The sequence below is a fragment of the Panthera leo genome, chromosome D3 (genome assembly GCF_018350215.1).
Source record: "Panthera leo isolate Ple1 chromosome D3, P.leo_Ple1_pat1.1, whole genome shotgun sequence".
Lineage (NCBI taxonomy): Eukaryota > Metazoa > Chordata > Mammalia > Carnivora > Felidae > Panthera > Panthera leo.
The window spans coordinates 45,140,128-45,275,733 of record NC_056690.1 but is presented as its reverse complement, the minus strand read 5'-3'; the positions used below and the strand labels follow the sequence as shown (position 1 = coordinate 45,275,733).

Here is a 135,606-nt window from a genome sequence, read left to right as displayed (position 1 = left end):
AACCCTTTTATCTCAGAACATCGAATGAGATAAATAAATAGGATGTAACCATTTAATACTCGAAGAGTTTAATATGTCTGTAACAATCAACCTCGGTGCTGCGAAAGCTATTCCGTTGTGTCAGATCCCAGTTTTTAGTGAGGCATCTCTAAGGCACGTAATAGAAAACAAAATGGGTAAATTACTCAAGTTCCTTTCACTGTATTTGGAAATGATAAATCTTTATAGAATGAGGGGGGAAAAGTTTGTGGAGACAGCTTTTTTTTTTTTAAATCTCAATCTTTTGAGGAATCAATTCTTATTTTCATAGTATTCTCCCTCTATACCTATATACTCAGGCCACATGTACTGTGCCTACTGGTCTAGCCCTCAACTTTTCCTAGATGATATGCATTAAGAACATACAACATTTAAAAAAATGACAACCTATCTTTTTTTTTGTTATGCTTTATTTTGTTTTTTTCCTTCTGTGGCAAGAGTACTCAACATAAAATCTAGTCCGTTATCAAAGTTTTAGGTGTACAATACAGCACTATTAATCACAGGCCTTACATCAAACGGTCGTAGTTCTCCAGAACTTATTCATCCTATGGATTAAGAAGATGTGGTCCATATATACAAGGAATACTACTCTGTGATAAAAAAAAAAAAAAAAAAAATGAAATCTTGCCATTTGGAGCAATGTGGATGAAACTGGATCATATCATGCTAAGTGAAATAAGTCAGAGAAAGACAGGTATCATATGATTTCACTCACATGTGGAATTTGAGAAACTTAACAGATGATCACAGGGGAAGGGAAGGAAAAATAAGATACAAATAGAAAGGGAGGCAAAACATAAGAGACTCTTAAATACAGAGAACAAACTGAGGGTTGATGGGGGTGGGGAAAGTGGGCGATGGGCATCAAGGAGGGCAGTTGTTGGGATGAGCACCGGGTATTGTACGTAAGTGAATCACTGGATTCTACTCTAAGACTAGGTTGTCTGACGCGAGAATAAAAAAATAAAATAATAAAAATAAAAAAGAACTTATTCATCCTGCATGACCAAAACTTTGTACCCTTTGACCAGTATGTCCCTGTTTTCCCCTTCCCCCTGCCATCATTTTAGTTTCTGCTTCCACAAGTTTGACTATTTTATATTCCACAGATAAATGAGAGTGCACAATATTTGTTTTTTTTCCCTCTGACATATTTCATTTAACATAAGGTCCTCCAGGTCCATCCATGTCTTGCAAATGGCAGGATCTCCTTCTTCTGCAAGGCCGAATAATTTTCTATTATATATATTGGCCTCACATTTTCTTTATCCATTCATCTGTTGATGGGCATTTAGGTTGTTTCCATGTCTTGGCTATTACAAATAATGTTGCAATGAGCATGAGAGTGCAGATATCTCTTCAAGATCCAGATTTCAATTCCTTTGGAAATATACCCAGAAGTGGGATTGCTTGATCAAATAGTAATTTTTTTTTTAATTTTTGAGGAACCTCGATATTGTTTTCCATAGTGGCTGCACCCTTTTGTATTCCCACCAACAGGGTAAAAGGATTCCCTTTCCTCTATATCCTTGCCAATACTAGTTATGTGTATGAGGAAACCCTTTTATATATACATATATATGCATAATCCATCCTAACATGTGTATGGTGATAATTCATTGTGTTTTGTTTTCTAGGGGTGGGAAGAAACTTTTAGAGGTCATGCATTAGTTTATGGCACTGATTGTAATGATGGTTTCATAGATGTACACTTATCTCCAAACACATCAAGTTGTGTGTCTGTAAGTCAATTGTGCTTCAGTTAAGTGGTTTTAAAAACAAAGGAATAATTTGAAGGAATAGGTAATTTAAATTCCTACATGGGCAACTGTGGATTTCCTTAAGAAGTTACAAGGTCTGGAGCCAAAACTTTTTACGCTAAAATATATGTTTACTTTATATCTCTAATCAAAATACTTCATCTCTCAGTCTAGGCTGCCATCTTTTCTCCAAGAATCAAAGGGTGGGAATTAGTTTCACATTTACATCACTAAAGCACCATTGGTTGGTTTTACCAAATCAAAAGAACACAAGCTCTTACGAACTGCAAAGAGGACCTGGATCTTGTTAGTTCTAAATTACTGTTCTATCTCAAGACTCCAGCAGTGGTAAATGTAAATGTAAATGTAAATATAAATATAAGTGAGTGAGTAAATGAATGAAGGTCTGGTTCAAAGGGAGGCAAGCCTCCCACTCCTAGGAAGCAGAAAAATGCTGGTAACTTTTATTTGGCACTGTTTGCAGAAAGGGACCCTCTTTTTATTATAGTGGCTAAAAATATAAAACTACCTAAATGTTAAGTCACAGGAAGTTAATTAAATATACTACAGTCTAGACATGCTTTACAGACAATTAAATTAACATTACAGAAGTCAACTTCATGATATATCACTTACGATGTTTTCAGCTTCAAGTAACATAAAACTGGATGAAACTGACTTTAAAATAAGTACTTTTATTATGGCACCTATCAGGAAGCCCAGAGGTAGGACAAGTTTCAGGTTGGTTGATCCCTGACCTCAATAATGTTATCAAGAACCACGTTCTTTCCATCACTCTGCTCTGCCATCCTTAGTGGGTCAGATTTGCTTTAGGGGATTCTCCTTCACTATTTAAAGATGGCTACAAGGTCCCAGACACCACATCCAAATACAGCAATGTCCAGAAACCCAAAGGACTATCTCTTCATAGTCCCATATCTAGAATCAGGGAAACTTCTCTTAGGAATCCCCAGCAGACCTCCCATTATGCCTACCCCTAAACTAACCACTGGAAAGTCATAAGCCTACCCCTAAACTAACCACTGGAAAGAAGAATAGTATGGCAATTATCTGGGTAGACCAAAGAAGACGAACCCTCTTGGTCTTGGATACAGATCTGATGGTGAGAAGTAAGCCTCTAACCAGAATGATGAATGGGTATCAGATGTATCAATCAGGATAGGCTAGGTCATACTACAGAAATAAACATCACAAAAGTCCCAATGATTTAAAATAACAGAAGTCTGGGCACCTGGGTGGCTCAGTCAGTTAAGTGTCCAACTTTGGCTCAGGTCATGATCTCACAGTCCATGGATTCAAGCCCTGAGTTGGGTTCCGTGCTGACAGCTCAGAGCCTGGAGCTTGCTTTGGATTCTGTGTTACCTCTCTCTCTGTCCCTCCCCTACTCATGCTTTATCTCTCTGTCTCAAAAATAAATAAACATTAAAAAATTTGCATAACAGAAGTCTATTTCTTTCTCATGCCACATGTACTTCACATCAGTGAAGGACTCTTTTCATCATCATCCCTCAGATATCCAGGCTGATGGAAAAACTGTGACCTCAAACATTGCTAGTCAACTTACCATAAGGAAATAAAGATCTCTGAAAGTTATCAAATAAGCAAATTTAATGCTCTGGCCTGGAAATTGTGTCAATTCCATTCTCAACTCATTTAACAAAGCTAGGCACATCGCCCCATCCATTGCAAAGTGCCAGGAGGTGGGATCCTATTATATCCTTAAAGAAGGGAGAACCAGGAACATTTGGCAAACAGCATCCTTTAGGTAAGCGATGGGAAAATATTCATGATACTCTATTAAGTGAAAAAAGTGTATGACAAAAACACATCCACTGTAGTACCCCAAGTATAAAACTCTGTGGGTGTGGGTGTACAACAAGTTGAAAATGATTGTTATCTTAACAACGGCAATAAAATTCTTCTAAGAGAATATATTGTATTTGCTTAGAAAGATACCTTATTAAATCTCTTGAGATGGAGGTATGAGCCTGAAAACATAATCCACTGTGGAAGAGAAAAAAAAAGGGAATAGCTGAAGGGTTATACATTAGAAATAAATATGAATTTGCGATAATAGAGAACAAGGAAGACGGAACAGTAAAAAGGAATCAAAGGAAATTGTCAAGCACCATTGAATATGGTCCAACTACTCTCAGATATCTTAAAGCAGTATTTCTCAACAAAGACACTATTGAAATCTGGGGCTGGATATTTCACTCTGAGGGGGAGGGCCATCCTGAACATTATGTTTATCAACATCCCTGGTCTTTACTCACTTAGTTGTTAAAAGTGCTTGTGACAACCAAAAATGTGGTGACAACCAAAAAGATCTCTATTCATTGTCAAATATTCCCTAGGGGGAAAATTCACTTTTTAATTGAGAACCAGTGTATTAGAGGACTATCTAATATTCTGTTTTATTTGTGTTGTTACAATGTAAACTCTTCCCCCCTCCCCATATGCTGAAAATCTTTAGTAGAGCCTACCAGATACACAAAAATTTTGTGTGAGTTGCTTCTTTATTTTGTCTAGTTTTGATATCAAGGTAATGCTGGTCTTATAACATGATCCTTCTCTTGTATTTTCTGGAAGACAGTGCATATAAATGGTATTGTTTCTTCCTTAAATGTTTGGTTAAGGGAACCAATTCCTTGAAAGACACAAACTTCCAAAACTCACTCATCTAAGATTTTTAATTTGTTGCCATAAACTTGTTCATAATATTTTCTTTTAATTTTTAAAATTTCTATAGGGTTAGTAGCGATGTCCCCTCTTTCATTCCTGATTTGGGAAATTTGTGTCTTCTTTCTGTTTTTCTGGTCAGTCTAACTAAGAGTTTGTCTTTTTTTATTTTTCTCTTTTCAAAGAAAAGAGATTTTCTTAGAAAATCATTGATTTTCTTTATTATTTTTAAGCCTGACTTCCTATGTTTGCACAGCATAATGGTCATCCAATGACCAGAGAGAGATCATACTCAACCACCTCAAGCCAGTAAGCCTTCTGTCCTACATCAATGGATCTGAATGTGGGTAGAGCAGAAAATTCAAAGATCAAGTCATTGTTGAGTCTTCCCAGTTATTCCTTTCCACTGTGCCTTTTTGCGTCTCCTCTGTGTATGTGCATTGGCTCAGGGTTGGTCAGGACTCTGGCTGACTTGAGCTCTTTCCTGTCTTGCCACGTATTTAGGCAGCCTAGGGCAGGAATATGTTTGTCCCAGCCACTACTGCTAGCTCAGACTGAAGCCATTGGCATGATCATTCACCTGCCTCTGAGGTCGTTAGAGCTCAGATCTAACACCACCAAATCTCTAGATCAACACCACCAAATCAAGTGAGCCCCTTTTGACTGTGGTAGGGAAGCTGCCAGTACTCACCTGGCAAAACCTGGCCTTGGCAGAACCCCTGTGTGGACTGGATTTGTGGGTACTGCAGTGAGAGAGAAACGGGAGCCTCTGTAGGCCAGACAGCCACAGATTACCACATTCCTTAACCAACGTGTAGCAGTGTTTCAAGAATAAATTATTCTTATAACCGTTATTATTATAACCGTTAATTGTTTCTAGAGTGCTGAATAGGTTCTTGTTTGTTTGTTTTCTCACTTTGTCCATGTTCATAATTGTTTTTCAGGGACAAAATTTGCCACTCTCCTCACTCAGCCATAGCCAGAGTGAGCGAGTAACTTAGTTTTGAAAAATATAGAAAGAACCTATTAAACATTAAGCTGTTAATTATATCTCTATACGTTCCCTAACTTTTTTAATGTTATATATCTATTTTACACGATTGTAAGTAGTATGTACACATTGTGTTGAATTCTGCATTTTTTAGCATGTTATTTTATATATTCATTTCAACACATTGGCATAACTCACAGAATACCATCATGTTCATATTACTCCAACAACAGTGTACTTTTAAAAGTCTGCAAACGCATGATTCTTTCAATTTTGTATGTGGGTTTGGAAGCCAACTTTGTTCTTTCCAGGTTGCTTAAAAAGCTTGCATAAGCTTTGCAAAATAAATATTCTTGTCACTGTCTCTGTGGCCTCTTATAGATTCAGTAAGAATAATCTCTTACAGATTGTGATGAAATTCTAGTGTTCAGAACAGATTCTTGACAGGCCTTAAGACCCACACTTATTATGGTAGTGAGTAATTGCAATAGTTATAAAGCCACATTACAATATGTAACTGTGATTTATAATGGTTTGGATGTTTGGTACTCTATTCTGGATAAAGACTTTCATAACATCCCCAATCTACACACAAATTCTACATGTCATCTATTTAGTAGATTTATCTATATCTATTCATCTATATATAATTAAAGAGAATTGAAATCATTGACATTGATAATCACTATTTCATGACAAACCTAGAGATGGCTGGATACATGCTGAGTATCACAAAACCAAATGTGATGGTTACAGTATAACTGTTAACACTTCTGCTTTTCAAGACATACTAATCCTATATTGGATAAAAATGCTTTAGACCAAAAAGCACCTAGAATGAGAATTCCATATTTCCTAAAATTTCATGAAATAAAATATTTCCAAAAGTATTAGTTCTCTATTACATACTTATTATCGAACATACTAAAGTCATTGTGCCTTACTTTCTATTTTCCAGTCTGTTACAGCATAAATCAAATTGATTTGGTGTGGCCTGGTCGTTGCACACAATAATGTCCCAGAAGAAAGTGTTTTCGGAAAAGCAAAAAGAAACCTAAAGAGGTGACAGCTTTTCTTTTAAATCCATATGCAGTAATAAATATATCAATGCTACCTATGGATTTTTTAGAAAATTTTAAAAAGCTCTATAAAATTCATGTCTTAGTCTTCTGAACATATTTTATTAGTGAACAGCTGTTTAAGGTTAACCAAAATAAATCCTTGCTGTATTTTAATACATTGGTTCCCCAAATCAGCACTTTGTATGCCTCATTTAGGTATTTTTTTTTAATCAATTACACGGATACTGGATATGATCTGACTTGCTGGCAGTTCCTATGAAACTGAAGAATTGACAGCAAACTGTAAGAGCCAGCCCACGAAATGACTGCCACAAAAGCCAACAATGTGGATGGAAAGTGCAGAGTCGGACCCCGAATGATAGTCCTACCGCACTGTGCACTGGTGCCAGGCACATCAGAAAGACTGGGCTGAGCTCCAGGCCACACTAGCGCCATACACAGGAGGCCAACAAAAATAGGTAGGAAAATGGAGGAGTTGCTGGGGGGGGGGGGGGGGGGGCGGGGGAAACCAATGCGTTTTAACCTCGAAGAGAGAAAACTACAGGGAGATGTAAAAGCAATCTTTGAATATTTGAAGTGTGATTCTGGCAGGTTCTGTTCTCACGGCCCTTGCACCATCCATTCTCTCTACCCTACCTCCTTCTACCCCGCTAACCAAACAGATCTGTTTAGGTTACCGTCTTGATCTCACAGAGAAGAGGCGCCACCCAGCTCCTGGAAGTAGAAGCACGGTGGGTCTAAACCAGCCATGGTAATATCATCTCCCACAGCCAGCCTAGGGGTGACCGTGAACCCATTCTGGCTAAGGAGAAGTCCAATGAATCAAGCTTTCAGGAAAGTTTCTGCTTACCTTCTGAGAAGAAAAGAGTCAACCGGCATGCCTGTCACTGCCTAGTTCTTTCTTTCTTCCTACCTGAGGATATAGTAGAAAACGCACTACGAAGGGCTAAGAAGATGGACAGCACCTGTATCCTTAAAAGCTCTACCAGCTGGACTGTCAGTCTCCAGACATTTTGCTTTGTAAGGAAGACAAGCTTGTATTTGTCTAACCACAGGAGTTAGGTATTCTGTTCACTGTAGCTAAACACTCCAAGCTGATCCTGTCATTATGAGAGGAAAAACACATTTGGTCTTCAGACATTCTAGAAGGCAAAACTGAAACTACAGAGTGGGGATTACAAGGAAGATTTTGGATCAGTGTCAGAACTCATTTTCTAACAACTAGAATTGCTGGAAAACAAGATTGCCCCTGGAGTCAATGATCCTTCATCCCAAACAAAGCCAAGTAGAAGGTGGCTGACCCTTTGGGAAGGACCCTAAGGAAGGAATTTCTGCATGAGTTAGGAGCTTCCATGGCCCGTTTGAGCTCTAATTACTATACTACGCCTTTATAGTTGAAAAAAGACACTACTGGTGTTTGCTGATCATATATGAAAAACCAGGCTTTAAAAGGGTGACAATTATTTTTTTAGATTGCTCAGGAGTAAGAACGATGCCTTCCTGATATCAGGTATCTCAATATTGGAAAACAGAGATTTTGTTCCAAGTTTCTTTTATCTTGGCGTTTGTGTTGAACCAGTCAGAAAGTGTCCCATGATTTAGACCCCAGTAGATTGCATTTGAATTACAGAGAACGCTGCTTTGCTCTGAATGAGTCACCTCATTTCTAAACGCTGAATGCCAAACAGGCTCACCTTCTGTGGTGTCATCTTTTCACCGGCCTCAGATATTTTATACATTACTGCGCTGTGTTCTAAAGGGGCTATTAAATTCTCCTTTATTCAAGTTTAAGGATGCCCCTGTGAGAAGCTGCTTCCATATATTATGACCTAGGTTCTGCATGTAGTCCACAGGACAGAGGCAACATTTTAATGACTACATTCTGGCTACTTTCTGGAAATTCAGTATAGATCAATTTTTTTCCCAACCCACCCCCACTCCAAGTTGTAGATCAGTTTGATGTGAAATTTGACTTACCAGATGTGACACTGAGAAAATCACTCCTGACTTGCCATTTTGCACACGTGTCTACACCCAAGTCTCACAATGTTTATTGAGCACCAGCTATGAAAAAGATGGTTCTTGGCAAAGACTCAAAAATAAATAGAATAGAAAGCACGTTAGGAAAAGGGTGATGAGAGAAGTAACAGTAATAATGCCTTTTACTTGTTTGCAACACTTTTCATTTTATATGTCAGAACAGATGTTATTGTCTCATTTTATAGATGAGGAAGTTGAGGCGCAGAGATATGCAATAGTTAATTATAAGCAGGTCAAGCGAAACAGTGCCCTTGTAAAGGTACAGGTCCACTGTCCTTTATCTGAAACGTTGGGACCACTTGAACGTAGGATTTTTTTCAGATTCTGGAGTGATAATGTACTGTATGTATCATTTATTAACTAACACCCACATCAGAGCCTGGAGTGTCCCTCTGTTATCAAACACATTAATATATTCATGCAGCAAAAATGTATGAATATTCATATCAGTGAGACAAATAAAGACTATCAAAACCCCAGGTCAGTAAGGTAAGATTCTACAGCCAAGAAACTTACATAAGAGCTTTTCATTGTCGGAGCTTTTTGGATTTCATAAGTACAGCAGGAACCACGGGCCTGTTCCAGCAGTAGAGAACTAGTCTATTTGAATTGGAGAATTGAATTGACGGAGGTTTCACAAAGGAGGTGATGTTTTAGCCAGACCTGGAAGAACCAGTAGGACTTAAAAAACCAGAGAAGTAATATGCATCTTCTATAAAGGGAATTCAACAAACCCAGCACAGGAGAGGTGGTGCAGGAAAGACGCATTCTTTGGGTTGCCACAAACTGGCTCCATGTGGTGTTTGCTGCTATCCCAAAAAGCCCACCAGCCCGCTAGGGTGACCAACCAGACCAGCCTGCCCAGTATGGTTCTAGTTATAGCACTGGAAGTTCTGCATCTGGAGAAGCCTCCTGGCCCCAGATACACTGGGACCGTTGGTCATCTAGCAGCTCCCCTTTGTTGGTGAGGGTCTAACTCAGCTGAATTCAGGGTCGCCATTTGCGTTCATGCTGCCAGTGAGAGCCTTTGGCTGTTGCCAGCACAGGCCTTTCCAGAGCCAGTCATGAGCCCGGGTGTGGTGCCTGTGTGGGGAGGGGTCTGCAGCCCAGGCGCTGGGGCCCATTTCAGCTGTGTGCCTCCAGATCCACACCCAGAGTCCACAAATAAACAGAATGAGGATTTCAATGTAGAACATGAAAATGGAGCATGTTCGGTCACTTTTTTTCTATACAAATAATTCATTCTTGGTAAAGAGACTCTTTAGTTTGAATCACACCGATACGGATTACTTAGGGAGTTTTTTGTCGATGGTTGTTAATCAAGAGCGTCAAGGAAGCCTGGCAGGTCAACACCAAGAGAGGAAAACTTCAGTCAAAAAACAATGTTTGCGAATATCCAGATGTTCGGTGTCCCGTAGTCTCGACTTCGACGTTGATCATTTGGAATTAAGCTGAGGGTATGAGGCAATGTTCTTAGAGCATTTCACAGACAAAAATGTAAAGCTGGATTTAATATAGCAAAATGATAAAAGCCAAATCTAGATAACATTTTCTCCAGAAGAAGCAAACATGCCCAAACAACTTGGCTAACACCTCTATTTAGTCATGAGGATAGTATTAATTACCATCAAGTGGTTGTGTCCTTTATTAATAGCATATCTGGAGTGTTTCCTGTCTCTAGTTTCCCAGAGGATGGAACAAGAAGTGTCACTACATTCTACACACGCCTGCCTAAAGCTGGCATAGGGCAGCCTCCCAGGGGCTCAAGCATGGACGTGACAGAGCTCAGCCAAACCCCTCCCTGCTCCGACACGGCCTTACAGAGAGCGCTGATAGGAGCTGTTTTAATTCCAATGGTTACCAAGTTGTACATACTCTTTAAGTGACACAACCATTATTTACAAACGAGGGTGTGTCTGCCTTGAGACATTTTTGTTTTCAGAAATAATCATAACCACAACCTTGGGCAACACAAACAAGAAAAAACTGAAAGAAGATACGATATACACTGACAAAGCAGGCTTTACAAAATCTGATGTATTTGGCATCATTTCATTTTCAAGAAGAGAATCAGTGACATTGAGCCAAATGAATGAGGAGGACAAGCAAATGGGAAATAAAGACCTAATATATTACAAAACAACAAAGATATTCATAATAACTGCAATGAAAAACTAAAGTAAAATTGACAACATCTAAATAACATCCATGGAACTCCTTACCAACATCAAGAGAAGGACACCTCCGGGGCGCCTGGGTGGCTCAGTCGGTTGAGCGTCTGACTTCAGCCCAGGTCATGATCTCGCGGTCTGTGGGTTCGAGCCCCGCATCGGGCTCTGTGCTGACAGCTCGGAGCCCAGAACCTGTTTCAGATTCTGTGTCTCCCTCTCTCTCTGACCCTCCCCTGTTCATGCTCTGTCCCTCTCTGTCTCAAAAATAAATAAACATTAAAAAAAAATTAAAAAAAAAAAAAAAAAAAAGAGAAGGACACCTCTTACCCCACCACCGCTGGCAAAATAGTCAATGTCAAAGGGTGACTTATTATTTTGTTCATTCATTCATTCATTCACTCATTCATTTATTCATATGTTCATTTAACAAATATTTATTCAGAGCCTACTATGTGTCAGATACTAGGACAGGATGTTGAAAATACTTGATTCCTGCCCTCAAAAACTTCACACTCCAGTAGGGGAGAATATCAAAGATCATGACAGAATAACCTGGTGACTGATGTGACCGTAATGACTAACAATCTTTCTCATTTAGAAATAACTTTGTAGTTTACAAGATTCCTTCCCATCTTTTTGTATCTTTCTGTGTCATTACGTTGAAGGCATGTCTCTTATAAGCTGAATATGGTTGGACGTTGTCTCCAAAATAATCTGAGATTTTCTGTCTTTTAACTCAAGAATTTGTTTACTGATGTTTTGACTTATTTCTACCATCTCTTCCTGTGTGTTCTAATACCATACTTCTTGTATCTGTTTCTCCACATTCATATCTTATAGGGGATCAAACTTGCTTTATCCTCTTTTGTATCCTTCTACTGACTTGAATTTATAAATCGTATTTCTATTCTTTTGGAAAGTTTCCATTGGAAATTTTTTAACACGGGCACATGATAAAGCCAAAAGTCACCATTGGCTCTACTGTATCCTCGTCCCCAACAAAGCAAGGGACACTCACCCTTCCTGCCAGCCACATTATTATGCAATGGTTTTAATTCCACTTTATTTTAACTCTTTCTAATTAGTATTATCGTTACTGATTTTGGGGGGTTGTTTGTTTTTACATCAATGCTTATTAATTTTACTTATATGTTTACCAAATTCTTTGTTTCCACTGGTTTCAATTTCTTTCTTACTGAAACACAGGAATACTCTGAAAAGTGATTTTTAGATGAACATTTTCCTGTTTTTAATTCCCAAATTTATAAGCCTTATTTATTTATGAATACAATATTTTTTTTGGCTTGGGCTTTTATAGAAAAAAAATTTATGTTCATCTCAAAATTTCATCATCACTTTCAACAAAGCACTGTTAAAAAAGAGTCTAAAGTGTTATTCCAAATACAATTGTTAGAATCATGTGAAGACGCTGAAAAGCCCTCCGAGAATCAACGAAGTGTCCCCTGTATGTTGTTGGTTCTAAAGAAAAGCGTCACAGTGTTACTCAAGACTGTTAATAGCCATCTCCACTATTTTCTAATCATGAAATAATGCTGTAAGCATTTATTTATTTAAGGATTCGATGGTCGTTACGTGTTATTTTTTTCCTGTGGTTTGGTTTTATTTCAGGAAAGTGGTGGTTTCAGGTTGGCGTATAAAAAATTAGATTTTTCCCATTGATATAATGAGAGATAGGCTTGATAGTATTTTCATTTAGAATGTCTGATTTTCAGGAAGGAATCATTGGAAGTAAGTGGGCAGTGCATGTATATTTTTAAGTAGCTCTTTAAGGGACTCTAAATTATTATCTGCAATGTCTTCATTCTACCTCTTTTTCTGAATAACTTAGCTGGGTACTTATTCTAAGTTGACTGTTTTGTCTTCCATAATTTACAATATTCTGCCATCTTTTGGTATTATTTTTGAGAATTGTGTTCTCAACTGATTATCATTCCTTTGTAGGTAATCTGTCTTTGTCCTCTGGATTTTTAAAATATCTGTGTTGGTTACCTCAGTTTTCATTATGATGTGTCTGGTGTGGATCTGTATTTATATTTTCTGCTCAGGATTTATTCATTCACTCAGTATGTATTTACTGGACACCTACTACATGCCAGATCCAGGCATGAAGGATCAACAAAGAGCAAATCAGACAAAGTCTCCATGTTCAAGCAGCTTACATTCTGGTGGGATGAAATGAGCATTAGACCATAATCCCACAAATAGACTATGTATGATAGTGATAAGTGCTATGGAGAAAAATGAATTAAGGTATGAAGGATAGTGAGTTCTGGGAGAGCACTAAATACGGTAATCAGGAAGTCCTTTTTGATAAGGGGACATATGAGGAGATACTGAAAAAAATGAGGACACCAATTACGTAAATATCTGAGGAAAAGAGCATTATGATGGAGGGTCCAGCATATGCAGGAGCCCTGAGGTCAGAACACGCCTAGTGTGGTCAAAAAACAGCACAGAAGCCAATGTGGCAGTGGATCAGATCAGACAAGTGGAGGAGTGGGTAATGCATTTGGACACTACAGCCCATTCTAAGGACTTTGGAAAGACTCTGGAAAACCATTAGAGTCTTACACAATTGGAGTGGGATGTAATATAAAAGGCTCACTCTGCTATGCAAAGAACAGGTTTTTTTTAACGTTTATTTTTGAGACGGAGAGAGACAGAGCGCGAGAGGGGGAGGGGCAGAGAGAGGGAAGGAGACACAGAATGTGAGACAGGCTCCAGGCTCTGAGCTGTCAGCACAGAACCCGACGCCGGGCTTGAAACCACGAACCATGAGATCATGACGCGTGCCGAAGTTGGACGCTTAACCAACAGAGCCACCCAAGTGGCCCTATAACAGACATTTTTTTTTACGTAAGGAAGCAAGATGACCAATTAGCAGACCACGGAAGTGGTGCACAGGAAAGGTGATGGAGATTTGAACCACTGCGGTAATGGTGGACATGTTGAGAACTGGTCGAATTCTGGATATATTTTGAGGGTAGAACAGATGGTATTTGTTGAATTGGATGTGGGGCATGAGATACAGAGAAGATACAAGGATCACACCAAATTTCGTGAACCAAGTAATTCAAAGAACAGAATGGTCACTTTCTAAGATGGGAAATTTTCAAGAGGAGCAGTTGGCAGGGAGGGGTAGGGGAAATCAGGAGTTTCCTTTTGTATATACTAAGTTTGAGATGTCTATCAGACCTCCAGGTGGAAATATAGTATAGGAAGTTGGATATAGAAATCTGAAGTTCAGAGAAGAGATACAAACTGGAAATGTAAAGTTGGGAGTTGCCAGCACTTTCTACTTAGAGCAACATGATGGTGATGAGATTGCCTCAGAGAATAGAGAAGGAGACTATTTAAGGCTTCAATGACTTGGTCATTTAAGGTCGGGACATGGAAAGGAGCCCGTAGAGGATACTGGGGAGGAACAGCCAGAGCAGTATGAGGAGAACCAAGAGAGAGTGGTGCCCTGGGAGCCAAGCGAAGAGAGCGTTTCAAGGACGAGGGAGCAGTCAGTTCTGTCAAACCCTTCTGACTGCACATAATGAGGACTGAGCATGCACCATTGGAGTTAACAACGTGGAGATCATGGGTGACCTCTCTGTGGAGGAATGGGGATGACATCCGGATTAGAGGGGCTCCAAGAAAGACTAGGGGAGAGGGTGTAGATGATGAATACAGGCAACTCTTCAAATGAGTGTTGTTGTGAGAAGAACAGGGAGCTGGAGTTGCATCTGGAGGAGGGTGGGGGACATGGGAAATTTGTTTTATTTTACTATGACATGTTATTTCAATGTGTGTGCTTGCTGATGGTAATAATGTAGTAGAGAGGAGGAAATTGCTGAAGGGAGACTCTGTGCTCATATTTTTCTCCATTTCAAGAAAATAATCAGCTTCTCTGTCTTCAAATATTACATCTCTTTGGTTTTCTGACTTTCATTCCAGAACTTATAATTAAATCTATAATAGGTGTTTTTAGTCTGTTATCCATATCACTGAATCTCTCTTCAAATTTCCATTTCCTTATCTCTCTCTAATATATTCTGGGTGTTCCTTCTACCTTCCGGTTAAATGATTCTCCTTTCGACTGCAGTGAATTTCTTCTTTGACCCGTCTACTGAATTCCAAACTTCAATATTTTTCATTTTTATAATTTCTTTTTTTTCTTTTTCAAATCTGCTTATTCTTTTCTTATAGGGTCATTTTCTTGAATTTTTAAAAGTGTTTATTTATTTTTGAGAGATAGAGAGAGACAGCGCATGAGTGGGGGAGGAGCAGAGACAGAGGGAGACACAGAATCTGAAGCAGACTCCAGGCTCTGAGCTGTCAGCACAGAGCCCAACGTGGGACTTGAACCCACGAGCCGTGAGATCATGACGCTTAACCAACTGAGCCACCCAGGCGCCCCGGGTCATTTTCTTATCTCACTATTTCCATAATTTATTTCTATTCATTTAAAACATTTCTATTTTGTGTCTCTTTGGGCTTGTTCTACTTTCTCACATCCTTGGGTGCCAGTATTCCCATTTGTCATACCTGGGACTCGACATCATGGTGGCCTTGTTCCTTATGGAGTCTGTAATTTTTTTAGCTTGTCTCCAGCAAAAGCTGTTTTTCAGTTGGAGCTTCATGTACCCTTCCTTATGCAAAGGTCCCTCTGGAGAAACTATTAAATCTTTGCTTCTATAAAACCCTAGTTTTTAGTCTGACCCCAAAATATTGCTTTTACAATCCTTCTTTCAAAGGTCAGTGGCCCTTTGAGTGTCCCAGATTGAGGGCCACAGCCTCAGCCCTTAAGACCACGTCGGGGCACCTGAATGGCTCAGTCGGTTGAGCGTCCTACTTCGGTTCAGGTCATGATCTCGCGGTTTGTGAGTTCGAGCCCTGCGTCGGGTCCTGTGCTGACAGCTTGGAGCCTGAAGCCTGCTTCAGATTCTGTGTCTCCTTCTCTCTCTGCCCCTCCCCTACTTGTGCTCTGTCCCTCTCTATCAAAAATAAATAAATGCTAAAAAAAAAAAAAAAAAAAAAAAAAAAAAAAAAAAAAAAACCACATCTTGTCACCATCTAAGTATTCAAACCCCTAGTGCCCAGCTCCTGAGACCTATGCCCACGTCCCCCTGCTCCCCTTTAGGTTCGAGTACCCTTTTTGAAGCCCAAGACTTTCCCTTTCCTCCCAGTTTAATGATATATTTTAAGATATTTTCTGAACGCTTTTTAACCTAACGTCTTTATGTAATTGCATTTTATGCAATCAGAGAAATGCTTGCCTAGGGCCAATCTACCAAATATGGTAAACTCAGAGGTCCAGTATAAAATACTGGTCCCAGAACACTTTGACTAATCTCAAAACTGAAGTTGGACCCCAAGTTCTTCTCAACCCAGGAAACAACCACCCATTTGTTAGAGCTGGTATGGGAAATGAAATTTTTTCCTATCTCTGTGTGTACTACAGAAAAAAAAATCAGTTCCCCCCACCCTTCAGGCAATTAAGGAAAGATTCATTAACATATCTCCAAAGATCCATAGAAAGAATTTCTGCTTCCCAGGCTTTACCTGTATCTCTTAAAACCAAAGAGGTCTTTGCGGGGGAGGGGGTAGGCACTTGGTAGTGCAGTCAGTTAACCCTCTGATTCTTGCTCTCACCGATGGTGAGTTCGAGCCTCGCATCTGGCTGTGCGGAGCCTGCTTGGGATTCTGTCTCACCTTCTCTCTGTCCCTCGCTTGCTTGTGTTCTCTCTCTCTCTGTCAAAATAAATAAATAAACTTTAAAAAATTTTTAAATACCAGAGATCTCTTTAAATGAAGATTAAAATAACAGTAACAAATGAAATGCCCTGCCCTAATGTGCAGATACTCTGTGGACCAGGCTGTCTGTTTCTCCAGTGTTCTCTTTCTGAGAAAGAAAATCTACCTTTGTCTTGGGAGTATGGAGAAGGACGATATTTATGTTTCATCTAGGGAGAAGTCAGCATTTTTTAAACATTTGGAGCATAAGAAGTCATTGGTAGATTTTATTATTTTTAATTTTGAATAAGTGGCCCTTAATATATTGAAAAAAAACATTAGGTTAAGAAATCATAACACACCAATATTTTAATATATGCCTAATAATTCTCATATATTTTTACGAGCCAAAGTAAAAGAGAGATGTAGCAATTATGTCATGAATCCTCTGTTTATGAAGTTGTTGGTGCTTGTAAATCTGAGACAGAAATTCCACTTTGCAACACAGATAATCCCATTCTGTTGTTTTAATATATTTCCAATTCTACTTACAATGGGTTTTCCTGAAAGCAGAGATGTCGTTTATGAAGTAAAACATTATGTTGAACTAATACCCAAGACAAAAACATTATTTAATTATTTTCATTTAATTACCTCAAACTACTCTTGCCCGTGGATCGTTCAGGTCCCTCTGGCCACTAGCAGAGGCTCCTAGCTGCCCCCAGCACTTCCAGCCTCTCTTGGGGCTCTAGCTGAATCACAGTATCTCAAAATCCTCAAAGCAGTGCAAAAACCCAAAGGCGAGTAGCAGAGAACTCATATTCCTTTTTGCCATCTGGAACCCAAGCAAGAAAAAGGTAAAATTACTGTCTAGCTACAGAACGAAATACAAAGCTGCTCTATACCTTTCCCACTACTCCACTCTCTGCAAACACAGATGCACATGAACTCTATTATATATACATACACATACATATGTACGTATACATAAATATACTGCACTATTATGTATACGTACACATACATATGTTATATATATAATTCTACACTATTATATATACACACATACATATGTGTGTATACATAAATATACTATAGTATTATATATACACACACATATATATGTGTATATGCATAAAGATACACTATTATATATACATACACATACATAGGTGTATATACATATATACTATACTATTATATATACATACACATACATATGTGTGTATATGTAAATATACTGCACTATTATGTATACATACACATACATATTCGTGTATATATACACATATACACACTACACTATTATATATACATACATATACACTACACTATTATATATACATACACATACATACATATACATACATATACATGCACATACATATATATATGCATATATACACACTCCATTATTATATATACATACTCATATATAGGTGTGTATACATAAATATACTGCACTATTATACATACATGCACATACATGGGTGTGTATACATGCAGTTTTATGCTGTAGTTTGACCAATATTTAGGCCTTAGGGACACATCCCTAATTTTAAATTATAAATCAGTAATAAAATATGATTCAATCCAAAAAAACTAACCCTACCCGTGTATTTCAAGAATGCATGAATTCCATGCATGGAAAGAGGTTTGTGGTACAGAAAGACAGTAAAAAGACAGGTCATTTAGGAAGATGAGTAAATACACAGGCTTTAGATTTATCCACTCTAATTTCAAATCTGTCTTGACTGCTCACAAGCTATATAACCCACGATAAATATCAACCTCTCCAGGTTTTTCTGGAAAATGGAGAAATAATACCTCTAGAATTGTAACAAATAAGATAGTATATTTAAAGCAATTAGCCCAATGTCTGAAACATAACAAGAATTTAAAAAAAAAAAATTTTTTTTAATGTTTATTTATTTTTGAGACAGAGAGAGACAGAGCGTGAACAGGGGAGGGTCAGAGAGAGGGAGGCACAGAATCTGAAACAGGCTCCAGGCTCTGAGCTGTCAGCACAGAGCCCAACTTGGGGCTCGAACTCACGGACCGTGAGATCATGACCTGAGCCGAAGTCGGCCGCCCAACCGGCTGAGCCACCCAGGCGCCCCAACGAGAATTTTAAAAGTTAGTTATTGTCATCCCTACCAACACCCTATCTCACTCTGACTTTCCCCCAGGAACAAGTATCACATTTTTAAAGCAGTACCGAAAATGTAAAGCAAAACTGTAGCCTCATTAAAAATAGGGTTACTTGGGGAGCCTGGGTGATTCAGTCGGTTGAGCGTCCGACTTTGGGTCAGGTCATGATCTCACAGTTCATGAGTTGGAGCCCCACATCAGGCTCTGAGCTGACAGCTCGGAGCCTGGAGCCTGCTTCAGATTCTGTGTCTCCCTCTCCCTGCCCCTTCCCTGCTCTGTCTCTCTCTGTCTCTCAATAATAAATAAATGTTAAAAAAAAAATTTTAATAAAAATAAAAAAATAAAATAAAATAATAGGGTTAGTTCTATGCATTTGAAACAAATTCTTCCTTTAATCCTTAGATTCTACGTAGATGTCTTTCGACCTCATATTAAGATGCTTGTTCTCACTCATATGTGGAACTTAACAGAAGACCATGGGGGAAAGGGAGGGGAAAAAATAGTTACGGAGAGGGAGGGAAGCAAACCATAAGAGACTCTTAAATACAGAGAACAAACTGAGGGTTCATGGGGGGAGGGTGGGGCAGAGGGGAAAGTGAGTGATGGGCACTGAGTAGGGTACTTGTTGGGATGAGCACTGGGTACTGTATGTAAGCGATGAATCACGGGAATCTACCCCCAAAACCAAGAGCACACTGTATACACTGTATGTTAGCCAACTTGACAATAAATTACATTTAAAAAAATAAAATTAAAATTAAAAAATTAAAAATAAGTTAAAAAAAAAGATGCTTGTTCTCATCAGGTATTGGAGGTGGGTAGTAATTCCTGCTCCAAAGAAACAGATAACGTTTCATTTGAATATCACTATTCCAGTTACTTGAAAAATAAAATTTGTGATGGGGCATAAATACATCTATATTTCCATTTGGCTCATCTATATAATACATGCAGACTTTTTTGTTTATCTTTGTCCTGTTTGTTTTCCGTAAGTGAGATCCTACTAAAGACAGTATACACAGTTGCTTGCGTTTTGTCTGACCAATACTTCACGGAAAGCCTTTCAATTCAACTGGGATAGCTCCATCTCATGCTCGCTAATGGCTGCACAATATTTTATTACTGGGACAATCACTTTGTCACCAGGTTTTTGTTGTTTTGCTCTGCAATTTTGTTTTTCTTTCTGTTTTGCTACTATGAATAATCCCTCAATATTTTTCCAGATATCCCATTCCTGGGAATCTATCTCACACAAATAAAAACACCCATTCCTACAAGTGACTTCTGGGCCAAAGAGTGGATGAATTTTAAATTGCAGTAGAATCTACTAGGTAGCCTTTCAAAAAAATCTTAAATGATTCACATTTCTGTCAACACAGAAATGCAAAAAAGAATCTGAAGGGAATTAGAGAGAGCACCAACCCCATCCACTACAGAGAGAGGGAAAAGGAACTGAAAGTTTAAGAAAAAGAAAATAATTAAGCCTGTTATGGTTAAGTTGAAACTCAACAGAATATATGTGATATTAAAGACTGTAAATATGAAGACTATACAAAAGTGAAAAATAGTGTAGAAAATCATAAATAAGTTCATGCAAATGTGTGCAAAAAATATCCTCTGTATGCTGTCATGTCCCATACTAATGTAAAATGTTATTATTACAGGATGAAAAAAGCAAAACTCAAAATCATATCTCTTCACTATTACAACCATGTAAAACCTATGTTTAGGTATAAATAGATAGAAATACAGTTTCTTTGGGGATATATTTTAAATAAAATTTAAGTAAAATTATTTCAGTAGAAAAGTCTTCTTAAAACCCTTCACTCCAAGAAAATATATCAAAATGGTAATATTGTGTGTTTTTTCTTTTTTTTTTTTTTACTTGCCTATTTTTTCTATATTTTCCTCTCCTGAGATTGATTATTTGAATTTTTTTTTTCCATGCCAAGTGCCTGTTGCAGTAGAGAGCATCTACAATTTAGGGATTTATTCAAAGTAAGCGGTTTATCTTTACACGTTGCAGTTCGGCACATTCTGATGGAGCTCCCATCACTCAGGGCCCAGCTCCGCTCTGGTAAGAAGAGAACTCATTGAGCGAATCAATGGCGCGTGAACGCTGGCCTTCTTCAAATCCACCTGCTTCTCTCCTGGCGCACGGCTACACATCTCCCCAGTGTGCACGGTGGATGGGTTGGGGTGAACCTATACTAACCTGTTCTCACCAGAAGTAGCAGCAGTAGTGACATTTCCAGAGAGGTCCCCAACAGCCCTTCCACGGGCAAAGCTATGGGCTCCTTTCATTTCTGCATACTTGATGGAGATGAGCCGATAACCTAGAAGGCCTCACATCGATGATGAGGGAGCCCCAGCATGGAAGAGCCTGCCTCACCACCCTTGCTTAGAGAAGAGCTGCCTGCTGATCAGAAAAACTCATTTCAGGTTTGATGTGAGCAAGTCACTAGGTTCTAATGGTGTTAAGCTACTGAGATGTGTGTGTTGGCAAAACAAAAAAAGGAAAGGGAAGGGAAGGGAAGGGAAGAAAAGAAGAAAAGAAGAAGAAAAGAAAAAAGAAAAGAAAAGAAATTCAAATAAAGGAAAAGAACAGAGATATGGAATGACAACAGATTCAGTTTGAAAGTACAATAAAAGTCAGCTTTGAATAATTGGTTTTCTACAGCTATTCCACATCAGTGGTGTTTATATAAGAGTAGTTTCCTCCACAGTCTTTAGCAACTCATGAATCACGGTTCTTATCCTCACTCGGAGACAGCTATGGGGACAAGCGAAATGAACATGTGACAGGAGTGAACGAACCTGAACTCTCCTCTAGCTGGCAACTCCCACAGACCCACATTCTCCTGGCTCGCCTTCATCCTCTCCGTGAGAGCTCTGGGGACCGGCAGACTATCTCTCCCAGGTGTGAAGAGACTATCCCACTATCTGTATTTCACCCCAATATTCAGACCTTACCAGAACCCCCATCGTTCTTAGATACATCTCATATTAAATATATGAGAAATCTGAACAGCCTGTGCTGTGGGACTGTGGTGGAGACGTGTGCGCGTGGCCGTCAGAAGGCCTGGGTCTTCTGCATAAACAACCCCGAAGCTTGGACGGAGCCCCTAATTGCCCTCTGTTTTTTCATCTGTAAAACAGACGTCAAGGAGATTGTGGGCCACTTACCTCACAGAGCTGTTGTGAAGGGCGAAGTGAGATCACAGGCTTAAATAAGATGCAAGGTATTGTATTTATTTCTAGAACTGGCAGAAATACAAAACTAACTGACTTCCTAGCATCAAGGAAGTTGCCTGAATATTGTTTCATATGGACTTTTATCCCAAGGACTTTGAAGATCCTTCAAACGGTTTCTTGCTGTGCCTAAATGAGCCTGCCTGTGGTCCACCTCTTTAGCCGATGAGGGGTTAAACGTAAACCCGGGACCCCTGCTTTAAACAGGTACAAGTTCCTATGCTTATCCTGATTAATCCACCCCTCCGTTGGCCTGGAATACTCAATAGTTACTATATTAATAAGTCTTCTGTGAAGTATTTCCTGTTCTTATTTAATGTCCAGGAAACTTCATACATTTATCAGAGGACATTTTCAGTATCAGAATGGCACATCCCTTCCCCTGGATCATCTGGTTGCTGTTGTATGTCATTTTTCTCACCGCGGTCTTCGCATCTACTTTAACACAACGTCCCCCAATCCTAAAAATGTTCGGCTCACCGACGTCACTGGGAGGCCAGATCTGCAAGGATGCTTGCAGGGGGATACAGGAAGTTCAAATTTGGCTGTGCTATTAAGTGCATTTAGAGGAACACCGGTTCATGGTCACATTTGGTACAGCTGCTTGATGTATTAACTTGCATTCAGGAGTCGAAATTTTCATGTGTAGCTGCTTCCTGTTTCCATTTTCGAAGGAACCAGTCAGGTCTCTCTGCAACTGCATGATCAGCTTGAAGGGGTGAAGCTGGCCAGTGAACTCTGTTACTTGAAGACTGGAACAGAGCACTTCTTCACCCCAAGTTCCTCCAAGGCTCTGACAAGTAGACAGGAAGACACATAAGCTCCGAGCATGGAAGAGTTCTCCTCAGTGCCTTGAAGTTCCTCACAGGATGGTCAGGCATTGAATTTGAAATGGACTCACACAGGCCTATCTTCACGGAAATTATTTCATTGTTGTCATAATCTAGAGCTGCATGCTACTTTCCCCGGGAATTTTGAAAGGGCAGAGTTTGATGCCTAAGTTTGGTCCTACTCCATATAATTAAGAGTGAGAAGAATTAAAAATCCCAAGGCTGCCTGGAGAAAGCTGCCAGATATGATGACATCACCAAGATGGTAAAGCAGGGCATCCGAGGGTCCCCTCAAGGGCATCCTGGGCTACACTGAGGACGAGGTTATTATCTCCTGAGACTCTACCGTGACACCCACTCTTCCGCCTTCGATGCTGGGGCTGGCATCGCTCTCAGTGACCACGTTGTCAAGCTTATTTCCCGGTATCACAATGAATTTGGCTACAGCAACCAGGTGGTGGACTTTATGGTCCACATGGCCTCCACAGAGTAAGAGCCCTCTGGACCACCAGCCCCAGCAAGAGCAAGAGGAAGAGAGAGGCCCTCAGCTGCTGGGGGATCCTTGCTGTAACTCATTGCCCAACACGTGGAGAATCTCCGAACCTCCACAGTTTCCATTGCAGACCGCTGGAAAAGGGTAGGGGCTTGGGGAGCCTGACCTTATTACATACCATCAATAAAGTATACTATACCCGGACAAAAAAAAAAAAATCTAAGGAAGTTGAAAGACAACAGAGAGAGAGCATGTAAACCAGCATGTGTCAGACTGATTGAGACTACAAATCTTGACCTTGACGTCCTTGATCGAAGGTCACAATTATACACATCAAAGAAGTGGCTGTGTGTGGCTGGGACACAATTGGACCAATGTTCAGCTATTTTTTTTTTAATGTTTATTTATTTTTGAGACAGAGAGAGAGACAGAGCATGAACGGGGGAGGGTCAGAGAGAGGGAGACACAGAATCTGAAACAGGCTCCAGGCTCTGAGCTGTCAGCACAGAGCCCGACGCGGGGCTCGAACTCACGGACCGCGAGATTGTGACCCGAGCCGAAGTTGGCCGCTTAACTGACTGAGCCACCCAGGCGCCCCAATGTTCAGCTATTTTTAAAAGCCAGTGTGCAATAAACGGTTGAGAACACAGAAACTGAAGCCAGACTTTCTGGGTTTAAGTCAGGGCTTAGTCCCTAATTCTCAAAATGACCTTTAGCAGGTTATTTAAATTCTGTGACTCAGTTTCCTCATCTGTAAAATAAGCTTCGTAAGCATGGTTATTTCATGGAGGATTAAATGAACAAATGCATATGAAGTGCTTAGAACAGTGACTGGAACTCAAAGATCTATTCTCACCATCCTTGCCTCCTTTACTGGGAACTTGGGAAACATCAGCTCCAATCTTGAGAATGTTACTCAGCTTTTGAGAGCCTCTATTGTCCCATCCTCAAATTGGGGGTGATACTGCATACCTATCTCAAGGGCAGCTGTAGGGATTAAGTGCCAAGCTCATACTAAATGCCCCTCTTAATGGTAGAACTTCTCATAACCAGATATTTAATAGATCTTGTTTCATTTCTTTACTCACTGTGCCACAGACTTTTCAGTATGAAAGCACATGGGAGGCAGATGAGCGTAGGAGTTGAAAGCAGTGCTCTAAATTCATTTGTTTCCTTGCTGTGTGGCCCTAGGCAAGTGACAACCTCTTTCTGACTTCATTTCCTCATCTGTGACATTGGGAAAATAGGGGCCCAGCTCACTGAGGTCTTGTGAGGATTAAGTGAGATCATGTATGTAAGCACTTAGCACAGGGCTTGGCGCATTGTAAGTGTTCGGTAAATGTTAGGTGTTACATTACTATTATTACCAGGGTCATTATTTTTACGGCTGAGCAAGAAACAGAGGGCAATTCATAGCACTACACAGAGATGTGCTTTGAGCAACCTCTGTATGCTGAGGAAAATCCTCATTTTCTTTTTTTTAAGTTTATTTTTGAGAGAGAGTGTTTGTGGGGGGGGGGGCAGAGAGAGAGGGGGACAGAGGATCTGAGGCGGGCTTTGTGCTGACCTCAGAGAACCCGATGAAGGGCTTGAACTCACAAACTGTGATATCATGACCTGAGCCGAAGTCAGACGCCTAACTGACTGAGCCCCCAGGCGCCCCTCCCATTTTCTTTTCACTTCTTACCTTGCCCAATCCCTGACACTGCCCAGTGGGCAGTTGAAATTATCTGCTTCATGTCCCAAACCTCTGCCTGTGGACAACTTATTCCATAAGACACTTATTCAGTGTGCTGAACGTGTTTGATCTCCCTCCTTTTGTAGAACATCAAGAGGAAAATACTGTGTGATGTGTATGTAATGATATCACAGTTTCCTTCTAAATCTAATGGAGCGGGAAAGATAATACAATGTTTCATGCTGGCTTGTTATGTAGCTATCTGTATAGAGGGTTCCAGGCTATAAAACCAACACCATTTACCCACCGCCTTTGAAGAAAAATAACTGTTAAACATAAAGCGGAAAGAATCTTTGGGATAACTTTATCACTATGATCAGCCTGTTAGTCTAGCCTGGTCTAATCCTTTCCCGGACTATTTACTCAGGCACATTAAGTGCTTCTTGGTTAACCCTCGCCAGTACTGCTCGTCTCCAGTTGGGGTGACATGTTCTTTATGGGCTGTTCTTACATAGAATGTGAAGGATACACGATCACCTTGTGCAAAGGACAAAGAGAACATCATGATGTCTGTTCCAGCAGCATCCCCATGTTTTCGTTTCCAGCAAATACCAGAGCCTTCCATCTTTCACCAGCTTGTGTGTGGGGAGGGATGAACAAAATGTTCTGATGTGAGCTTGTTTCAGAATTTCTACCAGGGAAGCAACTTGAGGGATTTAGCAGGAGAAACTGTGGGTGTGTTTTTCTGGTCATGCTTAAGGAACTTGGAAAACAGAGTCAGAAAATGGAGGGGGGGGGGGGGGAGTTATGGCAGAGATAACTTGGCAGTAAAACAAAAGCAAACCAACAAAAACAACACGACCTGAAAGGGGAATTGAGGAGGCTGGCGGAGAAAGGGGGCATCAAATTGACAACTTGGCCAGAAATCTGGACACTGTAAGAGACAATTTAGTGCTGGGTCATGCCCTGGGCTGAATTTATTGCTTCTTTCCTTGTTAACTCGCCTCATGTTTAAAGTCAAAACTGCCGTAGGCTCCAAGGGACTTTATCTTTGTCATTTGTCTGATCTGCCTCAAAATACATACCCTTAAAGGTGTCTCCTCCGCTTTGAGGTTTCTTATCCCAAGTGAGTTCTCAGAATGACATCCCCACCCCCTATCAAAGTGAAGAAAGCAGAGATGCTGTCTTTATGGATGATGAAATACATTTTTGAACGTTGGTGGATTTGAAGGGAGCTTCTGAATGAGGCTAGTGCTCCGAGAAATGAGGCAGGGAGGTGGGGAGAGGCTGGGTGCGCTGCATGGTGGCAGGGGCCCAGGTGAGAGGGACACATGTAAGGCCGCAGAGCAGTAAGAAGCATGCGGACCCCCGGGCCTACAGAGGGGACCAGCCATCACCACCCGCCGTGGCTTGGTGGCAAGAGGATTCTGCTCTCTTCTCGCGCCAAGGAGATCAAACATTCTTATGAAACCACGTTTTGCCAATTCCAGGTGAGTAGGGAAGATTTCCTCCTGAGTCAAAGATGTTACAAATGAGGTGCGTTAAGAACCCAGCACGGACATCAATCACCCTTGGGTGCAGAAAAGGAAGCGGCGCGCCTCCCCCCTGTCGCGTCTAGGAAGCAGGGCGCCTGGGAATGCAACACAAAGGCGGAGAGGCAAGGTCTCCATCCTCTTCTCCAACGCGGGCAGGCCGCAATTGGCAAGGCGAAATTAAAAACGCACAGTGCGTCGGCTCCCGAGGCTAACGATGTTTACACAGACATACCACGCCGATGGAACGGTCCCAACATTCCGCGCACCGCGCAGGGGAGAGGAGGTGGGGGCGCGGCCGGGCCGCCCCTCCCCCGCCGCCTTCCTGCGCCGCAACCTGGACTTGACCCCCGCGAGCCTGGCGCGGCGCGGCCGGGGCCGCCCCGCCGGAGCCGGGCGCTGAGACGGGGCCGCCGGGGCCGGCGTCGCGGCGCGCGCTCGCGGAGCCCACGCGCCGCAAGGTGACCGGAGCCCGGTCCGTTACGGCGGCGGGGAGCTCTTTCAAACGCTTGGACCTCCTGTTTGATTAGGGGTGGGGGGCGAGGGGGTGCAGGAAGAGGGTTTTGTCTCAAAGTGTTGAGCTGTAAAAGAGGAGGGACAGAGCAGAGAACTGGAGGTGTGCAAGCCCCAGGGGGACGCGGCGTTCCACCCCGGCAGGATGTTGCTGGACAAGTCGCTCCCGTTCTCTGGGCCTCTGTCCCCGCTGTAAAACCAGGGCATGCGGCTAGGGCTTTTCCAAGGGCCCTTCCAGCCCTAACATTCTGACTTGCCTCGTGTGGATCAGGACTGCTGGCAAAAGGAAAAAAAAAAAAAAACAACAAAAAGCTCCATAACTAGGAATTAGCGAAAGCTCAGCTCTAGAGAGGCAAAAGCAAACAAACAAAACGTCTCAAATAACCCCAAACACTAGAACCCAGTGCATTTTAACTCTATTACTCTTCAGAGATTATTTATTTCTTTAGTAACAAAGGTAATTGATTGGAGTTAGTGCTGAAAAAAAAAATGTGCTTGGGTCATTTGTCTTAAGGAGGAAACATAAATCCATAAATCCTCCAGGCTCAAAGAAATAAAACTCTATTCCCAAATTAGGCAGATCTCCCAAACAAGTCTTCTTTTTTCTTTCTAAATGTTTGCTCTTAGCCACCTAAAATCGGTGGCTTTCTTTTCCTGAGATTCATATACATCTTTAAATAAAGGGAGAAAAGAGAGCCCCGTTCGGCAACCTGGCCTTGGAAAGCTGTGCCCAGAAAGAAGGATACTGAGATTTTATTTTGAGAGGGCTATGCATATGAAACAAAAGGATTTTTTGTCTCCTGAAACTATATGTAAAATAATTTGTAAACTAGGTGTTACACAAATAAATTACAATAGGATTCTTAGACTATCTCTGGTTGGGAAAAGGAACACAGATCTTCTCGTTACACCACGGAATGTACTATACACGGTGATTCACAGGGTAGGTAATCTTTCCCCACCTCCTCCCAAACAGTCACATTAACAATAAGGATTATATTTCTGACGTTTAAGGTTTTAAAAATGAGCAGGAGGGTGATTGATTGAAACTCCAGTTGTCACCAAAACAAGGTAACAAGGTGCTTGGTTTACATGAAGTATTAGAGGTGCAAATCTCATTCCAATTAACAGCCTCCTGAGTAACTTTCCAAAATGCTGAATGAAGTATTCTTTACGCCCTCCAGCAAGTTTCCTCCACCCCACCTCCCTCCTGTCTTCCCCCAAATGTTCTCTCTCCAATGAGCACCCCACCCCCACCCCCTCACCACCCCCCCCCCTTGCCGCCCACGCGGCCTCCCATGGGCTAGAGACTGAGGCAAACGGGAGACGAAACACCGTCCCCCACCCCCTGCTTCCCAGGGACAGTCTTACAATCTTTGCAGTGGGGTGAGTTTGTTGTGCTGACCTTGTGAGCGAGTGACCCACACAGAAGGACACTGTGTGCGGTCACTGAGTTTTCTGGCCTCATCTGTCTGTGTTCCTATCAATGAGGCCGCCAGGGGGAGGGGAAAGAGGAAGTGGGGAAGGAGGATTATAAGGACATGCAAGACCAGAGACCCGACCGCAGCTGCTTTGGTGACAATGAATAAATGGGTTGTTTCCTTGAAGTTGTTTTAAAATGAAGGTGGGCCTGGAGTCCGCAACATGTGCACAGCCTCCCCCCTCACTTCCTCCCACATGCTCTCAGCAGCCTCCTGTCTCCAGAGAACGCTCTTACTCAAGGCCAGCACCCAATGCTCAGGACCCAGACGCCAGAACCAAATGAGCCAGGTCTGAATCCCACTTGTGCTTACCTTCTCTGGACACAGTTCATCACCTGCAAAGGGGAATGAGAATAGTTCTAGCTTGCGAGAGTGCTCTGAGATTTAAACAAGCTAACGTATGTTTAGAATGATTCTCAGCAGTGCATGCAGCATTCTAAACGTTTCCTTCTGTGACTGTTTTATTTGAGTCTCCTCGCCGGGCAAGGGCTGCCTGCCTTACTCACTGTTGCTCCATGCCATTGTGAGCAAGGGTCACACCTCGTCTTGTCCACAGAGCAGGGGAGGGTTGCTAGGGTCGTGTCAGAAAAGAGGTCATGGAGAAACTAAGAAAGTGTAGAAGACTTCAGAAAAACCCTCACTGGGAAAGCTGCCATGTGTAGAACCCAACTTAATAAACACCAGTGAGTACATCATTCCGTTTAAACTTCACAGGGGCCCCAAGGTGAGTATTTTCACTTCATTTTACAAGGAGGAAATGAAGGCTATATGGAGGGGTTAATAATGTCCCTGGTTGCAAAACTAGGATCAGAACACACCAATAGTAAATAACACTTACTGATCAGCCCTATTGCCTGTCTTCGCTCGTGTAATGCTCTCGGCAACCCTGTGAGATGGATACCATTACTCTCCCCATATACAGCCGAGGAACTGAGGCAGCATGGATGAACTCCTTGCCCAGAGCTCACGAGTACAAAGTGGCAGAGCTGTGGCTGAAGTGAGAGCTGGCTGAGTGGCAGCCCACAGCCCAACCACAGCACACAATCCCTCCGTTTGTCTGCCCACTGGTGATGGGAGAGCCCTGGCCACACCAATCCCCATTGCTGATGGCTGCTGTCCCCATCCAGAATGTCCTTGCGAACTACAGACCTTTTAAGAGTCAGCCCCTTGAGAGGGGCGACAGGGCGGTTCAGTCAGTTGAGCATCCGACTTCAGCTCAGGTCATGGTCTCACGGTTGGTGAGTTTGAGCCCCATGTTGGGCTTTGTACTGACAGCATGGAGCCTGCTTCAGACTCTCTCTCTCTCTCTCTCTCTCTCTCTCTCTCTGCCCCTCCCCTGCTCATGCTCTTTCTCTCTCTTAAAAATAAATAAACATTAAAAAATAAAAAAATAATAATAAAATAAAAAGCCCCATCAGAAACACAAGGCACATATATCATTGCTCTGTACTTGAATTTTCAAGATGGAATGGATGTTGATTTTTCTTTGTTCTGATTTTTGTTGTGGTTTCCAATAATCATAATGTAAGTTCTCTGTATTGAGAAAGGATGACCTTTTTCTGTCACTTGCAAGGAGTTTTCCCCTTGAATATTAAAAAATAGAGCACCCTCAGTACTTTCTATGGGGCCTGAGTTGGCTCCCATGTGGAAAGTGCACAGAGCAACTAGGGGAGGCCCATAAAGAATCTTCCATAAGAGTCAAAAAGAAGCTCCTGGTACCAGGCTGGCCAGGGGACCTGGAAGAGGCACAGCTCTTCCTGTGCAGGCAGAACATGGCAAGGACACTCAGTCCCTCACTATGCCTTCCGCACCTTGACCTTCAGCTCTCTAATGTGCTCAGAAAAACATTGCCAACGGATGCTTCCTGTTGCTCTTTTGCAAAGACAGACATTTGCATGGTTCCCCCACCCCCACCCCCACCCCCGCCTTTTCTCCAAACAGGCTTATATTTAGAAGTTATTTAAAGCATTAAAAGTAAAAGTTGAACTCTTTCACTTTCCCGAAGGTATGCCTCTAGAATTGAAATAAGCAAACATTTTGGAAGGGGAGCCCAAGATCTCGCAGCTGGTGAAGGACAGACAGCAGGCTGTCCAGCCAAGTCTCCTAACCCAGTGCTAAAGCTCCTCCCTCTGCACTTGACCTGGATGACGGCCCTAGCCGCGGGGGCTCCGAGATGCAAGGAAGTGACAGCATTAGGGACTCAGGGCTGCCATAAGTAACTCATTTCCATTCCCATTACTGTAATTCAGTTCTTCAAAGATCAGCCTGCCCTTCTAGTAAAGGAAAAAAATGTAAACACACACACACACACACACACACACACACACACCCCACCACTCTGATTTTCAGCTCAGAAGCTCTGTGCCCAACAGCTAAAATAGTGTTTTGAAATAGAGAGTGGGGCAGACAGAAGCCCTGGTTATTATAGTTAATTCAATTTAATTAAAGCCATAAAAGCAAACCACAGTTTTGCAGTGGGTACTGACCATTCTGATTGCTTGAAGGACTCAGAGGAGTCCTGCTCTTAACTGATGGGCAGAGACCCAAGTCCCTGCCATTACTCAGCCCCTGTCAAAGGGCCTCTTTACCTTGATCCGTCCAGTTATTCTTTCGTACACTATTTCTCTCCTGTATTCTTTAGTTTTGAAGGTGAGTGCTGTGGTTCTTTTTCATTTTAGTAAGAACTGCACTTTTTTCCCCTTTCCCGAAGAAGCTTGAAAAGCTGAGTAAAATTTTCCACTTCTTTCCCCTTTTCTGTTTTCTCTCCATCTCTCAATATCCTGTCCCTCCCTGCCTCTCCATTCTCTTCCTGTTTCCCTTCTGGTCAGCCACCTTCTGCTGGCCCCAGACCGCCATCCAACCCGAAGCTGGTGAGCACCTGCTCTCGCCAGGCCCTGCGCCTGGCGCACAAAGATAGTCCCTGCCCTCAACCCGCCCTCAGTCCGGTGGGGGAGGTTCATTAGAACACAAGTGGTCCTGGAGCAGTGCGGCGGATATATCCCTGGACTACGAGGGCACTGGGACAGGAGGGATGCCTAACCCTGGGTTGAGGACATTACCTAGAGAGGAGACTTTTCAGGCAGATGGGATGTCAGGTAAGAAGGCGCAGAGCAAGTGAATGGCAATTCAAGGAACTGCTAGTTGTTTCCTACCTTTGCTTTGCTGGCTTACAAATCTCAGTGTGGTCAGGCCTCTGCCCACCCCTCCAACTCTTTCCTTCCTTCCTTCCTTCCTTCCTTCCTTCCTTCCTTCCTTCCTTCCTTCTTTCCTCTTTCTTTCTTGCTTTCTTCCCATTTTTGGTTCAGTTTCTATCTCTCAATCATACAGAATTTTTTTCTTGCTTGCTTCAGCCTTTACTCATGCTGTCGGGAACATTCTTCTCCCCTCCCCAACCCTCTGTTGGCTTACTCGTATCCTGGCAACTTACCCTGTGGGTCCCCAATTAAACGTCCCTTCCTCCAGGAAGCATCCTGACCTCCAAGTCCGTGTGGCACCCCGTTTACTCCTTCCCATCCCTAACATTTATCACACAGCATTGTTGACACCTGTTTATTTGTTTGTACTCCACCATGGACCACAAGCCCTGTGGAGGCAGGAATACCATCTGTACTGTTTATCTTTGTCTCTCCAGGCCAGAAATGATGTAAGGCACACAGTAGGTGCTTTACAGAGGTTTGCCTGGTGCACTAAATACAGCTGGAAAAGAGGATATGGGGACATAGTGGCATGAAGTGAAAGCAAAGAGGTAAGCAGTAAAGGTCCTCACACACTGCCCTAGAGAGGAGAGCACTGAGGTGAGATGGGGAGACAGCGCGTGAGGAGAGAGCATGTCAGGGAGAACCCTCCTGGAGCAGAGTCGTTGAATGCCAGCATAAATGTCCTCAAGCCACTCACTGGACTCACAGCCAGAGTTAGCTCACCCCAATTTGAATGAATTTCTTCAAAGAAAAAGAGAGAAGTCCCTAGGCAGCCAGAGCCATCTTGAATTCTCTTGTAACAACAAGACAGCAGAGTCTGATGGAGGCGGCTACTACCTGTCTCAGCACTTCCTTCACCAGCATATAACTTGAGGAGCGTTCACATTTGAAATAAACGAGAAGCTTCTGGAGACAAGAAGAGACACACGCATAACAAAGAGGCTAAGGCTGCCTCAAGGTTGGGACTGGGCGGCTGTCACCGGTCATCTCCCTCGATGACCGTTTCCAGGTGCTTTCACTCCCCACAGCCGGCACTGCCACTTGGGTCAGGAGCTGCCCTCACATGCTGGAGCGCACCTCACCTGCGTGCAGGGAGTGCCTGGGAATTCCGAACCCTGTAGGGCAGCCCTTAGCCAGTTGTAGGAGAGCAAACACTCCATCCTCTGACCCCCGCGAGCAGGACACCCAGGGAGTGTGTCCTGCCCTGTCCTCAGAGACCCACTGGAGGACTTGGCTTCATATCCCCTCTTCGCTCAGCCTCCTTCCCTTGGCTACCCCATGCCACTCCCCTGGACTTCCTGGGGGCATTCATTCAAAACTCACCTGCACGAGAGTCCTCGTCTCCAGGCTCCATCTGGGGAACCCAGCCCACACCAACAGTGGTCCCAAACCTCAAGGCCAAAACAATCATTCTGCTGGAAGAGGCAATACCCTGTGTTCTTTAGCCCTACCGTTCACACACACAGTATTGCCATCAAAACTGCGGTCACTGGAGGCAAGGGCACACGTTTAGAACGATCTCTCACCCGAATGGGGTATTTTCAACGAAAAGGAGATATTTTATTTTTCACCTCCAAAACGGAGCCCACCTCCAATCCTGTGAATTCAAAGCCTGAGGTTTTCGAGCTTTGGTCAGGTATCACCTGATGGATTCACGTTTGACCTGGGACGATCACCTCCTACCCAAACTGAATGTGTCAGGGAAGGGATAGTGGGCGATACATTCCAACTCTCCAGAGAACATGGCAGTCTTTCAAAATTTGCCTGGAAACAGAGAATTGTGTCCGAGGTGTGTCTATGCATGCTCAAGGAACTATAAAGTTGGAAATGGTCAGTAAGTCTAATTTTCTATCTCAGGTTTTTATCAAAGGGAAAAATTTCAAAGTTTGTAGTTGAAGAGGGGAAATCTTAAACTCTGTAGGTCAGCTTTTGGAAGCTTATAATGCAGGGAATGCATGAAATTGCTCACATGTTCTTCTTCCTGAACTTTACCTTAGCTTTAAGTTTCAATATTTTACGTCGAGATGCTGCCGCATTAAAAGTAATGGGACGGAACATGGATGCCTGGGTGGCTCAGTCGGTTAAGTGTCCGACTCTTGGTTTCGGCTCAGGTCATGATCTCATGGTTCGTGGGTTAGTGTGCTGACAGTGCAGAGCCTGCTTGGGATTCTCCCAATCTCTCTCTCTCTTGCCCCTCCCTCCCTCAAAATAAATAAACTAAAAACATTTTTTTTTTTAAAGAAAAGTAATGGAACAGGTTCATGAAAAAGTAAAAAACAAGCATTTTTAATAAACAAGAAAGAAGAACACCTTTTGCATTGTTGTCCCTTAAATGAGAAACAGAGATTTCTGTGTATTTATTTAAACCCATAGCTTTGGGTTCAACAGGTGAACATTAAAATCATTTTTGACTAGTCGTAATTTTTTTCTCAGCCTGGTGTCAATCAAGTTCAAGAAAGATTAGATACAGCATCTAAAGATCATCAAGCTTGGGGCACCTGGGTGGCTAGTTGGTTAAGTGTCTGACTTCGGCTCAGGTCATGATGTCACAGTTTGTGAGTTCGAGCCCTGCATCAGGCTCTGTGCTGACAGTTTGCTCAGGCCCTGGAGCCTGGTCCGGATTCTGTCTCCTTTTCTCTCTGCCCCTCCCCCGCTCACACTCTGTTTCTGTCTCTCTCAAAAATAAATAAACATTAAAAAAAATTAAAAAAAAAAGATCATCAGGCTTTCTGGATGGCAAATCCAAGGCCTGCCCTGCGCCCAGCGCCCCCCTCGGCCATCCAGCAGCCTGGGTGTGGGGTTAGGGAGGCTCAGCACCCACCTGGCCCAGGTCAGTATCTGGGGTTCTGCTTCATTTCAGCCTCCGAAGCCCTTCCTTGAAGCTGAAGCCCAGACAATGGTGTCCCGTCTAACCCCCGTGAGTCAGTTCTTCTGGCTAATGGGCAGCTCTGTGATTTATTGGGCGCCAGCTTCATGCCAGGTAGCGGGTGGGGTACTCCTCAGCACAAGTGCCCCACACTAGTATCATTAACCCCTTGGTGCCTGTAACTGAGAAGTCGGCTGAGCACCTTTTCCCATTCCTGGGTAGTGCGGCCTCTTTGCTCCACATCAACCCCGACACAAGTGTCAGCCCTTCCTCTGGTTATCCCAAAAGATCTCTTTCACACCAAATCATTCGTGAGCTTGGTAACTTTGCTGGAGACTTGAGTGTCGAGAAGAGGAGGGGGCGCAATGCACATCGTGCAGCAGTCTCCCGCCCTCCCCTGGCTCTCCCTAGCTGGAGCCCATGTCCTGGGGCATCAGTCTCATTCCCCAAACAGGACATCATGGCACTTCTATAAAACATAACGCTCTCCTCAGGAGTAATTCTGGTGAACACAATCGAATACACTTGCCCTTGCACTGTAACCCATGGCTGGGTGGCCCACAGAGTCGAGAGGCTGATTTGCTCAAGTTCACTCAGCTAATAATCGTAACAGGAATTTGAGCCCAGGTCAGTCTGAAAGCCCCCTCTCACTATTATGTCATGTTGCGTCTCCATCACTGAATCACCTGCTGGCATCTCATTTCCTCCAAAGACAGGCCCTGTTCTGTGCCCTCCTTTTCCTCACAGACTTAGAGTCTTGACCCCGATTCCATCTGAGCAGCTGGAGCCAGTTCCTGACTGTGGTCCCTGACCCCTACCACGTACCACACATACCTCCCGGGGCCTGCCCTGCCTCTGCTCTGCCCGCCTCCCTGCACTGAACCTCTCGTTCTATTTAATGGGGACCAATTGCTCGGCCATCTGCCAGTCTACTCTCCCCACATTCTCTGTCTTATTGAGCTTTCTCTCATCACCTGTCACCGAACCCTTGATCTGCCCACTGGGCCACCTCCTGTCCTGCTCAGTGCCCACAGGCAGCTCCCACAGAGCCTTACTGATGGTATTTGCTGTTTTCAGAAGACAATGAATCTCTCATCTCTTCCTTTCCAGTCCCTATCACCGGCAAAGAATGTCTGCCTAAGAAGAATGATTCAGTTTTCCACTGTCCCTAATTGCCAGGGCGCTCTAGGGAGGACCTTGAAGTCAGTGGTGTTTAATGGAGTGACTAAGACATCTCTACCTCCCTTCTCCCCTCTTTTGCTCCATGTTGGCTGAGAAGGCAGCTGCCCTGGAAAAGATTTTTGGCTGTTCCATTTTCTCCCTGCCGGCTCAGACTTTCCCATGCAAAGCTAAAAATAGCAACTCGTTGCTGTTCTCAAACTGAAAGAAGCAGATTCCCACCATCTGGGCAAGGAAATGGCGGTCCTGCCATTGTGTGGGCAGGTGTGGGGGCCCCAGCCTCGGGCATCATGAAGGAGCAGGAAGAAACCCGCGGGAGGGGCTGGTATGCATTTAACATCCAAAGGGATGGACAGCTACTGTCATAGGTATCAACTCGCAATATTACAGTGCAAGTCAGAATTCTCAGACAATCTGGCAACCACTTGGGGCTTTCCAGAAGGCCTCATGTGGCCCACCGACGCACACGTCCCTGGACGGCCAGCTGAGGGGTAAGTTCACCACATAGGCAATGTGGCCCCTGAGCTCTGGAGGCTGCAGATCAAATGGAAAGTCACCCCGGGGGCTCTTGGCCTGCTGAAGAACTGTGATATATGCAACTCCAAGGCAGGGGCCAAATTATGCAACCGCCCCCATTTCATCACTCACTTCTCCCTCCTCCTCCACAAAGCCTTCCCAGGAGGGCCCACCAGCCATGTCTCTTCCTCCGCTGAGTTTCTGGCTGTACCAAGCACTGGGCACATAAAGAGATGAGGTCTTTGTGGCATTTCCAGCATCTCATATGGAAAGTTCACCTGCTGCGTTATTCTGTAAAGAAGTGTGCAACGTGCCTGTGGGTGTGTCCTGACAAGTGAGCTCTGGTGGGGAGCAGAATTATGGCTTAAGATAGTTCCACGAGAGAAGCAGCTCGCAGCTACTGAGCTCTTCCCAAACACCAACACTTTCCATGCTTCAGCTCACCTGATCCTCCCAAAGACCCTCTAAAGTGCTGTGAAGAACGTCTTGAGACTTCTGACCTTTTTGTCTTAGCTGCCCAGTGTCTGACCCCCCTTCTTGGGTGTGGAGAAATTCTCCCTCTATGGGCTTGCAGGCTCCCTTTCTCTCATCCATGACCAGAGGCCACAAAGCCAGACACTTGCTTTCTCCTTCCACCTGGCAACCAGGAAGTGGGCATGTGACCCGGTCCGGTCATCAGATTTTAATCAGGAACAAGTGGCAGAAAGAAGGAGCCAGGGAGAATTTGTTCTAGCAACATCTGGATGCCAGAGGCAACAGGTCAGGTGGCTCCTCCCTTGTTTCCAGCACATTTTCTGAGCCTGGTTGGACCCACCCTTCTCAGTGATTCTTTGAGCCATTCAAATCCCATCACAAAACTTCTCTTGTACCTAAATAAGTCAGAATAAATTCTCATTACGTGCAGCCAAGAACCCTGGCTGTGGAACAAAATTCTTGTATCACAGGGTAGGATTTGAAGCTGAGACAGGTGAAGTGATAGGATAGGATAAAACAATTATATTGCTGAAGATAGTATACATCAGTACAATCTTTGTAGAAGGCAAGCCTGGGATATGCATCAAGCCCTTTAAAATATTCAAGCCCTTTGAGTTACTATTTCCATTTCTGTGTCTCTATTCCCAGGCAGTTTTTCTTACCCTTTCTCTTTCTTACCGGCCCTTTATTGAAAAGCCTTTTTAAGCAATTTTTTCCTTTTGTCTCCTACAATTTTGTAACAAAGATACACTATATATTTATGTGCTACATTTATATCTGTGTTTTATACATAAAAAGATTAAGATTTATTTCACCCCCCCCCAAGGGACAATTGTTGCTTTCATTGAGAAATCATATATTAAGGCAAGAGATTCATGTACAAAGATGTTGGACATTAATTAGTTAATAGTTGAAAGTGCACAGCAAAAAGGAATAATATACTTGCCAATTTGAGTAATAGCCAGTTTAAGTGATTTTAACAAATAAAAACTCACCATTTGGAATTTTAAAAATAATAAACAACTCTTAAGTCAAATTTGAGATCTAAACTGAGAACATTAGAAAATTCAGAAAGTACTATTAATAAAAACACACCATTGCCCAAACAGACTTTTCCCAGAGGCGAAGTCATTGCCTACAACACTTATAATTGCTAATCTGGAAAAAAAATAAAAACAAACTATTTGTGTTTAACTAAGGAAGTTATAAAAAGGGCAGTAATAAAGTTTATAAAGTTTGTCATACCCTTTAAAATGCTTACCCATTAACAGGAACTTTTAAAAATCAGGACAAAATTATATTTATTATATGATTAAAACTTTATAAAACAAAAGTATCCATGGATTCAAGTATGAACAAGACACAATATTATTACAGTAGTGGGGGCCTTGAATGGTTGAATTCTGAACAATGGTTTTCCTTGTCCTTTTCCATATTTTCTCACGTTTTATAATGAGCTTGTGTCGCTTTTCACTAGGAAAAGACTATGTTTTCGAGGTGAGCTAATTTCCCCAACTGGATTCTGGCTGGGCTGGGGAGTCTATAGGCCGCCGAGGAACGGCTGTCAGCTCCATGTTCTCTGCCACTGCCTGACTCCCTCCCTTGCTTAAGATGTGTGTCCCCACTTGGACATGCCAAATGCACCACAGTACCAGTGATCAGAGATGTGGAAGCCGAAAGAAGGAGAATTATCTGCTGGTAGTTCAGGGCCTTCCTTACATCCCTCACAGGTGCTCAGGAACCCTGAGCAACCCCTTAAGCCTTCGGATCAGTTGTTACTGGGCTGATATCTAAGTCCGTCCTGGACAGAGGCGTTGGGTCCATCACCGTTGGCAAAGTAATGGCTATGAATGCTCTTCTCTCCCCGGTGCTGGGGTGACTTCCTACCACATGTGCAGCATCGCAGGCGCTCTCTGCAAGCAGGCTGCACCAAGGCCAGGCAATCACCTCTAATGACAAGCATCACATCCGCTGCAGGGAGTCCTGTCAGCTCTGAAAGTCCAATGCTTGGAAATACCACCTAGCACCTCTGGGGCATGAAGTCATTGCAGATCAAGAGTCAGATGCTCCTGGCACCCCACTCAGGGCCCAGAGAGCCCTGGGCTTTTGCTTGGACATGTGGCCTGAGAAAAAGTGGAGCCCAGGCTGTCTCTGCATGGAGTGCACTGCCTGGCTCCAGAAGGAAACAACTGCTATGGACTGGATTGTGTCCCTCACAATGCATATGTTGAAGCCCTAACCCCACCACAGTGTGACAGTTTTTGAAGATGGGCCTTTAGGAGGTAATTAAAGCAAAATGAGGTCATTAGGGTGGGTCCCTAAACCAATAAGATTGGTGACCTTATAAGAAGAGGCAGATCTAGGGGCGCCGGGGTGGCTTAGTCAGTTAAGCATCCGACTTCGGCTCAGGTCATGATCTTGGGGTTCATGAGTTCGAGCCCTGCAACGGTCTCTGTGCTGACAGCCTGAAGCCTGCTTCATATTCTGTGTTTCCCTCCCTCTCTGCCCCTCTCCTGCTCACACTCTGTCTCTCTCTCAAAAAAAATAAATAAATAAATAATAAACATTAAAAAAATTTAAAAGTTAAAAAAAAAAGAGGCAGGTCTTTACCTCCCCCTCTCCCACCCCCCACCTTATATCCCAGGCCACGTGAGGACATCACAAGAAGGCAGCTGTCCATAAGCCAGGAAGGGTTCTCACCAGAAATCAAACCCTGCTCGAACTTGATCTTGAAATTCCCAGCCTCCAGAACTGAGAGAGAATAGATTTCTGTCGTTTGAGGTGCCCAGTCTATGGTAGTTTGTTATAGCAGCCTGAGTGATCCAAGACAATATCCTTCTTAATTGGGGGGCATGCAGATACTCCACCCACCTACTCAACAGGCCCCAGAAAGAAGTCTTCCCCCACTCATCCCTCCCTCCATGGTCAGCCCTCACCTTGGGTCCTCCTCCATCCCCACCTGGAAGCCCCTGCAAGTTCCTCCAGGCTCACTCCACCCCTGGCCAGGAACCTAGTCCTGTCTTGTCACAGCATCCTCAGTCTTGATACAGGCCTGGTGCTTGTTAGGAGGTCAGCAAGAGCGGGAGGGATGCATAAGTAACCGGGCACTCCTGCCAGGGCGTCCCTCCAGCCAGGTGTGAAGAAGCAGAGGACGCTCTTCGCCAGCAATCAACAATCACCCTTCCGGTGTCGGTTCTTCTCTGTTTTCCCTGTTCCACTGGTCCCACAGCCACAGGTGGTGGTGCCATAGCCTTCTGGTTCAGCAGTCTTAATGAATGCCGGCCATGGACCCTTGACTCTGCTAACCCCTCAGCTACAACATTGAACAAGACCATGGTGAGCACCCCGAGCAATAAGCAAACAAGTGCTTGAAGTGATGATAGCAGATAAAATTACAAAGAATTTAAAAACAGGGGGGCGTAACATCTTTACAACATGTGAGGAAATCCCGTGGCGCTGAACCATGTCCCGCGCAGAGCTCTGCATTACCTGATAAGCTGGGCTCACGTTTGAGCCTTAAACCTCCCTCCGGATGCACTGTGTCACCCCTCCTGTCTCTCACTCTGCCTCTGTTCTGTCCCAAAGCCTGTGGGACAAGGGCTACCTCCCCCCAACTGCCTTGTTTGCTTCTCAGCAGCCCCCCCCCCCACCGTCAGGCTAGACTGGGCCCTTCCTCCATCACCTCCACAGCCGTTAGAGTAGCTGATTTTATGTGCTTCAGAAAGGTCTATTGCAGTTCTAACGGTGAAAATATTTTCTTCTTCAAGGAAATTGGAAGGCTTCTATGGAGACTGTTAGAATATAACAGCAAGTTGCACTATAGGTTTAAATGCTGTGAAAAGTCTATGCAAGGTCTGAGAAAAGAGAAGTCAATTGCACAGAAAGGCAGGGTTTGGGGGGGGAGGCAGGGCAGGCCTTTCTGAAGATGTGGTATTTGAGCTACATCTTAAACAGTGAGTGGGGGTTGGCCAAGCTGGCGAGGAGGAGGTAGAAGAGGGCTTTCCAGGCATTAGGAAGATCAGAAGCAAAGGCATGGGTCCATGAAATTTCCAGGGCTCTACACTAATATCTGTTGCTGCCGAACAAGTTACCCACAAACTTAATGGCTTAAAAAAAACGCACATGATCTCACAGTGTCTGTAGGGCAACAATCTGGGCACGGCTTAGTTGGGTCCTTGCCCTCAGGGCCTCTCACAAGGTGGCAATCAAGGTGCTGGCCCGGGTTGGGGGCTTATCTGACGGCGTGTAAGAGGGATCCATTGCCAAGCTCACGTGGTTGTTAGCAGACTTCTGTTCTTCGAGGGTTGTTGGCCTGAGGGTCTTGGTCTAGCTGGCTGGAGGCTGCCTTTGGTTCCCTGCCAAGTGGTCTTCTCCAACATGGCCACTGGTCTCATTGAAGCGTGCAAGCCAGGAAGGCAGCAGAGACTGCTAGGAGGACAGAAGTGACACCCCATCACCTTTGTCATACTCTGATACAAGCAAGTCGCTAGATCAGCCCACACTCAAGGGGAGGGGATTCTATACATAGGTGACTACCAGAAGGTGGAGATCCTTGGGGACCCCTGAGAGTCTGCCCCCCACAGCCCACTTGGGGAACTGCAGGCAGTCTCACTCTAGGGCTGTGGTGCAGCACCACCAGAGGTGGAGGTTGATGGGTACAGACCCCAAGGGGCTTCAGAAACCATGCTGAGAGCTAGGGCACTGTCATGGAAAAGGTGGGATTCCTTCTCTTGTTATAATGCATCTTTTGGATTCTCAAAATCACTTCAGCTTCTTTAGTTCCCCAAAATCCCCATGTACACTGTCAGGTTCCATCCCCTTCCCATGTGCCCACCCTCTGATGGTAGTGGCACATCCGTCATTTAGACATACCTAACTAAGACTCAAACAGATGCAGATGACATCTGTTAAATCCCCAGGCCCCAAACAGGTGACAATCCCATATCCATCACCGAGACTTTGGCAAAAGTTGTTCCTGGCGGTCTGAAAAACTAGAATGGATGAGGGGAAGAGAGGGAGTAGGTCAGGCAAGGACTGGAATGCCTCCTGGGGGCTCAGCCCTTCCCTCCAGTGTCTGAGCTGTTCCGAGTCATGGTGCTGCCTCTAGGCCTCCGTCGATCCAAATCTATCATCGGCTCCACCGTTCAGAGAGAGGCCCCAGAAAAGCCCAAACTTCCCAAACCATAACCAGCTTTCCCTGAGGAAATGGCCTAACGTCATCATCCCTCATCGCTGGAAATGTCACTCGATTATGGTTGTCACAATTAGGTTTTCACCTAAGTTGAAAAATGTCCACAGTTCTGGCTTTTAAAGGTTTTTACTGGCTTCTTTACCTTGATCACTTTTCCCGCACGTGTAAGAGTGTGTTCTTGCCAAACTCATTTCTCTGTGCTTAATAAAGCATTTTATGGGCTACTTTTTTGGCAGGAAGTCGCCGTCCGCCATCCTTTGATCTGTGGGCTCTGCGTGGACAGAACTAATACTGAGTGAGCATTACCCTTCCAAACGCCACTAGCCACGTCCAAAATATAACCTCCCAGGTTCCATCTGGAAGCCCTGAGGGACTCTTCCTGTGATCCTTAGATCCCTCTGGCTTTGGTCCTTGCCCCACCCATTATTAATCTCCCAGGGAAAGGAATAAAAGCTGTGATAATTCATGGATTTTGATGATTTCCACTCAAGTACTTCTCGTGACCACACTCACTGGTTACTGCGCATCCATTTGGAAGATGGCCACCTTTTAAAAAGGGATCATGACAACATTCCAAATGCAACAGCTTTGATCTCTCAGCCAGAAGACATCTGCTCGCCTGTTATGACATTTTTACCTTCTAGGTTCAGGCCAGAATTGTCCCCCATCTCCCCAAGCATGTCTCCCTGCTGGAGTATCATTCCTTCTCTATTTCCTTGGCTTCGTGTTATCACCTTCTCCTTCCAAAACTTTTGCCTCATCCCTCCGTGAAATATTTTACCTAGGACAAAGAGAAATTCTGCAGCTGACAGGCGACTATATTGTCTTTGAAGTGTGCTGGCTCTAGGCTAGCCCCTGGCCAGAGAAACAACTTACTGGAATTACTTAGAAGTCTCCTCTCCACTTTTGTTTCCTTCTCTGTGTTTATTCACGAGGGAGAATGTCAGTGATCTGGAGGAAAGGCACCAGAAGCCTGTTTTCTCCGTGAATCAGTGGAGGATGCATTTTCTGCTTCCTCCCCTCCCACAAAAAGCCAGGATATTGAACGAAGTCTCTCTTTCCTTAATGACCTCCATTTCCCATTGCCTCTCCTTCCTAATCCCCAGCATCATCCTTGTGTGGGAGAAGCGCTGACATTTAAATCGGGTGTTATCCACCTACCAAGAGAAGCCTGACTAGAATCTCCCCACAAAGAAACATTTCCCTTTGGGTTTCACCTGCATGCCCGCTCCCTTTGCAAAATATGGACAGGCATGGGCCTCAGTGGGTTACAAGGAGATTTGTTTAACTGCTTCCAAATTATTATTTGCATGCAGAAGACCTTGGAACAAAAGCCCCTGTGTGTGTAAAAATGCCACAGGATTAAGGTTTTATTTGGATCCCTTCTGAAAAGAAGTGTGATCATACAAATAGCAAGGCCACCTGAGAGCTAATGAGCTATCAAATGACCTAATAGACTTGGCAAAAGAAACCTAATCTGGCACACGGCCTCCATTCCCACAGTTCCCTGCTCAGTTATGTTACATGACTAGCCCTCATTTCTCTGCGTGTCGTGCCTTTGTCTCCAGGAAAGGGGTCTGCAGCCAGGTCTTCTGGCAGAGCCAAGAAAGATAAGCCAGGGAGTGGGACCATGCAGGAAAGGAGTCAGTGGGTGCACAGTGCCTGGCACTTACAAGGACCCAGAAAATGTTACTCAGTAAGCCATTCAGGCTACTAAGGCATGACCCGTCAGTTACCGAGATGAATAAAACTGGAGTCAAGATCGAAGAAATGGCCAGACCACACAGGAGTTATGGACACACATGCACATCTGACAAAAGTATTTATTTATAAGGAAATAACAAAGACAAAATTCAAGAGGGTTGTTCTATACAAGGAGAGAGGGATGGGGATGGAGCGGATAATATAGGTTTTTGTGAGTTATTGTCAATATTCTACTTCTGGGGTTCATTGGTACCTTCATGGTCGTTCGCTAGAGAGGGAATAAATAGCAAAGCCATGCATGAACTGAAGGTGGTAATGTGTCATGAGCCCAGAATGGTCATTAATCTGATCCTGTGCACTGAAAAGATATAAAGTAATTCCCCAGGAGCTAAAACTTTTCTTTTTCTGGAATAATTGTCTCTATCACTTTACTTAAAGAAAACCTAAGTTAACACCTGCTTAACTGAGAAATTTTCTCCAAAGCTTTTGGTGGATTTGTTCCCCAGCAGTAAGGGAGGCATGGCTGCTGTGTTTTGTCCCTTCCACACGACACACTGAGCAGCACGTGGTTCATGGTGTCTGGACAACAGGGTCAAGTTCAGGAGAGACTGGACCGGAAGATGCTGGGCGGGGTGCCCGTGACAGCTAGCCCAAACATGACCCAGATGCCTTGGCGACCCTGGCACTTACTGGCAGATGTCAGAGCAGTGTTGGGAGTCAGACCCAAGTTCAAGTCCCAGGTCTGCTGCCACCAATGAGCTGGCTTGAGGCAAATCCTTTAGCCTGACTGAGCCTCAGTTTCTCAAACGTCAACTGAGGAGTTTTAGCTCCCTAGGGCCGCTATAACAAAGGACTACAAATGAGGTGCCTTGAAACAGCAGAAACCTATCCCCTCCCAGTTCTGGCAGGACCATATTCCCTCTGAAGGCTCTAAGGAAGGACTGCCCTTGCCTTGTCTAGCCCCTGGTGGCCTCTAACATTCCCTGGCATTCTTTGGCTGTGGCAATACCTCTGTCATCTCCGTCTTCATTGTCACCTGGCATCTTCCCTGTGTTTCTCTATATATTTTCATGGCCTTTTCAAAAAACAGTTATCTTTCAAAAAGCACAATCGGGGCAGGGGCAGACAGAGGGGGCAGAGGATCCCAAGTGGGCTCTACACTGATAGGCTCACAGGCTGACAGCAGCGTGCATGATGTGGGGCTTGAACTCACCAACCATGAGATCATGACCTGAGCCCAAATCAGAAGCTTAACCAACTGAGCCACCGAGGTGCCCCCTCATGGTCTTCTTATAAGAAAACCAGTCATTGGATTTAGGGGCCACCCTGATCCAGTAGAACCTCAACCTAACTAATTACATCTGCAAAGACCCTTTTTTCCAAATAAGGTGACACTTTGAGGTTTTGGATAGACATGAATTTCAGAGGCATACTATTCAACCCAATACGTGGAGATGAGGAGGATATATATATAACAAAAGGATTATTAGAAGAATTAAATTAAATAATGTATATAAAGCAGTGTTCATCATCATCCACCATCTCAGAGAAAAGATTCTATTTCTGAAAACACTCCACCCTGCTAGTTAAGGTAACCGGAAGTGAAATTGTCAAACAGGCCTAGGTTCAAACCTTGGCTGGCCAACCTCTGGCAAATTACCTAACGTCTCTGAGCCTCAGCTACTTTATTCACACTACTGGATTAGGGGATGCACACACACACATTTATGTACACATACGTGTCCAACACTTAACACTGGCATTTACTATATGCCAGGCACCGTGCTAAGAGATTTACAAATACTATCTTCGTCAGTCATCAGAACAACCTTGTGAGTTAGGTATTTCTATTATCTCTGTTTGACAATCAAGGAAATTAAATCAGCAGGTATTTAAGACAGTTGCCAAAGGTTACATAGGAAATAAGTGGTGGAGCCAGAATTCAAACCCTGGCTGTCCGGCTCCAGAATTCCTCCAGTACTAAAATAGAAGTTTTAAATAAAATGGTCAGTCCGTTCTTAGGATACATGAAGCAGTCAGTAAATGGTGGCATAGTAACTATGCTCCTTCTCCCAAACCTTTCCCCTTTGCTGACCTCAGGATGTCCTCTCCTCCTTCTCTCAGTTCAGATACCCTGTTGACATTAAACCAGAGCCAAGTTTCCATGTTTAAATGTTCAGACTGCTCAAGTTCCATTCAGCCTCCTGGGGTATCTTGTCCCCTTTTTTATCTTGTTCTTCCTCTCTCCAGCGTCCTGTGGCCATGGTGGCTGGAAGGGTCACGGAACGGGAGGATGCTGTGGCTCTCTCTGGCGACTGGTAAACTGTGGCTCTTCTTTGCTGGGGTGGGGACAGCGTTAAGCAACAGACTGTAAGACATAGCTTGGGGACCTCTTCCTAAGGGATATCCACTCATTAGCCCAAGAACTTGTGTGCCGTCCTTGGCGTAAAGTTCCTGGGCAGATCCATTGTGGAAAGTCACTATTAGGGGAGAACATGGAAAATTCTCCCATGGAGATTGTGAATCCATGATGGTGTCAGAGGCAGGTGGAGTGAGCTAACTCCTGAGCCTCCACCCTTGGGTGAAGTGGGTTCCCAGCCAGGTGCCCCTCCTATCACCCTGCCCTGCCTACTCGGAGGCATTCACACACGGCTAGTCCAGTTTTCTGGGACTTGACATCAACTGCCACCTGTTGCTAACAGGTGCAACAGGAGGTGTAGAACCCTACCCCAGCCGGGTTCTCGTCCTGCCTTTCTGGCTATTGCCAGAATCCACCCCCACCCCCCATGGACATGGCACCTGTCACAGAAAATCCACCATTAAGAAAGTGTGTACCTCCATACCTAGGACAAGAGAACTAGGTAGATCCAGTTATAGATTGAGCAATTTCTGGGCCAATGTGTTCACCTTCCCCAAACCAACCATACAAGGACAGGCTTTCTCCGAGAGCTAAAGTGAGGGATGACAGTTGGCAAACTGTGAAGCAAGCCGCTTCCCCTTTTGGGGTCCCTCCCACCTCCATCCTGGGGACCTCGTGCCCTTGTGCCATGTGGAGGCGTCTACCCGCTGAAGCAGCCCTCCCTTCCCTCCTCTCTTCCTCCCGAGGCATACGTTTCGTGACTCGCCCCCAGCCTTCTGGGGGCTCCTGTCATTTTGGTAGTAGTGGACATTATTAAAGGAACAAATCCCAGCTAATTTGCCAACCGGCTAGCTGACTGCACCTCCCAGGTGCCATTATGCCTTCACCCGAGTGAAATGCACAAAAGATGCAGCTGGTGGAATGTCTTCAGGTAATTCCTAAGTTCTCTGCTGCTCACCTGTGGGCTGCTAAGATGTATACAGAGTTTGCACTTGATGCTGGCAAGTGAGGGTGGGGGCGCCGTTTCTATGAACTGGTTACTAAGCCCACGAAAACACGCTAACAGAAGTGATCGAATCTTTGTGCTGGGAGCCAGGGGGAAGTCGGACACGCAATTGCATCCCACGCGTGCCCAAGCTCCAGGGAGAGGTCACGACTTAGATCACTCACCCTTCACGAGCTCCCCGACATGTGCCCCCTGCAAATAACTCTCCCAGTCCCTCCTCTGCCCGGCCCTGACCCCAGCCATCCCCTGCGCAGCCCTCAGGACTGGGCTGTTAGCGTGAAATGGTCGAAGGGGATGGAGAGGTACAAAGTTCCAGTTATAAAATAAGACACGAGGATGTCAACGATACTATAGTAAGTTTGTGTGGTGACAGCGTGGTGAGCATTTTGTAATGCGTAGAGTTGTCGGCTCATTCTGCTGTACACCCGAAACTAATATATTGTATGTCAACTATACTTCAATTTAAAAAAAAAAAAGACTGGGCCGTCAGTGACAGGGCTCAACTCAGCCCATACATTTTAACAGAGATCCGAGGCTCCTAAGGATTGAAATGAATTGTACCCTCTGGGAAGCATAAATTATAACCAATTTTTTTTTCCTATCTGTACTCACTTGGCTTGCCGTTCACTTCTGTCTGAAATGCATGGAAAACCTCAGATTCTTCCTTGCCTAATACCCTCCTCATGTGTGTTGCTATATTATGAAAGCAGTAAAAAAAAATTCGTATATATTATTTCTCCATTCCAAGTTCCCCACTTAAGGGGGATTGTGCAATATTTGTGTTCCACTTATATGAGGTGCCTACAATACTCAGATGCATAGAAGGGAGGTTGCTAGGGGCTGGGAGGGGGAATGGGGAGGTACAGTGTTTAATGGGAACCGAGTTTCAGTTTAAGATGAAAAACTCTGGAGATGGATATGGGTTATGGTTGTACAACAATGGGAATATACTTAATGCCACCGAACACTTAAAAATGGTTAAAATGGTGGTTCAGTTGATTGAGCGTCCGACTCCGATTCAGGTAATCTCGCGTTTGCGAGTTTGGGCCTCACGTCGGGCTTGCTGCTGTCAGCCTGTCAGCGGAGAGCTCACTTCGGATCCTCTGTGCCCCCTCTCTGCCCCTCCCCTGCTTGCACTCTCTCAAAAATAAACATTCTTTAAAAACCGGTTAAAATGGTAACTTCCACATTATGTGTATTTTACCACCAATATATAAAATGTATGTTAAATATATGCATAGGCTCAACTCTTCTCTAGATATGTAACTAATTTCAGACAGTTTACATTTTACTTTTGATCTCTCCCCCCCTCTTCATATTGTGTTCTTTGGTTGGGGCCTTTAATCTCCTGAATATTTTCTGGGTTTGGGTTTTACAGAACCAAAAAGAGTACGACTCCAGGAAAAAAACCACGGCCCTCTCTTCCCTCTTCCTTCCCCACAGCCACTTTCTTCTTGGCTGCTTTTAAGCAGAAAGCTTTCCTAGTTAAAGAGAAAGTCCGTGATTTTCAGTGGTACATTTAATAATTCATAAATCACGAGAGGTTCAAACAGGTTCAAAGTTTAAAAGTTTAAAAGTTTTGCTAAAGCTTTAAAGTTTAAACTGTCAGAGGCTTTGACAAAAAACTTTTCCTGTCTGGAATATTTAAGATTGTTGTGCCATATAATATTCAGGACTCTATTATATCCTTCTCTCCCAAAATGTTTCTCCTAAGAAAATCCAGGCGCCGTTGGCTTCAGGCATTTTCCTTTGTGGCCCCGAGGCCCCAGGGTCCTGGAGGCCAGCAGGTACAGGGAGCCGGCCCGAGGAGGGGTGGGGGTTCTGACATCTGCACTTGGGGGAAAAGCACTTAGTTGGCCAGAATCACCATTGTGTGGGGATTTCTCTTTAAAAGAATGGAAATTGTAAAATGAGATCCTGGCAAAAGTGTGTAATGAGGTCTTGGCGGAAGACAGTGAGTTGTACATAATCTGCTATTTCAAAATCTGGAAGCAGAGAGGCCAAATCTTCCGCTGGCCTCCAGCTGACCTCTAATTTTTCAGGCATAATTACTGTATTTGCATGTGCAATTGAGTGTGGTGTCAGCCACCCACGCCAAAGCACTTTTCGGAGTTTATTGGGACAAGAACAAACACGGTCGTTTCCACTGAAGACTGTGTTTGACCAAGCAAGCACACAACATGGAGGTCATGTCTGATAATCTGGCCTTGGCCCCTGATGCTGCATATACTATGTTGTTTGATAACGTCACTCCGTTTCTCAGAAACCTTCCGTGGCTCCCCCTGGCCTTTCAGGTCAGATCCAAGGACTTAGTCATGAAATTTCAGTGCCATTACGCCTCACATCAGATACTCGCGGCAGACAAGCAACCCGCCCTCCTGTCCCCACCTGCCTTGCTCGGTGCCACCTCTGGTGGCACTTCTGGTACTTTCTGTCTGCTGCTGTCCACAGCTGAGAAAGGTTGCTCTCTCCTTTTCACTAAACCCTTCTTTACAATTTCTTCAGCATTCTGCTCTTCCTTATGGTTCCACAAGACATTAGCACCAGTGCCAGGACCAGCTCAGCATAATCAAAATCTTTTCCTGTTTCCAGGATTTGGTGACAGGATGTTGTAAGATGAGTCCGTGACATGAACGTAGTAACACTGGACTCCCAACGCTGGTCTCCACCGCTGGACACTGAGGAGCATGTTTTCGCATAAATCGCCTCCTTTCATCCTAACGTCCTCCCATCCACGACTTCACCTGAGTCTTCAGACCTAGGAGCTCTGCTGGCCACTCACGGCTCCTTATGAGAAAACGCACCATGGGTCTTCAGGACTCTCCCACGTGGCCTCTGGTGGCATCTGACACGAGCCAGAACTCTCTTCTTGAATCTTTCTGTTCTCTTATCTTGTGTGCTCCTCCTCCAGCCGCTCTCCCTTCAGCGTGGGGTGCTCCGCATGGCACATTCGCAGCCAGCCTTCTCTCCTCCGCTGCTGCCCCCAGCAAGCTCCTTTCCCTGGGGCTTGAGCTGCAACCCCTCTCCTAGTGGCCCCACACCCGGGTGAGTACTCCTCAGCTCTCTCGTGGGCCCCGCACCCCCTTTCCATCTCCCCACTGCCTCCACACACAAGAATCCCGCAAAGTCAACAACCATGATTGATAGGCAGCCATCTAAGATAGAAACCAGTAAGATACTCACCCTGCAGAACAGCCCGCTTTCCCACAACCATTGGAAAATCCGATGGAAAATCCATCCAATGAGAAATCCATTGGAAATCCATCCAATGGAAAATTGATATTATGTTTTCTTTCTGCCGATGCTCCTTTTGTGTGTCTTCTTTAGTCAAGTACCTGGTTGTGCAGAGTAGAAACCTCTGTCGCCCCTAATGTCTTCCCCCCTCGACTTTCCCACCTGATGGAGAACAACCCCAATGACCTTACAGCCATCCTCTCCTTCTCCTCCATCCCACTGCCACTTCTTAATTCGATCTGTCATCACCTCCTGTCATAACATCACAATGGCCTCCTCTCTGGTTGCTCTTCTCTGGCCTTTCCTGCTTCCAATCTTTACAAACATGGAACAGTCACGTTGCTGCCTGTGGATGGTACCCTTTCTCAGAGCTGCAGCCCTGGAAACACAAGCCCCTTCCCTGTCAGATGCCCCTTGGCCTTATCAGCTACATATTCTGCTGCAACCCTCCTCCTACTCTCTCTCCACTCTCTGCTTCAGCCAGATCTACCTTCCTTGTTTCCCTGAGCATGCAGCCTTGTTCATGCCTCCGTACCTTTACAAATACAGATATCTCCTATCTGGGAGGCCTTCTCCTACTTGCTACCTGGTGAGACCCCATTCATCCATTGGACCTAGCTCACCTCCACCATGAAGCCCCCCACAATTCCTATCAGTAGGGAGATACTCCCCCTCCCTCACTTCTAGACCACCGTGTTCTACACACACAGCCCCTCCATTGGTCATGCTTGTCTTACCTGTGTGACTCCAGACCCCTAATCTCTGATCCCTCAGCACCTAACATAGGGTCTGGCACTGGTGCCAATCTCTTTTCTGAAGGAATTAAATCTTGTGGCAGCGAGTGACATCCTCTGGAGAACTAAGTACACTCAGTATGGGAAAGCACAGTCTCCAGTCTGGATTCTTTGTCCTCTCTGGTTGCAACCTGCTATAATTTTCACTATTCTTAAATGGGGAGTGTGAACTATTAGAGAGAAAAGAGAAAAATTCTCATTTAAATGACTCCTCTCTCCCCAGCAGACTCACATACCTTCTTCTGTGGGCTGTAAAATCCACTTATGCAGTGGCACGCATTTTAGTTATCATGGGTAACATTCTGGTTTCTACCAGAGTGGATGTAAATCGTTTTATGCTAAAACCATGCAGATATTCGTATGGTTCATAGAGAGCTCTGTAGTTAAGCCTCTGTTCTGGCATATGAATTAAGGATGTCTTAGGGAAACACAGGCGCTGGGATATTTGTGGGTAGTTTGCTTACATCCATGGGGAGATGGCTTAACCTTGTACGTGTCAGGCTTTGAAGACAGAGACCAGGGTTAAGTCCTAGCTCCATCAGAACGTGACCTGCGGCACATCACTCCATCTCTCTGCCTCAGTTTCTTCATCTGTAACGTGGTAAAGGTGATACCTCACAGGGCTGCTGTAAAAATTAAATGAGATCACGTCTTTAAACATTTATCCCAGAAGAAACCCTCAATCACTGCTAGTAGGCACCTGAGTGCTAATGATTGCCCTGACCATTAGCACCGTAAGTGCTTTATATACTTTGTAACTACACACACACACACACACACACACACACACAGAAATATGTAAATATATATAATATGTGCGTATATATCTATATATTTACATTTGTATATTTATAAATATAGTATATTTATACACATATTGGCTATGACAACATATAATCCTACAACAACCCTATGATGTAGGAACTATGATTGTCTCCACTTTACAGGTGAAGAAACGGAGACAAGTTAGGTAACTTGCCCCAAGTCACACAGCTAGTAAGCAGCAGACCTGGAATTGCAACCTAGACAATCAATCTGTAACCAAAGTCCATGCTCCTAACACCCATTGAAAGGCCTCATGTTGCCATCAAGTCAGTAAATGCCCACTATCATCATCACCATCATCATCGTCTTCGTCATGGATGCCACCCTGTCTATGCCATACTACAAAAGTGCTCTGGCGAGGCCGGCTACTCAGACAGCTCTCGGGCGGTAACTTGGTTGCACAAGCAAAACGATATTCATCTTGCAGCCTCTGAGGCTGCCCCGAAGGTCTATTCCAGGCAACTCTAATACTTGGGTGGTAAAAAGTACTGTCAAGGGAGGCCTTGGGATTCTGAAAGAGTGAAGCCAGGATACGAGCTGGCCCGAAGTCAGAGTGTGTGGCCCTGGAACAGCTTCCTCCCATTTGCCTGAAGTCTTCCCTCTCTTAGCTGGAGAAAGAGCCCAATGGATTCCTGCCTCCCAACCAACCCCAGCCAGACTGGGATTTTGTAATCGTGTCTGTCTCGGATGACGGCCCACAGAAGTCAGACGTGGAAGCGCTCGCTTGGGTTGTCCACACATTCCACCCCTGAGCCAGGAAATGAGAACTTCTAACCCAGTGTCACTGTGTTGCTGTAAAAATCACATCTATTTGTAAAATATGCAAGTGGACTTAAATGTATCTTGATGTCATTGGCTTGTTTACCAGAAGTTTCATTTAGCCTGTGTTTTCTTTTCTCCCTTGTCCTTTTCTACCTCATTTTCCCCCAACTCCATTGCAAAATATGATTTTGGTCTTGGCCCTATTAAGGGTCTTTGTCCTCTGTTATCTGTGTAACACATGCTTTCCTGAAATATTTTTACTTTGGGAGTCAGGTAAGTCTGCCTTTCATTTCTGACCCTGCTTCGCATTAGGCAAGTTGCCTTCTTGAAGCCTAAGTTTTACATATGTAAAATGGGTATAATAAAGAACCCAATTTGATAGAGTCGTTGTGAGGATTATACGCAATCATGAACAGTAACTGACACTCACTGAAAGTTAACACATGTTGATTGCCATGCTAGGTGCCTTTTCCCAAGCTTGCAGACAAAACTACTGAGTAAAGAGATTATAGGAGCACCTGGGTGGCTCAGTCGGCTGTCTGACTTTGGCTCAGGTCATGATCTCACAGTTAGTGGGTTCAAGCCCCGTGTTGGGCTCCGTGCTGACAGCTCAGAGCCTGGAGCCTGCTTCAGATTCTGTGTCTCCCTCTCTCTCTCTGCCCCTCCCCTGCTCACGCTCTGTCTCTCTCTCTCTCTCTCACACACACACACATAAATAAATAAACATTAAAGAAATTAAAAAAAAAAAAAAGAAAGAAAGAGATTATAATGTTCTATTTGGCACCAAGAAGCATCAGGCACGTCTACCCTGATAGGATGGAACAAAGACCATCTCCTCAGTCAGACCTCTGCACACAGCATCGTCCACAAAACCCTACAAAGAAGCTATTGTTCCTTTCCCCGTTTCACAAAAGAGGAACAGAAGGTAAGAAAGTCACTTGCCCAAGGTCACCCAATGGATAAGTGGCAGAGGGGGTACACATAATCACCATGTGATATAACGATACTGAACAGCGGCAGTAACAGCAATAACAGTTAGTGGTTATTGAGCACTTACCATGTGCCAGGCACAGTTACTAGGAGCTGCGTGTGGATTATTTCATTTAGTCCTCATACCAACTCTGTGAGGTAGATAGTCTTACTAAGCTTGTTTTACAAATGTGTAGATTGAGGGGAAAGAGTGTTCAGTGACTTGCTGAAGGTCATGTGGTTGGTAAGTTGACAGAGCCAGACTTGGAACTGGTGTTCCAAATTCAGCACTAGAACCTCTCCTACGTTGTATCTTTAAAAATGAAATAATTGGGGCACCTGGGTGGCTCATGGGCACCTGGGTGGCTTAGTCGGTTAAGCGTTCGACTCTTGATTTTGGCTCAGGTCATGATCTCTTCATCATGAGATCGAGCCCCACATTGGGCTCTGCACTGAGCATGGAGTCTGCTTAAGATTCTCTCTCTCCCTCTGCCTCTACCCCTCCCCATCTCACGCTCTCTCAAAAAAAAAAAAAATTAAATATGCATAAAAGGGCTTAGCCCAGTGCCTGGTATGCACACATGCATACACACACACACACACACACACACACGCGCATATATTTTTGTCATTGTTATCACTAGTAAAATGATAGTCAATATTTAATATTCTTCTGCTTTTCCAGGCATCTCCACTCATCTGTGAGATGTGAATGTCCAACATGAATCTGAGTGGACGGGAGCCCATATTTTCTGATTCATTTGATCTTTGGTCACCTTAACTGCCTTCTGCACATGTCAACAGCAAGACCCCCTTCCTAACCCAGGTGTGATATCACCCTGAGTTTTCTTTTCCAGAAGTCCTTCTACTAAACTGATTCTGAAAATCACTTTTCTTTCTGCCACAGCTTTGCATTAATTTTTCATTGCTGTAAAACAGAACAAAACAAAAACAAAAACAAAAAAATTACACCAAATTTAGTAGCTTGAAACAACACATGTTTATTATCTCACAGTTTCTGGGTCCTGTGCTCAGGATCCCGCTAGGCTGCAGCCAAGCTGTTAGCAGAGCTGTGTCCCTTCTGGATCTCAGGGTCTTCTTCGGAGCTCAGGTGGTTGTGGGGGGAATTCAGGTCATCATGGAGACGGGACAGAGGGCTCCTGGTTTCTTCCTGGTTAGAGGCTCTCCCTGCGGTTCCCCGCTTTGTGGCTTTCTACACGGGAAGCCCATGTCCCAGCAGCTTGCTTCTTCAAGGCTGGCAGGAGCGCCTCTCACCCTGGTCTGCGAACGTGGAGTCTTAGAGAACGGAACATAATGGTGTGCCATCACCTTTACCATATTCTACTGGTTAGAGGAAGGTCACAGGTGTCACCCACATTCTGGAGAAGAGAATTCTACAAGTCAGGTCATTAAGGATCACCTTAGGGTGTGTCCACCACAAGTTCCTTGCCTGCTTGCCTCAGTTCCCTTTTTATTCCCAAAGAGGATTATTTTGTCTTCATTTTCACCTCCACACAAAAATACTTTCTGTGTCTGTAAAATTCTAAGATCTGCTCTTTCTTTTTTCCTCACCTGTAAAAAGGTAGAGCCCAAGTCAAGATCTCTCCTTTTCTCTCCATTTCACCCAAAACCATAGTCTCTTCCTTTCCAAAACCTTTATTGGCATGTAACTTACATACCATAACATTAAAGTGTACCACCCAGTGTATATTTATAAACTTAATGAATCATCATCGTAATATCAATGTTAGAACATTTTTCATCACCCCAAAAGGAAACTTCCAATCACGACACCCCTTCCCCTCCCGTCGCAGCCCTGTGTAACAGCTAATCTATTTTCTGTCTCTATAGATTTTCCTGTTCTGGACATTTCATACAAATGGAATTATCCAATATGTGGTCTTCTAGGACTGGCTGCTTTCAGTGAGCATCAGTTTGTAAGTTTCTGAGGCTCATCTGTGTTGTAGCATAAACAGTATTATGATGGCCATATAGGATGTTTAGAGTGCTATAGACAAAACAGCGAGGAAATGAAGGATGTTTACTCCCAAAAGTAGGGTGAAGAATAAGTATCTTTATTCATTTTCCACCTCACAAGTTTTGATAGGCATTTACTCTACATAGGGCCCTGGAGGGAAGAAAAGGTACGTAAGATTCAGCCACTGTCCTTAAGGAACTTGGGCTGTAAAGACAAAAGGCATAGTTCTGATTTATTCCTAAGCATCAAGGAGGGGAAATGCACAGTGAAATTTCAACTCACTGGGACAAAACAGAAGCTAAAACTAGTCTCTCAAACATATGAATTGTTTTTTAAGGGGAAAAAAATGTTAACCAGTATTCCTTGCTTTTAGTTACATGGAGCTGAATGATTTTTAAAAATGGGCCAGGGGGTGTTCTGAGAGCAATCTCAGGTCAAGCACAAGGGAACAGACTGGCTCACGAGTCTATTAGGAGAACTCCGGGGGAGGGGCAGGACTGTGCCCCGGGCTGGTGTTCCCTGTCTTGACATCAGCCCCAGGGATCCCATTCTGCAGCCATGCGCTCATCAGCATATGCTCCAAGCCTGGAGGAATTTCCCTGCAATGTAACGATTTTTCTTTTGCCCAAAGGTCAGCATGTGAATATCAAAAACACTTCTGATTTAGACAAGCTGAGGAATGATGAAACTAACCAGTTTCTATCAGCAGGAGCGAACCTCTACGTGGGAACTTTGGATATTTCACAAAAAGGCAAGTTCAAGCAAGAATCCTTAAAACTGAGAGGTGTCTATGGCATCAGCTGAAGAGAACAGTAAGATGGTGAAACACTTACCACCAATGTAATATTATTAGTGTTTCCAAACATTCCTCTGGGATAAGCAAGGCTGTTGCTCAAGATTTGCAGACAGGGCCCCACGACTTCAAACTCCAATCATGGAGCAAGGCCAGAGTCTCAGCGATGGGACCAGTCCCTCCCACGGCCAGCAGCCTGGGCCTCCCATCACCAGCTGCTGGCTACCTTGGAGCAGGGCTGTCTTCAGGAGCAGGCCTAGGGTGGCCGCAGGAAGATTCCTCACTCCTAAAGCCCTCTTCCACCTGGCTTGCTGATCTGAAATTCCACCCTTCAAAATTTATGTCTTTGCTCCAGTGCAAATACTCCTGGGAGAAGAAACACATCTTTTATCAGCCATTTACACCTCAGTGCAAATGTGTTTATCAGAGCCTTTGCCAAAAAGTCTGTTTTAGAGGAGAGGACGCAAAAGGACCTAAGAACAAAAAATGCCTGAGGATGAAGAGAAAGTAATCGAAAGTCGCAAGAAGACAGAAAAGGACCACAAGGTTGCACCAAAGGCAAATAAACCTAGGTTCTTCCTGGGAGGGCTTCCTGAGAGGATTGACAGCTTACCCAGACTTGTTGGGATCGAATGGGGGAAGAGTGGTGCACAGGAATTGCTGAGACTCAACACTGAGCCTCTGGCTGTAAAAGTAGGGATTAGGGCCTGGCCCCTGACTTTTCTGTTGTGCTTGTCTTCTCTCAGAGGGACACTCTCATGAGGAGCAGCAATGCCCAAACAAAGGAGGAGGAAGCCCACACCTGTCTCACCCATCATGGATAGTGCTTTGTTCCGCTTTACTACACCGCCAAGAGCCTCGAATCTGCTTAATTACACACAGACTTTTTGCACCGAAAGAAAGTGAGTAGTGTTTGTCTAAAAGAATGTGATCTTGCACCCTGTGGGGGTGGGGAGCCCTGCCCCAGCACTCACACTGAGCTACTGTCTCAGACCTGTCAACAAGGTGAGCCCCAAACCTGGCGAGATGATTGCTTGCTTATATAACACGATGATTTCACAACACTCACAAGAGATTAAAACTCCGAGCTGTCCAATTCCACTGGACGTCAGGGAACTCTGTGAGAAGTCGTTTCAGAATTAATTAACTGCATTCAGAAAAAATCCTCTTGGCTTCCTATAGCTGGTATTAGTCCAGAGAACCGCAATCCTTAGCCAGGCCTCTCTGAAAAGCTCAAATTTCCCAAAGGTATAGTCAGTTTAGGTGACTGGTGACAAAGTCAAGCACAGTTGGACTGTGTGTGCATGTAGACCAAACCTGGGGTATTGATCAATAAAGGTGAATCAGGGGCACCTGGGTGGCTCAGACGGTTAAGCATCTCACTCTTGGTTTCTGCTCAGGTCGTGATCTCACGGTTCACGGGTTCAAGCCCTGCATCAGGCTCTGTGCTGACAGCACAGAGCCCACTTGGGATTCTCTCTCTCTCCCTCCCTCTGCCCCTCCTCCACCCGTACTCTGTCTCTCTCTCTCTCTCTCTCAAAATAAATTAAAAAGAAAACCATGGTGAGTCAAGAGGGACATTTACTATCAGCCCTAAATATGTATATATCCACACCTTAATCTTTTTTTAATTTTTTTTAATATTTATTTTTGAGAGAGACAGAGACAGAATGCGAGTGGGTTAGGGGCAGAGAGACAGGGAGACACAGAATCCGAAGCAGGCTCCAGGCTCCGAGCTGTCAGCACAGAGCCCGACGCGGGGCTCGAACTCACCAGCCGTGAGATCATGACCTGAGCTGAAGTCAGACGCTTAACTGACTGAACCACCCAGTCGCCCCAACCACACCTTAATTTTTAAGATTTAGATGTTTAGATGGTTCTTTTCAAAAAAGATGTGAAGGGCTATGCTCAGTGCATGGGGGTGAAGGATTTTATTTTACTTAAAAAAATTTATTCTCTTACTTTCATTTAATCAAAATTACAAAATGTTTTACGAACAATTTTTCACATAATTTTTGCTCTTTTGACATTGATTAATTAGATAAGCATTCTTTTTTTTTTTTTTTAAGGGTTTAAATATAATTTATTGTCAAGTTAGCTAACATACAGAGTATACAGTGTACTCTTGGCTCCGGGAGTAGATTCCCATGATTCATCACTTACATACAACACCCAGACTCTTAAATACAGAGAACAAACTGAGGGTTGATGGGGAAGGAGGCAGGGGGAAGGGGAAAATGGGTGATGGGCATTGAGGAGGGCACTTATTGGGACGAGCACTGAGAGTGAAGGATTTACACAGGATGCTCCCCAAGTAATTTCACCCACCAAAAACACAAAGAACCTGCAAGAGGAAACTCCAGCTCTCTTTAATTTGCCTGGCATCTGATTCTCATTCTAGAGCCTGCAGCCTTCTGGACTTTGAGGAGGAAAATGCCTACCTTAAGAATTACAGTGTTAAAAGATCCTCCTTGTAAGTGAATATTTAATGAACTGCAACACCCATCACAAAACACTTCATATGGCTTTAGTTACTCCACGAGCCAAACTATGCCTCCAGCATACAAAATGAGACCTTGCTCATCTTTTCAAATGCCATGAGAAGCCTATATCAACAGTACTCCCTCCTTTTTTTCCCATGCTAGTGCCTTTTTTTTTTTTTTTTTACCGTATTTATTTATTTATTTGGTTAAAAAGATTGGAGAATTTAATTGTCTTTCTCTTCCTAGAGAAGATTGGTTCTGAAATGCTTTTTAGAGTGTGTTTTGTGGCATCTGAAAGTTCCCTACCTCCCACACTCAAGTTCTAAAGTTTGAAAGAATACATCATTGCTAGTTTGATGTATGGCCAAGACCGAGAACACAATGCAGGGAGTGTAGGCATATTTCACTCCACAGTGGACTCACAGTCTTTCCTTAGACATGGTTTTAGCATAAAGTAAATTGTATTTCCAGGATTCCTGCCAAACGCAACAATACAAATAACGATGACCAAAAACAGCAAAATGCGGGTGAACCAGAAGTGATGATATTTCATAAGGAAATCCCATAAATGTTCTTAATATGCTTTGGATTGATTTGAAGATTAATTAATTAAACCAGGTTGGCGAAGTCCCAACATATAAAACTGTACTAGAAGAGAATTCTATAGAAACTCAACAGGGATACAAATAGTGATTTAATACTTCTTAATGCAAATGATGAGATATATTTCAACAATCAATGGTTCTGAAAATGAAATTAGAATAGTCTGATTTTTTTTTTTCTTTTTTTGGCACTGGCTAAATACTTAATAGTGACTATTTTCCAGACTCTCTACGTTACTCCAGGTTTGGATTATAAGGATTTCTAGCAAATCATCAACACATCAGTATCAAATCACTCATAGAGCATCCATATAAATTTGCCTCCCTACTATTCTTCAACTGAGTTGGGAGTAGGGAAAAGAATGAAGATTTGTCCCAGGGACTTTTCTAGGCTCTTCCATGAATTTCCCAGGTTCTCTTCACAGCAACACTGTAAGATGGATAGCATTATCTCTATTTCACAGATAAAGAAATTTAAGTTCCGAAAAGTAAATTATTCAAGTTCAAACATACTATAGTTTTCAGAAGTGGAAAGGAAATAAATAAATAAAAGAGTATTTCTCTATGTGTTACTTTCCATTATTCAAGAAATTCAAGTGAAGGTACTGGCTTATTTTAAAACTGCTTTAGACTTCAGACTCCCAAGCTGTGCTCCTCAGACAGCAGAACTACTCTGAGACTGAACCATGAGGCTCTCAGCATTACGGCTTTCCTGGTGCAGTGTTTCACCAAAATGAGGGACAAACGATTTTAAGCGGTACTATAATAAGATATTATATCACTGAATTAAAATTATTCTATTTCTCTTCTGTTTTCTCAGTTGAGGTAAAATTCACCTGACATAGACTATTTTAACCATTTTATTTTGTTGTTTTTAATATGAAATTTATTGTCAAATTGGTTTCCATACAACACCCAGTGCTGCTCCCAACAGGTGCCCTCCTCAATACCCATCACCCACCCTCCCCTCCCTCCTACCCCCCCGCCCCACTCCCCATCAACCCTCAGTTTATTCTCAGTTTTTAAGAGTCTCTTATGGTTTGGCTCTCTCCCTCTCTTTTTTTTTCCCCCTTCCCCTCCCCCATGGTCTTCTGTTAAGTTTCTCAGGATCCACATAAGAGTGAAAACATATGGTATCTTTCTCTGTATGACTTATTTCACTTAGCATCACACTCTCCAGTTCCATCCACGTTGCTACAAAAGGCCAGATTTCATTCTTTCTCATTGCCTAGTAGTATTCCATTGTATATATAAACAACTTCTTTATCCATTCATCAGTTGATGGACATTTAGGCTCTTTCCATAATTTGGCTATTGTTGAAAGTGCTGCTATAAACATTGGGGTACAAGTGCCCCTATGCATCAGCACTCCTGTATCCCTTGGGTAAATTCCTAGCAGTGCTATTGCTGGGTCATAGGGTAGATCTATTTTTAATTTTTTGAGGAACCTCCACACTGTTTTCCAGAGCGGCTGCACCAGTTTGCATCCCCACCAACAATGCAAGAGGGTTCCCGTTTCTCCACATCCTCTCCAGCATCTATAGTCTCCTGATTTGTTCGTTTTAGCCACTCTGGCGTGAGGTGGTATCTCAGTGTGGTTTTGATTTGTATTTCCCTGATGAGGAGTGACGAGCATCTTTTCATGTGCCTGTTGGCCATCTGGATGTCTTCTTTAGAGAAGTGTCTAATATTTTAACCATTTTAATACGTACAGTTTGGTGGCTTCTAGTACATTCGCAGTGCTGTGCAAACAGCATTTCTCTTTCAATATGTCAGACTGTGTCAAGGAGAAAGTCTTAGCTTGGTGCTGTTATGTCTCTAATAGCTCTAATATTTGATAATCTCCCTTCCAGGGAAAAAGACAAAGCAAGCTCATAGCCCTTAGTAAATAAGCATACAACTAGAATTTGATAACATAGATTTGGTGTTTCATTTGCATTTATTTTTTATTTACCCTGAATTTCTACCTATGTAGTAACAAAATTTCCTTATCAAAAAATATTTAAATAAAATGATGAGTTGATTTAAAGAAAACTTTTAGGTAAATAATAGCATCGGTGGCACATACATATGGCAAAAAAAATCACAAAGGAGGTACATGAATGGCTGAAGTTCTAGAACCACCCTCTGGAGGTCAGATGGAAAGTGACAAGGAAGGAGGACCGGGTCATGGGCGTTTAGAAGGAGAAGGCTGAGCAGACTGAAATAATTCGTCAAAATGTCACAGGAATGAGGGGCTAGGACTTGGGAAGGACTCTAATGGTCAATTCTAGAATGTGACTCTTCTTTCCTGGTGAAAGTCCACTGGCCTGGCTTGCCTTCCACCGGGGGTCCTAGAGGTATCTCCACTCTCCGAGTTACAGAAAAATACCCCTTCTCAGAGCAGGGGCACATCCACTTACAGACTGGGCAGAGAAGGAAGGGCAGCACACTCTCTCCATAAAGGCCAAGCTGAAAAGAAGCTCAGAGGCGGGCCAAGGGAGCTGAAAGAGGAGGCCACTGTTTCACCGCTGCACGGTGCCGTGCAAGGATATGTTCAGCCTCCCAGAGAGCTGCAAAGGAAGGAGGGAGAGAGGAGAGGTGGGGCAGAGACTTGGAAGGTGATCCCTAAATGGAGCGCTTGTCCTTTTGGCCTCAGGCTTTCTGATGAAGGCTTGTGGTTGGAGCAGCGGTGTGGGAGGGCACATGTGTAAAGAGTTGTCTCCCCTCCCATAGATCTGCTCCCAGGGCCCATTTGTGCAGGGAACTGACGGCATGCCTCAGAAGTGAGGCTCTGCTGCTGGAAGAGCCTTCTCCACCTACAAATCTGTTTCTAATGATTCACCATTTGTAAATGGAACTCCCATCCCTGGCTCTTCATTAGTAAAGGGTTATCGAAAAGAAAAATGGAGCACCCATCTGGAGATAAAAATCCCTGATGCCTAACAGATTGTCAGGAAGATTTCCAGCTCACCAGATTTGAAGACAATGCATGTACACGCACACACACACACACACACACACACAGTCCAGAGCTAGTCGTAGCTAGAATATTCTTTCTAGCTACCCAAAATATATCAGACTATCTACTGCATGAAATGTAAAGTTCCTCCTTTTAAAATGCAAATTATACAAAAGAAATAGCACATGAAGCCATCAGTCCGGTACAAATTAGTCTGGTGATGCCTTCTCCTAGCACCTTTGAGAGATCAGAGGAAAAATCAGATCTTGACCCATAGAAATTGCATTTCCCTCCAGTTACTCTCACCTTTCTATGTTTTCCTTCCTGCAAAATTTGTCTTAAGAGTTGTTCATTATCCCGTGTCCACCTCATCTCCTGAGCTCATTCCTACCTGGCTAAGTCACCAGTGATGTCACATGGTCAAATCCAAGGGCCACATTTCGGTCTTCCTCCTCGACTCTTGGCAGTATCTGACACGGTTAAATTCTCTAATTTGAAACATTTTCTTATCTCGGCTTCTGTAATACTAAACTCTTCTGATTCTCATCCAACCTCACAGGCCACTCCTTCTCAATCTCCTTCCCATCTGCTACTTTCTACAAGGAGGAGAGCCCCAGGGCCACACCTCGGCTCTTTTCTCCAACTGGGTGAGTGCCTCTAGTCCCGAGACACCAGACACCATGCCGAGGCTGACAGCTCCAAATTTCTATCTCAGATCCTGACCCTTCTCCTGAGTTCTGGACTCAATATCCACCTATTTACTTGATATCTCTAATTTTATGTCTGAGAGGCATTTCAAAGTTAACCCATCCTCAACAGCACTTTAATTTCCCCTCCCATATTTCTTCCTCTGTCTTCTCCTTCTCAATAATGGCACCAACATCCAATCAGTGGCTAAAATAAAACCACCATATCTTGCTAAGGCTATTGCCTTCTAGCTGGTCTTCCTACTTCTCTTCCTCTATTCAAAATTCTCCGATGGCTTTCCGCCTCAAAATCATCGTGTCAAAGTCCTGATCTTAGCCTGTGATTTGCCCACCCACCGACTTCTCCATGACCTCATCTCCTCCCACTTCCTCCCTGTCCACACCCCTCCCACCACAGTGCCTAAGAGCTGCCCCTCCAGCATGCCCCTCACATGGTTTGTGAGTTCCACCCCACGGCCTCTACACTCACTGTTTTCTCTTCCTGGGGCACCCTTGCCTCAGATATCTGCGTGGCTTACTTCCTCACTTCTTTGCTCAAATGTCATCCCATCAAAGAAAACTCCCTGATTATCTTATCTAAAACTAGCCATCCAAGTCCCTCTTTATCCCTTCACAATGCTTTGCTTTTCTTCACTATCCCCACCTAAATAAATATGTGGTTTATTACTATCTGTTTCTCTCCACTAGAGTGTAAGATCTGGGAGAGCAGGGACTTGATCTATTTTGTGCACTACTCTGTCCCCAGAGCCTAGAAGAGCACCTGGCACATAGCTGGTGTTAAATCAATATTTGTTGAATTCTCTAATAAATCTTCATTTCTCTTTTCCCGGCCTCCTCGTGTTCAATCCATCTGAAAAGTCATCCTTTCATCTCAATCCCAAATACATCCAATTCTATCCTAGTTTAAACCACCATCATATCTCACTGGGGCTCCTGCTTCATGGCCTGAGAGGCATCCCTGTTTTTTCTCTAGAATCCATTCTCCAAACTGCAGCCAGTGATTTAAAAAAAAACCAGAAACAAAAAACACACAAATCAGGCCCATTAATGTTAAAACCCCACTAATGTTCTTGGAATAAAGTATAAACCTTTAACCCAGGGCAAAAGGCCACGCATGACCTGGCACCATGACCCCTTCCTTGCTCACTAAGCCTCCATCACACTAATCATTGCCTCGAACACACCAAGTGTGTTCCTGCCTCAGGGATTTTGCACATGCTATGCCTTCTGTGCAGATAGCTCTTCCCTGGATAGCCACATGACTGGTGCCTTCTCTCTATCCAAGTCTCAAGTGTCACCTTCTCAAAGCAAGGCTCCACCCACTCTCTTTCAGTTTGCTATTGTGCTTTATTTTCTTCCTAGCACTCATAAACATATTGTTTATTCACTTGTATATTTTTATCTGCCTTCCCCAGCAAAATATTCTGCCCTGTCCAGCATTTATTCCCAGTATGCTATATACATCTCAGTATTATTATTATTGTTATTTGCACATAGGTAGTTATTCATCAACTATTTGTTAAACTGGATTAAATTTGGTAGCTCTAAGAATTTTTTCTTGGAGGGGCGCCTAGGTGGCTCAGTTGGTTAAGCATCCAACTTCAGCTCTGGTCATGATCTCACGGTCCTTGAGTTCAAGCCCCATGTCGGGCTCTGTGCTGACAGCTCAGAGTCTGGAGCCTGCCCTATATTCTGTCTCTCTCTCTCTCTCTGCAACGCACCCCCCCCCCCCCATACACACACTCTGTCTTTCTCTGTCTCTCAAAAGTAAATAAAAACATTTTTAAAAATTTACGAATTTTTTCTTGGGGCATCTGGGTGGCTCAGTCAGTTACATCCAACTTTGGCTCAGGTCATGATCTCATGATTTGTGACTTTGAGCCCCTCATCAGGCTCTCTGCTGTCAGCACAGAGCTCTCTTCAGATCCTCTGTCTCATTCTCTCTCTCCCCGCCCCCTCTTCCTCTCAAAAATAAAAAAACATTAAAAATTTTTTTAATTACCTGAAAAACTTTAAAGAAAAAAAATATTTTTTTTCTTAAACAGGGGCACCTGGGTGGCTCAGTCAGTTAAGCCTCCGACTCTTGATTTTGGCTCAGGTCATGGGTTTGTGAGTTCAAGTCCCACATTGGGCTCTGTGCTGACAGTGCAGAGCCTGGCTGGGATTCTCTCTCTCTCCCCCTTCGGCTTTTCCCTCACTCTCTCACTCTCAAAATAAATAAAAATAATTTTTTAAATAAAATTTTTTTAAAAAGAATTTTTTCTTAAACAGGAATTATTTTTAAGTATAATTGTTCTAAATCTTGAGATGATTAAAGACATCATTATTTAGTCAAGCTAATAATATTAACAAACAACACTAAAACCTCAGGGGCTTAAATCAATCAAAGTAGATTTTGCATTCATTTCACTGCTTAATAAAGGTGTTATGTGGGCAGCAATCTAGACAATTACTCCAGGCCCCAGGTCTCTTCTATCTTGTGGCTCTACCATACTCTACCTTCAAATCTTCTACTGGGTTTTCTTCATCTGACCAGCCAGCATGCAAAGAGAATGAGCAAGCCAAGATCTCCTCAGGTGTTGGAGGCCAGGCCTGGGAATGGAAGACATCACTTTTACCCAAATTCCATTGACCAGAACTAATCATACTGCTCTGACTTAACTGCAAGGAAGGCTAGGCCTGCCTAGGAAGACGATTCAGGATTGGCAAGCATCTACCCAGTCCCTGCTCCACATTTTTATGTTCTGCAGAGAGCACCATGACTTAGTTGTCTATCACATGAATGACTTTGGCTATCACCTTTTAGGCACTTGGGGTTCACAGGGCTGACAAATCATCATCTTCAGCAGACAAGGGAGACCAAAAGGTAGTGTGCTTCTTGGCCCTATCAGAGCAGAGGAACATGAAACTCTGCCAAAACAAAGCTAACCCCTGCAGCATGTGACTTCACGTTTTTAGCATTCGTTCTTGGGAGGACCATATTTGGGGCTCAACACCAGCCATCAAATCAGCCCAAACTTACAGTCTTCAACAGCTAACTTGAGTCTCTGAATTTCAAGGCCTAGTTTCTTGCTAAGACAAATAGATTTTGAGAGCCACAATTTTAAGGTAACTCATCTTTATGTAGTTTCTCCCTTTTAGCTTGTCTTAGACCTACCCTAACTATTTTTGTTTGGTTATACACAATATTTTATCATAGATCTTTAAGATAGATGATATTTTATCCAATATCATGGGAAACAGACTGCATGAATCAATTCTAAATAGCTCAGCCAGGGTGAGAACAAATTCCAATAGATAGCTACCCTTTGTAGCTTTGAAAGGAGTATATTTGAAAATATTCAAATCTCATGAGAGTAGATCTCAGTAAGGACATTTTTACTTTCTATGTTCCTTTCATTTAATATCATTCCCCTTGGGCTTAGTCTGTGATCTGCATGTCATAATTGTTTCACTTACGTATGGAAATTACAAGTCCATAAAGATAAGAAACGAAGGTATATTTAAGAACAATTGTCATATTTTGTGACTGAAATGAAAAGATTTAAACCTTAAACCCACTCCAAGAACAAGTAGGAGGGCATTACAGCAAAACATGTGAAATAAATGTGTTGAGTCTTCTATGTCTGAATTTGTTGATCTAATCACATTAAATACCAAATTGCATCCAGCTAGACCATGTAGGAAGAGAAAACAAATAAAACAGACCAGTTGAGGAGAGATGAGGTATGTAAGTAAAACAAATATAGAACAACCTTAAAGCAATCTTCAATTCGTTTGAAGCAATTGGATAAATACAGAGCATAATCAGAAATATTACATATAAAGGACAGGTCACCGTAGAATGGAGTGGTGGTGGGCAGTCTTTGGGATATTGAAGGAAAGACATCATGTGGAGGTGAGAAGAGGCTCTCCAGGGAGGGTAGAGCATAGGCAAAGACCTGAAGGTGGAGACATGTGGGTAAAAGAGAGACGAGGACATGAAGAAAAGCAGCTTGCTGAAGTAGGGCATGTGTAGTGGGTTGCTCTGTGGGAGAAAATGGAAAAATATGATTTATTGAGCAAGATTCATTGTTAACAAGCTAAGGAGTCCAGACTTGAAATAATCAGAAATAAGGCAATAGCGTAGGGTCTTAATCAGGGGGGAGATGATGAAAGCAATGATGAATCTGGCAACAGTCTGTAGGATAAATTGAAAGGGAAGAGACCAGTGAAGAGACGGCTGTAGTAATTTATATGGGACTTGATAGGGACTTGGCTCTGAGAGGTGGCACTGAAACTGAGACCTGGGTACAGATCCAAGAGACTCTGCAGAGGAAGGAAAGATGCTTTCAAATGACTGGATACAAGGAGTGACGGAGAGGGATGGAATGAAAAGCCGGAACCCAGGGCATGGCGGTGGCATCAGACAAGAGGAATTGATGAAGTATACGAAGCATCCTGCAGAATAAATTTTGCAATATTTATTACCGACTTAGTCATCGTGGAAATTTCTTTTTAATTTCTTATTCTAAGACACATGGTTAAAATTAAGGTTAATATTCTTGTTGGCTTAAGTTTCATATAACTTTGAATTCACCAAGTTGGGGGGATTTTGAGCATACGCATCAAAATAGTATAGAGTTGCCAGATCATGTTTTCATTTATAACAGAAGAGCAGAACAGCACTACATGGAATCAAAACATATTTTGCTAAGGGAGGCAATCAGGGCTTAAAATCACAATGGTTCTTGAATATGTGTAGCTGGTCTAAGATAGCTCACTGCTCTTTTAGATACCATGTAAACTTTTACCTGACATTTTCTGCTCTGTAGTTACTTCCATAGAAAGTAGAAAGAGGTGCAAACTGATGCCAAAATCCACAGAAAGAGACACTCCACCCAGAAGAAGGTAGACACCAGGAAAGATGTTAACAAACTTGGTGAAAAGCAAGGCATGCAAATATCAGAAAAAAGAAATGTCCGTATGTGAAATGAAGGTAAGCACGAAGATCTGCCAGGAGCAAATGGGAGGGAAAGGCAAAAGAACGAGCAAGCCCTCCCCAACCGTGAGCGGAGGAGTTAGGAGACCGCTGTGGTAAACAGAAGTGAATTGGAGATACAAAAATTAGAAATGTATGCATTAACATGAAATGAAATAAAATATTTAGCAGAGGGATGTTAACCTTTGACACCATCAAAAGTAGAATCTTTTCTCAGATTCATGAACCTCCAGTTTACTAGAAAAGTGTTATCTTCCGTGTCTGAACAAAGGTGGCACGACTCACGGTGCTGTGGAGGGTGGGAGAGAGCCAGTGGGAAAACAGGTAAGTTCCTCACTAAAAGAATTATGTTCCCAAAGGCAAGACTTACAAGCAAGTAGTTCCGAACCAGCAATCCCGCTTCTGGGTATATATCCAAAGGAGATAAAGACAGGACCTTGAGGAGTATCTGCCTTCCTATGGTCACTGCATCATTATTCACAACAGCCAAGACATGGAAACAACATAAGTGTCTGTCAAAGATGAATGCATAAAGAAGAAATGAGATGACTGATAGGTAGATGATAGATAGATAGACAGACAGATAGAGATAAGAGTATCATTCAACCATGAGAAAGAAGGAAATCCTGCCATTTGCAACAACATGGATGGACCTTAAGGACATAAAGATAAGTGAAATAAATCAGACAGAAAAAGACAAATACTGTAACAGATCATTTATATGTGGAATCTAAAAACGCCAAACTCATAGAAACAGAAGTAGAGTGGTTTTTAACCAGAGGTGGAGTGGGGAGTGGGGGAAATGGAGAGGGTAGAAACTTCCAGTTATAAGATGAGTAAGTTCTGGGGCTCAGTCGGTTAAGTGTCCGACTTCGGCTCAGGTCATGATCTCACAGTTCATGAGTTCGAGCCCCGCGTCAGGCTCTGTGCTGACAGCTCAGAGCCTGGAGACTGCTTCGGATTCTGTGTCTCCCTCTCTGTCTGCCCCTTCCCTGTTTGTGCTCTGTCTCTCTTCGGTCTCTAAAAAAATAAATACACGTAAAAAAAAAATTTTTTTTTAAAAGATGAGTAAGTTCTTAGGATCCATGGTGATTATAATTAATAGAACTGTATTTTATGCTTTAAAGTTGCTGAGAGAGTAAATCTCAAATGTTCCCACCACACCCAAAAAGAAAACACTGGTCCTGGGATGTGATGGAGGTGCTAGCCAACACTATGGTAGTAATCATTTTGCAACATATAAGTGTATCAGATCAATACACAGTACACCTTAAGCTTGCACAATATATATATTTTTAATTTGAAAGAGAGAGAGAACGAGCAGGGGAAAGAGCCAGAGGAAGAGAGACAGAGAGACAGAGAGAGAGAATCTTCAGCAGGCTCCACGCTCAGAGCAGAGCCCGCCCTGGGGCTCAATCCCACCACTCTGGGATCATGACCTGAGCTGAAATCAAGAGGCAGATGCTCAACTGACTGAGCCACCCAGGCACCCCAACCTTAGGCAATATTATACGTCAGTTACATCTCAATAAGCCTGGTAAATAAACTGAATTAAATAATTTCTAAAATTTGGTTGCTTAAAGGACATTATAGAAGGAAGAAGCTGGGAATTTCTTTGGAGTTATGGTACATGTCACGGATTTCTAACCGGGCTCTATTATCTAATCTCCCCTTCTTGCACAGTAACAGAACTTCCAAATGTTAGCAGGACACATGGTTGCCTAAAATAAAAACTATATTTCTTAGCATCCATTGCTACAGAGTCATATCCATCTGACTAAGTTTTGGTCAATGGATTAAAAGAGGAAATGGTATGCATAACTTCAGAATATGTCTTTAAAAGGAGGGAGTCCAGGGGCGCCTGGGTGGCTCAGTTGGTTAAACATCCAACTCTTGATTTCAATTCAGATCATGATCTCAGGGTTGTGAGATCGGGCCCCATGTCAGGCTCTGTGCTGAGTGTGGAGCCTGCTTGAGATTCTCTCTCTTTCTCTCTCTCTCTCTCTCACTTTCTTTCTCTCTCTCTCTCTCTCTCAAAAGAATGAGAAGAAGGAGAAAGAAGGAGAAGGGAGCTTGCCCTATTCTTCTGTCTTTTCTATTCCTGGTCACTGACATGTAAGTGTGATGGCTGAGATTAGAGAAGCCAACTCAGACCTCAGTGTGAAAGCCACATGTTGAGGATAGTGACACAAAAGTGTAGGAGCCTGGGTCTCTGATGATAACGGAGCCGCCATACCAGCCATAGATAATGTTTACTTAAAAGCAAGATAAACTTCTATCTTGGTACGTCCCTGATAATTACCTAATAAAAGTTATCTTTAGGATAACTAGAACTTATAAAGGCAGGACAGGCTGAATTCAAACCAAACTGGTATGAGGCTTCTAGCACTAGAAGCCGACCAGGTCTTTGCAAAGTAAATATTAGGGTACTTCTGATCAGTGTGAATAAACATGAGTTTTAGCTTGACATTGAGGGGAAAAAGAAGAAAATAAAGTAATGCAAGCACCTCGGTAGACAACTGACCCAGTGGGGCTTGGGGAAAGTGAAGCGAACATACATAGCACCTTCTGCTTTACAACACACGAAACAGAAAAGGAGGATTCGGCCCTTTCCGCTGAAAGTTGGAGGACTTTCCAAAGCAATTTTTAGGAGAAAGAAGGTCAGCAATGCACCGAGCGCTGCCCAGTAACAAGCATGGAAGAGGAGGGAACGCGTTGCCCAAAAGACACTGTATATGTGGCACAAAATCAACAGCAACCCTGGAAAATTCTTGCAGAAAGAAAGTACAGTCGGATTTTTCTAGGCAGGAATTTCATGGTTAAGTCATGACTATGTTGCTATGGGGCTTTACTATCAGCCAAAAATCTGTGAGATGAAACTAAAAATGTTAAGTGAAAGTGAAGAAACCACAAGATCAAGTAAGGCAGAAAAATGGCAGACCTCATTTTATCACACAAGGGGAGGCACAGTCTGGGGACCAAACAAAAGATTGCTCCTTAGAATTCACAAAGGAACCATCGTGGTCATGGCTTTGAGTGCTTTCACAGGAATCACTACATTAACAGTTGTTACAACACAATTTAGTTCCACATTCTGGAAGAAAACTTTAAAAATCCATCATGCAGTTACCCAACTCTAAAAAGGGAACTGTAACCAACCCACAAGCAGTACATTGGGCCGGGGCGGAGCAGGGGGAGGGATGTTAAAAGGAGTCACATAAAGGGAAATTAATTGAGAAAGCTAGTTTATTGCTAAAACATTACTAGAAATCCAAAAAAATTATTTGCCACGAATAAAAAAGATGTTTCTTAAAAAAAATTATATAACAACTGATTGTTAATAACAAACAAAAACCACCTCTATTTTAGGAGGAGTCTCTCTCTCTCTCTCTCTCTCTCTTTAATGTAAAGATTGACTCAGTAAGAGGAATAAGAAAACAGAGTTTGAAGGACAGGTGTAAACCAGAAATTGGGCAGCAGAAAGGTCTGCCAGGAAGCTTCAAACACAGGGGTAAGAGATGAGGGAAGTTCGGCTGGAAGCCTGCCCTTTTGATCATGGTGCAAAAGATTTGATTGAAGCTGAAAGTAAAAAGAGACTAAATGGAGTTTTTAGGGAAACTCTGTCTCCCAAATTCAGTTTGGAAGTACGCTAATGGGACATATTAAATGCCCAGAATGTTCTAGACAAGGTTGACAGAACAAAAGTCATCAGAGCCAGAGAGCAGCTACTCCAGAGTGCTGAAGGAACTGTTACCCAAAACGTGTAAGAAGCCAGCATCGATTCGTGACTGTCAGACTGCCAGCAAGAGTCTCGTCCACATGTGCACACGAAATGGTAGACTGACTTACAGTACAGGTGAACTAGTAGAAGATAAAATCAAGCAGAAACCCTATATATTTTTTAAATGTGGCAAAATGGGGGGGGGGGGGTAGCAGGAATCTCACTAAATTAATCTATAATTTTAGAAGGGAAATATACGTAGGGGTGCCTGGGTTGCTCAGTCAGCTGTGCGTCAGACTCTTGATTTTGGCTCAGGTCAGGATCTCACAATACGTGGGTTCAAGCCTCCCACTGGGCTCCACACTCACAGCGTGGAGTCTGCTTGGGATTCTCTCTCTCCCTCTGCCCCTCCCCTGCTCTCTCTCTCCCTCTCTCTCTCAAAAATAAATAAACTTACAAAAAAAAAAAAAGGAAGACAGACATAACAAAAAAAGGGAATTGATGGACATAATTCATAATTTAGAGCCTCAAAATTCTTTACATGGATACCTGAACTATAATGGGGCTTGTTTTAAAAAACAAAAGAAAACAAAAGTCAGACCTCACTCAGGCCTTCCAAAATACAGTAAAACCTTGGATTGTAACTTGTTCTGTGAGTGTTCCACAAGACAAGCAAACATTTCTAATAAATTTTAACTTGATAAATGAGCAATGTCTTGCAATATGAGTAGTATGTGATGCGAATGTCACATGATCATAACTGAGCCAATGGTTCTTGAAATTTACCTTGATATACAAGTGTTTTGGATTACAAGCATGTTTGGAACAAGTTATGCTCACAAACCAAGGTTTTACTGTAATGTCATTTTTCTTGATGGTTTCTTGAGGACCTGCGGGAAGATGTGATTTTCTTTCAGTCTCTCTCTTCTCCGTGAACCTTCTCCCTGAGACAGGCCTTCTCCCTCCTTCTCCACACCCCACTTCCCTCTGAGGGCTGCCCCTTTGCAGACCTTTCACCCTCTCGCCCTCCCCACAATCTGGGCCATTGTACACTCCCCACCTCACCCCCACCAGCCACCCACACGCCCCCCCCCCCCAAGGCCAAAGCTATCTCAATGGCATTAGCATGAGAAAAGTCCCCGTTCTTCCAATTCTTCTGCTTCTAATTCTTTATGCTCTTGGGAATACTCAATTCACACAGTCATAGGAGATAGAAAATGTGTCAGATAAAAAAATTCTATCTTTACACACGTGGCAAAAATGATAACAACAGGTAACACCTTTATAGCGTTTACTAATGCTTTATGTTGCTTAACTCCTTTCATCTCTCTATCATCCTCATCACCACCACCATCATCATCACCATTCCCTTTTTACATGTGAAGAAACTGAGGTCACACAACTTAATTAGCAAGACAGGTGTCTGAACCTTGCTCTTTAGTCTGGCTCCAGAACCCACATTCTTAACCACCACACCATACGGACTCACTCGCCTCTCTCCCCAGTAAGATTCTCTTGCTGAGTTTCCTGTCTCTGTGGACGGCACCCCTACATATGCCCTAACCCCCTTGCCCTCAGTCCCATCCGCTAGGTGCCTGGGCCTGCATGAATCTCTGCAGCAGCCTCTCCCTGCCTGTGTGTCTGCACAAGAAGGTACATTCACGCTCACACACACACACACACACACACACACACCATATTTTCAGCACATGTAGCCAGAGTGGGGGGTGTCCAGCTCTTTAGCTAACAAGATTAAACACACACATACACACACAGCAAAAACAAAAACAAAAACAAACAAAAACAAAAACAGCCCCCAAACCAAAAACAAGGAGCACATAGATCTACTTTTTAAATTATTAAAACAAAAATGTTGAATGTGTTGTGGGGTGTTATGAAACTAGATCTCAACATTTCTGAATGCCTGAGGGTGAAATTAGGGACAAAAGGTATTGGAAATCTTCCAGAAACTTGCTTCCTGCGGCTCTAAAAGTGGAAGTAAGAATGTGTCTCCTGAGCAGGCTGTTCTTGGCTCTGGGAGGGAACAAGTTAATGACCTCAGAGTAGTGGCCACTCAGGGTCCACGTGGTAGTGGTTGCTGGAGCCTGTCCCAAGCCAGCCCTGTCAAGATCACTAGCACCCAGGAAACTGGCAGTGAAAATAGTGGATTTTAAAAGTAGAATGTTGGGAGTAGGCCAGTTCGGCGTGGGAGTTTGCACGTGTGTTAGGGGTGGGGGGGGGTCTCTGTTTGTGTCAGGGGAAGGGCGGGTCTGACAGGAGTTGAGCCTCTTTACCCTTCAAACAGTAACCATGTGCCGCAGCAGTGACCCAAAACAGAGACCCAGACACGGCTTGTGTTTTGGAATAAAACCAGCATCAATGAAGTGTTCTTGGAACTCAGCAAGGTGGTTCCTCCAGCCTGAAAGGTCACCTGCGTTCTGTGTCCAGCTTAAGATGAGAGATACAGACAAGACCCTGTAGATTACTGGCCACATAAGGGAGAGAGGGGAGCTTAGAGAAAGAGAGAGAGAGAGAGAGAGGACTTCCTGTTTATCTAGGCATGTGGAGAGTAGGGAAGGTCTTATCTTCAAAAAAAGATGAAATGTGATCTTATTGGTCCCTCTGTGTACATGAAATGGGTCCCAGCAATTATACTGGCTACTATGACAATTATTTCCCTCTTCTCCCCATTCCTTCTGTGTGACCATGGCTTGAGACTGGGGACTCCTTCGAACTTTCATGAGTCAACACTGTATATCACTGTGACCCTATTCTGCCATGACATCATTTCTTCATTAAAGGGAGCCGAGATGTTCATGGTCCAGTCAGGTCCTTAAATTTGCAGAACCACAAAAAGCATTTTATCTATTCACTCTGTACAGTCTGGTGGTTGGGAAACCGATTCACACTAATTAAACCCACAAGAGGCTGATTTGTACACTTGGAGAACAACGTGGCAAATTACTCAGAAAGATAAAACTGACCCAAAAAGCAAGAACATACATTTAGACTGGACACTGTGTTTGAGATAAATCCACCCCAGAAGCCAAACAACAAAGCAAAGAATATAAGATCAAAGCAAAGGTGTTTGTATTGTGTCACACGATAGTTATAGAAAGTCCTGGTAGACTGAGAAATTCGTCTTCCATCATAGCTATGCTTGAAAAACCAAGATGAGTATTTAGACTGAGATGTCCCTTTCCGTCGAGGGTGCCAGAATATCACTGATAAATTCTTATGGCCCAACCTTCATTTTCCCATTGTCAATGAGACTTACTCTCGTCCTATTTGTACTTGTCACTGTGCTTAGAATTGTTAAACTTACAGGTAATGTTTATCAATTATGTTTTAATGAGTAACTTAAATTGGGGCAAATAAGTCTAAGTAAGTATCATAGCATAGCACCTAGAGCTGAAAGGACACCAGCCATCATCTAGGTCTCTGGTTTTCCAATTGTGTCTCACGGATTCAAGGGGCTGCTGAATTGGACAGCTGGAGGTATGAGGAGTAGGGCAAAGAGACAGGTGGCAGCTGACCACCCCTTTGTAAGGAGTTCGGATTATTCCAAGTGCAGAAATCATTATATGTTTTAATATAAAGTGACAGGATGAAGTTTGTTTTTTATTTATTTTTTAAAATGTTTATTTATTTATTTTTGAGAGAGACAGAGCACAATCAGGGGAGGGACAGAGAAAGAGGGAGACACAGAATCTGAAGCAGGCTCCAGGCTCTGAGCTGTCAGCACAGAGCGCAACGTGGGGCTCGAACCCATGAACTGTGAGATCATAACCTGAGCTGAAGTCGGATGACTAACCGACTGAGTCACCCAGGTGCCCCTGACGTTTGCTTTTTAAATAAGAAAGTGATTGGAGGAAGGCAAGAGTAGAAGTCAGGAGACCACCTGAGAAGGTAGAGCCTTTGTCCGGGGGAGAGCTGATGGTGTTGCAGATCAGGGTAATAGCAGTAGAACCAGAGAGAAGAGGATGGATTTGAGATGTAGTTTAAAAGTAGAACAGATAGAGGGGTGCTTGGGCGGCTCAGTCAGTTAAGCATCGTCCAACTTCAGCTCAGGTCATGATCTCGCAGTTCACGAGTTCCAGCCCCACATGGGGCTCTGTGCTGACAGCTCAGAGCCTGGAGCCTACTTCGGATTCTGTGTCTCCATCTCTCTCTGCTCCTCTGTTGCTTGTGCTCTGTCTCTCTCTGTCTCTCAAAAGTAAATAAACATTAAAAAAAAAAAAAAAAAGAGGAGAATAGACAGAACTTGGCTAGTGAGGGAGCAGATGTTACCAAGGATTCACTCATTTATCTATCCCGTCCAGAAAGTTTATTGAGTGCTTACAATGGGTTAGGAATTGGGCTAGGTGCTCAGCTAGACAGCCAATGCCCTGCCCTTCCTGGAGTTCATATTCTAGCAGAGGGAGACAAACAATCCATGGGCACACAAATAGGTAAAATATTAACATGCTTGATAAATCAATTGTAGGGCTCACATTGTTTACCTCCTCCTAGGGACTATTGTCCTGCACCACCTCTTGTCCAATCAACCAGCTGTCCAATCCCTTGAAAATCATTTCAAATATTTTGCCCAGTTTTTTAGCCTGTAAGATAAAAGGGTGAATCTACTCCCCGTTACTCCATCATGGCCAGAAGTGGAAGTTACTTTTTCTTGCATGAATTTGATATAAGGGATAAAGGAAAGGGAGGAGTCAAAACTCACCACCAGGTTCTGACTTTAATGGTTCAGTGGATGGTCATGAAGCAGAAACAGAAGGCTCTGGATTTATTTTTGCACTTCCTTTCTTCCAGTTTCCCTTCCTCCCTCCCTCCCTCCTTCCCTCCTTTTCTTCCTTCCTTCCTTCCTTCCTTCTTTCCTTCTATCCTTCCTTCCTGGGTATGTCTGTTTAAAAATATGTTTTGTTTTGAAGATGCTTGAGAACAGAACAATAGCAGAAAAGATGGAAATCAAGAAGCTAGTTTGGGGCATGTTGAGTCTGCAATGCCTGTAAGACATGTGATACCAGAGTTCAAAGAGCAGAAATAGACCAGAGACGCCCTGTAGAAGCTGGGTACACAGAGATACAGTTCCCCGGGAAGAATCTGGTGGCAGGAGCAGATTTGTGGAGGGCCATCTGCACTCGGATTTTCTGATGCCATTTGAAATGTCTATGAGACATTCAAATAACAGTACCAATTAGTCAGTTCAGTATTGGCATCTGGCGCTCAGAAAACAGAGCTGGGCTGCAGTTATAAATGTGGGGCTCTTCAGCATATAGGTATCATTTAAATCATAAGGACAAGGTTACCCCAAAAAGGGGAGAGAAGAGAGGGAGAAGAGAAAAGGGGAAGAAAGAACAGAGCAGAAGAGAAAAGAGAAGATGAAAAGGCCCAAGAACAAGTCATGGGGAATACCAGTCATTAAAGGCAGCACAGCATAAGAGAAACCATCAGAGGATAACAGAAGGGACTGGCCATTGAAGAAGGAAACCAGACACTGGATTTTCAAAGGAGAAGAGTATTTCAAGAGGGAATATCAATTGGTTCAAATGCTGCTAAGAGTCAAGTAAGATAAGAATTTGGAAAGATCCATTGGATTAATTTGGAAGTCATTTGTGAGCTTATCAAGAGCAGTTTCAGTGGGATCATAGAGGGGAAGGTGGACCAGACTCCAATGAAGAATGAATGGGAGGTAAAGAGCAGGTAGCATATGCAAACCGCTCTTCCATGGAGAATGGGAAAGTGGGGTAAGCCTGGAGGGACTGATGAGTTAGCAGAGGTTAGTTGTTTATTTTTAAGACACAGAGCATATTGGGATGATAAAACCAAGAGGTTAAGAATGCAGAGAGAGGGATTAACCAAAGAGCAAGGCTCCTGAAAAAGCTCCTGAAAAGTCCAGGATCCAGAGCTCACTTTCTTTTTTATTATTATTATATGAGAGAGAGAGAGAGAGAGAGAGAGAGCACATGCGAGCACACACAGCAGGGCAGAGGGGTAGAGGGAGAAAGAGAGAGAGAAAACCTTAAACAGGCTCCACCCTCAGTGCAGAGCCCAACATGTGGCCACATGGGACTTGATCCCACGACCCTGGGATCATGACCTGAGCTGAAATCAAGAGGCAGACACTCAACCAACTGAGCCTCCCAGGCACCCCTAGAACTCACTTCCTAATGGTCCTTACCACAGTCTCTCCGTCAGCCTTTGCTAACAGATCACCCCCCCCCCCCAACCAGTTGAGACCTCTCTAAATACAGGGATCACGTCCTCAATTCTTTTCTGAGCCCATGTGTGGCATGGCATATAACAAGTGTTTGAAATATTTCTTCACTGAATTAATGTATACACAGTTGGAAGTGCATACACAAACGGATGAAGGAAGTTTATCTGGTAAAATCTGCCCTGAAAAGTGAAGCAAAGATATCTATGTATTTAATTACCTCAAGATCAGAAAATACTTTCTGTAGGGGCCCCTGGGTAGCTCAGTCAGTTAAGCATCCAACTTTAGCTCAGGTCATGATCTCGCAGTTTGTGAGTTTGAGCCCCGTGTCGGGGTCTGTGCTGACAGCTCAGAGCCTGGAGCCTGCTTCGGACTCTGTGTCTCCCTCTCTCTCTGTCTCCCTCCACCTGCCCCCCCCCCACCCTCCGCTTGTGCTCTGTCTCTCTCTCTTTCAAAAATAAATAAAGATTAAAAAAATTTTTAATTAAAAAAAATTTAAAAAAGAAGATACTTTCTGTAGATTCTGGTTAGTGTTCCCAGAGTGGAAAATAAGCACAATAAAAACAAAATTCTTATTAATTTTTTAGAGACATGCAATGTGGTTTTTTTCCCCCAAATTAATCACAACTGATGAATAGCTACTTCCTGTGTAGATCCAAAGGCTTCTTTCAGCATTCTAGGGCAAAGAGTAATTGCCATATTTTACATCTGAAAACCAATCTCATTTATCAAAAAACACTTCAGTTTGGTAAGTGCTATATAATTATTTCCATTATTTCTATAACATCTCTATATGTTGACTTAGTATTATTATGTCATCAATTCTCAATCATTAGATTAGTGACAGAATCAAATTCTGGAGGACCCAAAACAGTGAATAATAAATAGAGTAGGGACAGCAAGTTTGTCATCCCAATTTGGGCTCATTTGGGCAAATAGCCCATGTCAACACACAGATGACAGAGTTTCAGCTCAGAAGCACTCTGTGTGGTGAGCGATCTGCTTAGGACGTTTTTCATTAATGAGACTGATTCACCAAGCGGATCAAGAACTGACGGAAAGGATAGAGCCCCCCATAAACAGAAGGTTATACAATTCAAAAACATAGCAAAGGCAAAATTGGACTCAGAATTTAGAACTAAGAACTAGAACTGAGAAATTGCCCAGTCCTTCTCCCTCATTTTACACATGAATATAAAATCCAGAGAGATTGCATAACTTGCTCTGAGTCACACGAAAAATTAGTGAAACGTCCTCCCAACGAATGACGACGTCTCACGTAACGAATGACGTCTTACATCACTCCCAGGCCAGTGTGCTACACCATCTTGCATCCCCAAGATGCAATTCTTCGGCATCTTTGCATTCTTCTGCAAAAGAAAGAAAGAAAGAAAGAAAGAAAGAAAGAAAGAAAGAAAGAGAAAGAAAGAAATAAAAAGAAAGAAAGAAAGAAAGAAAGAAAGAAAAAGAAAAATCTTCAAATTCTAACGGACAGTTAAAAATGTAAAGAATAAGTTGAAATCCAAGACACATAAGGCATTAAGAGAAAATTCAGATTGTTAAAGCTTATGATACACTACACACTTTCCCAGCTGTTAACTCACAAAATTCTTTCAAGTCTCTGTCAGGTTTTATTCCCTCTTACAAATGAGGACACAGAGGCTAAGTAATTTACCCCAGGTCAAAAGCAACTAGACGAGAATTTAGGTCTACAACGCTGGGTACACTTCTCTTTCCATTATATAACATTTCAAGCTAGGTCACATCTTCCAGCCCAGACAGATCATAACCTGAAGCAATAAAAGACTCAAAGATGTTATTGTGCAACTACTGTTGGCAATCTTGGTGGGGTGTGAGGTAGGGGAAGACATGAACAAAAGAGGCCAGAAAACTAGAAAATAGCTTTTGATTGTGAAATTTGAGAAAATCTAGATTCTGGGAACTACAATTCGGTCAAAGCAAATTCCTGATGTCAACCTGTCAACCTTTGGCAAAAATCGAGAATGAAATTACTAAATATATGGTTTGTGAACCACTTAGAAAAGAATGCTGTGATCACAGGGAGCCAACATGGATTCACTAAATCAGGATGCCAAAACATCAAACATATCCACTAGGAATTAAGGTTAAGTCTATTGGGATGTCACTGTGGTCAAAGTGAAAATATGAGATTAAGATAACAGGGCAGTTGGATATATTCACAATTGGTTAAAGTTGCCAGTGACCTGTCATATAACCCTGCCTGATATAATTCTATTAAAAATTTTAGCAATTTTTTTTTCAACTTTGAAAATCCTCAGATTTGTGGATAATTTGAAGTTTGAAGGCAGATGTCATATGATAAACACCAATAATCATTTGGACAGACTGAAATGGTCAACCCCTCCATTTCAGATTTAATAGGAAAAGTATAGCTATACATTGAAGTAAAAACAAATAGGGGCATCTGGGTGGCTCAGTCAGTTAAGTGTCCAACTTTGGCTCAGGTCACGATCTCATGGTTCATGGGTTCGAGCCCCACATCAAGCTCTGTGCTGACAGCTCAGAGCCTGGAACCTGCTTTGGATTCTGTGTCTCTGTCTCTCTCTGCCCCTCCTCAGCTCATACTCCATCTCTCTCTGTGTCTCTCAAAAATGAATAAACGTTAGAAAAAAATTTTAAATAAATAGATGGGTACATGACAGATGATAGACAGACGATAGATGATAGATAGATAGATAGATAGGGAATCACATAAATTCCAAATGGTGAAAATCTGACTTGATCAAAATTTGTTAGAGAGAGAAGACTGAAGTTTAGTAAAAGACACAAGTTCAGTACATGCCAATAGCACACAGATGCCCTACGACGTAATGAATAAGAGCTTGAGCTTGAGCATCAACAAAGCTGGGCTCACAGTCAAGTGCACCACTTAATATCTGTGTGACCTTTCCTTAATTTTAAAGCCTCAGCTTCCTATTCTATAAAATGAGTATTATACAATGTCACACTGCTAGTAATAGAACTTGGATCATAATTCAAGTCTTCTGATTCCTCTGCTGTTTTTCCATGGAGGGCTACTTTCAAATAGTTCAAAAAGATGTTTTAGAAAAAAGAATTGAATCATTCTTTTATCCTTAGAGGAACAACCAACACCAGATTAACAGAGGAATGCTATCAAAGGCCAAGTTCAGCCCTCTTCTTGGGAGAATATTGGACCTGATGGGCTAACATGGAATAGACCTCCCCATGAAGCAGAGAAATCATGGAGCACTGAGCAAACCGGCAGCAGGTGTCTGATCAACGGTGAGGAATTCTGCTGCAGTGATTCCAATGAGGATGAAAACTACCACCAACGATCCCTGAGGTCTCTTCAGCTCTCAGATTCAGAGATTTCTCCAATGCTTGGTTACTATGATTTTGCAACTGATGTGAAGAAAGGTTTTTGTGAAAGAATTTATTGTCATTGATTTTGCTTTATGGAAAGTCATATTTACCCGTGTTGGAAGTGACCAGGGAAATAGATCCCTTTTCTCAGCATTCACCTGAGGGTTAACATAATAGAAAGCACAAATGATTCTGAAGTCTCCCACAATTCCAAATGGCTCATGAACAATGGAGACTTGCACCCCTATATTCTGACAATTACTTTTCCATCTTTTGGCAAGTTTGTGAAATATCACTGGCACACGCTCCCTTGTGAGTTTATCTGCTGCACTGTGCTGTCCCCTGCTGCAGATGCCCAGCTTCCTGATGCTGTCTCCTGTCCCATCCAAAGCAGAAATGGGCAGCTTCATTTTCCCTAAATCATTAGCTTATTTATTCACTCCCTCAACAAATAAAAAAGACATGCTACTTATAAATAGTTCCCATTTAATGAACACAGGCCACATGCCTGCAGCTTTATACATTTTAGCTCAACTAATTGCCTAAATAACTCTGGGAGATTTATACCACCTGAAGATAAAAAAAAAATCAAAATTCACAGAATCAAATTAATCCGCTCAAGATTGCACAACTAAAAAGTGGTGAGGCTGTGGTGTTCTCATTCTACTGCATTATTATAAGTAAGGCACTGTGCTGTGAGCAAGAGGGGAGTAGGAGAAAATCTCTTCTATCCAATCACTTACTCCTGAATAGTGCATATTACATGCACACAGGTAACTATATTAGGAATGGGTACGTGGTAATTACATAATATACTCTGGACAGAAACATGATTAGAATAGCCCTCTGGGGAGCACCTTGGTAATATACATCCAAGGTCTTTAGAAGTTGTAATGGTTTGTTTTATGTGTCAACTTGACTGGACTAAGCGATACCCAGAGAACAGGTAAAACATTATTTTGGGTGTGTCTGTGAGGGTATTTCTGGGAGAGATTAGCATTTGAATCCATAGACTAAAATACCAGCCCTCATCTGGCATCACCCAGCCACCGAGGGGCCTGAACAGGGAGAAGAAGGGCGATTTTATCTCTTTCACTTCTTGAGCTAGGACGTGGGATATCCATCTTCTGCCTTTCTGCATCAGAGCTCTTGCTCTTCGGGCACTGAGCCCTGGGACTTACACCAGCGTCCCCACCACCACCCTCCCCACTCTCAGGCCCTTGGCCTCAGACTGGGATTCACACCATCAGCTACTCTGGTCTCAGGGTTTCGGATGCAACGCCACCCACTCTCCTCATTCTCCAGCTTACAGACAGCAGATGCAGACACATCTCAGCCTGTATAATTGCATAAGCCAATTCCCATAATAAATCTCCTCTTATATATCTATACTGACTCTGTTTCTCTGGGGAACAGTGACTAATACAGAAGTCCGTATTATTTGACATTAAATGGTCACTTCTGGTAACTTAACTTTGTGGCTATGATGTAGTAGATTGTAGCAGACTGGTACTCCCACAGAAAACAGCCAGAAAAGCTGAATATAATATAAAAGTGTAAGTGTTTGAGGTGGTGAAAGAGCTGCTTGGGCTGCCAGGACATGAGGACTCAAGATTCTAGAAAGAAGAGGTCTCTGAGGTAATCCCAACATTTTGCATGCAACCTCTGTTTCCCAGTGACATTTGTTCATTCCGGGTGCAGGGGTAGAAGGGGCTGAAAAACTAGATAAAGGACCACTGCTAAGAAGCAGGAACTCAACCAATCTTTCAAGCAATCCCAGGGGATTGGGGAGACAAATTAAAACTGGAGGAGTATGCAAAAGGGAGAAGCTTCCAGTTATAAAATAAAGAAGTTCCAGGGATGTAATGTGCAGCACGGTGACCATGCTGAACAGCACTGTATTATATATTTTTTGAAAGTTCTCATCACCAGAAAAAAATTATCACATGCATGGTGATGGGTGGAAACTGGACGTATCATGGAGATTATTTCACAGTAAATATATACAAATATCAAATCATTATATTGTGGCCCTGAAACCCATATAATGTTATATGGCAATTATACCTCAGTTAAAACAAAACAAAGATCCCCCCTCTCTTAAGTCACTGGGGCTGCTATAACTGAATACCATAGACGGGGTGGCCTATAAACAACCGACACTGATTTCTGAAGGTTCCAAAGGCTGGGAAGTCCAAGTTCAAGAACCAGCAGATCTGATGTCTGGTGGGAGCCTACTCCTCACTGACAGCCATCTTATCACTGTGACCTGGCATGAGGGATCTCTCTGGGTTCTCTGCTATAAGGACGCTAATCCCATCCACGAGGCCTCCTCCATCATGACCTAATTACCTCTCAAAGGCCCCACCTCCAAACACCAGCACATTAGGCTTCATATGAATTTGGCATGGGAGGTGGGGGAGGGAGGGGACACATTAAAAAAATAATAAAAATTTTAAAATATGGGGTGCCTGGGTGGCTCAGTTAGTTAAGCCTCCGACTTCAGTTTAGGTCATGATCTCACGATTCGTGAGTTCAAGCCCCATGTCTGTCTCTGCGCTGACAGCTCAGAGCCTGGAGCCTGCTCTGGATTCTGTGTCTCCCTCGCTGCCCTTCCCCTGTTCACATTCTCTCTTTCTCTCTCTCTCTCTCTCAAAAATAAATAAACACTAATTGTTTTTAATAAGTAAATAAATATTTTAAAATACAATAAAATTGGGGAGGTATGGTTCTCAGGCAGCTAGGACGGAAACAACAGTGTCCCTGAGAGAATGGAGGCACAGAAAAATGAGCCCAACATTTGACAATGACATTTTGAGGCACTTTCCAAATTCTTAAGCTACACAGAGAAAGAGACAGTAGTTTCACTGTGCTGAAAATTAAAGAAAAAACAAAACAAAAACTGAAGTTTAAGGCCCGCCAGGAAGGAACTGCCGTTGTAAATGCTGCAGGTCTTAGTCGGGACATCTGCAAGTGTCCGCCACAGAGATGAAGAACAAACCAAAGACAGACGATCCTCACAGAGGCCACAGCTCAGTCTCAAGACAGCCCTGCTTTAACTGCCAATTAGAAGAGAGTGTGAATCCTTTCTGGAAGAAGATCATTTCATCCAGAGTTTCTTACATTTTTTTATACAAAATGTCTGGCCTTTAATCAATAGTTACCAGTCATGAGAAGAAACAAGACTAAAAAAATCGGCCATAGAAACAGACAAGTAACCCAGACGTTGGCATTATCAGAGACTGGAATTTGCATGTTCAGAAAAATAGCAAGGTGGAAATTAACACCAAAAGGGAAGAAAGAGGACACAAAATAGGGCAGAAGCAGTATATGAAGAAATAACATCTTAGATGTTTCAAAAACTCACAAAAGTCATCAAGGAAAAATCTAAACTGTTCTAGAACCTAAGGAGGATAAACAAAGAAAACCACACCTGGTACAGCTTCCTAAAACTGCCTAAAAACAGAGACAAAGACAAAAGTCTTAAAAACAGCCAGGGAAAACAGACACATTACTTTCAGAGGAGACAGAATAAGACCCCAAACGAACAAAGAAACAAAGAAATGCCATCTTTAAAGTGCAAGAAAATAAATGCCCACCTAAAATTCTGTATCACCAACTGAAAAGAGCCTTCAAAAATGAAGATAAATTAGAAACAAATTTTCAGGCATATAAAAAACAATCAGATAATTCCTTGTCAGCAGACTTCCGTTAAAGGAAATATTACGTGGTGGTGGATGTTAACAAGGCTTATTGTGCTGATCACTGCATAATTTATACAAATACCAAATCATTATGTTGTACACCTGAGACTAATATAAGGTTATATGTCAATTACATCTCAGGAAAAAAAGTGGCGGAGGGGAGAAAATACTGATGAAAATTCTTATATAAGGAAGACAATACCAGATAGAAACATAGAAGTGCAGGAATAAAAAAGGTGAATTTGTAACATTTAATCTTGATTGCATCAAGGAGCAGTCAAAATGTCTTGTAGAGTCTGCAATGTATGTAGAATTAAAATGTGTGCCAACAATAACAAAAAGAGGCAAGAAGGGGAAATTAGTTAAATTATTACTCAAGAAGCATTGTTTAACAGGCAATGGTGAGACTACAGATTATCTGATATGCAAATAAATCAAGGAATGATATTTTAATCTCTACACCAATAACTAAAAGCATACATAACAAGCTCATAAAAGGAAATGTGGAATAATAAAAAAAAAAAAACTTGATTAAAAGAAAATAAGGCAGAAAAGGAGAGAAAAGGAATCATAAAACGCGTGAACATAAAGAAAGCAAACATAAGATAGATATACACCAATTATCTCAGTAATTACATTAAATGTAAGCAGAATAAAAGCTCCAACTGAAAAGTTCATAGTCAGTCTGTGTAACAACCACGAAAACAACAGCAGAACCCAGACAACTCTGCAGCTTAGAAGATACACATCCTAAATATGAGGGCGTGACTCCAAGTCCTCAATCACGGAGAGATTGAAAGTAAAACAGGGAAAAAGATTAGCCATGAGAATGTTAACAAAAAAGTACTATAACTACATTAATACCAAGCAAAGAAAACTTCAAGGCAAGAAACATTACTAAAGATAAAAGACATTCATAATGATAAAAATGTAAATCCATCTAATTCTAAATAACATAGCTTCAAAAATTGAAGAACTGAAGGAAGAAATGCACTGTGAGAGAAGGAGACTTTAACAAGCCTCTTGTAGCAGATGAGGTAAAAACAGGCAAAAATAAATCAATAAATTGGTAAGAACACAGGAGATATGAATGACAAAATCAACAAATCTGATTCATTTGACAAATGCAGAATACTCCACCCAACAGTAAAAAGTCCTCAATCATTCCAAGTACACATGGAACATCTACAAAAGTGGCCTTATGCTGTCGATAAATAAATTCTTAACAAATTTCAAGTTTTAAAAATCTTTCAGAGTGTATTTGCTGACCACAGTGAAATGCCCAAATGTTTGGAAATTAAGCAACTCACCTTTAAAAATAAATTAATATTTAAAAAAACTCACCCTGAATCAAAGAGTAAGTCACAATAAAAACTGGAAAACATGTTGAACTGGGGCGCCTGGGTGGCTCAGTTGGTTGAGCGTCCGACTTCGACTCAGGTCATGATTTCACGGTTCGTGGGTTCGAGCCCCGCATCGGGCTCTGTGCTGACAGCTCAGAGCCTGGAGCCTACTTCAGATTCTGTGTCCCCCTCTCTCTCTCTGTCCCACCCCTGCTTGTGCTCTGTCTCTCTCTTTCAAAAATGAATAAACATTAAAAAAATAAAAAAAAAAAAAAGAAAACATGTTGAACTATATACTATAATGAAAATATGACCTCGACCTGTGGAATGTGGCTAAAATTCTGGTTAAGGAAAATATGTAGTATTAAGTGCATATGCTAGCCAAAAGAAAGAGCTGAAAATCAAACAAGAAGTTAGTGCAAAAAGTGGCAAATTAAATACAAATAAGTAAGAAAAATAAAAAATAACATGAATTAAGGAAATAGAAAACAAACGTATGAGAGAGAAAATCAATAAAGTTGGTTCCTTAAAAAGATAATATTTATAAACACCTAGCAAGACTAATCAAGAAAAAAGAATGCAAATATTGTCCAAATCCAAATGGAATGTAAAAGGAAACATCATGGCAGATCCTTGGATTTAAGGGATCCGATCAGAGGCTCCAGGTGGCTGGGTGGGGCCCACGGTGACAGGTGCGAAAGACGTCACTGTCCCTGCAGCATAGAGGCAGGTCTGCAGGGCGCACTCACCATCACCAGGGCCTGGGTAAGGACTGCCAGCTGGCCCCCCTTTGCCCACAGACTCGGTGGCCTTGTTAACAGACCAGCTCAGGAATCTCCTTCTCCAGGCCTTCGCTCGCCCCACATCCTAAAGTCCCCACTGAGGGGCACTTGTTCACGTCCCTGCATCCTGGGCCCCTATGTCCAGGCCAGTGAGATGCTCCTGGGTGGGTTCCCTATGTCTGTGTGTGATGGGGTATGGGAATGTTACAGGCGGAGGGACCACCATGTGTAAAAAGCCTTAGAGGTGAGACTGAGCCAGAAAGATTCAGGAAAGCTGGGGGCCTTCCTGTGTCTGCAGGGAACAAGGCACAGTCACATTGAGAATGGTGGGCTGGGGAGTTGTACTTCATTCTCAGGGCCCTGGCAGGTTGTGAACAGAAAGGGGATTCAATGAGTTAGAGTTGTAAGAGTTTTCCAAAAGCTGCGCAGAGGAAGAACGGCTAGAATGGGAATGGTGGAGATACTGAGGCACAGGAAGGTTGATCGCTTGTGAGAGGTCACAGAGCTGGTAAGGGGTGGCACTGAGGACTGAAGCACCTAGGTCAGTCAGATAGCTTGAGGTCATCTGGCTCCAGGTTGGGCAGGGGTACAAGGGAGGCTCGAGCCCATGGAGCCCAGCCATGGTCACCTGCCACTTCCCCCAAGTTCAGATGGCTGAGGAAGCACTTGTGGAATGTGCACAGGGAAACAGAGGGTTTCCCAGTCCTTCCCTGATCCCAACCGCATTCATACGGTCTCTGAGATTATGGTGTCCTGAGACTCTCCACCTGCTCTTTTCCCAAGCCTTGGGTCTGGAGACTCTAGAGAGAGCCCAAGTCCAGGGTCCTGAGTCCAGGGGAAGGCTTCCCATTTTTGGCAACCAGTGCTAAGAGGTGTGGATGTTTATCCCAGGAACTGGTAGCCAGATGTGCACATTCTGAGAGGTAAACCTGAGCTAGGTCTGCTCAGGAAACCGTAGGTCCCCTTTCTTTCAATAAAGAGAATAAGGCAAGAGTGAGGGCTGTAATAGCTGCCTGAGAAGTTGGGCATCTATTATAGAGATAATGGGAGGTTTGGATCAGAGGAAGGAGGAAGCCTTGCCCAAGTACAAACAAGCTCCATCTGGCTGCAGGGCTGGGAATAGACCGTGGGGGGAAGAGAAGAGGCCTGGAGTCCAGGAAGAGGCTACTGGAATAGTCCAAGTGAATGTTGGACCAGAATGGCCTTGGAACTAAGAGAAGTGCTTGGATTCTGACTCCATTTTTTAAAGAAAAGACAGCAGATTTTTGGATGTTGTAGGAGACAGAGATGAAGGGAGGAGTCAGAAATGACCTCAGAGATTTTGATCCCAGCAGCTGAAAGGATGAGAGCTCCATCAGCTGGGGTGGGTTTAATGGCCTGAATTGTGTCCTCCTAAAATTTGTATGTAGAAGTACATGTACCCCAAAATGTAACTGTATTTAGAAATAAGGTATTTGAAGAGGTGATGAAGTTAAAATGAAGCCTTTAAAGTGAGCTCTAATTCTATATAAATGATGTCCTTATAAGAAGAGGAAGAAACACAGGAATGTATGCTTGCAGAGTAACAACCCTGACAAGAAGCAGAACAGGATGCAATTCTTCAAGCCAAAGAGAGAAGCCTCAGGAGGAGAAACCAAATTTGTCCACACTTTGATCTTGGACTTTCAGCCACCAGAACTATGGAAAAGAAAAAAAAAAAACAAAAACACAAAAACTTGTTACATTGTTTAAGCTTAATAATAATAATAATGATAATAGAGGATGCCAAGATGATTCAAAGGACAGACTTTTAAACAAATGATGCTTGGAAAATTGGATATCCACATACAAAAGAATAAAGTTGAACTCTTACATAAACCATATACAAAAATGAACCCCAAATCAATCAAAGACCTACACATAATAGTTAAAACTATAAAACTCTTAGAAGAAAACAGAGGGAAAAGCTACATGACACTGGATTTGGTAATGACTTCCTAGATATGACACCAAAAGAACAGGCAACAAAAGACAAAATAGATCATTTGTACTTCATCAAAGTTTAAAAGTTCTGTGCTTTAAAAGACACTATCAAGAGAATGAGAAAACAATCCACAGAATGAGAGAAAATATTTGCAAATCATATTTCTGACAATGGGTTAATATCCAGAATGCATAAAGAATGCCTACAATTCAACAATAAAACAAATAACCAAATTCAAAAATGGGCAAAGGGCTTGAATAGACATTTCTCAAAAAAAAAAAAAATGTACAAGCAGTCGATAGGCACATAAAAGATGCTCAACATCACTAATGTTGATCAAACCCATGAGATATCAACTTCATACTTATTAAGATAACTATTATAAAAAAGAAACAGATGATAACAAGTGTTGGGGTGCCTGGGTGTCTCAGTCAGTTAAGCATCTGACTCTTGGTTTCAGCTCACATCATGATCTCACAGCTTGTGAGTTCGAACCCCACATTGGGCTCTGTGCTGACTATGCAGAGCCTGGTTGGGATTCTCTCTCTCCCTCTCTCTCTGCCCCTTCCCCACTCATTCTCTCTCTCTCTCTCTCTCTCTCTCTCTCAAAAATAAATATTTAAAAAAAAATAAAAGAACAAGTGTTGACAGGATGTGGCGAAATTGAGACTCTTGTACGTTGCTGATGGGAATGTAAAATGGTGCAGCCACCATACAAAACTATTTGAAGGTTCTTTGGAAAGTTGAATATAGAATTACCATATGATTCAGCAATTCTATTTCTAGGTACATACCCCAAAGAATTGAAAGTGGGGACTCAAACAGGTTCTTGTAAACCCATGTTCATAGCAGCATTATTCACAATAGTCAAAACATGTAAACAACCCCAGTGTCCATCAACAGATGAGTGGATAAACGAAATGTAATATATACATACAAAGGAATATTATTCAACCTGAAGAAGGAATGAAATTCTGGGATACACTACAACGTAGATAACTTTGAGGACATTATGCTAAGTGAAATAAGCACAATACAAAAGGACAAATATTGGATTATTTCATTTACATGAGATACCTACAATAGTCAAATTCATAAAAGACAATGGAATAGAGGTTACCAGGGGCTGAGGGGAGATGGGAAAGATAATTTATTATTTAATGGCTACAGAAATTTCTGTTTGACATAATAAAAATGATCTGGAATTGAATAATGCTAATGGTTGCACAAGATAGGGACTATACTTAATGTCACAGAATGTATACCTAAAAATTGTTTAAATGATTAGCTTCATGTGAGACATATGATACTGCAGTTTTTTAAAAGTTATACAAAAAAATTCAATCAAAATAATTCACTATATTTACAGAATAAAGAAGAGAATTCATAATCATTTCAATAGATGAAGAAAAACCACTTGATAAAATTCAACACCCATTTGTGATTTTTTAAAAAGTTTTAGCTTACAAGGGATGAAAGGGTACTTAACTAAATATCTTAATTATCTAAAACTACAACAAATGTAATACCTAGCAAATATTGAAAGCCTCCCCCTAAGATTGAGAATAAAATAAGAATGTTCACTATCACTACTTCAAGTCAACATTATTCTGGAATGCCTATAAATCAAGAAAAGGAAATAAAAGTTTTAGAAATTAGAAAAGAGAGATAAACTTGTCATTATTTTAGATAACATGTAATATGCATAGGAAATCTAGAAACATTCTATAATTGAAATTACTAAGTGAACCGCAAGGTCTCTACTTACAAGATGAATATACAAAAATCCTATATACCACCACAAACAATTAGCAAATGAAAGTTTTTAGGTGATAGCATTTATAATATGATTTAAAAAACTGAATACCTAAAAATAAATTTAACAAAATGTGAATGAGACCTGTACACAGAAAACTATATAACATTATTGAGAGAAATTAACAAAAACCTAAGTAAACTGAGGTATATACCATGTACATGGACCCGACATAGATGTTAATTCTTCCCAAATCCATCTATAGACTCAATGATATCTCAATAAAAATCCTAGCATGAATGTGTGTGTGTGTGTGTGTGTGTGTGTGTGTGTGTTGGCAAAATGATTCTAAAATTTTTACGGAAATACAAAGGGCCAAGAACAGTCAAGGCAATGTTAAAAACTGAAGGAAAAAGTTAAAAGACTTGCCTTTCTAGATCATGACATATCAGGCTATAGAAATTAAGACAATGTCATTTTGGCACAAAGATAAATAGAGCAATAGAAGAGCATAGAGACTCCCAAACCTACTCACATCTGTAAGGTGACCAGACTTATGACAAAGGTGATACTACCACATACTAGAAAAAGAGTGGTCTTTTTCCATAAATGATGTACTTTCAATTGGGAACCCAAAAGGTGAAAATCAATTTTGACCCCATACCAGACACAAAATGCTATTCCTAGTAGTTGTAGATTTAAATGTACAATAAAACAGTAGGGCTTCTAGAAGAAAGCATGGGAGAATAACCTTGTAGGTAGAAACAAGCTTAAATGGGACACAAAGAGCAATGTAGTCTAGAGGTAAGAGTGTATATTCCAGACTCAAACCGCTTAAGTTTGAAATCTGATTCTACCCTTGGACAAGTTTTTTGTTTATTTATTTTTTAATTCCAGTATAATTAACATACAGCATTATATTAGTTTCAGGTATACAATATAGTGATCCAACAATTCTATATATTATTCAGTGCTCATCATGATAAGTGTACTCTTAATCCCTTTCACCTATTTTCTCCATCCCCCCACCCACCTCCCCTCTGGTAACCACCAGCTTGTTCTCTATAGTTAAGAGTCTATTTTTTGCTTTGTCTCTTTATTTTCTTTGTTCACTTATTTTGTTTCTTAAGTTCCACATGAATGAAATCATATGGTATTTGTCTTTCTCTGATTGACATATTTCATTTAGCATTATACCCTCTAGATCTACCCATGCTGTTGCAAATGGCAAAATTTCATTCTTTTTACGGCTGAGTAATATTTCGTTATGTGTGTGTGTGTGTGTGTGTGTATGTAGACATATATATATGTCTATATATATATATGTCTATATATATATATATATGTCTATATATATAGTCTCTCTCTCTCTCTCTCTCTCTCTCTCTATATATATATATATATATATATATATATATATATATATATATAAAACACACACATACATATACACATACATACCACATTTTCTTTATTCATTCATCTATGGATGGATGCTTGGGCTGCTTCCATATCTTGGCTATTGTAAATAATGCTGCAATAAACATAGGGGTGCATATATCTTTTTTACTTAGTGTTTTCATTTTGAGGGGGCAACTACCCAGTAGTGGAATTACTGGGTCATATGGTAATTCTATTTTTAATTTTTTTTCCATACTGTTTTCCACACTGTTTTCCACAGTAGCTGTTCCAGTTTGCATTTCCATCAACAGTGCATAAGGATTCCCCTTTCTCCACATCCTTGCCAACACCTGTTGTTTCTTGTGTTGTTGATTTTAGCCATTCTGACAGGTGTGAGGTGATATCTCATTGTGGTTTTGATTTGCATTTCTCTGATGATTAGTTATGTTGAGCATCTTTTCATGTGTCTGTTGATCATCTGTATGTCTTCTTTGGCGAAATGTCTGTTCATGTCTTTTGCCCATTTTTAATTGAATTGGTTTTTTGGTGTTGAGTTGTAGAAGTTCATTATATGTTTTGGATATTAACCCTTATCAGATATACCATTTGCAAATGTCTTCTCCCATTTGTGGGCTATCTTTCCTTTTAGTGGATGGCTTCCTTTGCTGTACGAAACCTTTTTATTTTGTTGTAGTCCCAATAGTTTAATTTTGGCTTTGTTTCTCTTGCCAAAGGAGACATCTAGAAAAATGTTTCTACAGCTGATGTCAAAAAAATTACTGCCTATGTTTTCTTGTAGGAGTTTTATGGTTTCAGGCCTCACATTTATGTCTTTAATCCACTTTGAGTTTATTTGAGTGTAAGGTATAAGAAAGTCCGGTTTCATTCTTTTGCATGTAGCTGTCCAATTTTCCCAGTACCATTTGTTCAAGAAACTATCCTTTTCCCATTGCATAGTTTTGACTCTTGGGCAAACTTTTAGCCTTTCCGTGCCTTGGTTTCCTCATTTTTAAAATGAGGATAGCAATAGGCAGAAGACTCGTGTGAAGATCAAATACAGTGATACATGTAAATTGCCCTAGAACAGCGCCTGACACATAGCAAGTGCGTAACAAGAGTTACTATTTTTATCCTTTACATGAATACTAAGAGGACCTCCTCTGAGGGGCAGGTACTTGTTTTTATTTTGTGTAGAAACCTTATGTTCAGCACTCTGATACACAACTTCACTTGGAGATAACATTTTGGTGGCACTGCTTCACAATCCACACGCATTTGCTGAACACCTGCCTGCTGTGTACTAGAATCAGGTTGGGGCAGGAGGAGGAAGGTGGGGAAGATGCTTATGCAGGAAGCAGCTGACACATTTCTTCCCAGTTGCAGAAAGCTTCCCATGTATTGGGGCAGGAAGATATAAGCCTGAGAAACTACTGGAGAATGTGACAGCACATAAATGAGGAAGTGCTCGACTTCACAAAGTAGATTAGGAAACATGACAGCATGTTATTGGTGTTAACTACACATACAGATGTGAATGCAGTGAGGAGTTGGGGGAGGGAGAAATCAGAGTCACAGATGAGGCAGTGACACTGAGTCATGAAAAACAGTCATGAATAGTTGCCCTGGAATACAATCTATAAAAGGTGACAACCCCTAATACTGGCATGATTTGCTCTATTCTATTTGCTTAAGAAACACCCAGACCTGGAATTGCTCAGGCAGGGATTACAGGTTTGGACAAGGGAGCTCTGGCAGGGAGAGGAGAGAGGAAGTCATCCTGGGGACACCCACCCACGGCCCTCTCCCCACTGACATCAGCCCTCTCCCAGGGCACTTTGTCAAATGATAACTCTAAGAAGCCCTTTGTATACTGCTATGGCACTGCTGATCCATTTTCAGCAAATAAAAATGTATGCATCTTCTTCTTCCCACTCCTAGCTTCTTATTTAACCAACTTTGGGGGTGAAACCAAATGCTGCTTCTCGCTACTATCTAGAACCCTCCAAAATAAGATGACTAAATCAAAAAGAAAAGAATTTTGAGTCCACACTCTGGCTAACCTTGGGAACACAACCCCACATTCATTCTTAACTTCTCCCAGGCTTGCCTGCTTGGTATTCTGACCTCTACCTGATTTAAGCAGTTCAAGTATCAGGTTGTGGATTATCCAAGCCCCATCTCTCTCTCCTTCTCTTGTTTTCATTTTTTGCTCTTCACCACTTATTCTAGAATATCCATTAGAGGATAATGGGGGGGGGGGGGAATGGCAGATTGAAATGCAATTAATTAAATGTCAGGGAGAAGGTAGAAAATATCTGAAGTCAGGATTTTTACTTTTTTTAATTAGTATTATATTATATGTGGTTGTCCTTTATCCAGCCTCTCTCTTTCCCCATCTTTCTTTAAGTTTTCCTCCTGCCTATCTTAAACCATGAAGGTCATTTGGGCTCAGATGTTGCTTGGTCCTGGATGAGAATAATGGACTATGCAACATCCCGGTTAGACATGCTTTGTGAGAATTTGTTATTGAGATAATTTCTTTGATTGCTGAATTCCAGATGTAATGAAAGAAAAGCACATTTGAACCATTATGTTCCTAGACTGTGAGATCTATACAACTAAAACTTCTTTCAAAAGGAGCAAAATCATCTTCTACCCTCCAAACATGTTCTTCCTCTTTTATTCTAAAAATGTCTCCATTGGTAGCACCAGGCCCTCAGTTGCCTAAACTAGACAACTGGGAATCACCCTTAACTTGTCCCTTCCCCCCCCCTTCCACCCCAGCCATTACAAGTCCTGTTACATTCACTTGCTGTTCATTTCTGGGTGTCCCTGCCTCCCCTCCTTCTTTAGAGGACCCACCCACATCCCCCTCACCAGTCTTCACCCAATGGCTGCTATAGTCTGGTACCCTGACCCTTGCCTGTGGTCTCCCCCTCCAATCTGTCTTCTGCACAGAATCATCTATCTCAAATGAGAATATATATTCAATCAACAGCTCGGACAGCCTTAAGGATGAAGGTCAAAGGCCCTAGTGGAGCATGGAAGGGCTCCAGAAAAGCCCCTCTCTCCAGGCTCTTTGCCTACCTTCCCAGATTTGTACTTTCTTTGTAGTTGCCCCTGTGCCCCTTCTGTTTCTCATCTCCACACCTTTCTCACATCAGAAGTCCTCCTTGACCCATTCTCTGCTGTTTGTACCTAAGTCCTTTCAGGTACCCCAGGAACTCCCTTCTCTATGCTAGCTTATAACTACCAGTTTATGTGGCTGTGGCTTCCCACTCTTCAGGGACTGTCTTGCCTCTGCATCACCAACACCTAGCTTGGCACATAGCAGGTACTCAACAAATATTGACTGGATACATTGGATGGATAGGTGCATAGCTAACAGGTATATTTAAATACTTTAGAAGTTAGGTATATAAAACATAACATATGAAAGAATAAAAACAAATATGTTTTTGAAGCTTTTGCATTGCTTTGGATCCAGAGCACAGAACCAGTCCTTTGTTCTTCCCACAAATCAGTGGCATTCAGCCAATGCATTGGATTGCTTTTGCTTCCTGAATAATCAGAGTAAACATCTATTGCATTACTTGTTAAATGCAGGTGCTGAATGCTTTGCCTTTAATCTGCAGAACTATCTTATAAGGTAAGAACTACTGTTACATCTGAGGAAATTGAGGCTTAGTAAAATTAACATGTTAGCTGGTTGATATTGGAAGAACTGGGATTTGGAATCTGACCCCAAAGTTCATGCTCTCCACTACTGTAATTTCTACAGGAGCTAGGGTCAGAAGACCATATATTGGTGAAAAACAGGTAGAGTTGAAATTATTCCTGGAAATTCCTTTTCATTAGAAGTCTATACCTCTTTGGCAGGAAGGTCAAGCATGTGTTAAAATTCATAGGCACATGCTCATAATCCAGTTCCTCCAGGAACAAGTCAGGTGCCAGGTCAGTCTTCACTAAAATCTTATACATATTTGACTTGTCTCCTGGATGATCATTGTAGTACTTGATGCCACGGCTTGATGATTTTTTTCTCCCTCAAATCTTCATGATCCCTGCTATACTGAGCAAGGCCATAATTGTGAACCATGTTGGAGATGGACAGCCCATCTCCCAGGAAGCTCAGTATAGCCAGCTCTTGCCCTAAAGTTGAAACTAACAACCACCAGGCATTCAATGAGGATAATGACTTGTGTGTGGAAGCCATGCTGTATGGGAATAAAAACCACTAGAATCACACTCAGCAAGATGAGTTGTTTTCACTGACGGCAAGGAAGAAAATCCTGTTGTGAGGTATAAATTCCTGTAACCCCATACTGTCTTCCTGTGGGACCTTGGGTTGAATGATAGACCAAACTGTCAGCTCTATTTAAATGTGTGCATATTTGAGTTCATGTAAATTAAATACACAGATGGAATGATTCCATTACATCTGGAACCTCCCATTACCCTGAGGGTCAGAGCATCTGATATGGGCAATGATATCCATCTTTTTGAAGTTTATTTATCTATTTTGACAGAGAGCACAACTGGGGGAGGGGCATTGCAGAGCCTAATGTGGGGCTCGAACTCATGAACCATGAGATCATGACCTGAGCCGAGGTCAAATGCTTAACCAGCTGAGCCACCCAGGTGCCCCAATGATATCCACTTTTATTTTGAGATCTCAGTCTAACTGACCTGCAGTTTTTCCTTTCCTCTGGCCTAAATCTCTTAAGCATGCATCTTAAAATGGTCTCTACTTGCCTTATTCTTCTCAGAGGTGGAGAACTGAAACCTCATCCCCAGAGGATCGAAAAAGGTACCTGCAACTCCTAAAATTTACTCGTGCAGTCTGTATTTCTTTCCTTTGCAATCAGATTAAATCAGATCAGATGTTTACAGTTTCCTTGAACCATAGATGATAGATAAGTAGACAGATAGATAGGTGGTAGATAGATAGAGGCAGAACTGAAAGTATGGGCCAATAAATGCTTTTTAAATTCCTTTGAGAAATTTTAAGGAAGACTTCTGTTTTCTCATAGGAAATTATGATTCAAGCCTTTTTTTTTTCTGTTTACACCCAATAAACTATGGCCAAACTCTAACTAAAGTTGAAGGAGGTCAAAAACAAAAGGGGTGAATTAGCATAAAGGAATCATCAACTCTCACAGAACACAAAGACTACAATGTAATCTACTCTATGATATTTGGGGGGAGGTAGACATAGTAGCTTAGCAACACATATTTACTTCCTGTTATAAAAAAAAAAAATGGGTCCTATAAAGTGAAGAGTTCCTGCATGGTGAATCATATACGCAGCTACAGTATTCCTTACAAAATTATGTGTAGAGCCCTAGGAAATAGAAGAAGGAAAAATGAATGTCAGTAACAGCAACGAGTCCAAAGTTCCTAGCAGAGCCATCCCAGCGCAAATCGAGGTGCTCCTGGTGCTGGTTTTCAATGCCATGGCTCAGCACAGCTCAGGGAGCCTACCCAGTGGCAGAAAGAACTGGCTCCCAGAGGCTCATTTCGTCAGGCCACAGGGCACCAAAGCTAGCAGATAAGCCTCGACCTCCCATCCCACGTACCCTCCAGCTGCATGCTGCATTCTTCAGCCTCCACAGTTTTAAACTCCTGTTTATTTGTTTGCTTTAATTTTGGTAATATGCATTTACATCACATTTACTATCCTAGCCTTTTTTAGCGTGGAGTTCAATAGTGTTCACTACGTTCACAGCGTTGTGCAGCCATCACCACCATCTGTCTGCAGTTGCAGAGCTCTCAAGTTGCAAAACTGAAACCATGACCATAAACGCTCATTCCCCATTCTCTCCCCGCAGCCCCCAGCAACCACCATTCTACTTTCTATGCTATGGATCTGACTTCTCTAGGTACCTCCTAGAAGTAGAACCAGATAGTGTCTGTCCTTTCGTGACTGGCTTATTTCACTTAGCATAATGTCCTCAAGGTTGATCCATGTTGTAGCCTGTGTTGGAATTTCCTTCCTTTTTATGGCTAGTTAATAGTCCACGTGTCATATTGCAGAATATTTGTGTGGAGGAAGGGGTGTAAGAGCCTGCTTAGTAATTTGCCTGCTCCTCTCACCCGCCATGGGAATGATGAACTTGATCCCAGGAATATCACTTTGTGTCTATCACTAATGGGGCCACAGAACATCCAGAAAAAAATCCCCCATCCAATATGTTATGAGACCATGTTAGACTAGGAATTCCAAACTAGGGTCCATAGACCCTTAATGAATCCAGGGATGGACAAGAAGTTTGTGAGCTTCCTGGAACTTGAACCAAAATTGTAGGTCTTTGTTCTTTTTCTGGGTAAAGAGTCCGTAGTTTTCATTTTCTTTTCAAAGGGGTGTTTGACCCCCAAATGCTAAGCATCACTGGTCTCAACTGCATTCCATTAAACTGAGAGCTGGAGGAATTGTTATGGTCCCTTCCATCTCGGTGCACAGGTCCACAAGGGTGGCGCGTGGTCTTCTCCAATACCTCCAACAATGGAAACTCTCCACTGTACCCTGAACCCCTGGAGCACCTGCTTGTGCAGCCAGCTGTGCTTGGTCTAATTATTCTTGAGAGTATGTAAGAAATTATTTCTGCAATCACAGGAAAAATTTAATACTCAAAATACTTTCACTAGATTCAATTTCCAACGAATGTGACATGGGAAGTAGAAAAGGCATACGAAGAATGGTCCCTGATCTCAAGGAACATGAACTCAATCATGTGAGAGAGGCAGAGCTTGAACACCACTGGTGAACACTATTCTTGAACTCAGCACCACTCGTGAACAGCACAGAAGCCGGGGGTGCAGTACTGACCTCAATTTGCTAGAGGAAATTTCAGAGAATCACAGTCTGTTCAAAATCATGCTGCCCCAATGGAGGAAACTCCTATCCACGCTACGGTCTAGAAAGAGTCTAGGTTCTGATACAAATAAGCATGTTTTCACTTTCTTCCACAAGTAAAACCACATAAGTGACCTCATCATCCTTTAAAATTTGGCCACCAGGAAACTCAGAGTCCTATGGCAGTCTCCACAATGGCAACTCTGGAAATCCAAACGATCGCCACATATTTGTTTTGTTATCCAGCTTTCTCTCTTTCCCCATACTTGACCTTGAATTTGCGTTTTCTGTGGTCTGGATTCTACTTTTAAATATATATTTCTTCCTTTGTGGTGTGTTTTTGCTGTGCACTGGCCCAGCGCTTTGAATGAGATTTGTTGTCTGTGATACAGGCAATAAATAGGAGCTGGGGTAGAACTAAGAGACATGATTGATGTCTGCCATGCTGGCTATTTTCTGCTTCCCTCCAGGTAGACTCCTCACCCTTCACCCTGCTCTATTTTTTTTTTTTAATGTTTATTTATTTTTAAGAGAGAGAGAGACAGAGTGCAAGCAGAGTGGGGACAGAGAGAGAGGGAGACACAGAATCCAAAGCAGGCTCCAGGCCCTGACCTATCAGCACAGAGCCCGACACGGGGCTTGAACTCGTGAACCACGACATCGTGACCTGAGCTGCAGTCGGACACTTAACAGACTGAGCCACCTAGGCGCCCATTCAGCATCTTTCTGCCAGGCTGTGGACTGGCAGTGGCTATGTCTTTTACCAAAGTCCCCCGCTCTTATCCGACAGCCTTCTTCTATGCTCATAGCTGTAGCTTTCTTGGGATTTTAATCACTGGTCCCTCCACTTGCTGCTTCAGTGCTAGGAGTGGTAACAGTTCCTCCTTTCTTCTTCTACTGGCCCCAGGGTGTGCCCCACTCCTCACTGGTTCCTTCGAACACTCCCATATCTATGTGGGTACTGCCCCTGCAATCTCCTCAGTTACTCCATTTGAGTGAGAGCTGGGAAGGTGGCTAACTAGTCTAGCAGAATGAGTTGGGGTTCTTGGCATTTCTCCACACACAGTATGTTCCAGTCACATTGATTTCTGTGTATTTCTGTGAAATCCCCAGCTCCTCCTCACCTCTGGATCTTTATACATTCTTTTTTTTTTTTTTTAAGTTTATTTATTTATTTCGAGAGAGAGAGGGAAAGTACAGTGTGGGGAGGGGCAAGAGAGAGAAAGAAAGAATCCCAAGCAGACTTTGCACTGTCAGCTCAGAGCCCAATGTGGGGCTTGAACGCACGAACAGAACCATGAGATCATGACCTGAGCCGAAATCAGATGCTTAACCTAAGCCTGAGTCACCCAGGCGCCCCTATATCTTTACATATTCTTTTTCCTCCACCTGAAACCCCCTTGTTCCATCTCAGCCTCCTCGATTCTCTTCTATACACTCATGGGGTCTAGTTGATGTTACCACGCAGACTTATCTACTGAGCCATCATTCTTTGTTTCTGAGTCTGTCCCCTCCACTGAGCTGTAAGGGAAGTCTTGTGCCTGAATATCTATCTGTTGTGTTTTAACAGCTGGTGTTTAACAAAAAATGGCTGAATGGATGAATGAATACAAGAGTGAATACAAGGGTTTGGCTTTTCCATTGTGCAGTGCTGCCTCTGGGCTGCATCTTAGGTACTTGCCTGTCTAGGGGCTAGAGCCCAGAGCTGGCCTGGTGCCGCCTAGAGAAGGCAGGAGGTGGGATGGGCTGTGTCCATGAAGGGCACCCAGGGGGGCGTGGTTGAGAGTGACTGAGGGAAGATAAAAGATGAGGAGGGAAGGGAAGGTCACTGTCGGCACCTTACTGAGACTCTTGGGCTTGACCTTAAAATAACTGAAGTCATGGGGCGCCTGGGTGCCTCAGTCAGTTGAGCGTCCAACTTCAGCTCAGCTCTCTCTCCACTGCAAAGTGGGGACAGCAATGGTACCCACTGCCTAACGTCTTTTGAGTATTGTTTCTACATGTAGAATGACAGCCCCACTACCTGGCACATGATACAAGTTTTACTGGTTTCATTTTATTGCTGTGATTTTATACTTAATTTCTAAAGTAACCCACCACAGGGAAATCAGCTAAGATCATAAACAAAATACAGAAGTTCTACTAAATCTGTCCATCATACTCCATTTAAGAAGGGGGGAAAAATCAGACAGGACTTTAAAATGGTACATCACAAACACCATGGGTACTGTTTTACTTTCTTTTTTTTTTTTTAATGTTTATTTTTGAGAGAGTGCAAACAGGGGAGGGGCAGAGAGAGCAGGGCAGAGGATCCGAAGCAGACTCTATGCTGACAGCAGAGAGCCTGATGTGAGACTTGAACTCACGAACCCCAAGATCATGACCTGAGCCAAAGTCAGATGCTCAACTGACTGACCCACCCAGGTGCCCCCTGTTTTATTTTTTTAACAACAAAAGATTATAGGTTTTGAATTCCTACCAGCGTTGGACCTGGGTTCAGCTCTTTTCACACATTATCTTACCTCCTCACAACAAGCCCCAAGTTCAACATAATTTCCCCCACTTTGAAGAAGAAGAAACCAAAGGGAGGCTTATTGGGTTTGCTGAAGGCCCAAAATGACAGAAAAGAGGGTCGGCGCAAAGGTCTGTGCCTGTCCTACAGGGTCACTGTGCCTTCTCAAAGTGACATCTCCAGTGTTTCCAACATTATTTAGATGCAGTTGCTATCAGATGCAGTTACTATCAAACACGTGAAACTCAATGGCTCTGTCTGTTAGAAAACGCTTGTGTGTTTATGAAAAGGAATTTGCTCGTTGGTGTAAGTGATGAGCTCCGAAATGCCGACCTACGACATCCATTGCCCTGTCCAGAAACGTATTTTAAATTCTTCCCTGAAAGTTGAACATCCGTCACGTTGGCCTCCTTTACCTGCATAAGCCAGGACTCTGCAGCATGTGGGGCACATTTCAGCCCCCCACTGTTGCTGGCATTGGGTGATCAGCTTGCTGGGGGGCCTCGGGGCCCGAGCCTGTCCCCTGGAACATCTCAAAATTCTTGCCTCCATGTGTAATGTTTGGACCATTCCTGACCACCGTCACCGGGCCTGCACCACATCCTTGACACGTCTGCAGATACTCTGGGCGAGGTGGGGTTGAGCGAAAGAAGTAAAGCCCAGAAGCAATTGAGCAGTAATAGTTTCAGCCGTACACAAGTGCTATTTTGGTAGCTTGGCTTGTACCTGACAAACAAGTAGGAATTCTGAGTGGAAACATAGATGTCTATTAGTATGAGAAGTCAAGAGAGGAGTGGGCCCCTCATAATGCCCACTTCGTTCTCAGCCAGAGTAGGCCATGTCCAAACCCAACTGCCACTTTCATTTAGCTTGTCCTTAAAATGCCCTACAGGAAAATAAAAGACTCATTATGATAACACACAATATAAGGCCTACAACATACACCCGTGGACTGTGATTCATAGCAAACCAGAGAGGTCAACAGAGCTGATATTACTCCGGATGAGGAAACTGAGGCACAGGAGTTAAGTCAATTAGCCAGGGTCATGGAACTAGTGAAATCAAAACTCAAATCCAAGATCTAGTTGGTCTGAACCCAAGTCCAGTGTGTTTTTTCCTTTATCTATCTACTTATCTATCGATCAATAAATACATAAGTAGATAGATGATAGATAGATGGATATAGAGATATAGATATAGATACAGATATTTTGTTAAATTTTTTAAATGTTTACTTATTTTTGATGGAAAGAAAGACAGAGAATGAACAGGAGAGGGGCAGAGAGAGAGGGAGACACAGAATCCGAAGCAGGCTCCAGGCTCTGAGCTGTCAGCACAGAGCCCGACATGGGGCTTGAATTCACCAACTGCAAGTTCATGACCTGAGCCGAAGTTGGACACTTAACCAAGCCACCAAGGTGCCCCTAGATCTAGATATTTTTGTTACCACAGCCACCAGTGCCAGAAGCAAAGCTTCCCAGAGAAAACTTGGGAAAGTACCAGGACAGGGTGCTAGAGCGAGACAGACTCAAAGACCCCAAGTAGCAACCCTATAAATGGCTGTTTCCATCTGCTTCACTGAGCCTGCCCACCCTGCCTGATGCTGTGGCCTTTGCCTTTTTCTGCTCTGGCAGCCACTGTCCTCGACAGACCCACTGGTGTCAGGGGCCACAGGGCTGCAGGTTGTATTGCCCCAATTCGAGGATGGCTCATCCTCAACACCATAGCTTGGCCACTTCCTGCTCCTGCCCAGCTTCTCACACGAGGAAGCAAATATCTTTTTCCCCAGTTGACCAAAGAACAAACTGAGGCTCAGAGACAGGAATACTGATTGAGCCCAAGGTCACACGGCTGGTTCATGGCATAGCTGGGAACTATGACCCAACAAAGGCAGCTCTTTGCTTATCTCCAGGTATCACATGAGCACACCCCAGGCCCAGTGCAGGGTAAGGGAGGCCTCGAGGCAGCACAGAGGCGTGGTGCACCGACCTGGGAAAGGGGCCCAGCTTTCCTGGCTTCCAGTCTGGGACTCCTGCCAGGGGGACCATGCCACTCTCCCTCAATAAAACAATCTGGAAGTGGACAGCGGATCTCACTAACACCAGGCAGTCAGGTGTAGGGGTATTTTCCAGATGAATATTAGGGGAAAGGGAGAAAAGAAAAAAAAAAAAAAAGTTCGGGTTAATGCAGAGATCTATGGCCCAAAATACCAAAAGGGAAAGTACGGTAATTCACAGAGAGCTTAAAAAGAAAACAAAGGAGGGAAAATTGAAACAAAAGCTATCTCACTGACAATCTGCCATTTCCTTTTTTCCAGTTGCTTTTTTTCCCTCTTGGGAAACTGGCATCTGTCTCTCCCATCACCCAGCACATAACATGTAAAGACAGGGCTTGAATCACTAGGTCTAATGAAGCATTAATAGAATGTGACTGTGGAGCCCAGACATCTTCCATCCCCCGAAGTTCACCAGACTGGCTCAATCCACAGACAGGCGAGGGGAGTCCCACCTGCTTTGGAAGCAATTTATCGACACTCAGTGATTTACACAAGGCCACAAGTTTCCAAACAGGCCCCTTTCCTGAATTTTATTGCCTGGCTCCATATTGTTTGACTAAAAATAATTTACTTTCCACAATATGCCTTTCACTGAGCTCTCGTTTAGCAACAGCAAGGTTAAAATGAGAGCAGAGAGCTTCGCATAAAACAAACAAATAAATAAATGATCCAAAAAGAAGAAAAATCTACCGTAGGTCATTCACCTTTTTTAAAGCTCGAAAGAGAATGACAAAGGTTTCTTGAACTTGCTAAACTGAGCGAGCACTTGAAAGAGGTCTTGTGACAAGGCAGATGGCTTCCACTCTGCCACCAAATGGATGCGTGATTCTCAGTTTTCCTTCTCAATGGCTGTCGATAAAATGGACACACCCTCAGGCAGCATTGGCTATCACACCAACAGCTGGTGTGGTAGGCAGGATTTCTAAGAATGGCTCCTAAGATTCTTCCCCCTGATGCCAGAACGTGCAAACATGACGAAATATCGTATCAGGTTATGTTATGTGGCACAGTTGACCTTAAAAAGGGGAGATTATCCAAGTTAGCATGGTCACATGGGCCCATAAACTCAGAGAATGTTCTGTAGCTAGAGGCAAAGGGGAAGGTAAAAGGACACAGAGGGACTGATGCCCAAGAGGGACTCGATACACCGTCGCTGGCTTGAAGATGCCGGAGACCATATGAGAAGGAAAGTGGGAGACCCTAGTTGCACAGAGTGGCTGGGCTGACAGTCAGCAAGGAAACAGGACCTCAGTTCTACAACCATAGGGAACTGGATCCTGCCAACAAACTGAAAGGGCTTAGAAGCAGAATCTTCTGGGGTGCCTGGGTGGCTTAGTCGGTTAAGCATGCGACTTTGACTCGGGTTATGATCTCCTGGTTTGTGAGTTGGAGCCCTACGTCAGGCTCTCAGCTGACAGCTCAAAGCCCGAAGCCTACTTCGGATTCTGTGTCTCCCTCTCTCTCTGCTCCCTCCCCTGCTCACAGTCTGTCTCTCTCTCTTTCTCTCTCTCAAAAATAAAAGTAAACATTAAAGAACATTAAAGAAACATAAAAGTAACATTAAAGAAATAAAGAAGCAGAATCTTCTGCAGAGCCTGCAGGCAGGAGCCCAGCCAGCTGACATCTCGACCTGAGCCAATAAGCAAAGCCCAGTTATAAGGAGCCCACTTACACTCCTGACCTACAGGACTTTGGCATAATAAATAGGTTTTGTTTTAAGCCATTACGTTTGTGTTAAATTGTGACGGCAGCAATAGAAAACCTATGCAGTTGGCACCAAAGAATCATGACAACACCCAAAGATCGGGGTGGAAACAAAGAAAAAGAAAAAAAATCAGGGCAGGACTATGGAAAGGAAAGAGCAAAGACGAGATTTTAGGCTAGGACTCTCTGAACGGCCCCTTACTGCCATTTCAAGTTCTGATCTGTCAACTCAGATCCTCAGAGGACTAACAGGTAACTAGAGAAGTCTCTTCTGATCCCTAAGAAGAGGGTTTTTTCTTTCCAAACAGTGACTTTTTCTGCTCCTAAACAAGGAGTACCAGATTTTTATCAGCCAGGAAGCTCTGCCAGGTGTTACATGAAGACAGGAAGGGCTGCAGGGAAATGCCCCCACAGCCGGGCCTTCGGGCAGAGATAGAGTGCCCCGGGCAAAGACAGGAGCCCCCCACCTCCAAAACCCTCTCCCCTGGCTCCCTGTCCTTCCAGCCACTAGCTCCTCTCAGTTTAGTCCACAAATGCTTCCTTTTTCTATCAGCTTTCTTCCTTGTCACAATCTTGGCCAGATTCAATTTATTTTCTTAGAGGCAGCCACAATAGTTACAAAATAAATATTATTTGGGGGAAAGGTCATTATTTTAAGTTTATTTCTTTATTTTGAGAGCAGGGGTGGGGCGGGGGGGAGGGAAAGAGAGAGAAGGAGAAAATCCCAAGCCGGCTCCCGCTGCCAGTGCAGAGCCCCTCGCAGGGCTCGATCCCACCTACCGTCAGATCATGACCTGAACCAAAATCAAGAGTCAGACACCTAAACGACTGAGCCACCGAGGTGCCCCAGAAAAGTCATTTCTGAATTGTACACTCTTCCTATTCAAATCCCATCTTTTCCTTGATGTAGAATCAATCTGAAGTAAAATGAAAGCAAAGGAGGAGGATGGGTGGTTTCAAGAGCCTCATGAAATCTAGAATTTCAGATTCTCTTTCCTATAGTTCATCTAAGGGCTTTTACCTGCTGAGGTCAGCCAAGGACTTACCTTACTCTTCACGTTTATTCAAGCTTTCATTTCACTCTAACAAATATTTATTGAGGGTCTCCTACCTGTGCTAAGCCCAGGTACTAATGGGATTCGCTCACAGCATCGAATCTTGGCACAAATAATTCAAACACAATCGCCTGAGTTGGGACTTTGGGAAGAGTATTACAGAGATCTATAGCCTCAGCGTCACTTGCCCCAGGGCAATGGAGGAGTAAAGCCACTAAGAATGCAGGCCACAGGGGATCCCAGCAAACTGCAGAGCACACGTCCCAAGCATTAAAGTCATGGCACCACCACTCACTCCACAAACCCTGCTTGCACCTTTTCTCTATGCGCCACTAGCCTATTGGGCCATAAGAGTAACATCGTCCAGAAGTTTACAAGCTGGTAGTGGGCAGTGCGGCTCCACAAATGTGGCCTTGGAAGAGGAAAGCTGCCTGTGGGGTGCCTGGGTGGCTCAGTCAGTTAAGTGTCTGACACTTGATTTCGGTTCAGGTCATGATCTCATGGCTCTTGGCTTTGAGCCCCCATATGGGGCTCTGCACTGACAGCATAGAGCCTGCTTGGGATTCTCTCTCTCCCTCTCTCTCTCTCCCTGCCTTCCCCTCCTCCTCTCTCTTTCTCTCTTTTTCTCTCTCAAAATAAATAAACATTAAAAAAAAAAACAAAGGGATATTCTCTTTTGAGTAGACTTCACTTGTTTAGAGTAGTTTTAGGTTTTACAGTGGATAACCTTCTAAGTAAGGTAGGGTGTGTATGGTTGCATGTATTTTCAAGTAAGGAAAAGAAGAGTTTTGGCAACAAGCCAGGAAGGCAGTGGCAAGGTAGGAAGACAATAATCCTAAACCGAACTAATATTAAATAAGAGGCCTCAGCAGCACCTTCCATGCGCATATGGCTTCCCTCGTCTTTCACAAGATCATCTCATGTAACGACATGAGGCCGGCAGGAAAGGAGGCTATGAAAATGAAGTGAGGTCAGTGCCCGCTCCGCAGCAGACCCCTGGGAAACCAAGGCTGCTCCTGCCTGCAGTGGAGGATGCTGAGCCCTGCCCTAAGTCACGCAGCAGAAAGGAGCCAAGCCCGCCAGGATCCCAGATCTTCTCTCTCCACACCCACCGCTCTCCTTCAGTCATGCTAGCTCCCACGTCAGTTTCAAGACCCACATGATTCTGGGGCACCTCGGTAGCTCAGTTGGTTAAGTGTCCAACTCTTGAATTCAGCTCAGGTCACGATCTCACCGTTCGTGAGTTCGAGCCTCACATTGGGCTCCACACTGACAACGTGGAGCCCGCTTGGGATTCTCTCTCGCCCCCTCTGTCCCCCTCCCCCACTAAAGCTCTCTAAATAAATAAATAAATAAATAAACTTAAAAAAAAATAAAACAAACAAGACACACATTATTCTAATCCCATATATTTCATCCCCTGAGGGACGTGGGGCACCATCACCTGCAGGAAGCCACTGCAGACCACACCTCCTTGACGTCCACACAGAAAGCCAGCAGGATGGTCTGTCTAGAGCTAGAGACTGAAGGGCTGTCTCCAGACACTCAGGACAAGCACCAGTGGCCAGAAGGGCACCTCTCTGGGTTCTCCTGTTGAATCATCTGGACGAATCATAAACATTCCCAAGGGCTTGTATCTAGAATGGCCTAGAGTTCACCTCTGTGGAGATGTTTTATCCTCTTTCGAGGATGCATTAGAAATGCCAAAGCACATTCAGGGAAGAGAGTGGGAACCTGGCTGCGCTATTCAGAGCCCCCTACAGGCCGCCCAGGCCTCTGAGACCCTCCCCACCCCCTGACCCTGTGTGTCCCGAGCACAGGATGACGCTGCCTCGCTGGACACCTTCCGTCACCCCCGAAGTTCAGGAGGTTCCTGGTGACAGCTCAGGATGCACAGGCCCTAAAATAACTGATTAAGAGGTGGGTGCTATTTCTAAAAAGTACAGCCTGTTCTGTTTCGAATGCCAGGGGAATATGTCATGTTATCTGTTTCCATCGCAAAAGGATGCTTCTCTGGCCTTCAGAGGACCGACTCCCAATGCCTACTTCACTAAGTGGTTCCTGCATAAGTTGAGGCCAGGAATACCAACCAGGTGAAAGGTAGGAGTTTCCCCTTAGATCCCAAGTGAAGGAGATTTGAAAACATTCAGTCAAGAGAACAGACATTCCAGGTTGACAGGTTTGCTGTGTGGGAGAAGGGACCGAAACCCTGAAACTCATAGGGCTCCCAAGTGGCCTGAAAGGGTGGAGGACAGAGATTCATTCCCAGGCAAGGAGAGCAGCTCCTTTGCCCTGAAGCATATGACAGGTGCCATCAAGGGAGGGAAAAGCGGCAAAGCCCTTTTGCCACTGTGCCAGAAGTAAGGGTGCAGTGTCCAACCTCAGCCTCGCACGAAGGGGGAAGAACGTGTGTGACCCAAGACCGCCAACCACAGGCTGGAAGTGGTTAAGAACCAACTCGAAGCTCGGGCTGCCTGGGTTTGGATTCTAATTCTGCCACTTGCTAACAGCGGGCCTTGGGCAGGACACCCAAACCGTCCTGCCTCTGCAGAAAGAGGTCAATGTTAATATCTAGTGTGAAAAATTGTTACAGGGACAAAATGAGTCAATGTTAACATTTTAAACCTTTTTTAAAGGGCTGACACATTAAAAGTACATGTGTTTTAACATAAATGTAAAAGTTAGACTGCTATCCTGACTCCAGAAGGATTTTCATCTAACCACCACATACTGCTGCATTTCTGTGTCCATAAAGCCCTAGCATCAGAAATCTATTCACGAACCGACTCTTCTAAGCCCCGGGGACTAACAATACAGTGAGTGATGCAGATTTTTAAACATTTTTTTTAAAATGTAAATAGGGGCGGGGCCCCTGAGTGGTTCAGTTGGTTAAGCATCCAACTTCGGCTCAAGTCATGATCTCACGGTTTGTGAGTTCGAGCCCCACATCAGGCTTGCTGCTGTCAGCTTAGAGCCCACTTTGGATCCTCTGTCCTGATCTCTCTGTCCCTCCCCTGCTCTATTGCTCTCTCAAAGATAAATAAACATTTAAAAAAATTTTTTAATGTAAATAGAGGTACCTGGGTGGCTCAGTCCAATAAGCGTCAACTCTTGATTTCAGCTCAGGTCATGATCTCATGGTTCGTGAGATCAAGCCCCAGGTCAGGCTCTGCGCTGACAGGAATCCTCTCTCTCTCCCTCTCTCTCTGCCCCTCCCCTGCTCATGCTCTCTCTCTCTCTCTCTCTCTCTCTCTCTCAAAATAAATAAATAAACTTAAAAAAAACTTTTTTTTAATGTAAATAAAACAATGGCAGAGGCTGACCTGTCAATAGAGCTTAGGTCATTTATTCAGAGCCTTCCTATCTATCAAAAGGCAAAAAAATGCCTGTAGTTTGGGGAACTCTCCTAAAAACAAGTTGGACGGGGGAGGGGAGAAAAAGAGTCTTTTTTCTCAATCCTCAAATATTTCAAGCTACATAATAGATTTCAGAAATTATTATAATTGTCAGTCTGCATCTGGAGCAGAAAGAAACTTTCCCTGTGACAATGAAAGGCAGGAACATCCTTGGGTCGAAAAATGTCAAAGGCTCTGCGACCTGTTTCAGTGTTGCAGGGGAAGAATCTTCATTCACAGCAGAATAAAAATGGAGCTTCTCTATGCAGGGACACATTATGAGCCAAATTTCAACTCTGGGCTGTGGGAGGCACCTGTGAAAACAGACTCTCCCACCTGGACCTGCCAAAGCCCGGAGTGTGTGCGGCTGTTGCCATCTCTGGAGAGCGGGAGGGGTGGGGGGAGGTCGCAGGCAGGCCTGGGGGTGAGACTCTGTTCACAAGCTGGGACTGAGAGCGGCTTCACTGGCAGTTAGAAACGAGCCCCAAACACAGCGCTGGTTCTGACTACAAAAGTTCCCATCCCCCCACCTTTATTTAGTATTTTGTTTAACTAAATGTTTACAGCTACAAGGATCCCCACCGCAGGAATGCTATCTGCCACCTGCAATGGGGAACTTTTCTAGGATTTGAACGTTATCTGTGCTGGGACACAGTTGTTACCACTTGAAGATATTTAATGAGAGAAACAGGAATATGTGTTTTTCTCAAGAGGAACATCTCAGGAACATAAAACCAAACACATATGCGGAGGAAATGTCTGTTGGGCTTCAAGAGGTAAAAATGAATAAGAATTTTTTAAAATCGTGAAGAAGAAAATAACCTTAGGTTTAAAGTAGGTGTGACAAGGCTTTCTTTCCTCATCAGTGAGAACAAAGTAAACAGTAAATAATATTCTTTATCCTGTTTTACACACACTCTTGTGAACACATACACAATGGGAGGCGATTCGTTCCCTCGTTTAGCAAATATCTAGTTGGCACGGGCCATGTTCTAAGTGTTGAGGATCCGTCAATGAACTCCAGGGATATATGGCTGCTCTCCTGGCACTTACCTCTCATGGAGAAAGACAACAAGCAAGTGAAGCCTGTGGAATTTTGGACGGTGCTCAGTGCTCCCGAGGAGATGAAACAGAGAAGTGGGAGAGAACCTTCACCAGCAACCGTACCCTGCTGGAACCCTCAGCTTGGACATCCCAGAGTCTAGAATTGTAAAAAAAAAAAAAAAATTCTATTGCTTAAGGCACCTAGTTTGTGGCATTTTGTTATGACAGCCCAAGCAGACTGGAGTTGGACATCAAGGAGGGGGATACTACTCTAACGAATACCTAAAAATGCAGAAGCAGCTTTGGAACTGGGTAATGGGTAGAGGTTAGAGTTTGATGGTGCTTGCCAGAGAAAGCCTAAATTGCCACCAAAGGACTGTTGTTGGAAATGTGGATGTTAAAGGCAGTTCTGGTGAGGTCTCAGAAAGAACAGAGGGGAGCTGTAGAGAGAGTCTCCATCTTCTTAGAGAATACAGGAACAGAATGTTGGTAGAAATGACATCACAAGCCTTTCTGGTGAGGTCTCAGGCAGAAGTGAAGCACAGGTCATTGGAAAATAGATCTTTGCCATATGGTGAGAAAGAGCCAGGCTGAATTGTGATTTAGCATTCTATAGAACGTAGAACTTGCCAACAATGAAGTTGGGTATTTAGCTGAGGATATTTCTAAGCAAAGTGCTGAAGGTATGGTGTGGTTTTCTCTTACCACTGAAAGAAAATGAGAACAGAGAAATAAATTGAAGGAATTTTTTTTTTAAGCAAAAAAGAACCAGAACTTGAAGATTTGGAAAATTCTCTGCCTATCCGTACTGCAAAAAAAAAAAAAAAAATGAGAAGAAAGTGTTCTGAAGAGAACACAAGGGTGTGGTTGAAACATCATTTGATAAGGAGATCAATATGGGTGTGAACCATGAATTTAATCAGCCACCTTGGAAGAAGCCAGAAAGAGATGGGATTATACCAGCAGAAATACTGCCAGGACAAGGGAAAGAAATGAAAGATAAATGAAGGAAGACTGTCAGACTTCTTGGATTCCACAGAACTGGACAAAACTGCTGTTTGGCTGCAAATGCTCACTATTCTTAAAGAAAAGGGAACAAGGACCCCAAAGGTGATTCAGAGATCATTAGGGCCACCTCCATCTCAGTTTCAAAGGGTGGGGCCACCAACGTGGTTTCAACAGGCTGAGCAGCCACCAGCCAGAGCTGTGGGGATAGGACCCCCACCCAGCAGTGCGACACAAGCAGGGACCCCTCTCTAGGGCCACAGGATGGGCTGGAAGGCACAGTGATGAGCCAAAGAGGAGGATTTTTGTGTCTCAAAATCTAATGGAATTTGCCTTGCTGGGTTTTGGTCTTACTTGGGATCTGTCACCTCTTTCTTTCAGATCCCTCCCTTTTGGAAAGGGAATACCTATCCTGTGCTGCCCCACCACTGTATTTTGGAAGCACTTAACTTGTCTGGTTTTGCAGGTGCACAGCTGGAGAGGAATTTGGCCTCAGGATGAATTGTATCTCCAGTCACACCCATACCTGATTGACATGATATTTAGCTGATAGAGACTTTGGGGTTTATAGGTGACGTAGGGATGAGTTAAAAATTAGGGGGTTGTTGGGATGGAAAGAATGTATTTTGCATATAATAAGGGCATGAATTTGGGGGGGGGGGGGGCAGGGGTGGAATGTCATGGCCTGAACTGTGTTCTCCTCAAATTCATGTTGAAGCCCTAACCCTCAGCGTAGCCAAATGTGGAGATGGGCCTTTAGGTGGTAATTGAGGTTAAAGGAGTTCATAAGGGTGAGGTCTTCATCTGATAGGATTAGTGTCCTTATAAGAAGAAATACCAGAGTGTTCTCTCCTTCTGTTTCGTCCTCCCCTTCCCCACTTCTTCCCCTCCTTCTCCCCATGCTCAAAGGAAAGGCCATGTAAGGCCAAAGCTACCATCTGCAAGCCAAGAAGGAAAGCGTCACCAAAAACCAAACCCTGCTGGGAACTTGATCTTCCCTTTCAGCCTCTGGAATAAAGAAACTTAATTTCTGTTGTTGAATCCATGCTTTGCTATTTTGTTATGGCAGCCCAAGCCGATTAAGACAGGCCTGCACACAGGAGCATAACTACTAAGTTTGTGGAAAAGCAACGTGATCAGTGGGACTCAGAGTGAGAGAGAGGGAAAGTGGTAGAAATGAGGTCAGAGAGGAAACAGGGGTCAGACCATGTGGGGCTTGGAGGGCTCATTTGTCATTCATGAATCTGTAGGGAGTTGTTATAATCCATACGTGATGCTGGGGATATAACAGTGAACAAAATCCTCAGGTAGTAACAAATAATCCCATAAATAAATGTGAATAACATACCAATAAATAAGCTATTTAAAGAAAAATTAGAAGGCCCCTGAAGGTTTATAATAAGGTCACCCAAGCTGGGGGAATCATGGGCATTGGAGATGTCTCCTTGAGGACAAGACATCCCTGCTGAGATCTGGGGATTACTAGGATTTAATCAGGGAGGCAGGGATGTAAAGGGGGGAGGAGGATTTCAGGCAGAGGGGAAAGCTTGTGTAAAGGCCTGAAGTATGTGGGACACCAGTGTTTCCAGGAGCTGAAAGGGAGCCAACATGACTACAGAGAGGAGATTCGTGATCCAGGGGCGAGTGGCATAAATAAATCTGGAAGAAAGGCTGAACAAGATCTAACAGGGCCTTGTAAATTATGCTGAAAGATTTTAAACTTGAGAGCAAGGGGATACCAGGAGGATTTTCAGTTAAAGAGGGACATCATTTTTCCATGTACATTTTCAATGGCAAATGGATTGTGGGAGCAAACATGAAGAAGAGAGCCCTGTTGGGAAGCTCCTGCAGAAGGTCCAGATGAGAGATCCCAGCAGGTGGGTCTGGGGCACTGGTTATTATGTATTACCTGAAGCCACCCACAAGTGCTGTCATTCAATTCCTAAGCCCAAGCCTGAAGCAGTGAAATGGATCATAAATGCAAAGGAGTGAGCAGGGCTGAAGCAACAGGCCCCTGGTCTAAGAGAGAGCCGCAAAGGACATTCAGTGCAGCCAAAGACAATGAGGGGAAGAAGGTCACCTCCAACAGTGAAAGGTACAGAGGAAGGACAAGAAAAAAGCTAGTGCCTACTACTGCCTGGGCTGACGCTTTGAGCAACCGACAGGCCCAGGCAGACAAAAGGACACAGTTACCACTGGTAACTGAGCCAAGCTGCCTGCCAGCTCTGTAACCAGATCTGTGATAGCTCCAAATCCCTGCAGGACCAAAGTTCTGAAAACCCCTTTGGAACCTGGCTCTGACCTGGGGACCCCAGAGAACTGGTGGAGGAAATCTCAAAAACAGTGTGTGTTGTGGGGGCAAGGGGGAAGCAGTGGGGACAAGCCAGAGTAAGAAAGGCTAATTCAATGAAAGAAAGCCGATGAAATCAGCAATCAGAATAAAACTCACGCCAAACTAAATTTACTTTATAGAACACAAACTATATCATTTAGAGGGCTCAAACAATGGAATAACTTTCATTTTAAAAGTATAAGAATAATTTTAAAAACAAAAATAGACAAACAAGTATAAGAAATTATGAGACAGAAATAGTAAGAAATGAAACATGAACTAATGGATGTCAATAATCAAAAATCTTGGAAATAAAAAGACGGTCATTAGCATAACAACAAATAACTGGGATAAACTCTAGACTGAACCAGAGAATGAGTGACAAGGAACTAGTCCTGATGAAGGTCAGGCCTGTTCTCTCTAAAACTGTCAAAGGCAGGGGCCTTAAAGAAAGAGAAGGACTGAGGAATTGTTCTAGACTGGAGAAGACGGAAGAAACATGGGACCTAAACGCATCAGGTTTCTGGATGAGATCCTAGACTAGAAACCAAAAGCAGACATTAATGGGACATACGGCAAAATCTGAACGGCATCTATTGGCAATACAGCAATGATTTATCAATGTTGAGTTGGAAGTTATTTAATGATTATATGGTGAAGTGCTGGGGAATCGCACCCCAGAATATTTGGGATTTAAGGGGCATTATGTCTGCAGTTCATTCTCAGATGGTTCGGAGAGACACTAATGGTAACCATTAGGAAGAGTCAGGGGTGTGGGGTGAAGGAAATGGGTGATGGTGGTAAAAAGGTACAAACACTCAGTTATAAAATAAGTAAGTCCTGGGGATATAATGTCCAGCACTGTGACTATAGTTAACAATACTGTATTGTATACTTGAAAGTTGATAAGAAAGTAAATCTTAAAAATTCTCATCATGGGGCACCTGGGTGGCTCAGTTGATTAAGCGTCTGACTTCGGCTCTGGTCATGATCTTACCATTCGTGAGTTCAAGCCCTGGGTCAGGCTTTGTGCTGACAGAAAGAAGCCTGCTTCAGATTCTCTGTCTCCCTCTTTCTCTGCCCCTCCCCCCTCTCAAAATAAATATTTTTTTAAAACTCTCGTCACAAGAAAAATCATGTAACTATGCAAGGTGATGGATGGTAACTTATTGTGGTAATCATTTTACAATTATATTCACTTATGAAAGCATTCGGGTGTGCACCTTAAACTAATACAATGTTATATGTCAATTATATCTCAACAAAACTGGGAAAACTCATCAGGGAGAGAGGGAAATGGTGATAGAGCACACACAGTGAAATATTAATAGTTGGGGAAATTGGGCAGGGAGATTTGGGAGTTCTTTGCACTGTTCTTGCAATTTCTCTGGAATTTTTAAATTACTTCAAACTCTCTATATTATAAATAGAAGTCTTAACTATATTTGCTACTATGACCCAGCATAGCCTTAAGCATGAATAGCAGATTCTTCATACCAACAATTCTTAATGAAACAAGAAAACATGTGTCTTACTACCTAAAAACTATTTCTAAAACCCAGAAATAGGACGTCACCACTCTTCCTCTTGAAAGCAAGAAAGAAGGAAAGAAGGAAAGAAAGGTAGGAAGGACGGAAGGACGGAAGGATGGAAGGAAGGAAGGAAGAAAGGAAGGAAGGCCCAATTAGGCTTTATCTCAGGAAAAGAAATGAGATTGCTGTCTATGCTTATCAATAGTGAATTGATTTTTTTCTGTTTATCCTTCAGAAGGCAAGACCTCTTTAAAGAGTCAGGAAGGTTATGGGGTGCCTGGGTGGCTCAGTCCGTTGAGCGTCCTGCTTTGGCCCAGGTAATGATTTCACAGCTCATGAGTTCGAGCCTGCGTCTGGCTCTGTGCTGACAGCTCAGAGCCTGGAGCCTGCTTCGGATTATGTGTCTCCCTTTCTCTCTGCCCCTCTCCTGCTCACACTCTGTCTGTCTGTCTGTCTCTCTCTCTCTCTCTCAAAAATAAACACTGAAAAAAAAAAGAGGAAGGTTTGACTATCAACTGACTAAAGTTGAGGGGAAACTGCCTTATTGTCCTCAGTTATTCACTTCTCCCCATATTCATGACTTTAATCACTTCTTGTGGCTTTTTGGGTTTCTTTCTTTCTTTCTTTCTTTCTTTCTTTCTTTCCTCTTGTTTTTTTAAAATATATAGTGTTAGTTGTTTTAAATTAGCAATAATAATAAAAGTGAACTTTTATTAAATGCTTACTATATAAATGAAGTCTTCATGTGACTAACTTTTCTTACAGGAATGTAGGGAAAATTAAAGGCAGAGAATTTACATCACAAAAGCAGGATACTGTTTAAAGTATTCAATATCCTACATGTGGTTTATATAGTGAGGTCCGTCCAACTTTGTTGTTGTTTTTCCTTCTGTGATAACAGAGAAATGGCAGACAGCACGTCTTAAGAGTGACATGGGTAAACGCGAGCGCTTCCTGAGGAAGTGACGAGATGGTGAAGAGTCTGGGAAACAAGGCCTAAGAGCATGAGTTCAAGGAAGTGAAGGTGTTTATACTAGAAAGAGAAGTCTTCAAGGAAACACAAGAACTGCTTCCACATCCCAACAAGACTGGGCTTGGAAAAGGGATTACAGTATTCTGAGTAGTTCAAAAGGACAAACTTTAACCAGTAAATGAAATTCATAGGATGGAAGATTTGGGACTAAAAAACAAATGGAAAACGCACCAATGATTCAAGCTATCTGACACAGGATGGCTGCTGCCCTACAAGTATCAGAGCTTTAGAAAAGTGATTTTTTAATTAAGGAAAAAATTATACCAGATGATATCAAATGCCATTCCAAGTCTAAACTGCTATTATGATGCCTCCAAAATTATAATAGCTTTGATTCACTACACTACTGAATACTGAAAATTTTACTTTATTTTCTTAATTTGTTTTTGAGAGAGAGAGAGAGAGAGAAATAGATGGAGAGAGAGAAAGAGTGTGAACACCAGTGGGGAAGGGGCAGAGAGAGGGAGAGAGAGAATCCTGGGCTCCATCCCACGACCCTGGGATCATGACCTGAGCTGAATTCAAGAGTCGGACGCTTAACCGACGGAGCCACCCAGGTGTCCCTGAAAAATTTACTTTACATATAAATCTCAGAAACATACCTGTGATGAGGTCAGTCCACATGTATGTGATAGTTATGAACTCCCAAATACACAATGGACTGAGTGAGGATGAGAGGCTCTTACTGAATTAATGATTCATCATTTGGCAAAGAATGGGCCTTTTTAAAGAAATAGAATGATATTTAAAGTCTATAAAATAAGTGTGTATTCAGCCACATAATACTGATTTCTTGTACATCTGTATTAAACATATGCATGTTTAAATGGATGTTTAAACATATATATGTTTAAAATCACTATCCATTCCTAAGCCTTAGCTCTATTCTCTACTGGGGACCTAAGAGCTCTCATAAAAGAGATACTTTAGGGGCGCCTGGGTGGCTCAGTTGGTTGAGCATCTGACTTTGGCCCAGGTCATGATCTCATGGCTCATGAGTTTGAGCCCCACATCAGGCTCTGCGCTGACAGCTCAGCCTGGAGCCTGCTTCGGAGTCTGTGCCTCCCTCTCTCTCTACCCCTCCCCCACTCACACTCTGTCTCTGTCTCTCAAAAATGAATAAATGTTAAAAAAAAAAAAAAGAGGTACTTTATAAGACGGGTGCACGGCTCGGGCAAGAAGAGCCCCCATTCTCAGCCTCAGGAAAAGCTGAGCAGGACCGAATCCATCCATGGGGTAATAATTATGCTTCAGAGCCAAAGCCTAGGTTCCCCCCAACACACACCCATGTTCTCTAGGGAGGTAGACATGATCTACACAGAGTAAGGGAGAAAAATTCCAGAGACATAGATATGCCAAGAAAGGTCTTTTTTTTCCCCCTTTATGAGTCAGCAGCAGTTTGAACACATGCTTTACTTTAACTCATTAGAATGCACCTCGGGACGAGGCGGGTGGTGCTGCCGGGAAGGGGCAGTGTGGGGTCCCCCCAGTGGTGCTGGCATGGTTCTGTACCTTGATTTAGGGGGTGGTCATCTGAATATACATGGTGATAATGCTGAACAGAACTACACACACACACACACAGGCATGTTAAAATGGGTGAAATCTGAATATAATCTATAGCCTGGTTCACAGTTCTGTACAAGGTCAGTTTCCTAGTTTTGATAATGTACTAAAGTTACACAAGTTGATACCTTTGGGGAAGCTGGGGGAAGGCCAAAGAGGGCTCGGTAGTATTTATACAGCCACTTAGGAGTCCATAATTATTTAAAAATAAAAAGAACAAAACAAAGGAAGTAGGAAGAGGAGGAGAAGGAAGAAGAAGATAGTGGTGCTTTAGTCACTTGCTTCAAAGCTGGGGAAGAAGAGGGAAATATGAAAGGGAAAGGAAAGAAACCCCCATAAGAACCGGATTGCCTATTTCCTGGATCCCTTAGTTGCAAAGAGTCCTTAACTGGACGTGTTTCCCTAGCCTTGTCTCCTTTAACTCCATGTTCCTCTTGGCCACCAGGTATACTTTTTAAAAAATCTGGCCAAGTCTCTGTCAAGCTTGCCCATCGTTCACAGGGCAGCTTGTCTGTACTGCTCTCCTCCACCCCGCGGACTTGGCCATCCAGGGATGCCTGAACACACTCTACCTTTTTTTTTTTTTTAATGTTTATTTATTTTTGAGAGAGAGACAGAGACACAGAGAGACACAGAGAGGCAGAGCATCAGTGGGTTAAGGGCAGAGAGGGAGGGAGACACAGAATTCAAAGCAGGCTCCAGGTCCCGAGCTGTCAGCACAGAGCCCAATGCCGGGCTCAAACTCATGAGCTGTGAGATCACGACCTGAGTCGAAGTCGGATGCTTAGGTGACTGAGCCACCCAGGCACCCCACACTGTGCCTTTTAACACCTCCTCTCACTGGGAGCCACTGCCTGGTACACCCTTCCCTTCCTCCTTAACCCGACTCTTCCTCCTCTTTAAAGTCAGCAGCTCAGTACCCGGGATTCTGAGATGCCTAGTGGTTGGGCTAAGTCTCCCTTCCTTGGTGCTCTGCTTGCTTCTGTCTCCAGATATTCACTGCTGTCTGGGCACCGTCCACTCAGAGCAGCAGCCCAAACAGTTGGAATGCAGGCGGGTCACAAGCATCAGGTTTGCCTGAACCAAACACTCGAAGGGTATTTCAGTACCCCTTCTTTGTAGCCCTCAATTCTCCATGTTGTTTTGCAATGCAATATCCGTGTCTGGTCTGCTCCCTGGGCCGAGAGCTTCTCTGGACCCGTAGTGCCTGGCAGAGTGCCCTCCACAAGGTTGGTACACAACAAATCTATGTTGAGCTTACCTCACCAAGAAGACAGACAACCAGGCCAACGTGTTGCTTAGAAGCAACTACTTCCTATCCAAAACTAGGACGCAGGGCAAGCAGCCTTTTCCCAAGATGTAAAAAGGCAGTCAGAGAAATCACTGCGCCCAGAGTCAGTGGAGACCAAAGGAAGTGTAGGATAGAGACTGGGGTTGAGTCAGAGGGAGGCTGTGGAGGCTGAAATGGCACAGCTGATGGTGTGGCTCCTGGCCAGGATGGGCAAGATGGTCAGCGCAGGACAGCGACCAGCCACACAGCCAGGGAGAGGGCTCCTCAATCTGGGAACCTAACCAAAGCACGGTTTTCCTGAACACGAAGAGGGAAGTGTGTCCCATAACAGAGAATTTCATCAGATTCAGGAATGTGCGGATGAAGAGTCACAGCCGCAGAAAAGCAGGAGCAATTAAGGTAGAAAGCTACGTGCATTTCAAAAGCCACGGACGAGCCCGGCAGCTGGCTTGAGTCAAATACAGGACAGCAGTGGAAGAAGACCCACATCAGCAAGGATGCGTGGAGAAGCCCAGGAGGGGGTTACATGAAGGAGAACCAGGCCTAGAAGAGTTGGCCAGTCTCTTGCATTCCGCGGTGATGTCAATGTCACAAGCAACTCTTCCATAGTTTCCTCAGAGTCCCCCAGTTTTGTTTGGATGCTTCTCGATTTAGACTTCCAAGCTTCTGAGTGGCAGATTCTCATCTAAGTTCTATAAAAGGAGAAACGATATAAACCAGAGTGGAATCAGCCATCATCTCAGCCTGATTTCAATGCCTTTTTTATGGTCGCCCATGACTGAATCATCCGGGCCTCCAGGTTCATGGACACTGGCTTCCCAAGGGAGCTCTAACTTGTGAGATTCTAAAGATGCAGGCCTCAGCTGACCTTGCAAAGATTCAATGACCTGGCTGCGGTTTGCACTTGGTGAAGTCCTCAAGTGAATGTGGTTCAGGCATTTGTTGCCGAGGGAAAAGGGGACAATTCAGACCCTCGATGCTTTAAAAAGGAACTGGAACTCATTTTTTCACAAGTGTAAAGTCTTTGGGGCCTCCAGGGCAAATCAGGCAGATAAAACCTGCTCCCCTTCACGGCCCCTTCTCCTTGAAGGCTGCCCTAGGCATTCACTGAGAGCTGAATATTTCATTTGTACAATTATATTCTGGAAAGGAAGGGTCCCAACCAGCACCTATGGGTCTCCTCCTCTCCTCTCCCTCTGTTTCCCCAACTCTTTAGGATACTAACTCTGAGCAGGTGCATGCACACATTGTATGCAGTGAAAAGTGGGAATAGAGAAGAATGCTCACATTAATTGAGTACCTACTTTGTACTCTCTCTGCCCCTCCCCTGCTTGTGCTCTCTGTCTCTCAAAGAATGAATAAATGTTTAAACAATTTTTTAAAAAAGAACAAGGAATAATTTAATTTTTTTAATGTTTATTTTTGAGAGAGAGAGAGAGAGAGAGGGAAAGAGGAGGGGCAGCAAGAGAGGGAGACACAGAATCTGAAGCAGGCTCCAGACTCCTAACTGTCAGCAGAGAGCCTGATGCGGGGCTCAAACCCACTAATGGGAAGATCATGACCTTAACCGAAGCCGGATGCTTAACTGGCTGAGCCACCCAGGCACCCCTTTTTTATTTAAATAATTTTTTTAAGTTTATTTACTTATTTTGAGAGAGAGGGAGAAAGCACAAGTGGGGGAGGAGCAGAGAGAGAGAGGGAGAAAGAGAATCCCAAGCAAGCTCCGCACTGTCAGTGCAGAACATGATGGGGGCTCGAACTCATGAAGCATGAGATCATGACCTGAGCTGAAGTCGAATGCTTAACCAACTGAACCATCCAGGTGCCCCTAGAACAAGGAATAGTTTTTAAAAATAATAAAACAAGGAATAAAAGCAAGGAAGAAAGATAAATAACTCCCAAAAGATCTGTTTGAGTTCCATCATGGTCCATTATTTTCTAAATTCAGGGAAGCTCTGTGTACAAGTACCTCTGCCAGGTAGCATTGCCTTTGGCTTGGAATCAGAGGCAGCTGGGGTTTCTGCATCTCTCAAGAAGTTTCTGAATGACAACCTCACACCAAGGCAAAGAGGTGTTACCCTGAGATCTCTAGCTGTGGGAGTTGGGGAGAGCATTAGTACAGGTCTGCTTTTCAAATATATTTACATTCCAAGGTAATGGATGGGCAGTATCTGGAAATTAGTCATGGAAAATGTTTTTTTTTGGTAAATGCCAACCTCCTAACCAAAACAGCTCCTTTTCCCTATTATTCCTCAATAGCTAAAGAAGAAATGGGGTAGGGGCACCTGGGTGGCTCAGTCAGATAAGCACCCAACTTCAGCTCAGGTCAAGATCTCGAGGTTCTTGAGTTCGAGCCCCATGCCGGGCTCTATGCTGACAGCTCAGAGCTTGGAACTTCCTTCAGATTCTGCGTCTCCCTCTCTCTCTGCCCCTTCCCCGCTCACACTCTGTCTCTCTCAAAGGTAAACAAACATTTAAAAAATTTTTTTTTAAAAGAAGAAGAAAAGGGGCAGGTGGTGAGGTGAGGGCATGGAGAAGTATCCCAGATTATTTTCCACCCGGCTTTGTGCAGTAAGCGGCATAATAATAAGGGCAAGAGTGCTTCAATAAGAGGCACTGACGAAAAAGGAGTTCTTACAAGCAGGTCCATCTTTGGGCCTAGTTTGTGATTCTTAGGCTAAGATTAAAAATAATCCCTCATGGAGTGCCTGGGTGGCTCAGTCAGTTAAGAGTCCGACTCTTGCTTTCGGCTCAGGTCATGATCTGACGCTTTGTGATTTTGAGCCCCGTATTGGGGCTCCCTGCTCGGGAGGGAATCCCTGCTTGCGATTCTCTCTCTCTCCCTCTGCCTCTCCCTCTGCCCCTCCCCTACTCTCTCTCTCTCTCTCAAGATAAATAAATAAACTTAAAAAAAATCTATTAAAAAAAAAGATCCCCCTGATAGAGACTCAGGAGGACCCTTGTGTGAAAGCCCCGCTCCCAGACCATGCCTGACACCTAGTCAGTAAGGATTTGCTGAAGTTCAGAGGTCAGCCTCACACAGGAGGAAAGGACAGAGGACATGGAGAAGTGCCTCCTGGACAAGGGGCTTGAGGCGTACTTGAGATTGGTTGCCTCCTGAGAGTCCAGAGGGCCTCTGTGTGGGTCTCGTCAGAGGCTCACTATCTCAGAGAACATTAGACCTTAATGATTCCAGCGCCTTTATTCTATGAATAAGGACACTGAGGCCTGGAAAAGTGATGTGCTATGTCCAAAGGTTTAGAACAAGCTGGCAGCTGGCACTTGGGGAGGGGGGGGGGGGGGAGCCTTTTCCCAAATTTAGATCATTGATTTGGGCTAACCAATTTTTCTGATCCTGAACATAGGGGCTGCTGCAGGCTACTGTCTTGTACCAGAGGACTACCAGTGGCCTGTCCTGTCTTCTGTCAAAAGTATCCCAAACAATCAGAAAGAGAGTTTGGAGAGAAACACTCAAATCTGACTTTTTTTTTTTTTTTTTTTGTAGCAAAATGAAAAGAAAAAATAAATAAGTAGCCCAGCATCTCAGTGACCAACAATTTCTAACACGACTGTGTAGAGTATTTGTAGAGAACCATTAACAGAACCATTTGGAAAGTTTGGTATTGTTTTCCTAAAGGCCCACGCTTTGCCCTGCCTGGAGCCAACTGTGAGCTTGAAAGGCTTTGTCCTGACACTTTCCACTTCCTGCTCATCCTCCTGTTACCAGGATGTGAATGGGGTGCGGAGGATGACAGAAACTTCCTGCGGCCGCAGAGCGAAGACTGGGCTATTCCAAGCTGGAGGAGGCTCTGTCCAGTGGAGACGGGGAGGAGGAAATCTTGTTTCCTCTTAAATCACCCAAGAGGTGGTACAGAGGGATGTGTAGGAAGTCAGTTAATTGTTGCTGAAGTCACAGTCTGTTTCTTAAACAGAGGATCACAACTTCAGTTACCTTAGAGCTGAGACGTGGAGGGAACTGAACAAAAGTTTTCTTCAGCCACTTGGAGAACAAGCTGCATTTTGGCCTAGGAAGGTCATGAGACACCCCCAGCTGTGAAGTCCAGAACCGGGCCCAGTGAATGCCTTGCCTTCCCATAACCAAAACCTAAGGGCACCCCACTTAGCTTTTTGCACTGCCAAAACCAAGCAGGAATGAAAGTCTGGTTTTGAGAGCTGTTGTGCTATCATTCAAACAGGACCATTCACCATGCTAGGGAGGGGGCCTAGGGAAGGAAGGCATTTGGGAACCATTGTTAGCTGGAGAAAAAAAACACACACACTGTAAACATGCATAAATGGTCAGGGTAACTTAGTTGCCTGAGATCCTGTTGAGAACTTTTACTCATTACTCTTGTTATTGTTATTGTCGGAGACATTCCCTCCTACACATCCTTCCTTGCTCCTGGCAGGAGACATGTCTTGATCAAAAGCAAAGAATATTCACTCTCCCCTTCCAATTATGAAAGATGGGGTTGGTCGAAGGTGAGGGGGGAAAGTACACAATCAGGGCAGTTTTTCATCATTAGTAAGGAATGGGGATTTTTATAGGCATGAGCCAAGCCGAGTAACTTCATCCAAATAGTGATTTCTGAAAAGGAGATACAAGGCCCATGCTGTAGAAAGCTATGAAGAGCAATTTAGGATTATCCTTCAGCAAGGGAACATGGACAACATGCTTTCTATCAAACCCACAGAGACCGGATGCCATATACAACCAGGGACCGAATACTCTTGGGTAGGAATTTACATTAAAGTCAATATAAACCGGGCAACCAGAAACGGGACAGCATTTTTCCCCCTTTAAATCAGGGCTTCATCCACCCTTAACCTGCCATCATTGAATCCATGAGATCGAATGTGGACGTTCATCCCTCAAGGCTTGTGTCCAAATGCTACAACATCCTCAAGACCCTCCCTGGATTCCCCAGTCAAAATAAACGTCTTCCCTGGATGATCCCATAACACCTTCTCCCTCCTCTACAGACAGCTTTGCCTGGTACAAAATAAGCACTAAATAAATGTTCCCTCGATGGATTACTAATCCCACAAATCACTGAATGAATGAAAGATGTCAGAATCACGGACACGTCTTTCAAAGTGAAGGTACAGCTTTTGCACTATAAATGCGTTGGGAACATTTATCCACTTCTGGAAATATTTTCAAAAAATAAAGATTGTACTTTGAGATTTAAACTTAAAAATCACACTCAAAGCAAGGAAAGGAATACTTGTCACTTATTCTTTAAGTAGTGGTAGAAACTAAATATTTGCCCCGGCCCTTCTGCCTCATCCCACCCTCTGTGGCGGGAGCCCGATGCCATTATCGGGACCATGCCGCACAAGTGTTCTCTCTTTTCATTGAAGAAGTGGCGAGGGTTTGGAGAACTGCCTTCCTTTCCTCTGACCCACCTCCTTTTCTGGTGCCAACTCCCATTCAGAGGAGACTTACAAAGAATTGTTTGTGCAGGGAGTGGCCCGGCCTTCCCTTTCGGTCCCTGCGCCACCCCCTCCTGTGAGCTTTACCACCTAATTCCCAGCAGCTGGCTTTGTTGCCGCAACAAATGGGAACTCTTTCTTAATGTGGCACAAAGGTGTCTGTAGGCAGCCAACCATGGCACACCGCTGGCCACAGCTGGCTAACTGTGGCTTCAGAGACTTGTTTGTGCTCCTGTGTGACTAATACTTACCTACCCGCTGGCTGGCATGAGACCTCTCTCCTACTCATCTGGCACTTGGAACACAATTGACTGGCTTCCCAGCCACTGCCAAACTCATTCATAGCCAAGGCAGAGGGACCAGGTTTGGGTGGAACTGAAGCACAGGGCCTCCAGGGGTCTCGAGGACTCGGGGACATCAGGCGTGTTCTTCTCTTGAAGGCTGATGCCCACTCAGCTGACTAGGATAACTTCTGGGTGGTCTGAGCACAAGGCAGGGAATAGATAAGAAGGCCTTTAACTTCTATAGTTGCACAAGTCTCTCTATTTGCAAAATAATACTATATCTTAAAAAAGGAAGCTAGGTTTAAATCAGTCAAGAACTTAGAGTGATAGGCAGCACCTGACAGGCTTCGGGGTTGACATAATTAGTAAATAAACAAATGAGCGACAGATTAGATTTATGAATGGACTGATAAGGAAACAGAAGCACAGGGGAGGCAAGCAGTTCTCTGCATTCTAGGAATTTACCCAGCAGACCCCCTCTATACATGTAAAATGACTAATGCACAGATTACATAAAATATCGTATGTCTGTGGTCTGGAATACAAGGTTAAGTGGCTGTTTAAAAAATGAAACATCTAGGGGTGCCTGGGTGGCTCAGTCGGTTGAGCTCCTGACTCTTGATTTCAGCTCAGGTTACGATCCCAGGGTCATGGGATCAAGCTCCACATCAGGCTCCACACTGACCGTGGAGCCTGCTTTTAAGATTCTCTCTCCCTCCCTCTGCCCCTCTCCCCTGCTCCCACACTTTCTCTCTAAAATAAAATTAAACAAACAAACAAAAGAAGAGTCTCTAAAAGGATATGTGGGATTGGCGCCAATGGTTCTCTTTGGGGAGGCAAAATGGGTGGCTAAGGAACAGATAAATGGGAAATACACCTTTGCATGGTGTGTTATTTGCGTATTTTGTAATTTTGTGCCATAGGTACATGGTACCCAGTATTCTGGCCTAGGAGGATTAAAGCCTAAAAGAACTTGGAAAATCAAGTGGTTTATTTCCTTCAACACCCATATACGTGATTCCCCTTCTGGAACATTCTGTCTTCTTGGGAGCCGGTGTTCTGAGGCACCCACAAAAGCACACTCTCCCCTGCCAAAAAGACCAAAGCACAGCTCCTGTTGTCTCAGCAGTCAGCACCCAGTGACAGCCAGCCTGCAGGCCACATTCTGCACGAAATAAGGAGACAGCACTAAAGTCAAACTATCCCAACACTGGCTCTGAGCAAATTATTCTGATCATTATTTGTCAAGTACCTACTACGTGCAGGGGCGGGCAGTTCACACCCCCATTTGTCTCTTAAATGTGTCAGGATCACTTTTAAGAAATCAGATTAATACAACCTGATGCAATGTCTATTTTTAATCCTACCTCCTTCAAACCATGGGTAGCGGGTAGAGTCTATCATCTACCAAAATTCCCCTCCTCTGGGGCCACCTGGCTCATTCGGTAGAGCACCCGACTTGGGCTCAGGTCACGATCTCACAGTTCATGAGTTCGAGCCCTGCTGCTGTCAGCGTAGAGCCTGCTTTGCTTTGGGCCCTCTGTCCCCTTCTCTGTATGCCCCTCCCCTGCTCACTCTCTCTCTCTCAAAAATAAAAATTAAAACATTAAAAAAAAATTCCCCTCCTCTGGACAAAGTCACAATTTTATGTATAAGTCCATGACTGATCTAGCTATGTAGCTCCTAAAATAATTGCTCTAAAATATTCCTAAAATTGGCCCACATTTCAGGAGTCCCAGAGGAAGGACCCTTCTGTTCCTGCTGTGCCCACCCCAAACCAAGCTCTGAGGGGTGGGTTGCTGCTCAGCCTCTTCCCTGGACTCCTTGCCCCTCCCAGCAATTCTCTCTTCTTCCCTCTGTGTGCCAGTGACGAACAGAAAGATTCATGATTCACTCCAAACCCTTTACGTTTCTGCCTGTATCAGTCCCACTGGCAAGACGTTTGCCCCTCTCTACCAGGGTGGGGCCTGCTGTCAGGGCTGGCCTAAAAGCCCTGGAAGCTTTCTTTTCCTAGCCAGCCACCAGTCCTAGACAGCTCTCCTGTCCCACACTACCAGTCCTTCCATGATATCGACTACTGCTTTGGCAATTCATTGTGTGCTATCCTGGGCCAGATGACTCTTCCCTTGTTGTGAATCCCAGGACTCGTGTTTGCTGGTAACAATTACGTAGGCCCTACCAAGGGGAAAATGAAGTGGGCTGGCAGGACAGAAGTCATGTTTTGGCGGTACAGCCTGGCGGAGAGGTGGGAACCTGGTCGGAAGCCCCAGGGACTTTTCACTGCCTTCTGTGATGAGGAAGAACCGTGGAGAGGAGAGGAAGGGGTGAGAGGCAGGGCAGCTTTGACTCCACAGATCATCCCCCGCCTTGTCAGCCCTCCACAACCTGAGAAAGGAGTGGGTCTCGTGGTAGACGTGTTGTGCTCCACCCATGACCCACCCCTTCCCATCCCCACTTAAGTGGCTTTCAATCCCACAGCAGCGCCCCAGGCTCTTCCTTGGACAACCACCCTCAGTCTACTGGAACCACATTACCCAAATAGCAGAGAGCCAGAGGGCCTGGAACTTCTTCCCCCAGGGCAGCCCTGCCTGGGGACTGACAGGTGCTGGGGTAATTCTGAGGCTTAGATTACATTCAGGATTCTTCTGCCGAGTCAGGCCAACCTATCCCCTGAGGGACTTCTGAAACCACACCCTTGCCTGGGGGACCTCTGTCTCCCCATCCTGCTTCTCCTGCTCCCTTACCTGTCTCTCCAGGGTACATGCCCTTGATAAATCATGTGCTGGAGGTTTTCTCTAAGGTCTGCTTCTGGGGAGCTTGACCTAAGACAGGCAAGGTGGGGGCTTGGGGGAACGCCCTTTGGCACACAGAGAAAGGAAGCAACGTGGTTTTGTGTTTTGTTTTTTGTTTTTTTTTTTTAATTTCCTAAAATATCCAACTTCTTTTGTGCTTTGGGAGCAGTGGCAACACTAGGAGACACAAGCTAACAGGATGGTGCTTTGACTTCTCTTGTACTTCCGTCTCATTAACTAAACGATTGTGAGCAACCAAGGTCAAGGGACAGGTATTAGACCTTCCTCATAATCATGACCTCCACTGGACTCTCCCTATGCCAAGCACTGCGCTAGGTGGAAGCCCATTCTCTCTCTTTTATAATTCCTCAGAACAACCCCACATAATAAGACCCCCATTTAATAGATTTGAAACCTGAGACAGAGAAATGAAGTCATTGTCCTGAGATGCCACAGCAGAGATCAGGCCTGCCTTCTGTTACGTGCAAGGTTTTGTGGGGGGGTTTGGGGTTTTGTTTATTTGTTCAATGTTTATTTTTGGGAGAGAGACAGAGCACGAGCAGGGGAAGGGCAGAGACAGAGGGGGAGACACAGAATCCGAAGCAGGCTCCAGTCTCTGAGCTGTCAGCACACAGCCCAACAGAGGGCTCAAACCCACAAACCAGGAGATCATGACTTGAGCCAAAGTCGGACACTTAACTGACTGAGCCACCCAGGCGCCCCTTGTTTGTTTGTTTTTAATTAAGTAGGCTCCACGCCTAACGTGGGACTTGAACTCACGACCCTGAGATCAAGAATCGCATGCTCTCCTGACTGAGCCAGCCAGGTGCCCGTTATGTGCATGTTTAACCATGAGTCTAGACTCTGTCCATCATGTGCCATTCTGGGACCTTCACATCATCCTTGCACAAAACTCTACTGATTGCTCTGCATGGGAGAGCCCTCAAAATAACCAGAAACAGCCCTCAAAACAAGACTACAAAATGAAATAACTGATTTTACTAAAATCTAAAGTAATCTAGTTGGGGAATAAACGTTAAAAAAGTTTAAGTCATGGACTTCCATCATTGCTCCTGTAGCCTCTTGAAAAGGCACAGGTAGGAAATAGGTCTGAGGTCTCCAGGGCTGATCTGATTTAAACTTTGTAATTTTACAATTCCCACATTTCCCCTAGTTCTACATAAGGTTTTTGTTTTTGTTGTTGGTGTTGTTATTGTTGTTTTGAGAGAGGGCTCAAGTGAGCGAGAGGCAGAGAGAGAGAATCCCACGACGGACAGAGAGAGAGAGAGAGAAGCAGGGCTCGTGCTCACCCGACGTGGAGCTTGAGCTCACCAAATGTGGGACTCGAACTCATGAACTGTGAAATCATGACCTAAGCTGCAGTCAGATGCTTAGTGACTGAGCCAGCCAGGCACCCCAGTTCTATGTGAGTTTTACCTTCTTCCCCTCTGCCCTCTCAATAGGCCAGGTAAGAATTTTTATAGAAATGTTCTCCGTACACTTATAAAAAGTAAGAAAGTAGATGGAACGCTGAGCTTTTCTGGCTATCAGGAAATGGTATCTACTTTATAAAACCAAGTTCAAAACAGATGGTTGGTCATATTAGGAAATAGGAAATAGGACTGCACAGTACCAAACGGTACCCCATGTGAAATTCTTCTTAAAATAGACTAAACTTCATCCCTTTGTTTGCTTTGTTAACAGGAGAGTAGCTCCATGCACTAACTTATTAGATGGCTATAAATACAGCTTAAACACAGCACAGCATCATTATCAAAAATACTGAGAACTGTTCGTCTAAAAGAAAAAAAGAAAAGAAGGCTCCATTTCATTTATCAAGCTTGCCTCCCCTCTTACGTATCTTTGTTTGGGGGCTCAAATTGTAGGTATATCAAATAGGACTGAAGTCCTTCTCTTCCATGTGCAGAAGCAGCAGCACACGCAGGCAGGGGGGCGGGGGGGGGAGGGGCAGGGCTGGGGGGTTAGGAGGCAGCAGTGTGCCCAGGGAACAGTAGCGACAAGGGACACTGCAGAGATGGTGGCGTGCCTGGTGGCCAAGCTGGAGGCAGGAAGGGAAAAATGGCAGACCACAGAGGCAGCTGCCCGAAGAGGCAGTGGAAACAATAAAGAGATTAATGATACCCAAGAGGGTTGAACAAGTAAGTATATGGGAGCCCACGGGAGCCTATTTCTCATCATCAGAGAAGGAATCTACAAACATTGAAAGGGAGAAAACCATAAAGAAAACTGAGGTTGGACTAGATTTAGATGTATCAGCGAGCACTCATTTTATAAAACATGTACAGAAATAGATACGGACATATGTGTGCATGTCTGCATATGGACCAGGTCCTGGGTTTCTGAGCACCATCCTCCACCGAAAGGAACCAGAGAGCTTCCTGGAGAAATGGCTGTTTCCTAGACAGGGGCAGTGAACTGGGAATATGTTGCTCCAGAAAATAAGGAAAAGCTAAAAAAGTGAATGATGGAGTCATGACAGGAGCCAGTTTGAAGATGTTCCTTCTGGTCAAATGTCACTTTGAGCATCAAAAGTAACTAATGATGATAACAATAGTCTCTTAAATGATGGGAATCCATGCATCTCTTCACATATGTATATATAGCAGATAAATGCTTACGGTAGAATGTCAGTGGTAGGCAGAAGGAATGATAAACCCAAAAAACCATGATTTGATAACTATCATAGTGGTGGTTGATTCAGAAGGGAGTCATCAGTGGGGACAGGCTGGTGAGAACAGGCTATTGTCATCTCACAAAATCCTTATCAATGATGAAGGGAAAATGGGAATTTTTGGTGGAGAAGCCAGGTGATGGAGAATAACATCTCCAGTGGTTAAATGGCTGGCAACTTCTCAACGCATAGCATCATTTCTAAAAGATTCCTGCCAAGAATGTGTGACCTTAGTGCGGGCATTAAGAGATATCAGACAGACCCATTTTATAAAATGAAAGTCTAATACTTTTCCACTCAAGATCCTGAAAGACAGGGAAAAACTAAACCATTCCAAATCAGAAGAAACTGAAGAGACTTGGCCACTAACTGCCACATATGACCTTGAGTTGTACCCTGGACAAGAAAGAAAGAGGGGACATGGTGGGGACAGTTGACAACGTGTAAATGGAGTCTGTGGAGGATGGAATGATATATGAAAGTGACCGGCATGGTTGTATGATGTTTATATGGGAGAGTGTCCTTGCTTTGGGGAAATACACACCGGAGTCATTAGGAATGATGGAGCAGCGTGTCAGCAACTTGCTCTCAAGTAGTTCAGAAAAAAGACCATACATTAATTATTTATATATGTATAATATGTACAACCAAACTATATGGACAGAGAGAGAAGGCAAGAGAAAGAGCCTGCAAATACAAAATACTAATAAATGGGTACTCTGGGTGAAAATGATATGAGATGTCTTCGTAATGTTCTTGCAACTCCTACAATTTTAAAATTATTTTAAAACAAATTATTTAAAAAAAAAAAAAAAAAGATCCAGGGCACCTGGATCCAGGGCACCATCAGCTACGTGTCCAACTCTTGATTTCTTGGCTCAGGTCATGATCTCATGGTTCTTGGGTTCCAGCCCCACGTCAGGCTCTGTGCTGACAGCTCGGAGCCTGGAGCCTGCTTCGGATTCTGTGTCTCCCTCTCTCTCTGCCCCTCCCCCACTCGTGGGCTCCTGTGCATGTGTGCTTTCTCAAAAATAGATAAACAAATAAACATTTAAAAAATTAACATAAATGCATTGCAAAGTATCTACAGTGTATTTCCAACTGGCTCCCTCACATGCCAAACCTGATTTTATATATTAATATTGTGCAGTAGGACAAGCAGGAGCTTTGCTATCAGACAGACCTGGATGCAGACACTAGTTAGAGCTCTGTGTTTGTGGGCACATTATTGAATTTCTGAGCCTCAGTTTTCTCAGGTGTAAGATGGGGATAATCACACATGTCTCACAGGTTGTCAAGAAGATCAGGGAGATCATTTGCAGAGAACACATCATGTGGGAGCGGACTACGCGGGGTCAGCGGTCGAAGCAAAGTTCTTATGAGGAGTTCACTATTATTTGGGGTTTACACTGCACATCAGTGACTTTGAATTTTCACCCCTGAGTTTGCCACTTAACACTTTGTGTTTAAATAAAACAAAGCAACCCAAAAACTGTTGCAAATAGGGATCAGGACCGTTGTATACAGAGATTCCGATGTCCAGTGAGACACCCACTGTTTAAACAAATTCATAACCTGCTGAATGTTATTTATTTACCTTGTGCTTGGCAGAAGGTGCACAGCAAAATTGCCTCCATCCACTTCTGAAAAAAGTATCCATCAGCCACAATCCCTCTATTATATCCTGAAATTTCTTATATTTCAAATAAAATGTCTTGCCTTGTGATAGGCTTTCAGTATTGACCAATATTGACTTGTGAGTTTTCTTGACTCGTGAGCACCTCAGATCCCATCTTTGTAACCACAGAGATATAGCCAGTAGTGGGTCCAGGACATCTGGTCAGGAGAAGATGAAGTTAAAAGCAGAGATTTAGGGAACTTGTCTTGAAGGAGTGTTTTTATAGCAAACACACCTTTGAGACAAGTTTAAGAAAAACAGCAAAGTTCCTTTGGAATTTCATACAGAATTGAAAAAAGAACAATTGTCCAGATCAAAAGACACTGCCAGCCTACCTCTATCTCACCAGCTGAATTTTAGACACTTCTAGACTCAGCTCTCAGTCAATGACCAGGCAGAGTCCAGTCAAGCGCCTTCACTGTGCTATTATGTGTTACCCTATCTTGAGAATCTTACATGCAAAAGCAGGAGACAAGACCGAGAGGTGTGAGAAATAAAGGCAAATATAACCCAAAGAAGGAATATAACTAATCACAGCTAAGCAGTCCAGGGAGGAGCAGGTCGCAGGCATGGCTTCGGGGACAGGGCCAGCTGTGGAAGATGTGTGGGGTGGGGGACGGAAGGTGGGGGGGGAAGTCAGCAGACCCAGTGCTCTCTGTTGCTTGCAGCTATTTGAAAACAAAGGGAAAGGTTTCAGATCCTCTCACCAAGACAGATGGTTAAAGTATCCATGAAGAGCCCTCTCAATTTTTTTTCCTAAATTGATGACCCCTCTCCAAGGAGTCTACATGGCTGAGCCGCCTGTACATTCCCAGGTTCAGCCTTCATTCTTTCCAGGGACTGCTGACAGCCTCAACCTGCATATCTATGAATTTTCTTCCTTCCAATAATGGAAGCAGGAAAAGCAGGCTTCTGGAGGTTTGGGCAAGTAGATTTGATGGCCAGACCACCTCCAATGGCTCCTTTGCATGCATGTTTCTGGTCTGTGGCTGCAGGACCTGGTGCCCTGTGGGAGTCACGAGCCTTCAAGGTCCAGCCTCTCAGGAGCCACAGTAGGTCCTCGGAGGACCTCTGAGTCTGCAGACAGACTTCTTGAAAGAACAAAAAGGTCTGAGCTCAGAATATTCTCTCTTATCCACAGAGGCCATTGTCTAGATCTGAAACACTTAACTGATCATTCATCATGAGGTACAGGTTTTGTGGGCAGTACTCCCATACAAAACCCTCAATGCCTTTAACTTGGATTGCAGATGTCAATGTGTGAGAACGCTGGTTCTGAACACCAGGAATGTGTTTCTCTCAGATTGGAGGCCGGGGAGGTGAAAAGAGAGAATTATGCAATGCAAGCTATCTCCCTCTTCTCTTTCTTCCTTGGATTTTTCTCTATCTTGAGTAAAGTTCGGTTTTCAGAAGATCAAACCTGGTTGTAAACACAGCCTTTGAAACCTTTGCACTGCTTTCCTGCAGAATTTATGATTTGTTTACATTTGAGGCGAGGAGCAGCAAGAAGGGTAATCCTGAAGCCTTTGGCAGACGACTCAAAAGAAAAAAGGGAATGCGGGACACATGAATAAAAATACTTCCTGGTTCCAGCCATGATTTGTGGGTGCAGAATTCTCCCAAAGAGGGAGGTCGTGCCCTAAGGAAGTTGACCCAACTGGCCCTTTGTAACCATTAAAATAAGCCCCTGAGATCTTAAGAGCATTGTCAGGAAATCCACAGATTTCAGGATTTGGAAAATATACGAGAGAGAATTTAAGGCAGGTGCCTCAGTGGCAGTTTGGGGTGTTGCCAGCCCGAATGCCTTCTGGGAGCTAAAGAGCACTGGCCAGCAAGCATGGTGTGGGACCTTCCTTGAGACGGAACTCAAGTGCTGTGGAGACCAAGCCCACAGTAGACCTTGGAACTGCCCCGGCCACACAGTGCACACCTGGAATGAGAATCTTCCAAATAGGAACCCAATCGTGAACTGTCCTTGTGGAGGGGACAAAAGTCAGAGGCCAAAGAGAATGGCTTAGTAGGAATCAAATCATCCAAGATGTTTTCAACATAAATCACCGAAGATTTAAGTTTCTCCCTCACAATTACAGAACTATTGGTCATCTCAGTAACAGAAGTCGTAATTAATATAAATGAATGGATAAAAGAGAGGAATTAAAAGACCCCAGTTCTAGTAAAAGCTAGAACCCTCTACCTACTGATATCTACCGGGGTACAAGACCTCCATCAAATAACACGCTAGGCCCCAAGCTTCTCGCCAGTGATATGGGAACACTGGCACTTGCACTCAGAGTTGCAATGAGGATAAGTTGGTGCATGAAAGGTCAGTACAGAAGGCGCTGTGAAAAGTTAGTCCTATAAAATGTAAAAAGTTTATTACTAATAATGGTGATGACGGCTGTGAAATAAACTATCAGTTCCTACTTTAGAACCAATGGGTTTTAGAGAGGGAAACGTTCCCCTCTTAGCAGGTCCACAGTGAAGGCACCCGGGAGGACAGCGGCCGCTTCTGCAGTTCAGCCTCTGCCCACATGGCTGTTCTTCATTCCAGGCAAAGTGTGAGGCTTCTTTCTTCAGGAGGAGTATTGAAGTTCCGGCCAGGAGCAGGCATCGCCATGTTAGCGGAGAGCATCCCTGGGGTGGGGTCAGGAAAACTGGGCTCTGTCTCAGACTATCTCTGCAACTGGGGGGAAGTGTTAGGTCTAGAATAAACTATAGGTTTCCTACATCTTCTCCAGTACTGAACTCCTTTGATTCTCTATCGGGTGATAAGTAGATAAATTCAAAAGTAATAAATAGTTGACTTCAGGATCATTTTTTATGGTTAAGTAACAAAAGGGATGACACAGATCTATTGTGAATCAACACCAGGCAAGAATTAACTTGGGTTTTGTTGAAAAGACTTCTTTAGTTACTTTGTAACTCATATCTCCCCTAGGCTTGTCAGCCATTCTTACAGGCTATACCTCCAGTGTGCTGTTTGAAAGACAAGATTAAAAATCTTTAATCATTGATTTAAGGAATTTGAGTAATACTGTTTGGCCTTTTACCAGGCAGCTTAAATATTTGAC

At 43.4% G+C, this 135,606-nt stretch overlaps 2 long non-coding RNA genes across 6 annotated transcripts; one reads left to right on the top strand and one right to left on the bottom strand.

Annotated features, from left to right (window-relative positions):
* Positions 1–54,518: 54,518 nt before the first annotated feature.
* LOC122203947 lies at positions 54,519–111,382 on the bottom strand. Of its 5 annotated transcripts, none has more exons than XR_006195415.1 (4): positions 111,177–111,382; positions 110,904–111,051; positions 107,900–108,057; positions 54,519–54,833 (listed from the first exon to the last, which is right to left on the bottom strand). It is a non-coding gene; the product is annotated as an uncharacterized LOC122203947 (long non-coding RNA). The 5 variants fall into 5 exon arrangements; XR_006195417.1 differs by lacking the exons at positions 54,519–54,833; positions 107,900–108,057 and adding exons at positions 78,550–78,633; positions 79,256–79,327 and having other exon boundaries at positions 111,177–111,378; XR_006195413.1 differs by lacking the exon at positions 107,900–108,057 and having other exon boundaries at positions 54,519–54,916; positions 111,177–111,370.
* An 83-nt stretch (positions 111,383–111,465) lies between these two features.
* On the top strand, positions 111,466–112,940 carry LOC122203948. The gene is made up of 2 exons (XR_006195418.1): positions 111,466–112,004; positions 112,809–112,940. It is a non-coding gene; the product is annotated as an uncharacterized LOC122203948 (long non-coding RNA).
* Positions 112,941–135,606: the final 22,666 nt, after the last annotated feature.